This window comes from Akebia trifoliata, chromosome 3 (assembly GCF_017979445.1).
Source record: "Akebia trifoliata isolate Shusen 1 chromosome 3, ASM1797944v1, whole genome shotgun sequence".
Classification (NCBI taxonomy): Eukaryota; Viridiplantae; Streptophyta; class Magnoliopsida; order Ranunculales; family Lardizabalaceae; genus Akebia; species Akebia trifoliata.
The window spans coordinates 44,844,989-44,966,884 of NC_141377.1; the positions used below are offsets into that span (position 1 = coordinate 44,844,989).

Genomic DNA, 121,896 nt, shown 5'->3' on the forward strand with positions numbered 1-121,896 from the left:
ATACCTACTTTCCGTTGTAGTGGAACATTATAATCTTAATTTTCACTCTTCAATCTTGATCCTTAAGATTTTACAATTTGAAATTGATGCCGCACTTTGGAGAATTCTGAAATTTTACCCTTTCTTTACAGTACCATAAAGCATAACCTTATGGTAATCTGTCTTAGCGATAACTCCACATCACCTAGGTATCAAGACATTGGGCTATATATAAACCTAGGGCAATCCTCAGCTTACAAGCCGGTTTTGTAAGGATGAATTAGGCCCATAAGTTTCTATATGGTATCAAAGCTAGTAACTATAGGGATGTAAAAGACATGTTACATATGAGGGGAAGGGTGAATGAGCTATATAGCCCCACATCACCTAGGTATCAAGACCTTGGGTTATGTATAAACCTAGGGCAATTCTTACCTTAAAAGCCGGCTTTGTGAGATGAGTTAGGCCCATGGGCTTCTACACTCTAAAGATATATGAATGGAGCATTGGAGACAGAACAAAAAAGACAATTGTTGGGAGAGGTAGGCCCCAAGAATGGGGAAATTGGAATCCACTAATTTCTTGAATGGAATCCACCACAAAAGTGAAAATTTGCTCTAAACAAATAAGGCATCACTCCTTGCTCAACCTAAAACTCATTCTTTTCTCCACTAAAGTCAATTATAACTAAAAACACCTAATACAGTCACAATTACTTTTTCTAACTTATCATTAGAAAAAAGAAAAAAGAAACTGATAGCAAAAATCTTATGTTTGATTAAAAATTATATTGAGTCATTCTAAAATGACTTCCTAGGATATTATATTCAATTCTTAGCTGATGAACACAGTATCCTAAGAAGTTAGTTTCAATTATATTTGAAGCTAATCAGGATCATGGCTTGCTTTTCTCAAGATCAATCATGCATTAAAAGTGTCTAAAACATATTCAGCTCAAATGTGCAACTTCTAGTGTGTGGTGCAGGATATATAACAAGACCAGGGAGTATTAACTTCCACAATTTGATTATCAAATGTTATCTTATCTTTAGATCTATATTGTTTAACAATGACATGATTTAAGATACCTAATTTCTCTTATGCATCAATTATAAAATTCAAGTTGGGGTAATATCAAATTTAATCAAAGATAAATATCTTCGTAAAAGTATAGTAATAAAAGGTTATCGATCAATTGAGTTTGATCTTTTTAAAGATATGTATCTATTAAAATAGAATTTGAAAGGAATTTTATATTAATAATATGTATAATAGCAAAAAGTGGGGGAGGCATCAGTCATTATTAAAAATAAATATATATATAAAAAAAAAAGGATTTTTGTTTTAGAATCAAACAAATGTGATATGGTGAGGGGCCCCAATGCATGCCCAGGGAAAGGTTCTTGATCTTATTTTAGGTAAGGGTTGAGATTTTGCAAGGTGATCCAATGGTCTGGGATCATTCAATTGATGGACCCAACTTTTAGATTAAAGCCACCTTGATCAGGCGCTCTTAACCAATCCAATCTAGACTAATATGTGGGTAAGATTTGTTAGGTTAAGATATTTTAAATATGGGACAAATCTCATGCTAGGGAAAAGTTTTGTCTTTTGGGACTATAGTTCACCGATCATTGATTGAGTGGTCCAGATGGATACATAAATGAGCCATATTTCTTCTATTATACCGCTGATTGTCAATTCAACCATCCATTAGTTGATAAAGATGGATTTCTGTTTTTTTTTTTTTTTTTTTCTCTTATGTCACGCACATGTATTTGAGAAAGAAACCATATATGAGCCCATTGTGTGCGTAGGAAGGTCACTGTCTTACTTTCAATTTTTTATTCATTTAACTTTTGGGCAAGTAGAGGAGGGTGCCCCATCAAAACGCCCTCTGTTTGCTCCAAAACTACTGAAAATGCAAATGGTTTTTGATGCTCTGTACTTGGTTACATTGATTTCTCTCTCCTTTCAAGCACAAGTGGTCTTCATTCTTCAGAGCTCTTGATATTTAATTACTGAAATGCCCCCATACGTAATCCGATGCAAACCAAGGAAGATTCAACTCTGTCCATTTAAATGGATAAAATCATATTTTATTTGTGTCCTTTTTAATTTAGTAAATGATACATCTTAACCATGTAACCACAAAATTCAAAGATTGAGAATTATCTTATAAGTATCACTAGGATGTGTATCATGGAATACGCATAAAATCCCAATCATTTGATGTTGTACTTGCATGGCCAGGATTGTATGTCATTTCGTAAGTCATATTTCTAAAATGAAAGAAATCCGAGCCATTAGTAAAATGTATATAAATATATTGTATATAATTAATTATTTATATATAAGTAAAACACTCACAATACTACTACCCCTATTATATTTTTTAAGTTTGCTGGCATTTTCAAACTGATGGCATGCCCCTTGACTTATGTATTCTCTATAAGATTAATATAAATGACATAAATGTCCTCATCTTCAACTTTAGGGTATGTGTTGATTGCATGGAAAGTCACTTTCCATGGAATTTGAAATCCATGGAAAATTAGTTGTGGAAAATAGGTAGGGTTGGAAAATCAAATTCAATTGTTTGATTTCACTTGGATAAAATCATAGAAAAATATGAGAAAAAAGAAGAAGAGGAGAAGGAGGAAGAAGATGAGACGAGGGGGAGAGGAAGAAGATGACGAGGAAGAGGGAGGGGGGAGAATGTGGCGATGAAGGTGGTGGCGACGACGACGGCGACAGCGGCAATGGCGGTGATGGAGGTAAGTGAGGAAAATGGGGGGAGAACGTCGTGGTGGTGGAGACGGAGGAGGTGAGGGATGGAGAAGAAGGAGAAGAAGAAAGAGAGAGAGAGAGAGAAGGTGGTCGGAGACGGATTCGACGGCAACGGCGATGGTGATGACGGCGATGACGACAACGACGACGACGAGGTTAGTGTAATGGTGATGGTGATGACGGCGATGACGACAACGACGACGGCGAGGTTAGTGTAATGGTGATGGTGGTGGTGATAGTGGTGGTGGTAGGGAAGAATTGAGGATGGAAAATATGGGTAGATTTCATTTTCCCACCCATATGGGTGGGAAAGTGAAATCCATGATTTAGTGGACTTTTTTAATGGGGTGGAAAATGAATTTCCATTTCCATGTGCAATCAAACACTTGAAAAATGTCATTTTCCATGGAAATTGATTATCCACCATATTTTCCATGTGCAATCAAACATACCCTTAGAGTAAAATTTATCATGTTTATCTTCAATGGTAAGATTCTATGTTCAAATTTTCAAACCTCAATAACAAGATTGGATATTTTAGAGAAGTAGAAGGATGGATTTTTCTGTAGAAAAAGAAAGAATTTTGTTTGGGCATTGAAGATGAGGTTGAATACTAAACAAATAGTTTACGGTCGAGGTTAACAACTTCTAGATGACGAATTTTAAGTTAGGGATTCTTACCGTTATCAATCTTGAGGTTCTATCTCCTACAATCTTCAAACCTCAAGGGTAAGATTGGATTGTTAAATAAGTAAAAGGATGGATGTTTTGGTAGGAAGGACTAGGGATTTCTACTAGACAATAAAGACAAGGTTGAATGGATTAAAAATACTTGACCCCAATAGTTGATAGTTTGAAGATGAGAGAATTTTTAACAAAAATCCAGGGTTTTTTTAGTTCATTCGTGGCTGAAGATTAGAGCATTTAGATCATTTCTATTAGCCTCTCATATAAGATGTTGGTTAAGGGAGGCGACATGTCATCATATTGGTAACATGGGTTATATCAAACAGAAGCGGATCCTGTATAGTATGTTTTCCCTGCAGTAGCATGTAGTGCCATTTAACAGGTAGAGATTGATATCTTGAAAATAAAATCTGACAACTCAACCTTGTACGGATCATGATGTAGATCAGATTTTAAAAAAGAAAAAAAAAAAAAAAATTGAAATCCAATGAAGGCTTTGAAAATGGATGGTTCATGACCTTCAATTTTTTAACGAAACAGATTTTGTGAGGATGTGACGTGACTCTCCTTCAATTGTCAAATATCACTACACAGCACTATAAGAAAAACACACTGCAGTGGATCCACTCCCATCTCAAACAAGGGTTCTATTAACATGCATGTGCCCAACTTTTGAGAATATTTTGGATGATAGTATGGAAATTTTTTTGTAGATCTAAAATATTTAGGATCCGTCGATCCACATGTGCTTGTGTTTATTGAAAGCAGCCCCAATTTACAAAACTACTCTTGTAAGGCTCCACGTATCACACAATGGAGAGTCTACGTGAAAAAAATCAGTAAACAAAAAACTTATCTAAAAAAGTACTTTTAGATTGTGGTTAGTTACCCATGGAAAATGTGTTGAATTTTCATTTTTCATGAAAAATCATATTTTTCACTATTTAATCCAATTTTTAATTGCAAAATGAAAATCCATTCTCATCTAAAAATTTAACAAAGTGTGGATTTCATTTTTTCACGGGATGAGTGAAAAAATGAAATTCACCCTCAAATTCCATCCCAAACTTTAATTTATTTTCTTCATCTTCCCCTCCACCACAACCAACATGATCACCGTCACCGACAAGCTCCATCTTGTTGCCGTTGACCATCATCTCTCTTCTTCTTCTTTCTTCTCCTCCCCCCTACCCTCGACTCCTCCCCCTTCTTCTTGTTCTTCTTTATCGTCCTCCCACCCATGCTCTACCTACACCTACTCTATGCCCTTTTCTCTCCCTTTCTATATATCCTTCTTCCTCTTCCTCCATTTTCCCTTTTATTTTTTTCCCATCATTTTTCAAAAACAATAAAACATTGGATTTTAATTTTTCATGTTGCCTATTTTTCAGCTACGATTTTCAATGAAATTTGAACTTACATTTTTCATACAAATCCTTGAAGGTATTCTGAGTAGTAAAACATTAGAGGTGTATTAATAGAACTTAACATGTGTCGTAGGACTTACGCTAACATCACCTCTCAAATATAAATGAGGAGTGGTTATGTTTAAGTTACCCTTTTATTCTTTCAACTGGATAACTCACTTCCTAGTAAAACGTGTGGGAGACACACTCTTGCTTCTACCGACAAATTAACTCCTGAAAAATCCATGTCTCACATGTTGTGGTAGTAAGATTGCCATGTTGCATTCTTCGACTCATTGTTATTAAATGTTAATCATCTTGTACCCAGCATAAATTTGGATAACGAACCCACAGGCGTTAGCTGAGATGGTAAGGACTCTTCACGTCTTGACTTTGACTCTCTCTCTCTCTTTTTATTTATTTATGTGGCTACTTAAATAAGTCTCTCTCTCTCTCTCTTTTATTTATTTATGTGGCTACTTAAATAATTTCACAATATTGGATGTAACGTGACACTCAAGATTAATTCATGGGTCGGGCAAAGCCCGATGGATCCTAGTCAGCCACTAAACTTAAAAGATATAAATAAATAAATTTATATAACGTGATTCCTGAGTTATGATTCTAAAACCATCAAGATCACTTGGGTTGGACACCTAGCTATCCTTGAATCAAGAGTACCTATCACCTATTCATTGATTGATGAGCGCAGCAGAAAGTTTTTTTTGTTTGTTTGTTTGTTTAACAGCAAATTCGCACTCCATTTAGTTTTAGTGCGATCAAAACCGCCTATAATTAAAACCACTGGTTTTCTCTTTTTGGAAGATAAACCACTGTTTTTCAAACTCCACGGTTTGCACAAACTTTCAAAACTGCTTCAAACCCACAAAATCAATCACCGACCAACCCACTCACCCATCAAATTGCTATAAAAACCTCTCGCACCATCCACTACAACCTTCATACTTCTCTACTAAAAAAATGGCTTTCATGTTCTCCTCCAAAAACGAACAATCTCTCTCTGCAGAAGCCGAGAAGAAGATCAACTTATCGGAAGATGGAGATGAACCCAAATCCCTAAACCCAGTAACCAGTCATCTCTACCTAAAACCCAGTCACACCTCCGAAACCCTAGACAAAGATGTCGTCCTGAGGCGAATCCGTCAGCGTAAACGCGTAAATAAGACCCGGAACGCTCTGCAAGCGATACTAAGCTCACCGTTTTCGGTATCGCCAGATACTGTATCGGAATACGAGAAGAAGTGGTTGGACGACGCTTTCTCAGCTCCGTAGCCGCTGCGGTCCCCGGCAAACTAACTTCCGTCGCCGTTGAAATGACATCCATGTTGGAAAGCCGGGGTAACCCTATTACGAGGCACGTCGCCACGTCTGTGGCTGGCAGGTGGTGCTGGAAAATGGGATTAGTAAGATATGGGATTATGGACTGCTACCTTAAGACAGACTTGTCGTTTTATTATATAGTAAAAGTGTAAGAAAAAGTATCCGCTTTGAGGTATTTTGTAATATAGCTTTGTTAGTGCTGGAATTTTACCAAAACTACCCTCTCCGTGCTTCCTTCAACTAGAGTTTTTTTTTTTACTAAAGGGGTGTTTACGTCAATTCAAAAATTTAGGTCTCATGATAAGTGACTCTGAATCTCTGTCTCATTCTTTGCAATCCCCTAAGATATGCAGGTTTTACTTAGTCTTTTGGTTGAGATAAGAGTATACTAACGATAGATTTCCTAGAGATCTGTATGCATATTCGTAGGGATTAGCATTATTCATAGGGATACATTTCTTGGGAATCCCAAGCATCCCAACCGTGTGTTTGATAGAGTGAATTCCTTTGCTGTATCTATATCGACTTGTCTTTCTTTACCTTTTTTATCTTCAACTTAATAACCAATAATATTTCTATGTTTTGCTTTTTTTTTGTTTGTTTGATTTTTTGGTTATATCCGAACTTAGCCAGTGTTTGGACCAAGACAAATGGGTCCCTCCCCTGGCACAATGCCTGATTAATGAGACTGGTTGAGCCAGGCCCGGATCAAGGCATATGATCCCTCACGTGCAACACCCACACATCACACTTACTAGGTAAGTGAGGGTAGGCCCACGTATTAATTTATTATTAAGAGATTGAAAAAATTAGATCAAGCCTTGATTAAGCTAAAAATTCAATCATAAACTACTTGAAATGTATAATTATAGTTGCAAAGGTAACTTGAGAAGCCTACTATAATTAGAACAGTAACATTCGTTACAAATGTATAATTATGATTTTCTTACTCAATATTCATTCCTTTGAAGTTGCAAGTGCATACAACGGTTGATCTTTTTTCCTTATGTATTCCAAAGAAGAAAAAGATCTATGGTTTTGTGCATTTGCCACGTCGACCTAGTGAAAATTTTTGAGTGAGAAAGTCACAATTTTTTGAAATAAGGTTTTACATCAAATAACAATAAAAGACAGTTATAACTTTTAACTTTTTATCTACTTGTAAATCAATACATGAATAACATTTTTTTTTTTTTTGGCCTCAGAAGTCTAGAAAGCAACTACATGAAATAAAGGGACAACAGTGAGTTTCTAAAATTGGAATAGATACTCGAAGCAACCTTAAGGATATTTCTTAAAAATAACCTCCCCATCAGAGTAGAAATTCGAAGTAGACTCTTACACCTTTTTTGGATTGAGAGAAGTGGAGAGAAGAGAAGCTCATTAAGAGAAGAGAAATTCAATTTCTCTCCATCATGTTTGGATTGACATAAGAGAAATTGGAACAACTTTGAAATTTTAAAATATATATCTTAAAAGAGATCTTTGGCTTTTTTTTCTCTTTTGTTCTCTTCCCTCCCCACTTAACAATCCATACAAAAGAAATGAAGAGATACTCATTTATTTTCTCTTCTCTCCATTTCTCTCAATCCAAACATGACGTTAAGGATGCTTCCTCAAAATGAGTTAACTTTGGTAGAGAGTTGGAAGCCTGTTTCTAAAAGTTCTGAAGTGAGCTTGAAGCTCCCTAAGGCGTAGAAGCTCTTTGACAGAGCCAAATATCAATCACTATTTTGATGAGAAATGAAATATAAAGATTAGACTTTGGAACATTTTAGCAATAATTTTTTGGAAAAAAAAGTGATACAATGATTGGTAAAGATGAGAAGGTATGTGCATTACTGTAGCAATCACTATGATTTCATTGAAATGAGTCTCTACATGTAAAGAAGCAATGTAATTTGGGCATAATGTTGTGGAAACTAATAAAGGGACAAAATCAAGATCCAAATTTTTATCTAACATGTTTTGTAAACTGGGGTTAAAAGTTTTGGATTTGGTTGATTTTTGGTGAGGATGATCTCTATGGTGAGAAAATCATCCTCATAAAAAATCAGCCCATTCCGAAACTTCTAATCTCAATTTACAAGTTGAAGAATAGTGGATCGTAAATTATTTATAAATCACTTTTGATAGGGTTGGAATGTGCTGATTTTTTGTGAGGATGATATCTATAGTGAGGGGATCATCCTCACAAAAAATCAACCTATTCTGAAACTTCTAATCCCAATTTATAAGTTAAAGAATCATGGACCGTTAATTATTTGTAAATCACTTTTGATGGGGTTAGAAATTTCAGAATGTGCTGATTTTTGGTGAGGATGATCATTTGGTGAGAAGATCATCCTCACAAAAAATCAGCTTATTTCGAAACTTCTAACTCTAATTTACAAAACATGCTAGATAAAATGTTGGATTTTGATCTTGTCCCATTATAATATATATATTGATAGAGGGTCAGGTTCAAGGGAAAACATATGTAAAAACAATGTAACATTTATAAAATTTTAAAATATGGGTTAGAAATTTCGGATTGAACTAATTTTTTGTGAGGATGATCTCTATGATGGGAATATCATTCGAAGAAAAAAAAAATCAGTCCAATCTGAAACTTCTAACCCCATTAAAAGTGATTTAAAATGTGGACCGTCGACTTTTTGTCAATGATTTGTAAATCACTTTTGATGGATTTAGAAGTTTTTGATTGAGCTGATTTTTTGTGAGGATGATCTTCTTATCATAGTGACTATCCTTGCAAAAAATCAGCTCAATCCAAAACCTCTAACCCATATTTTGAAAAACCATTGTTTTTTCATATGTTTTTACATATGGCCCTTGAACCGCGCCCATATATATATATGGATCAGGTTCCGTAGACCCCCATTACGACCCCCATTGAGACACACCATTTTGTCTTATATGGGCAAAAATGCTTGGAATGGGCTGATTTTTTGTGAAGATGATCTCTATGGTGAGGCGATCATCCTTGCCAAAAATCAGCTCATTATGAAACTTCTAGCCTCATGTTTACAAGTTGAAAAATTTTAGACCATCCAATTTTTGTAAATCAATTTTGATGGGGTTAGTAGTTTTGGAATGGGATGATTTTTTGCCAGGATGATCCCCTCATCACAGAGATCATCCTCACAAAAAATCAACCCATTCCAAATATTTTTGCCTATATAAGACAAACGGTGAGTCGTAATGAGGGTCGTAATAACACCATCCTATATATATATATATAATAAGCAACCACTTTGAATGTCTGATTTTGATCATGTTAGAATCACTTCTATAATTTGAAGCAAACATGGACTCAGAATCCAAACTGAAAACCTTAAAAACTCTTGGTACATGCATAGTAACATAACATTTTAAATGTCATTAAATATTATATTTATTTTATTCTCATTAAATCATTGAAATATCTAGATCCTGATGGATTAAAGAACGTTGACGATTTCAATGGAAAATAGTGTAAAAAGTTATCTTTAAAATAAATAAAAAAGTGTAAAAAGTAGTTTGAATGGTTTAACATCCTTCGAAAAAAAAAATAGTGACATGACTGGAAAGTAACAATTGTTGTAGATGATATTGGATGGGTGTTATAGTAGCGATCCCTATGATACTGTAGCTACCATAATATGTGATCGTTGTAGCAATCACTTCTCTATTGTAGTAATTGTTTTCACATTGAAATGAGAGTTTCTATGTATAGAAGTACCATAATCAGAGCAGTGGTGCACAATCTAATGAACAAATAGTAATAAATAATCCTATTTCATGTAATCCATCTAGATTTAGATTGAACACTATTGTAGGAGAAGAAACAAAACCTATTTTGTAGAGAAGAAGATGGAAAAGAATGAAAAAATTGTTACCAATTGTGAACAAATGAAACAACAAAGAGGATAAAAATTGCATAAAACACAAGGATTTATCTGATTTTGCAATGTGCTTATATCCACAGATCAAATAAAGAACAATCACTATTTTTTTCTCAAGTTTACAATCTTATAAATCTCTATTTATAAAATCGGGAGTTACAAAGTATGTTTATCTCCCAAATAATAAAAACCCCTAAAAAATAGAAAACATGTTGCCCTTGCAACTCAACTTACTACCATGAGAATACAAGACATTTACACAACACTAATAACCCAATGTAGGATGAGAAAGGTGAGAGAGAAAGAGGTGAAAAGAACTTAAAAAAGATAACAAAATTGACATCGAGACTACTAGGAATCAAGTGAAAATTAGAAGGTTTCAAGTCCTAATGTGAAAAATTACATTTTTATATCTTTTATAAAAGAGGTGTAAATATGCTTAATAATGAAGCCAAATATGCTTAATACTGATTTTGTGGAGGGTAAACAACAAAAATCCTTATAAGCATCTCTTCTTTATGTATTTCGTATACGGAGCGTAACTATGCTTATAGTTTATGGCGAAAGATAAAAACTGGAAAGCATTTTAAAAAATTTTCAAAATTAATTTCTAGAAGTTGATATTGTACATCGATAATATTTTATTTGTGAAGCAAGTGGTGAATATGCAAACCATCTTTTGATTTATTACATCTTTGCTTGTAACATTATTTGAGGTCATTTTTCTTCTCTTTTTCATATATATTTAGTCTTTGGTCACTGGATCCTTTTGCTATTTGTCGGGCCTTTTGTAGGAGTATAATAGTCACATCTTCGATGGGAAGGGATGTATGTGATGTCATTATTAGCACTTTGGCTCATGGTTTTTAAACTCATCTGAGACCAAGACGTATCGCCCGAGTTAACTCGGTATCAGAGCTGAACGAGATCAACTCACCAAGTCATTTTTCGATCGAGTTTTAGGACTCACGTTCATTTTTTTGAGTTGTCTCGCGAGACGTCTCAAATGTATCGGAAAACTCGTCCGAGATGACTCGGTATCAGGTTTGGACGAGACGAGACGCAAAACCGAGTTTAAAAACCATGCTTTGGCTTCATGTGTTATTTTGGTGCAAGCAGTTCGAGGAGTTTAAAATTTTATTATTTGATTTATTTATTTTTTTTGGAATTTAAGAGAAAACCCACAAGACATTATTGCTATTAATAGGTTAAAAAAAGGAATTTATCAAAACGATACAATTTTCATAATTAATTATCAAAATGGTAAACTGTATCAATTAATTCTGAAAATGGTAATTTACTATTTTCGGAATTAATTTTTTTTACTAAAACAGTAAAATATAAAAATTTTGCACCGAAAATACCTATTTTTATTTTAAATATGTATTTACAATTACAACCTTCACAATAACTCAAAATCCAAGTAAATCTTTGGATACACTCTCTTGCTTGACGGTAAAAAGAGGGGAAACATATTTACAACAGAAATATGAAAGAGAAGAGGAGGATTTATTCGTAATTTCAGTCAAAAATTAAAAAAAGGGTATTTCCGGTATAAATATTTCCATTTTACTGTTTTTACCGTTTTGATAAAAAATATTAATTCTGAAAATGGTAAATTACAGTTTTCGGAATTAATTGCTACAATTTACCATTTTGGTAAATAGTCGAAATGTGGTGCATGTTTTGGTAAATCTGTCTTAAAAATATCTGTAGACATTGAACTCTCTATTCTACCTAGTATACACTAGCCATTCTGGGATCATACACTAGCATCTCCACAAATTAGAGTGATGGGTATTTTCAAATTTCAACACCTGAATGAAAACTTAGAAGAACTTCTTACAACCTATATTCATAATCTAGATTATGATTCTTTGACGTTATTCTCTTCACGATGAAATGTAAAATGTAATTTAGAGTAGGACCAAAGTAAAAAAATATATAGCTTTAGCCTGTGAGGTGAAAGAAAGTTGTAGTGCCATATTGTTTTGTTGGAATCTATTAATTTCATTTATGCAAAGTGACTTGGCTGGATTCCCACTTGTGCATACTTTATTGTGAAGTTTTAAGTTGATTAAGATGTGAATACATCGATAGTGGCTAAAGTCAAAAAAATATTTGATGGTGCATCGATCTCAGTGTCACTAAGAAGATTTCATTTAGTCCTTAAATGGCGACATGGATGATGATAACACCAGAAGAGTTCCTTAAAAGTCGAATTTCTGACTCACACCAACATAAACACTTTTTTTTTCCCCAAAATTTAATGGATTCTTTAGGTCTCCGAGTGATAATCGTGCACAATCTACATCAGTGTACAACTGTGAACAGTGCTCAAACAATGGTAGGATGAAAGTAACTAACTCTCAACAACAGAGCAATCTAATGATATAAGGGTTTTGATTGTAACTGAGGAAGCATTCTTAGGGAACTTCCAAGGATCCATATAGAGAACAAGGAAACTGACAGAGTGAAACCTCTCAAGAAAACAGTTATTTTGCCCTTTGCAATTTCCTGTTACAGGGAGGGGGTTATTATTTTCGTATTTTGTTTTGGGATATTTATGACAAAGTGATAAACTTTTGATGAATCTAAAATTCTGACTCCCTAATCATTTTAATTACCAAAACGTAAACGATAACAAATTCAGAGGTTTTTAAAGTGACTGTTTTACAGATTTAAAGTTATTAATTGAAAATAGTTACTTTAAAAACCTGTGAAATTGTCACTTTATACCTATGAAATAGGCACTTTAAAACTGTCGAATTTTCTGAATTTTTTGTTTAACAAAAACATGATTATTCACATTTTGGTAATTAAAATGAACTGTTAGCCGGAATCGTAAATAACTCATTTCCAGCTCACGAAATGGTAATTCACCATTTTGTTTTTAGTACTCAAGATCCTTTTCTTAGGTCCATAGGTAGTTTTTCATTGGAAAATGCCAGGTGATTGTGTAATATTCTGCATTTCACACTGCATTGACGTAGAGATGTGCATGGAATCATATATGTTTTTCCTCAGGATATGAGTGAAAAGCATCTATGGTTCTGTGTGCACCTCCACATCAACGCAATGTGTAATGTAGTCACTACCACAACATTTTTCTTTTACCCTCATTTGGAAGAAATAATTTGACTTTTCATTTTCCTGTCTCTCCATTTATAATTAGAATCAAGATCTAGAATGGTGTTTCATTCCTATGGAATACGTAAGGTATTTAAGTGACATGTTTTGGTCAAAGTTTAAAACACATAAGGTACGCAACCAAATCATTATTTATATAGCACACAGCTCAATGTATTTATTTTCCTAAAAAAAAATTCCTTGTAAACACCATATGTTGCTATAGGAACGAGACACTCCATTCTAGATTACCATTCTTATGATTATTACCTACATTATTCACCTATAAATGAGTTCTTTAATTCTTAAGAAAATGCTAGCCTTGACCCATGATACAAGCTCTACATCAAATTGACAGGTGGGAAGCTTGGAATTCTCAAGAAAAATGTATCCGAGGAAAATGTGTACTAATCCCTAGAAGCTCAATACTCATATCTAGGAAATTTGTGTTTTACTTCTTATCCCAACTGTCAATTTGATGGAGCGTCTCAAGCCCTCAACCGGGTTGCAATTAGGAAAGTCCTAGTTCTTATTAAAGTAATGGCTCTCCGTCAAATAAACAATAGAAATATTATGGATTCCTAAGAAAAATGTATACCAAGAAGAAAGAAAGAAAAAATCCTAATCTTGAAAATGCTAATCTTTTTGTCTAAGAACTCACCATTTTTCCTTGGACAATGTTGGAGTGACTGTGTTTCACACCGTGCTGGCGTGGAGATGCGTACAAAATCACATATGCTTTTCCTTGAGATACGAGTGAAAAGTATCTATCATTATGCGAGCACCACTACAACGACGAAGTGTGAACGCAATCACTCCAGCACAACTCTTTTTCCTCTTATCCTATTTGTCTGCTCAAGGAAGGGCCTCAACCTACAGTTGAGGTTAAAAAAGTTGGGTGAGTATTATCAAATTTGTCATGTCACATCATTAATATAAATGTCCAATTAATTTTGGGGTTGAATACCTACATCAACTAGAGTAGTTAACATCATCATTATATGGTTATAAAACCACCCTCTCTCCCTAGCAAACCATATTTTATGAAGAATAATGTTGAAATGACCTCAAGATTGTACCTCATATCCCACATTCTGACGTGGGTATGTTTGATTGCATGGAAAGTGATTTTTCATGAAATTTAAAATCTATAAAAAAATAGTGGTGAAAAATAGGTAAAGTTAGAAAATCAAATTCCATCGTTTGATTTTAATTAGATAAAATCATGGGAAAAATATATGAGGAAAAAAAAAAAAAGAAGGAGAGGATGAGGAAGAGAAAGAAGATGAAAGGAGGGGGAGAAAAAGAAGAAGATGAGGAGGAAGAGGGAGGGGGAAGGATGTGGTGGTGATGGTGGTGGCGGCGAAGATAAGTGAAGAAGAAGATGATGAGGAAGATGATGGGAGTACGTGGTGGTGGCGGTGGAGGTGAGAGATGGAGAATGATAAAAAGAAAAAGAGAGAGAAGGTGACCGGAGATGGTGACACAATGTGAAAAAAGCCTAAAAAGCCCAAATTTGATAGCCTTAAGTCGTCAAATTTCATAAAATTCAACGACCAAGGGGTTGAATTTTTCATTGTCAAATTTTTTTTTTTCAACAGATCAAAATTATCAAATTAATGAAAGATGAGAGAAATTCAACAGCTCTAAACTGTCAAATTTGGGAACATTAAGAATTTCGATAGCTCTACATCATCAAAATTCAGTTTATAAAATTCGTAGGCCGTGGTCCGTCAAAATTTTCTATTGAATTTTTCAGTTTTCACGTAGTGTGATGATGCTAACGACGACAAGGTTAGTGTGACGGTGGTTGTGATAGTAGGGGAGAAGAAGATATGAGTGGGGAAGAATTGAGAATAGAAAATATGGGTGGGAAAATGAAATCCATATTTTTGTGGATTTTTTGATTGTGATGGAAAATGAATTTGCATGGATATGTGCAATCAAACACCTGAAAAATGTCATTTTTCATGGAAATTGACTTTCCACCCTATTTTTCATGTGCAATCAAACATACCCTTATCCTATTTATCTACTCTAAGAAGAGCCTCAACCTACAATTGAGGTTAAAAAAGTTGAGTGAGTATTATCAAATTTGTCAAGTCACGTCATTAATATTAATGTCCAATTAATTTTGGTGTCGAATATCAACATCAACAAGAGTAGTTAACATCATCATTATATGATCATAAAACCACCCTCTCTCCCTAACAAACCATATTTTATGAAGAATAATGTTGAAGTGACCTCAAGATTGTACCTCATATCCCGCATTTTGACGTGGAAGTGTGTAGGAGCCATAGATAATTTTCATCGAGATACAAATTAAAAAGCATATGTGGTTTATTCACACTTTCACGTTAGGATGTGCCATATGTGGTACAATCGTGAGGTCACTCCAGCATGGCTTTTTATGAATGGGTGTTGGTAGATATAAATTTAAAATTTATGTTATTTCAAAAGTATAATTATAGGGAAGTTACAATACATGAGTAAGTTAACATATGCATTGAGTATGTATTTAAGAAATATAGTTCCAATGAGATAAAATTAAGGAAAAAATACTTTGAAATGATTTGAATGTGTATATAAAGAACAATAACAATAGTTTAAAATAAAATAAAAAAGTATTCTACCAAAAGGCCGAAAAGGCAAGAGTAATAGAAAAGATAATTTGAATGATGAAGATACAAAATATTTTAAAAAGAATCGTGATAATCTAACGTTCCCATGTGGGATATTCAATTGACACCCCTGACGTGACATGTACAGGAACTATAGATCTGCCCTCCTCGGGATATAGAACCGTGCTTCCTCATAAAGGAGGGTAGATCTACAGTTCCTGTACATGTCACATCAGGGGTGTCGGTTGAGTATGCCACATGGGTAAGTCAGATTATCATGACTCTTTTAAAAATAAAACATATCTTAATTGAATATTCATGTAGTCTATCTCAATGTTTCGGGTATGTGTAAATGATGGTAATTAGTTTGGTCAATTTTTTCTCAAAATAGGTTAGTGAGAGGCATCCTAGCAATGGTATGAATGGAGAAATGCTTGGACGAAAAAGTTGAGCATAATCTATGTTTGTCATTCAACTATTAATCATTAATCTTGAATAACAATAACTTATATTATTTTCTAAAGATATCTTAAGAGTTTAAAATCTAATTATTATATTTTAGGAATCAAAATATGTGAAATTTGAATAACTAAATAACGTCAAATAAAAAAGTAAAAATATAAATGTGAAAGTGCCCTCGATCCGCGGGGTGCGCGGATCCGCTTTTGACCATTGAGGTTTGGGAGTCGCCACCTAATTATTACGGTCTAGGAACCGAACATTGACCCTAAAAGGTAAAAGAAACTAATCTACGAAAAATAAGAAACTAAGTCCGGGAATCACGTTACGGAGTTGGAAGGTGTTAGGCACCAACCTCGCCCGGCAAACACCGGTCTCTACTAATTCCCAAGTAGAACTACATTGCTAAAAAAACCTAATCAATAAAAAAATTAAAAATACTTACCTTTTCTGAACGCAATGATTTTCTTTTCCCTTAGATCTGATAGAACAACTTCTTGTACAGTATTCCTCGCGTCGTTCTGTCACCGGATCTGATTTCTGATCTCCAAGTAGAAGTATCTCTTTCTTAGATTTGAATTCTTCGGATTTGTTTATGTGTTTTGGGGTGTTTTTGAAGGGTTTCTAGGTATTTTTCAAGCTAAAATCGAAATAAGGATGTTAGGTAAGAAGTTGGGACTTCAAAATTAGAGTTTTGGGACGGTTGGGGAGGCTTCTTGACTTACTTTTCCTAGGGTTTATCATTTTTTTTTACGAAAATAAGGTGTGAGCACCCCTATTTATAGATTTTTTTAGGGGTTGATTTAGATAGAGTTAGTGTTTAATTAGAGTTCTTTTAATTAGAGTTGTGTTTTAGTTAGAATTATTTTAAGTAGAGTTGTGTTTTAATTAAAATTATTTTAGGTGAAGTTGTGTTTTAATTAGAACTCTATTAGATAGAGTTATTATTTAATTAGAACTCTATTATGATTTTGACTTTTGGTGTTATTTGTTTGACTTTTAATATTTTGACTTTAGTCTTAATTGATTGACTTTTAATATTTTGACTTCAGTCTTGCTTAATTGACTTTAATTTTGACCTTAGTCTCACTTGATTGACTTTAAAACCTTGACCTTAGTCTTGCTTGATTGACTTTAAATTTTTGGAGAACCCTCCTCTATTATATCTTTAATTCTTTGGATCCCCAAATGGAAGGGTCCTTAAAGAAATATCTCACGAACCCTCAACAATTTTTCATGAGAGTCCGATTGATCGATTTTTTTAGTTCAAAATTTTAAATTAATTTCATTAATGTTTCACTTTAATTATTTAATGTTTTATTTATTAATTTCGAAAATTTTAATTATGAAAATTGTGAAATTACCATTTTGCCCCCAGAGAGGACTTTTCACATGTTAAGTCGATTTTTAATGTTCTAGGATGTTTTAGAATTGATTTTTCGTAAGGAATTCAATGAAAATATTAGTTTGTGTTATTTATGAAATTTTTTGTGTGAAATGATTGTGAACTTTATGAGGGGCATTTTCATAATTTTATCGAATTTTGTGAAAATTAGCGAAGTGATTTATTTGGTTTCGATTTGTTGTTTTATATGTTTGAAAGGATTTTCCTAATCGTAACGTAGGCTCTAGGGTTATTTTGATGTTAGGGATATTTTGGTAATTTGATCAATATTTAGCGATTTTTATCGTGAACTTCTTTTTGAGTCTGCAAGATGATGATTTCTATGTTTCTGAGGTCATATTTTCCTAGCGTAGCGTGGTTTTTAAGGTTTTGTCAGTTCGAGATACCTCATCCGGATTTCTGAAACATATCTGGTAACAAAATAAAGCAATGGAATAAACATCCATCATTGGGAATCGTTGCGATCGGGTTGACGAGTTGATTAATCAGGCGAATGCAAAAATGAGGTGTCTACAAAATGCTAATGACTTATTGTTTTTATATAAAAATTGTAGATAGTCCTTGAATAAGGCACATGTATACTATAATATATAGGGTTGTGATAATGTGATACCCCCTTCTGACAAACGCCCTCATCATAGAGTTGTAGATCAATCGCCTTAAGATACGCAGAATCATAAATCTTTTTCTTGTGTATCCCAAGGTAAATGATCTACGATTTTGTGATGGGGGTGTTTGTCAGAGGAGAGCATCATATTATTATGATTCTAATTTATAATACTTGTAAATTTTTTGAATGATATATGAAATAAAAAACACTTGTATATTATTTTGGGAAATTACTTAATGGCCTTGTGATAAGGGCATCTTTCTAAATGCACATGGAGTTTTGAGATGATGTCTTAATAGTCTAATTAGTAAATTATTTTTTTCTTAATGCCTCCTCGTCTTGATAAAACAATAAACTCAATTTATTGAGATTGGCAATTCAAATCTCGAGGTTATCAATTCAATTGTTGAGATTGACAATTTGAAAGATAGATATCAATGATTCATGTTTAAATATCAAGATTGAAAATTATAAAAGATCGATCTTGACAATTTGAACTTTCGATGATCTTCATATTCATGTTAAAACGTCAAGATTGATGGTTTAAAATTGTTGACCTCGACGGTTGAAAAAAGTCAATCTTGACAATTGGATGAAATGTTGATCGCAATGATTTGAATTGCCAATATGTACAATTTAAATCATTGATCTCAATAATTGAAAAAAAAAAAAAAAGTTAAATAAATAAATTATCAAGTTATTACAGTAAAATTAAGCCGTGTTCAAAAAGAAACCTTCAGTCAAGTAACTTTCCAAAATTTTAGAGAAATTTTATTGACAAAGGTGTTCCCATCGTTGTCGTCATCGTGCCAGATGGAGTGCTTGGCATGATAGTTTGTTGTCTTTTTCTTCCACGTGGACACTGCCATAGTTGACCCTCAGATTGATGTCAACTCCACATCACCTTACGTTGGGTATTCATATTTTGCACCATCTACAATATATAATATATAAATTGCTGAGTGGGTTAAGCTCTCAAATTTTATTATGAAAAAGTCCACCTGTGATAAAATTATTTTAAAAAGAACCCTAAGTACGAGGATAATTATTGTCTGAAGTTAAACATCCACATTTCGCTATCTCGGTTGCCATTGAAGCCTAAATATAATATGGTAAATTGTATCGGTATTGATTAGTATATATTTCTTTAGGATTCTTCGAGAACATGACTGATCCCTATAAAAGCTAATATCCCTTCATTGGTAACTGAGTGTTATCGTAATTAGACACTGCGTTCAACACTGATCTGACCTGGTAAAGCACAGATAATCATAGATTTATTTTCTTGCGATACCAGTTTACAAAATCAAAAGTTCTCTTTGCACTGCCAGGTCAGCTCAGTGTTGAACACAGTTTAAAAGACAGGTAGTTAACATTTTCCTATTTTAAGTGATGGAAGAACGAGTATGCGCAAGCTGGGCAAGAGTGAGAAGAGTGCGGCATGAACCTTCACGTTTCGTACACGTGGCGGTGCCACAATCGTCCTTAACAAACATTCTCAATCTCTCGCTCTTATTTACAGTCGCTGTTTATTTTTATTTTCAGACACAATAGCTTATAATCTGTTCCGCTGCAAGTTTTCCACTCGATCTGGAAAGAAAAACAAAATGGGAAGAATGGAGTATTTGGCCATGAAAACCGATTCAACGACAAACGAATTGCTCTCTTCAGACCTGAACGAGCTTAAGATCGCAGCGAAGAAGCTTGCTAATGATGCCATGAAACTGAGAGGCCTAGGGTTTGGAACTGCATTCCTGCGATGGGTGGCTTCTTTCGCTGCAATGTGAGTTCTCTTTGCTGTTTGCTCTTGTTTTTATAATTCAACCGGGTTTTCTTTTAAATCTGTCGATTATCGGTTCAAAATCTACTGTTCGAAAGTTAGAATTGAAGCTCTATTGATCTTGTTTTTTCTCGGTAGATTTATATCTGTCTCATTGTTTTCTTTTTCTTTTATATATATAACAAATCAGATCTTGAGTTTCTCATTAAATTTTTGCTCGGCTTGAATTTTTAGACTTGTTTCTCTAAATCGGCAGTCCGATATAATATATACACCAAATCATTTCCATGAAGATAAGATTGTATTAGATTAGAATTTTTTGTACAATTCTTTGTAAATCATTGAAGAAAATTACTATAATTTCCATTCTTACATGGTATCAGAGCAGGTCATGCCTTACTTCACTGTCACCAATCTTATTTCCCTATTTTTGGCCCCACCTCTTTCCTTCATGGCCGAGAAGAATAATCAAATATGAGTTGATCCCAACTGTGAAGACAAAAGAAATGATTATTTAATTTCATTTGCCATCGCAAGTTCACCTCTTTCCTTCATGGCGGAGAAGAATAATCAAACATGAGTTGATCCCAACTGTGAAGACAAAAGAAATTATTATTTAATTTCATTTGCCATCACAAGTTTTTTTTTTTTTTTTATTATAATTATTATTAAATAGTCTATGCAGATCAGCAAATTCATCATGGTTGAAATCCTTCTACACCCTTTGTTGAGTTTAGTCCCACATCGGACTAGGCCAAAGCACATGGAGTTATGAATCGGGTGACGTGGAGGAGACCCGCTCTGATACCATGATAAATTTGGGGCCAACTCAAAACCAATTGGCATTGAGTGGAGAGGCCCAAGAGCTTATAAGGAGAGATACAAGGCAATTTGTGTCCGATGTGGGACTAAACTCAACATCCTTATTAAAAGCTTGTGAGCTTGTCTATCTCACATTCGTTCCTTGCTCAGGACATCACCATAGAGATCTTTGTTAAAGATTTCCTCCATATCAAATTTGTGGTCCATTATTCTCTCTTTAGGGGGGAGTTTTTTTTGTTTATTTTGCTAATTTAAAAATTAGCAACTACCAATTCATAGCTAGCAAAAGGATTAGGAAGAGCTTTAGGATTTGTAGAGCCATCCTTCAATATCTTGCAGTGCTGAGCCTTTTTGGGGAGAACCTCTTTTATGGGCAAGTGACAATAATGGGTCCTTCCAATAGCCCTTACACTAGAGGAATCTTCTTTGTCATGCTCCCTTTCTCAAGTGTGGGTTTTACTTGCTAAGCCCATAAAGTTATCGACTATTAACACAAGAACCAAGTCACCTAAGCCCAACGTTTGGTCTGTTGCAACGAAATTTCGCAAAAAAAAAAAAATGTGCCCATAAAATTCAACCCAAACTCTTACTTTGTGTAATAATACATATATATATATATCCTTCATGATGAATCCCCAATGATCAAGTTCACTATCTATTTTGAGCCTCTAAATCCTTCATGATGAAGCTCATCTTGGCTCATATATTCCCAATCTCATTTTTGTATTAAAACCGGAGAGGTTTTGGTCTAACCTAAATCGATCTTGGTCCCAATCGAGGTCCATTTAAGTTGAGTTATTTCCTCATCCTTTTTATAGGCATGCGATCCATCATCTCTCTCCACAGTCAATCACTTTGCAAACATCATCTCATCGAGGACAAAATAATGTTTCTTCAACAATCTCCCGGATTTTCATCGAAAATAAATATTTGGCAAAAGTGGTTCTTATCTTACAAGATGGTAACATATTTCAAGGATTCAGATTTTGTCAAGTTTACAACAATTTTTTAACGACGTGAGTTTGCAGGAGGGTGTTATAGGGTTAGGTTATGATGCATTGTAATAAGATGTATAGAGGTACACCAAATCATTTTCATGAAATGGAATTTGAATTAGATCAGTGCGAGAGTAGGATTAAATTAGATGACATAGAGTTTGGCCCAAATTCCATATATTTTGAAGTTATTTGCTGCATTTTTATGATGTGTAGAAATATGGTCATAGTCACAGGAAGATCCATTGACTGGAAGGGAAAGATCCTCCAATTGTTATGTTTGTTTTTTGGTAACCTATCAAATTGGAATTGGTTGTTCTAGATTGATTCGCCATAAATCCAGATTTAGGTGTACATGTTTTTTATGAACTTAGGATGCCTGTAAGATGTACACGAAAATTCATCACCTTATTTTTTTTTTCCTTGGTAATTGCTGGCAAAAATTTGTGCTTGAATTGTCATATTTGTTACATTATTATTTTATTATTCTAATCTTCTTTTCAATAATTTGTTGTGGTTTCTCTGGTATTTAGTGTTCGAATTGGTGTAAAACATTGATATATTTTCTACGTATGAATGCTAAACGTTGTCTCATTCCATTGCTAAAACTCAGATGAAAGTACATGTTGTGCCATCAAAGAATGGGCATTGTTATATCCCCTGAATTTTGATTTTGTGTTCTAAGCCAGCTTTTATCTACAACACTATTATGTTCTAGACACTAAATCTTACATGCAGAGTTAATGTTGCAGTTGTTAGAGTCACTAAATTCAGTTTTCTTTGGTTTTTCTACTGACTTTATGTGGAAACTATTTCTTATATTGTATTCTCATAAACCATTGTTGTGTTTTTACATTAAAGCATTACATTCGCATTATGGAAAAAGCTTAATGTCTGCAGTATCAAAGACAAAATCCACTATAATATTTGCTCATATAAGAGTGTGATAGAGAATTAACATAGCGGTATCTTAATTAGCACACTAAATGTTAGATTGCTTGTCGTTGCTGAAGTGAATTAAAAAAATAAAGTAAAGCTTTTGCTTAAAAAAATTTAGGTAGCAAAAGCTTTGGTTACAATGCCTGCTTTATTTTTGAACAATTAATTAGTACCCACTTCAAATCCTCATCAGAGCCATTTGGTGCAATATTTTTTCCCCCCTCTACTTAACACCCTTTTTGCTTACTGCAGCTATTTGTTGATCTTGGATCGAACAAACTGGAGGACAAACATGCTGACTTCACTTTTAGTACCTTACATCTTCTTCACTCTTCCTTTGGGATTGTTCCATTTGTTAAGGTGATTATGCATAGTGTTAATGCACTTTTGTTTCTTTGGGTTTTTTTCTTTCATAACAACTACTAAATGTAGATGATTTTGGTGCAGGGGGGAGTTTGGAAAGTGGATTGCTTTCATTACAGTTGTATTGCGACTCTTCTTTCCACGACACTTCCCAGGTATGGTCTGTATACTTTCTCAAGCATTCTTGATCTACCATATAGATGCCATACTCTATAGTGAATGCAGTATAGTACTTTAAACTCCTATTGTGAAAACCAAGTCATCTTTAGTCTCTTTGATATACCGTATTCTACCTTTCTTATTCATTTTGTTGCCATGCACTATTGCTGGTTCCTCCTTTCAAATTTACAATCAGATTGATAACGGGCTTGCATCCTTTGCAAGTCACGATGTAACAAGTGTTGCTTATATCACTGGATTGATAAGCTTGGGGGTCCAACTCAAAACCAATTGGCAATGAGTGGAGGGGCCCATGTGCTTATAAGGAGAGAAACAAGGCAATGAGTGTCCGATGTGGGACTAAACTCAACATAGATCTGCTAGTTATTTAGGATATTCATCGTCACTATACGATATCCAAATTGGAGTTATTTAGTTATTCCAGGACATATATATATATATATATATTTTTTATAAGTAGAGATTTTACTAAAGAAAGAAAATGAGGCGGCCAATCAACCTATCTACAAAGAAGAGAAAAACCAAAAGTATTAAAAAAACAAAAAAAAAAACAAAATAAATCAACCAGAACTGGAAATCCGCTCAAACCTCAAACGAACTCCCTGGGTGACCTTGAAACAAATCTGATCCCTCCTGAGCAAGAAGTCCTCAAAGAGAACACCTTTAAATTCCTTGAAGGTTTTACACCGAAATACAATGTACCCCACAGTGTTTATGATGACTTCTTGGATGGTGCTTTCTTTCCTTTTGAATAAACAGTTGTTCATTTCCCTCCAAACGATTGAGCACACTGCAGAAGGAGTCAAGTTCCAAAGAATCATTTCCTTTTAGAGAAATTTCAATGAGCCATTGAGTACCAAGGTTGGAATACACATGCAATAGAAAGATGGAAAAAAAACACGCAATTTTGAGCAAAGATAGGAAGTGATACCAAATCGAAGACACAAAACTGTAATGAATAAGAATGTGAAGAACAATTTTACTGCTAGCCTTACAAAGAGATAAGTAATTAACCAATGATGCCTCAGAAAATAATATGGTCTAAGATAACAATTCTATTTAGAGCTGTGTACTAGATGAAACAACTTTTGTAAAGAACTCTTGGCCCTAAACCATGTAATCTGGGAAGCTAGAAAGGGAGGTAATAGAACATTGTAAAAAAGAGGACAGAGAATAGTCCATCTCGAGATTTACCCAAACTTGACCATCGTCCTCTAAAAGGTCTATATGCAGTTAGGCAAAAATGATACACTATGAATGTGGTCAGTAGCCTACTTAAGCTCCCAATGGTTGAAGTTCTTTCTATAAATGAAGTCCAAATTTCTTTCTATAAATGAAGTCCAAATTTGGTCCATCCCAAATCATAAAAAACCTTGAATCTGAAGAGATGGAAAATACACTTGGGATTTAGATTTTAGAGGAGTCATGATACTCCAAGAATCCTCCTAGAACGAGAAGTTGTTGCCCCTCCCTATTCTAAAGGAAATCCTTTTTGAGAACTTTGGAAGAACCTTCATTATTCCTTTCCACACCCCACAATGATACAAGGTTCTCGTAGCCTAGCTATCCAAGTTCATCATCAGAACTCTACTTTGCTTGAATCACTCTCTGCCAGAGAATCCTTCTCAAATCCAAATCTCCATAACCGCTTTCTAAGAAATGTGAAGTTAGACAACTTGGTTCTTCTAAAGCCTAATCCTCTTGATGTCTTTGGCAAGCAAATAAAATTTCACTCCATAAGATGAAATTTCCGAGAACCTCTATCATTCCACAAGAAATCACTAATTAATTCTTGAATTTCAATTCCACGCTTCCCAGAATTTAAACAAAGATGCAGAGAGTAAACTAGGATACTTTCCTGAGAGCTTTTGATTAGAGTCATTTCCCTACTTTTGGAGAGAAATTTTGTCTCCCACAAACCCAACCTCCTTTTGAAGTTCTCAATCACAGGATCCCACATGGCCTTACTCATTTAAGGTACTCCTAAAGGGAGCCCACAACATGCCCATATCATAGCCCGTTGATTTTTTTAAAGCTGGAAGGTCCAAAGTTGAGCCAATTTCAAAAACCTTACTTTTAGCCAAATTCACATTCAAATCCAACACTACCTTGAAACAACACAGGAGCCTTTTTAGAAATTGGACATGGTCAATGGATGCATCTAAGAAAACTAAAGTATGATAAAGAAATTAAAGATAAGTGATCATAGGCCTGTTATACCTTGAAAAGTAAAATAGATTTTGATTTGACATAGCTCTCCTGATCATTACTCCCAATGGTTCAACCGCTATATTGAATAGGAAGAGGAGAGAATGGATTTCCCCATCACAAACCTTTAGAACTCTAGAAGTAGCCGGCTAGACTACCACTCACCAAGTTTGAGAAAGATGATGATGTAACACATTTCATAATCCAGAATGTCCACTAGGGGGGCGTTTGGTTCGGATTGTAGAACCCGATTCTCCATTTTGATTATGGATTTTCAAAATCAGATTATAGAACTTGATTTTCAGAATTCAAAATCTCGTTTGGTTAACATTTTTTTTGGAAATAGATCTTGTGGAAAAAAGAAATTACCCAATTACACCTCTTGAGATTGAAGATAAGAGTAAGAATACATGTCCTAGAGATTGAAGATAATGGATATTTGAGAGAAAAAAATCAAAGATTTTTGGAAAGAGTTCAAAAAGTTGACATTTAAGTCTTTTTATATTAGTTTTCAAGTCAATTATACGTTAATAAATGTAGTAAGATTACCCAAAAAATTATGATGATTTTGTGTTTGTATTTCAAAAGCTATTATTATTATTATTGTTGTTATTGTTGTTAACTATAATTATAAATAATAATATATTATTATTAGTGCTGTTGTTGTTGTTGCTTTTGTTATTATTATTACTACTACTACTATTATTAATATTATTATTGCAAGATGTATTTCAAGATTGTCATAAGTGGATAGTCTGTGCAAATCAAGAGAGACTGTCTAAGAACTGTTTCTGATTCTGCATGGTTTTGGTTCCTGATTATGAAAAAATCAGGTTGATAATCTGAACTAAACGATACATCAGATTCTAGAATCTGATTATGAGCCAGAATCAGATTCTAGAATCCGAAACAAACGCCCCCTAGGTTTCAATCCTCACCCTCCCAACATGACCTCAAGAAATTTCAAAAAAACATGGTCACGAATTTTTTTTTAAATTCACTTTGCACACCACCCTGGGGATTTTACCTTTGCACCTTGAATCAATGTAATCATTGGCTATGAGCATACTATCCAAAATATGGTGACATTTAACATAGGTTCCCTGCTCCAAGGCAATAATGCTATCCATCACATCTCTAAGATGTAATGCTAGCATTTTGGAGATTATCTTGAATGTTGCCCCCTACCAAGCTCATGGGGTGAAGATCAGAAAAGGGGAGGGGTTGAAGGAAGAGAATCAAGACAATAGATGTGACAAGAAAATTTTGGAACATATCTAAATGTGTTCATGTGACCACCGTGGAATGGGACAATGTAAATAATCATTACCTGGCATCTTTCACCAGATAGTGATTTTGGTTATGTTTTGATTCATTGATCAACTTCTGCTGGTATGAAATTTCTGAATTACCATAGAAAAGGATTTTCGAATTTTATACATCTCTTCCAATACCTGGTTAGAAAAGAGTTGAGATGTGGTTACTTTATTGAATTTCGATTCATCTAGGATTCTCAATCATGATCGAGAGTGAAAGAATGGTTTATGCATACCTGTTTCAATGATCTTGACTGTCAATTTTCTTGATCGCTACTTTGACAGCTATGATCTTCCTTCTAACATCTCTCCTATGTAACACATTGGTGGGAACAATTTTTTATTTCTATTTGATAAGTGACGGGATCATGTTTTCAATTGTGCAAAGTAGGATGGGGACCACTTACCCTATTTATTTATAAACCCTACTTATTTTCACCCATCATTAGAAGATGGTAAATGCCATGAAGGGCAACGCTATTTCTACACATCTAAAAGGGAGACGCATTTTCCACATGGTTTCTACCCATCAAATGTATGCGTGAGATTATGCCATGAACCCTTGTCATGTCTTGATTGAACATGACTTAAAGTGTGACCAACCAGTGTTTCCTATGCTCAATATGACTTATTATATCTATATGATTTGATATATGTAGGCCCAACTTTGTGAAGAGGAATTCTAACATACTTGTCTCATAGATTGGGGATGTTGGATCTTGCTTACCAATGTATCTTGCACCAAAATGTATGCCTTGTTTAAAACCACAACATTGAATCTTGTATTCCGTATCCATTGTCGGGAACTTTATTGGTGCTTCTCGTTCTCTTATCTCTGGAAAATTTAAGGTATCCCTTTAGTGGGATGTTGTACATAGGGTTGGTACCCACAACATTTGATGGCTCTCACGCAGGGGATCAACCTCAGCAAAATTGACCTGATTGAATGGTCTGAAACATCGCTCTTTATACCGATTGTAATACCATCTCTGGTTACAAGTTGGTAGAGATTTTAGAACACTATTCTATCATTGGATTAGGTCTAAATTTGGCATGGAGATCTCCCAAGTTGGACCCTCAAATCATTAGTCCCATTACGGCATTACCTGCATCTTCAGGTTTCCTAGTTAAACCCAATAAGTAAGTTTTGTTCAGTGGTGGAGCTTAGATTTCACATAAAACACATTGATCATTTCTGTAACAAGAATGAGTGCTGTATGATGTTTCAGTAAAATGTTTCATTCTTCCATTCATTTTTTTGTAAATCTGAACTGTCTTCATGGTTCAATCTGAGTTGCCCAATTAGATGTATCTGCCTGACATTGTACACATCCTCCTACATGCATATGTGCGGTATGATGCACATATGATACTTGCATATGGGGAAAAACTTCACGACTCATGCACTCACTAACATACATTAGCAAACAGATACACGGTACACACACAGATGGATTGATGCATGCACATGTATGTGAGGTAGGCTTGTAATTATTTACATGCAATCAAGCTGGTTTAGCTACTGATTCTGATTGTGATTATTGGTGATAAATATGGGTGCAGACTGGCTGGAGATCCCTGGATCTTTGATTCTTCTTCTAGTGGTGGCTCCCAACTTTTTTGCTCACACCCTGAGGGACAGCTGGGTTGGTGTTGTGATATGTCTTATAATTGGGTGTTACCTGTTGCAAGAGCACATCCGTGCGTCTGGTGGGTTCAGAAACTCCTTCACACAGAGTCATGGTATCTCAAACACATTAGGCATCATTCTTCTGTTGGTCTATCCCGTCTGGGCTCTACTACTGCATTTCCTCTAGACTCTCTTCATCTTCAGTGGCTTTGGGTTCTTTTCTTGTTGCAACATGAACGACTCTTGATTTGTATCATTTGTTGTTGGACCTGCAAATTTGATTATGCTGTATGTTGAGCTATTATCCAATTGGTTTTATGAAATAATAGTGACGAGTTTAACAACTTATCAATTTTCTTGGTTCTCTGATCTTCTAATGCCAATTTTCTTATGTCTCATCATACAAATATATCTGCTTTCTGGGCTTTGCAATCTTCACATGAACTATTTAATGTCATCCGCCGAACTTCCCTGCATGCGTTTATGTGTTTGGCACTGATATTTATGTGTTTGACTCGCCGTGGGTGCTCCCTCCTGATGGAAGTATTTGTCAAATTGTTATTATCAGTCATTTATAATGTAGGATTAGAAAGAATTTTGGTTTTCTCACAGATATTGCAAACTCGATGGTTGTGAGAAATGTGTGGTCCGAGTGCTGGACCATCATTAGTAGATGTTTGAAGTTGAGAGTATCCCTTGTGTTTTCTATATGACAGGTGTCTTACCCTGTTGTTATATATATATATATGGGAGCGGTTCAGCAGCCCCATTATGGTGCCCCACATGGTGTCACACATTTTTCAAAACATGGGTTACAAGCTTTGGAATGAGCTGATTTTTTGTGAGGATGATCTCTATGATGAGGAGATCATCCTCACCAAAAATCAGCATATTCCAAAACTTCTAACCCCATCAAAAGTGATTTACAAAAATTGGATGGTCCACGATTCTTCTTGTAAACTTGGGTTAGAAGTTTCAAAATGAACTGATTTTTGGTGAGGATGGTCTCTTTACCGTAGAGATCATTCTCACAAAAAATCAGCCTATTCCAAAACTTGTAATCCCATCAAAAGTAATTTACAAAAAATGCATGGCACCATGTGTGGCACCATAACGGGCTGCTGAACCTCTCTCTCTCTCTCTCTCTCTCTCTCTCTATATATATATATATATATATATATGGGTCGGGTTCCTGCGACACACATTGCGACACACATATAGACAACGTGTTTGTCTTATATGTGCAAAAATGTTTGGAATGGGCTGATTTTTTGTGAGGATGACCTCTGTGATGAGGGGATCATCCTGGCAAAAAATCATCCCATTCCAAAACTTGTAACCCCATCAAAATTGATTTACAAAAATTGGATGGTCTATAATTTTTCAACAAAAATTGGACGGTCTAGAAGATTCATAATGAGCTGATTTTTGGCAAGGATGATCTCCTCACCACAGAGATCATCCTCACAAAAAATCAGCCGATTCCAAACATTTTTGCCCATATAAGACAAAACACGTTGTCTATATGTGTGTTGAAATGGTTGTCGTTTGAACCTGACCCATACATATATATATATATATAGGAAGTGGTTCAGCAGCCCTAAAGTTTGCCAAACATTTTTCAAAACATGGGTTAGAAGTTTTGGAATGAGCTGATTTTTTGTGAGGATGATCTCTATGATGAGGAGATCATACTCACCAAAAATCAGCTCATTCCAAAACTTCTAACCCCATCAAAAATGATTTATAAAAATTGGACGGTCCACGACTTTTCAATTTGTAAACTAGGGTTAGAAATTTCAAAATGAGCTGATTTTTGGAGAGGATGATCTCTTCACTGGAGAGATTATCCTCACAAAAAATCAGCTCATTCCAAAGCTTCTAACCCATGTTTTGAAAAATGTTTGACACAATGTTTGACAAACTTTAGGGCTGGTGAACCATTATATATATATATATATATATATATATATGGGAAATGTTACCATTTGTTTTTGAAAACAAAAGGTATCTCTAATATTGATAGTGGGGGAGTAATGTCTAAATCACCCTAAATTTTTTAGAAGATCTATTGGCACTCTAATATTTACTTATTGCACCTTATTAAAAAGATAGAAAATACGTGAATACAGTATCGTGTTTTGAAATTTTCATTTTTCTTAAGGCTTTAGTTCCCCTTTTGGTGCACTTGTATCACATCCATGTCAGCTTCAAAGAAAAAGAGTTTTTATGGTACCACTTATCAATTTGGAAAATTGTTTGCATTATTTTATGAGTTGTGATAATCTGACTTAGGCACGTGGCATACTTAGTCGGCACCCCTGATTTGATTAGGGGGTGTCAATGGGTCGGTTTTGGTTTTGTTCCTAAGGAATTTAGAACTATAATCATTATATTTAGTTTGATTCTGGGTCTGATTTCAATTCTCAAGAATCAAATGAGAAAACAAAATATTTCAAATCATCATAAAATATATTTTCTTTCAAAAAATTAATATATTATTGACTTAGTTATATTTTGTTATACTAAAGATGCAAATTAATGATTTTTTTCAAAAATAGAAATTTATTTTTGTTCAAAGTAATAAATTTTTAGAAGAGGAACTCATTTTAAGATCCAATTGATAATTTATATGAAAAATTGAAGAATTTTATATAACATGCATTTATTTTGAAAAGAAAAAAACACTTAAATCATTTATAGTACAGAAAGAAATGAAAAAATAAATCGATTCCGAATACTCACGAGTACCCATTGGATAGGACCTAATGGTTCCAGTTCCTATCTGTTTAATTCCATTTTAGACCCAACTCTATTCAATTCCAATAAAAAGGGATTCGAAACCGTGGTCAGTTCTGATTTGATTTCGATTAAATGGTACCCATTGACACCCCTAGACGTGACAAGCTTGGGGGACTGTAGATGTACATTCCTCAGGATACAAAATCGAGCTTCCCCATAAAAAGGTACACTTATGTATCTTGAGGGATGCAAATCCACAATCCCCAAACTTGTCATGTCAGAGGCGTTGATTAAGTATGGCACGTGCCTAAGTCAGATTATCACGATTCTTATTTTATAATATAAAAAGAATAGAATCGGTTATACGGCAAGAGATGAATGATTATTTTTTTGTTTACTGGATCGCTCATTCCCTTCTCATTCGCACCTTTATCTTATTATTACTATTATAATGAGAAAAGGCAGAGCAAATGGTTGTTGACTTCAAAATTTTCTTCAAAAAAATTGTCCACACAATACATTTACACTTATCAGACTGATGACTAATTGGGGGGACTAATAACAATAACCAAACCCATAGTCAATGATTCAAAATATGTCAAAAATTTGATGTGGGATTAATTCTAGTTTTGGATACATAGTACATACAACAAAACATTCAAATATTTGACCACAGAGAAGGGGAACAACAAAAATTCCATACAAGATTGGATTGGGTATTAATCTAAGTTCAACACTCTTAAAAAAATTATTAAAAATTTAATTTGATTCTTACTGTAGAGAGAAATAATTGCACATTAATCTAAGTTATACACGTGTCCTAGTTAGCTAAGTGGTACCAAGCGTAGAATAATTTACAGGGCGCAACCCTACCAGCAGGCAGGTCAAAGCCAAGACCTCCCTAGCCTGGCTGGCAGAGCAACACAACAATAAGCCTGATCAGGCCTACCAAGCAAGGCAGGCTAGGTCGTAATGAGCCTAATCAAATTTGCCAAGTAGGGTAGGTTAGGTCATACAATAATCGTAAAACTGTTACATGCACACCAATCTTGGAGATCCCGGAGTGGATCTTTACAGATAAGTATGGTCGAACCAAAGGATCACGATTAGGTAAACAATCCTGCAAAATTAGCAGGGATTCCATGATTACAACCTATAGAGGGGGAAACCATAGAAATGGTTAGGAGGGATAAATAGCATAGTAAGCACTATTGGAGGGGATCCGACTGGAGAGATTAGAGTCTAGCACGTTAAGGAGACTAATAAACTATTCATCTGCTTCTCTAACTTGAGCGTCGGAGTGGTTTTAGCAGGTACCATGCCACCATGAGAAGGGAGCACTAGGAACGATTTCGGATCAGTGCAGTTGGGTCCATCGCAACCGTACGTCGGATTCCGACCATACACTTACCTTTTACTGTAGTTTGTATGAGGTTGAATAGATAAATAATAATAACCTAAGTATACTAATAAATACATAAATAAAATCAGAATTACTAAAAAAGTAATCAAAATAATCAATACTATAATCAGCCATGTATTTATGAAACTTCCCTATCAACTTAAAATCCATTATTTTGTCTCTCTCTTTTCAAATTCACTACAATTATCCATCATTATTTGTTTATGCAACGTCAAATACTATATTATTTCATTCATTAGTTTTTCAGGCCCCCCACAATGACGCACCTCACTTATCTAGTGCATGTGATGTGTGACTTGGGACTAGTCCTTGGATAAGACAACGGTTTATGGACTAGATAAAGCCCATATATGGATCTGATCCACTATCTACAGGGATACTTGGTTATATAAAAAAAAAAAAAATAGTCATAAGCATGACAATGGATGATTATTTATTTTAAGGCAAATTATTAAAATAAAAGTTAAATATTTTAATATTTATAAAAAAATCTATTTTTTTCAAAAATGATCAAAAAGGAATTAAGTCGTTCGACAGTCCAATGTTTTAGTAACTCATTGGACTGTCCAATGTTTTGAATGGATGCTAAATAAAGCAAGTTATTAAAACATTGGAATGTTGGATAGTCCAACGTTTTAATCATTTGGATGACATTTTTGGTAAAACAATGTACTTTAACTGGACAGTCCAATGAGTTAATTAAATGCTGGATTGTTCAAGTCCTATGACTTAATTTGTTTCTGTTAATTTAAAAAAAAAAAAAAAAATTTATTTTTATTTTTATAAATATAAAAATATTTAGCCTTTTTTTTTTTTTTAAAGTAATTTTTCTTTATTTTGTTTTAGTCGAAGTTTCTTTAACTTATTTTATTCGAGTAACGAATAACACTTTTGCCAGGACAGAGGAGCTGTGGAGAGGAAGTTATACTCGATTCTTGTATCAGAATTATAAAGACTCAAACCGTGTTGATGTTGGGCCGGCTCACAACCGAGTTACTCGTGAGAGTCTAAAACCGTGAACTCAAACCTGACAAGCCACAAAAACTAAAATTTGCGCGCTAGGGTGAGAGAGAGAGAGAGATGTTTTTGGGAGCGTTTCCTCAGAGGCCAGAGAAGGCTGAGGCTCTGAAGCAGATGAGGACGCATGTGACGATGTTTGGGGTATGGGTGGCTGTGGTTCGAGTCACCCCTTACATTCTTAACTACCTGTGCGAAGAAAAAGAACTACTCAAGCTCCAACTCTAATCACATTTACATTTACATTTACAATCTGGTAAACCCTAATATCCATTCCATTTTATAGAGTTATATTGTGAATGTTAATTTTCTTGGGATATGCATTTCTGTTATAAATTATAATATCCTTGTCAAGTATTTTGCCTTGTGTTCTTATTGATTTTAGGAAGTGAATGAAATTTTACTTGCTAGCCATTAAACCATTTATTCAGTAGGAACCACTCTAATGTTATAGCTTGGAATTGTTTGCTGGTTGGTTGTCTTTATCTTCTAGTTGTGATCTTCCAATGCTTAGGTTGTTGGTGTTGTGAATTATGAATAGAATTGTACTACAATAGGACATTTCATTGGTGTTGATTCCGAAAAAGGAAGGGACAGAGAATATATCGGATTTCAGCCTAATTAGTTTGGTGAGCTCAACTTATAAAATTATCTCAAAGGTTCTGGCGTTGAGGCTGAAAGAAGTGATTGCTAGAGTGAAAGGCTTGGCATAAGTGAAAGAAATCAATATTCTCTTTTCTATATATTGAAGGGAGAGGGATATATACATATATATACAGCACAGAGACCAATTTTGAATCCTAAATTAAAGCCTATACACTGTCATTGCCTAATTTACATTGCAATATAAATGGAAATCCAGACAATAAAAGTTGACTGTGCATAATTCAAGGAGATCACAGATTTTATGCACTGACTGTCTTTATATTCCTTAACAGTCTTTACATTCCTTAACACTCCCCCTCAAGTTTGGAATGTATGTTGATAATTCCTAACTTGCCAAGTAAAGTTGAGAATTGTGACAAGCTCAATGGCTTTGTAAAAATGTCGGCTGGCTGATGTGATGTGGATATGTGAGCTGTTTTGATCATTCCTTCTTGAATCTTTTCTCGTATGAGATGACAATCAATTTCTATGTGTTTTGTTCGCTCATTGAAAACCGGATTTGAAGCAATGTGGAGTGCTGCTTGATTGTCACAATATAGATTTGCAGGATGTGAATGCTTGATGCCCAAATCTTGTAGAATGTATTTCAACCAAGTAATCTCACAACAAGTTGCAGCCATGGATCGATATTCAGCTTCTGCACTGGATCGCGACACCGTGGTTTGCTTTTTGGTTTTCCAAGAAATTAATGATTTGCCAAGAAATATGCAGTATCCAGTAACTGATCGTCGAGTGTCACGACACCTAGCCCAATCTGCATCGCAAAAAGCATTTAATTTGATGGAACTAGTTGTAGGAAGAAAAATTCCTTGGCCTGGCGTGTGTTTAACATAACGCAACACACGATGAGCTGCTTCTAAATGTGGAACTCGTGGCTTGTCCCTAAATTGGCTTAGAATGTGGACTGCATACGCTAAGTCGGGCCGTGTGATGGTTAAGTAAATTAGCCGCCCAACAAGTCTTCGATATGAAGAAGGATCACTAATATAGTCACCATCAAACTCATTGAGAGACAAGTTTTGTTCCATGGGAAAAGAGGCTGGTTTTGCACCAAGGTATCCAGCATCCTCAAGAATTTCAAGAGCATACTTCCGTTGTGAAAGAGCAATGCCCTTATTGGATCGAGCAACCTCTATGCCTAGGAAGTATTTTAATTGTCCAAGATCCTTCAATTTAAACTGATCCTTTAAAAACAACTTGGTATCTTCAATATCTTGTAGGTTATTTCCTGCCAAAATAACATCATCTACATAAATAAGGAGAGCAGTGAATTTACCGCCTTGGGATCGGACGAATAATGAATAATCAGCTTTGGATTGTTGATAGCCAGCTTGTTTGAGAGCTGTTGAAAGTTTGATAAACCATTGACGAGAAGCTTGTTTGAGACCGTATAATGATTTGTGAAGTTTGCAAACTCGTGTCTCCCCCTTTCGTCCAAAACCAGGGGGTAAAGACATGTAGACATCTTCATCAAGGTCTCCATATAAGAAAGCATTATTGACATCGAGTTGATGAAGGTGCCAATGTTGAGTTGATGCCACAGCAAGAAGGAGACGAACAGTCACAAGTTTGGCAACTGGAGCAAAAGTCTCATGGTAATCTAGTCCTTCTATTTGACTGTATCCTTTTGCTACTAATCGAGCTTTATAACGTTCAACAGTACCATCGGGTTTGAATTTGATCTTGTATACCCATCTGCATCCAACCAGCTTCTTCCAAGGAGGTAATGGTTGGAGAGACCATGTTCCATTAGCCTTGAGAGCAGTAAGCTCTTGTTGCATGGCAAGACGCCATTTATGGTCACGGACTGCCTGTTCAAAAGATCGTGGTTCTGTTTCGACTGAAATGGAAATGGTGAAGGCATGGTGTTTGGTTGATAATTTATCATAAGAAAGCACATCAGATAATGGGTGAGTGATACCTGTAGGTCCAGTCAACTCCGAGTTAGATGATGAAACATTCCTTGAAGGAAGAGAAATACCAACATGATACTCACGAAGATAACCAGGTGTTTGTGTAGTACGTGTCATCCGCGAGGGAGGAATTTGTGTGGTAGGGGAGAAGGACGATGTGGGTGACAAAGAGGATGGTATTGGGGAATTTGGGGCAGCGGAGGGAGTTGGAGAGTTAGGTTCCTGTGAAAATGGTTCGGTGTTGGAATTGGAAGGAGAAGGTGAATTGGAGATGTCATCATCATATGTTGGTGATTGGTTATGAGGAAGCACCATTGGAGAATTTGTAATGGAAGAAGGAAAAGGAAAAATGGTCTCATGAAAGGAAACATCACGTGAAACAACGATTTTACCGGTTGAGAGATCATAAACCCGATATCCCTTTTGACCATATGGGTACCCAAGGAAGAGACAACGTGTGGATGCAAAACATAAGCACCCAAAAACTCGTAAATGATCATAGGTGGGCTGTTTGTGAAAAATCATCTCAAAAGGTGTTTTGCCTTTAAGTACTGGTGTAGGAGTTCGGTTGATGAGATAGGTGGCAACTAAGATAGCATCCCCCCAAAATTGCTTAGGAAGATTAGCTTGAAATAATAAGGCCCGTGCCACATTAAGAAGGTGACGGTGTTTTCGTTCAGCTACTCCATTTTGTTGTGGGGTGGAGACACAACTAGTTTGATGAATGATTCCCTTTTCTGAATAAAATTTTGTCATTGTGAATTCGGAACCATTATCACTGCGAAGAATTTTAACTTTCAAGGAAAATTGTGTCTCAACTAGATTGATGAATGTGGTGATGTATTTTTGGGTGTCTGATTTATGATGCATCAAATAAACCCATGTGCATCGAGTATGATCATCAACAATAGTGAGAAAGTACCGTGCCCCATTGATTGTAGGAATATGGTACCCTCCCCAGATATCAACATGAATTAATTCAAATGGTGCATGAGTATTGATAGAACTTAATGGGAATTTAGAACGAGTCTGTTTAGCTAATGGGCAAATTAAACAATCGTCAATATCACAAAAAATCATGTCTTTGACGGAATGAGAAATCGAACGAAGATTTCTATTTGAAGGATGACCAATGCGTTGATGCCAAAGTCTCGAGGAATGACAAACTGTTGCGGTGACTGAGCTGCATCTGATTTTCTTCGGAGTATCAAGGTAGTAAAGTCCACTTCGTTCAGTTCCCGTCCCAATCATCTTCCCCGATCGTTGGTCCTGAAGCATACAAACATCATTAGTAAATATAGCAAGACAATGGGAACTTCGAACAAGCTTGCTAATAGAAATCAGGTTTAATTTAAAAGTTGGAACACAAAGCACATTATGCAATGCAAAATCGTCAAAATGGATGCTGCCTATATATGTGACAGCAACCACTGCTCCATTGGGAAGGTGGAGAGTTCGGTTGGTAACTGGAGAATTTGTAGTTAACAAATCAAGGGAGCAAATCATGTGATCTGTGGCTCCTGTGTCAAGTATCCAACACATTCCTTCACCAAAAATAGAGGCACAAAAGGTTGTACCTGAGAGGTCACTCATAGCGGATGCACTACCAACATGATTAGCCATGGAATTAGGCTTATTGCTGTTGAGAAGTGTCATTAGATTTTGGTACTGTTCTGTTGTGAGGGTGAAGGAGGTGGGAGGTGTTGCTGTATTGCCATCAGCATGATTGATCTTAGAGGAAGAGTTCTTACGCTCTTGTTGATCAGGTTTACCACCGACAGAGTTCATCTTCTGCAACTTCCGGCACACATCAATGGTGTGACCTTTCCAGCCGCAATAATCACACTTAAGATGTGCTCGGCAAGTCTCTGAGGTGTGCCCAAATTTGTCACAAATTTCACACTTCAAATGAGGATTCTTTTGTGTGAAATTTTTTCAAAATTCCGTGGGTTGTTCCTTACAACAAAAGCTGTAATGTCAGACACGGGTGCACTTCCCTTTAATACTGCTCGTTGTCTTTCATCCTGGAGAATAAGAGAATGAGCTTTGTTAACTGTGGGAAGTGGATCCATTAGTAGAATTTGTCCCCGAACTGCAGCGTAGGCTTCATTAAGGCCCATGAGAAACTTCATAGTCTTTTGACTTTGTTGAAACTGCAGAACCTCTCTCACAGTGCCGCAAGTGCAAGTTGGAATAGAGCACAGTGTGTCTCGTTCATCTCAAAGACCCTTCAGCTCGGTGTAATAAGCACCAACGGTCATGCTGTCCTGTTTACAATCATGGATTGCTTCTTCAACATGAAAGAGATGGACACTATTGATGCGTGAAAAACGCTCCTTCAAGTCAGTCCAAATTTCATGAGCAACCTCGTTGTATATTACACTTGCTCCAATATCATGTGAGATTGAATTGAGAAGCCATGATTTCACGAGATTGTTGCAGCGCGTCCATTGTTGGAGTTCTGTGGTGGATGTGGTTGGTGGTTTTTGAATGGTTCCATTGATGAAGCCTTCTTTGTTTTTTATGCTGAGAGCCATGAGCATGGCACGGCTCTAGGTGCTGTAGTTTTCTTCATTCAATAATTGAGTGACAAGCACAACTCCAGGTTGATCAGAGTGGTGAAGGTAAAGAGGATCGTTCGGATTGTCATATTTGTCATTCGTAGGCTTGGTTTGCTTTTCTGCCATAGATATTGGCTAGAAGAAGAAAGGGAAAAACTAAGGTTGTCAGGAGCGTTACTGCTCTGATACCATGAAAGAAATCACGGTTTCTATATATTGAAGGGAGAGGGATATATACATATATATACAGCACAGAGACCAATTTTGAATCCTAAATTAAAGCCTATACACTGTCATTGCCTAATTTACATTGCAATATAAATGGAAATCCAGACAATAAAAGTTGACTGTGCATAATTCAAGGAGATCACAAATTTTATGCACTGACTGTCTTTATATTCCTTAACAGTCTTTACATTCCTTAACAATAAGGAGTGTTTGTAAAAGGAAGACAAATTCTAAATGGGGTATTGATTTAAGACTGAGGGATGGAGTCCCTAGTTTGGTGTGCAAAATTGATCTCCATAAAGTCTATGACCACGTAAATTGGGTTTTTTTTTTCCTGATAGGTACAGATAATTTCACTATTCAAGAACGGAGGTTGAGTGGACCAGTTGAAAGAAAGGAAATACAAACCTACCAAAGGTGAACAAGCCGCCGAATGGGTTTTGGGATTTCTTGAGGTATATCATGCAATGGATGGGTTTTGGATTGGTTGGGTAATGACATGTAATTCGGCTTCTTTCTCAGCCTTGATTAATGGGAGTCCAACAGGCCATTTTAGGAGTTCCAGTGGTTTAAGACAAGGTGATCCATTGTCTCCTCTCCTTTTTGTGTTAGTGGCTGAAGTTTTGGGAGGTCGGTGAAGAGAGCTGCAAATTTAGGGGAGATCAAGGGTTTTGGTGTTAAGGCAGGAGGTCCTCAAGTAACTCATCTTCAGTTTGTTGACGAGTCTTCAATGACTAAGAGATTTAGGAGCTCGCTAAGTTAGACCATTTGTGTTTGGAGCCTTCAAGGGGGGAAAAGTGGGAATGAACCTGAAACAAGGTGAGAAGTTTCTCAATAAGCTCTTTCAGGACGGCTCTTGAGATCCATCAAGTAGACTTTTTCCCTGTCTCCACTATGTGGAAGACAAGATTTCCTTAAAAAGTATCTTTTTTTGCTTGGCTTGTGGTGTCCGGTAAAATTCTCACACTTGATCTTCTCATAAGGCAGGGTTTTATAATGCCGAACCGTTGGTCCTTGTGTTTGGTTAGTGGGGAATCCATAGATATCATCCTTATTCATTGTCCTTTTGCAGAAAGGAAAGGATTTGGGCTCACTTTCTTCAACTTTTCAATGTGAGTTGGGTTTGTCCTTTATCTTCTGTCTCTTTTCTCGAGTTGGAGCACGAATGGGTTCACAAGTAGAAAGAAAACTCTTTGGGCCTTACTCCCCTTTGCAATTTGTTGGGGTACTTGGTTGGAGAGGATCAAGAGAATTTTCTTGAGCATCAAAAGGCCTCATCAGGAGATGATTTTGTTTATTTTAGGTTTGGTTTTATTTTGGTGTAAGTTGGATGTAGCTTTCATAGGTGTTTTTTTTTAGGCGTTTGTTTTTAGATGGGATGCTTTTTGCTTCCTATAACTTTTTGTATCTTGTTCTTGCTTGTGGTTGATCATCTCGACCGCCATTAACAAATTTGTTTGCCTATCAAAAATAAAAAAACAAGTAGGACACTTCAGTGCGACTCTTGGATGATTGAAAATTGTTTGGCGATTTGAGTCACACATGGAGTCTTTTGTTCATTTTCATAGAGATAGGTTCCCTATTTCAACTACTTCATTTGAATTGACATAGGTGGCCGAAATGTCCCATTCATGTTTTCTCCCTTTTTTTCTTATGTAAAAAGATGTCTTAGCTTCATTAGGATGGTTTCCTTCCGTAGTTCTTAAGTTGAAGTTGTCATAAACATTTGAATAGGTGGTAATAGGTCTTTGTCTATGTCATATATTCCAAATATTGTTTTTCGGAAGTTTATAGGGCCTTACTTTTTAAAAAAAATTTGTGAAGAACTTGGCTTGGTTTTTATTGGAAAATGTGTTGATCATTTTTGTTTCCCTTCTATTTCATTCCAACAACTTCTTAGAGATCGAGGTAGTGATAGGTCATATGAAGCATTTGTGTCTAAGATTTTTTTTAATGAAGTATCAACATCTATTTATCGAGTTATTTTCTTCTTAATTCTCTTTGGTTGAAGTGCTTGATCTTTTTTAATATATTATTTTGGTTTATTAGTTGTAAGACATAAATTAATGGATGAGTGGAAAATCTAGGAAAGATCAAATTAGAAATGAACTTATTCTAGAAAATGTACGAGTAGCTCCAATAGACGATAAACTAAGAGAAAGTCGACTAAGATGGTTTGAGTATATTCAACTAAGGCTGATTGCAGCTCCAGTTGGAAGAATTATGCAAGTTGAAGGTTCTAAAAGTGTGTGAGGACAGCCCAAAACAATGTGAATTGAGATAAAGAAAGCGAATGTGAACACATTTTGAATAGTAAAAGGCATGGTTTTTGACAAAATTGAATGGAAGAACATTATTTGTTTTGCCGACCCCAAATCTTTGTGATGAAGCTTTGATGATGATGATGACGTATTATTTGTGAGACACATCTTTGAAGATAAAGGACTCTGCTTACAAGACTTAAGCTTCTCCTTTTTATCGTTCATATTCTTATGAGGAAAGGTGATCAAGGTCTTTTGGGAGGTATTTTTTAAAGATTTTCTTGTTAGATGGGATCATGTATGTAGTCTGTCAGTGTTAAGTACTCTCCTTTGCTGTTTTTTTTATTATTTTCTCAGTGGTTCATCTCGAACAACTTGAACATTCTTTTATCCTCTTTCTTTAATAAATCTTTTTGCCTTTCAAAAAAATTATTTGTAAGACCACACAATCAGACCTTGAGATGTACTTACAACCAGTGTATATGGTTCCAACCTTTGGTATTAAGCTTGATAGTTTTGTGCGCCAAACTTGATGGCAGATGCCCATTCTCTAGGCTAAGTGAAGGATATTGGGTTTTGGCCTAAAAAAGTTGAATTTGACAAATTATATGTATTGGAATTTTCTTTTAAATTTTTATATTCTAGAATGCGAACTATGTAATGTGTTTGTAGGAGAGAGTATGGGAGCTAGAGTGGCATATTGGAGGGAATTTGTGTGAAAAAAGCCAAGAGGCATTTGTACTTTTTGCAAATTATGTTTTGTTTCAAGCTATATAACAAGGATACGTACATGGGTACGAGGGGTTTGACATAACACCTTTGAGAAGCACGGAATGTTGTACATCCTTCACATGTATAATGTATTGTATTATCTTATCAACTATATTGAAATATCCGAGACAGTGGTAACCAAGTTCAGATTTGGCGGGGGTTAGCTCAATTAAAATCTGAGGAAGTTTGAGAAAAAAAATCGAGGAAAATTTGGGGATTATTGCCTCGAAAAACAAGCATCTTCTTCTTTTCTTCTCTAAATTCTTTTGTTTCCATATTATTTTTCCAACATGATCGATACACATAGTCTCAATAGTCCCAGCCTAATGATCACATTAATTTATCACTATTTTTGCCTATGACTAAGACCTGAAATAATCCTGTACTTTTTCCAACTACTGCATTGAAGTTTTCAATGTTATAAATATGTTCTATTCGTCCAATAATGCAAACATTTTATAAAAGAATATTACTAATAGGGCATCTTTTTAAGCAATATTTGTATTCAAAGTCAACCTCCTTGTTTGAATATTAACATTTCTTTTAAAACCAAGCAACCCACCAATTTCTTAAATAAGGTCCTCTTATAAATTTGAGAGATGGGAAGTAATGTTAAGTAGTCTAGCTTAAATTACTATCAGCAGGCCTTTTAGGACCTATTAGCAGCAGACCCCCAAGTTTTGGACAAGGTTCTAATGATGATAACTAGAACTCTATAAGCATTTATTCAATTTTAAAGAAGGGAAGGAGGGGAGGGGGGGGGGGGGGGTTCACTTCTTGTAGTACGTACCTCTGCCATTCACGAGGGAGTTATTTTTCTCAGTTAAAGTTGGAAGAATTATGGGGCCCATTCAAAAGATGCCATATTCTGAAATTTAGCCTCAGTGGATGATGCTAACCATCCAAATCACTCGTATTCTTTGAGGACGGCTAAAAATGCGAGGGCAGGAATTTAGAGAAAAAAGTTTATTTTTATCAGATAATGAAATCATTCGATCAATTCTCTTGATGCTGTCCAGTAATGGCACTCCTGGATCACAAGAGTATGCACCATCTGTGACATGTAGGCATGATTCTGCCATATTGACAGATGTATGGAAGTACCTGGACTACCTAATATGAACATGGAGTTTTATTTTATATTCTTATTCTTTTTATTTTAATTTGTTCAAGTGTCTGTTTCATCATGAATTATCCAGTTTTAGTTTTTATTTTAACCGAGGACTGCTAGCCTTCTATTACTCCACATTGGCCAAGACTTATATGAACTTGAAATTGTGCTTTGGTTTAGGGGATTAGAAGAAACTACTACAATATCGAGGCATTTGTCATTCTTATTACTTGTCAGTTCATTTTGATTTTATCTTATCAGCTCCTGAATTAGTTTGAAACATTTTCAGTGAGGTTGGAGGGGAAGAGTTTATTATGAAGAATAAGCAGAGCTTATGAGGGGCATCTCCTTCTTGTTCTATACTTTTATATTTCGAGTAAACTCGGAGGATCTCTCATTAGGTTATTGAGCAGTACGTCATTGTATTAACTCAGTTTTGGTTTTGAGGTTCTCTTGTATGGAAGATCAAAATACATTCAATGTTTTAATTGTCGTTGATGATCTACTGTTATCATCCATGTGTTGTCCCAGCTCATCTTTGATGCTCAAAACTATATTATTGGGTGAGGATAACCATTCCATATCTCAACTTTTCTTTGCCTTTTGGAATGTTTTCAGTGTTGTTTTGACTTTGAAAACACAATTAGAAGTCTCCAAGATTTGATTGTTATGGTATAATGATCCATGTTGTCTATGCGACCAACGAATTCACTTACTTGTATTCAGGCATTAGACCATCCCCTCCACTACGACTAAAGTGCGTCTGATTCAAAGTGTGTGTGAGGCTGGGAAATGTTGGAGGCTTCTTGTTGTGTTCACTTGATTAGTGGTACTACCATACTTTTTATTGTCACAGTTACGAACATTAGCTGTGTAGCTTAAAAATCAAGGTTTTGGTGGGATTAACCAAGTACTCAAATATTATTTTTGTGGTTTAGGAACTCTGCAATATTATTAAGAGAGGAAAAAAAAAGTGTAATAGAAGTCCTTGTAACAAATCCAGATGTCAGATGGTAGTTAGCAGTTCTTCGAATGATGAATGATGAATATTCAAATTCTTTTAATAGCATAAGAATGGATCAAAACAGCCATGCAATTCAACACATTTGAAAAATCCACCTTTTTTTGTCTTGTACTATCTTCAAATATTTACATTTTATTTGTTTTTCAAATTAAGCCCAAAAAAAAAAAAAAAAAAATTGCATGTAAAAGGGTAAGAATTCGAGTCATAATTTTTATTTATTTTATTTTTTAAGAGTTTATATCTCAATCTTGCATGGTAATACATTATTTATTCTCCCCTTACGATTAGAAAATTGGAAATCCTTACCCAACATCTATGTCCAAGGTTATCAACAATAAATCTCTCTTCCTTTGTTTTTCCAAATTTTTTAGGAAGTGTTTTGGTAGAAGTCTTTACGATGCATTCATAAAAGCATTGTCTTAATTGTAAGATTAACTGTTAGAAAGATTATATGTTCTTAATTTTAAATTTGTTCTATACTATGAAAAAAAATCAAATCAAATTGTTTGACAAACATGTGTAGAATTACTCTAGTATTCTTAATTTGTAGCAAAACTTTATGAGGCTTTAATAATTCTCTTCAGCTCATAATCAAAATATCTGATTTATATCTTAAGTCAATGATATGGTTTATCAACAAGTGAGCAAAATCGGACAACACTGGAAGTTATCAAAGAACATAAATATATTGACAACATATATGTCCGAGGACTTGATTTATTTAAGAATAAATTCAAAGAAGCCCAGTTATGGCGATGTAGAAAGGAAAACAAAAGGAATCGTAAGCCGATTGAGGAGTTCCTTAAATATGTGGGATGATAGTTGTGAAGAATTTGAATAGTTTAAGTACTTGGTGAGTAATTCTTACTTCTTTGCACATTTCATGTTTTATTTGTATAACAATTCTTTTATTGCATTTCTGTTGTACACTAAATTGCTAACTATAATTAAAGCTCAGTTCTTATTACTTATGAGCTCTGAGAATTGAAATAGTCCTCCAATTCATATGAGAATAAAAATTAAAAATAATTGTTGCTGCCCAGGATCGAACTGGGGACCTTTAGTGTGTAAGACTAACGTGATAACCACTACACCACAGCAACAACTTTTGTTAATTGTCAAAATACATTTAGTATTAAATAATTTAAAAAGGTGCTTTCATTGGTTGCATTCATAAAGAAGGAACTGCCACATAAGCAAAATACCCTCAACTATACTAATAATCGCCCATGATTATCGACCTCATTAATGATTTAGTTAACGATTGCTATAGAAACACTTTTCATGACAATTTGTAGGAGTCAAGAGGCCTAAAGTCTATTGTTCAATGTTAGAGACACAATTAGTGAAGGAAAATGTGAAAATATAAAGCATTCTTTAGACCTATACGTCCTGATTATTTATACCACAACCACGATTTGATAAATTGAGAGTGCAAATCATATCAATGGATTACAAATAAGAATTTTTAATTGATGAGGTGCAATTGATTCTAGATGGTTTGCAACTAGTTGTTCATCTAAAGTAAATGAATAAATTCAACTTATACCAAAGCAAGCCAACATTGGGGCCGTTATAAGCCTTTATTGTACATGCTATATAATAATTAATAATGCGGAATTAATAAAATTATATTTTGCGAATTCGATTCATGGTATTATTTATTATCGTAGGAAAGTAAAGTTTGTTATATTAATGGGAGACGGATTAGTCTGATATGAAAAGCCTTGATGCATCTCTTTAAGTTGGAACCCAAGTGGGGTGGAGCACTATGAACCCATGAAAGTCTTGGAAACAGATAAGGAAGATTATTGAAGAATCTCTACCTACGTTTAGAGGACATATTCATCTCTCTTTACCTTACCCTCACAATTACAAAACTTTTAAAAATTCCAAATGGAATATTAGTCCATCAATGTCATGGGAGTTTGGACAAAGAAGTAATTTTATTATGCTTGAGATCCTTAGTTTATTTGATTCGATTCTGTGTTGCACTGACTTTGGGCCTACCAGGCAACATCAAATATCTCATCTAATACATCCCTTAATTAGCTCAATCAAGTCATCCAAACTGTCCGAATAAATCCCGGATAAGCATGTTTGACAAATCATTGAGTCCTCCCTCATTCCAATAGTTTTTGGGCATCAGTTCCAATCTTCAACTCAATCTTTTGGAATCATTTGATGAAATCAAAGGCTCAATTGTTACAAAGATTTTCCTTGGGCACCCGATTTGGCTGATGGAATTTATCAAATAACATTATTTGATGTAACAGATTTAAGCAGAATCAATTCTCTAAATCATATGATTAGAAACTCCACTTCTATTAGTCTATATCAAATCATGACAACTATGGTAACGAAATGGATAAAACATCACGTAATCTAAGCTTCCTTTTGCTTATAAAATAGTACCACCATCTCATTATTCCTTTAGAATATATAATATATGCCTATAAATACATAAATATAGGAAAATAAATAAATATCTGAGAATTTGTTCCTATAAATAATTCTCTATTCTACTCCTCTAGCATAATAAATCTACTTGTATGAATGTTCGGTCTTGGTTGGATGATTTGACTATATATTCTCTGTCCTTGTCGGGGAATATGACTTCCACCAAAAGTTTTCCTGGATGGGTCTCAAAATCTTTGTTTTCTCCATCAGATTACCACCCATTTTTGGTCCCATGGAGGACTATCCATGTCAATCTATCTTATTGCACTTCTCTTCTCCTGGTTGATTTATCCTTAAAAATGGACTCTATTTGTATTGCTATAGTAAATATTTTGATACAAATGACTTAGAGGGAATCCAATGAAAAGAAATCAATCCTCGCAATATTAAGCTATCCATTTCTTATCAAATTCGAAGCATAATACCTTGAATGAGTAGAGGCGACGCATCCAAAAAGTGAAATAAGATGAGAAGTTCGACTTATTGGATTATTAAAAATAGGCTAAGGCAAGCGTTAAAATCTCATCTATTGTCAATGAGTAACATCTTAGGTCCATAATAATATAATATTATCTGTTTTTGGTCGAAGTTCATACGATTTTAAAACGCTTTGTATTATTTAGGGTCTGATTGTCCTTATCGACCAAGATTTGAATGTTCCCATGTTCGATGTAAGACTAATCGCACTCTTCCTACCATTCCACCTTATTAAGTGATAGCTCCACTTCAACCCCTCAGTCTCCGCAACCCTTTCCATGTCAAGTCAACAACGCATTGGTGAGGCCATGACACAATGTTTTGTTGTAGGGCACACATGTTTCTACCCCTAGGATTGAATATAGCCTTTGGAATTAGGAGAAGAAAGCACCCAATGTCTTAGTGCTTGATCAAACTGACAATGAATTTCAACACTTTGATTAGTAAGTAAAAGAATAAAGAAAACTTAATGAAATTAGAAACATTGTATATCAAATTGGGAGGTTCTTTATTATTTTATGTATCAAAAGAGGAAGAGAGGACCTCCTTTTATTGAGTTGGGGCCAACCGATGTCAAGGAATCGATCCAAGAACAATATAAAAAAAATAAGTGTTCAAACACAAAATTTTATGTAGTTCTCTCAAGGTAATTATAAGATACATCCATGAATGCGCATAGAGTCCACCATGAAGAAATTCTCTACTATATATAACACCTTTCATCAAATAATAAGAAATATACATACCCTCCTGAAACGTAACTAGATTGATAGTAACTCCTTTGCTAACCAATATCAGCAGACTCCACAAACCATAAAAAGGAACACTTCTTCAAATTGTGCCATGTGGCACAATCGGTTCATCAATGCTTAATAAAAAGACATTGAACATGGCACAATCTGACTTGTCAAAGCTTAATAAAGAGTCAATATCGAACCCATGGGGCTCTTCAAAAGGCAGTCTTTGAGAGATAGAGACCCGATTTCCACATTGCGCATTTAGGCTCATTCACTAAAATCAAGTGGGAATAATAAATTATTTTAGTTAAGAAAAAAATATTAGGATATATACATGTTTAACTAAAATAATTAATCGCAACTGTTTTTTTGACCAAAACAATTAGATAATTTGATCAAAGCATACAAAACCCACAAGTGAGCATACTTTCCATGTCTTGCATCTCAAGCCTAGATTTCTACTTTTGGAGTTTAGGATTTTATATGAGCCTAATCATAATTGTAAATAATTATTGAAATTGTTTGAATGAGTGTTATGATGTTTTGTAATGTTGAGATTATAGTTTGAACCAAACCTTTGTAATGTTAGGAGCATGGTTTTAAAATTCAGTTTCGTGTCTTGTCTCGTCTAGGCCCGATATTGAGTTGTCTCAAATGAGTTTTTCGATACGTTTAAGATGTTTCGTTCAAAAATCAAAAAATTGAACATGAGATATTAAATCTTGGTAAAAAAACTGACTTGTGTATTTGAATCGTTCAACCCTGATACCGAGTTAACTAGGACGATACGTCTTGATCTCGGATGAGTTTTGAAACCATGGTTAGAAGAGTGTGTTTTAAGCTTTAGTTGGGGTGTAATAAGTAAAAGGTGGGATGGCAATAACAGCCCTCTTTTATTAAGTGGGGGATTCCTTGGAATCTTTCTTTAGAATTCCTCCTAATTTCTTTTAACTTCCTAATCACTAGTTAAAGCGAACCCATTATACATACTTTCTAATTGAAGAAAATTCTCGGACACGTCACATGCACTAAGGTAGGTGGGTCCATACATGCTTCCAGACGATCACAACCGTCAAGTTCATCAAGATTGTACAATAATTTGTTTGTGTGTATATATGTATATGCTCCAAAGGAAATCAATAGAGGATAGCAAATCAAATAAAGTGTGAAATTCGAATTCTTGTGTGGGCTATGCTGATGCTCTCTGTCTACCACCCTACGCCCATCCATTGTGAACTATGTGACACTGTGAGAGACTCATTATGCACCACCACCATCCATAAGCATTATTCTCCATCATTCTTGAAGCACAAGCACATAAGTATCATATTAATCACTCTTACCTCTTTTATCTCCCTATATATGCGTGTCTATGATGGTTAGTGTTGTGTGTTACCACAACCATGAAATACGGGGAGATCACTCACTTCAGCCATCCTCAACACAAACTAAGGTTTGAGTACTTGGAAGTACCATTTAAGTGTGATGGGTGCAAAGAAGCGGGCATAGGGTCACGCTACAAATGTAGCATTTGTGATTTCGACCTTCATATGCACTGTGCCCTCCCTTCTCCCACCATAACTCATCCCTTCTACCTAAAATGTTCATTCCAATTCCTCTCCCGACCTCCGGGCAACACCCCACGCTATTGCAACGCTTGTGAAAAGGACGTAAGTGGGTTTGTCTACCATTGCAAGTCGTGTGGTTTCGATCTTCATCCATGTTGCGCTAAGCTTCCACGTGTCCTTGATGATGGGGAGGTGAAGCTTTTCTTATATAGGAAGGTGTGTGCGCCGTGTCATCGTTGTGGGCGGAAAGGGAGGAGTTGGAGTTACCGTTCAAATTGCAAGAAGTATAACTTGCATGTGGCTTGTGTGAAAGAAATGCTTGTTGAGAGTTGGCATGAGCTTTATTTTGGGCATGAAGGGAATCGAAGTAAGAAGTTAGAAACTAGAATTCCTAGCCTTAAAGGAACACTTCAAAATCATCATCGTAGTAAGGGTAGGGTGAAGAAATGTTGTGAGATGGCTGGATTGGCAATTCAGTTCATCATCTCAGCTGTACTTGGAGATCCTACGGCTATTATTGCTGGGGTTGTTGGGGCATTGATATCAAAATCATGATACTTTACTTGGTGGGTTTAAGGAGTAGGATGGTGTGGTTTTATCAATGTATGGTGGATGCTGTTTGTAGGGAATATAAACCATAAAGGGAATAGGGTCTCAACTTCAAAGAGTTGAATGGCTTGTATTAATGTTTGATGCATGGAGTGGAGTCGATCTCCAATTTCACAGAATTCTGGATGACCAATCACACGAGGGTTTGTGTGATTGGTCGATCTGGGATTCTTGAAATCATTGATTAACTTTTTTGTGAGCAAAACTTTTCACTTCTATCTGTCCTCTCTCTCAAGTATAAGAAAAATGCTAGACTGACTTCCTACGATATGGCGTTTGACACTGAACTGATGTGGACGTGTGGAAGGAACCATAGATATTTTTTTCCTCGAGATGAGTGAAAACATCAATGATTCTTTGCACATGTCCAGCTGAGTATCCTAAGAAGTCAGAGTATTGAAGGGCTCAAAGTGCAAGCATAGAGTGCCGATCCAGTCAGGATTTGGGCCCATTGGCACTTTTGTAGTTATGGCCCACTCCATGGTAGACCAATCCATCAAAATCAGTCTAAATTATATAGCTGTTGGATGCAACAACTTTAGCGGTAAAGGCTTAAGGAACAGGAACAGGGCCATGTTGGCTTTTATAACACGGATTTAAATAATTTTGGCCGAATATGCATGGAACAATGGGTTCGAAAGTGTATGCCATGTGGCGTGTGAAAGGCCATGGGGAGTTAGGTAGTCCAAAGCTCCTGAGAGTACAATTTCATCATTGGATTGGGTAAGGAACATGACGTAAGAATTTTAAGCCAGATGTTTTAAATTAAGGAAGGGATGTGATGTCTGTCTATGAGCTCATTATCTACTGGTTCAGTTAGACATTCAAATAACTAGGATTGCTAATTGAGCCACCCCCACCACCAGATCCCAGATAATAATAGAGATCCGAAATCATCACACACTATTATAAGTCATAATCTTACCATTATAATGAGAAAATAGAGTCATTGTCAAAAAGCTATATTAATTAACTAGGATTTCTAATTGAGCCATCCTACAACCCAAATAATAATAGAGATAGCGCCCGTTTTTCTCAAATGGATTACCACATCGCAAATCCAACACCACACCCCTCTAAGTTTCATAGAAAAACTCTGATAAAAAAAAACAATTTCATTTGAACTAGATCCTAATTTTGAACTATATATATATATTGAAATTTTATTTTTTCAAAATTGTAGAATTTTGTTCTCTACAACCTTGAAGCATCTGATCATGTTTTTGGAGGCCAAGAGGTGAGCCCAAGGACCCTTAGTAAGGGTGAAATCCTTACTAACTTAGTTAAGGTTAGGGGAATCTATATATTATTGGCCAAGAACAGATGAGAAGAGATGCATAGATCACCTAGGAAATCAATTTCAAAGAGGGAAAAAAAGAGAACTGATGATGGATTCTGTTGGGTAATTTCCAACAGTCACTGTTTAGTTGGCTTACTAGACATCACCGCCAGTTCACAAAACCATTAACCAAATCATTCAACCATCTATGTTGTTATTATTGGCCCAAGTCCTGTTACGATTACATCAAATATTGATTTTTGAAATTTAGAAACATTAAATCTGTTTTTTTTTTTTTTTTTTGAATTATCTCCAAATTTACTCGTCTTTTAATATCCTCTTCACTTTATATTTTATATGTTTTGCATTTTCAATCTGGATTTCTCTAGCCTCAAATCACGCATTGCTAAGATGGAAAATTGGAACTATAACTAATTCATTTTGACATCTGCACTATTTTCTTATCGAGCTGACTGACTAAATGTCGTTCCCTACTTTTAACAAGATCAATAGCATCAGGTTTATATCCGATACACATGGCACAGTATATCAATTGGTTCGACAGATTTTGTGTCCAATAGTCTTAGACAATATAATTGTAAAATTGAATAATTTACATCCATCTATATTAAATATGATTTTAAAAAATGAACACTTTTGAGTAGATAAATCATTATTTTTCCCCAAATTAGTCATCCAGAAAAGCTAGTAACTAAGGTTCTGGTGGATCAATAAAAAAAAATTTTAATTTTGTATGAATCTGTGAATAAAAAAATTTATACTCAAACTTCTGCTTGCTAGGATCTAGGTAAACAAACTAAGACTTGGACTCCAAACAGGAGTGGCACACTGAACCATAGTAGTTTTTCTTTTTTCTCCATGAAATAAATGGTTAACAGTCAATAAATTTTGTGAAGACGCAACTAGCTAAGTTGAGTGTTAATACCACGACTAGATTTAATATCCACCTTCAGCCCCGAGTACTAACCACCAGTAACCAACTTGTTTTGGGCGATAAAAAATTTATGAGTCTATTTTCAAAGACCATATAGTATTGGATTGTTGCATAAAGCCAAGTCCACGGCACATGTCGTTCAACCTACATTCTATCGACCACTTAAAACTTGGCATTGAGTAGGGGTTTAATTTCTGAAATTTAAACTATAGTGAACTTTCCATTAGGTTAAAAAAAAATGTCAGCATAGGCTAAAGTTTGCCCGCATTTATTAGATGAAACAATTTGTGAGGCAACTACTTACTTAATGGACCTGAACAAGTCACGAGTGTACCAATAGCATAAATAATCTCCTAATAAACGTGTTTGTTGAGGAGAGTGGGAAACGACCGTTCGGTCGGACCGTGGGGTTTGACATTTCATGTACAGAAACGTATGAACACAAACGTTCAGTCTTTTGAATGCACAATGCACCTACCCGCGTGAAGGACCAAAACCCTCCAAAGATTTCTCCTATTTATGTACTTTTAGAGACTTCATTCATGACATAGATTTTTTATTTTTTAATATACAATTCATGAAAGAAAACGAGGTGCCGTGGTCAACCTTCGTCTTCTTTACATGAAGACGCATTCAGACTCTCAAAATTTGAGTTCATTTAAAAAGTTAAAAAAAGCCAAAAGTACATTTAATACGAGATAGGGGGTTCTTGATGTTATGGGATTTCTATTTTGTTGGAGCAAACTAACTAAAGATTTTGAAGGAATGTCTTCGTTTTCTTAAATTAGTTCTGAGTTATTCTGTTTAATTATTTATCTTTTATTGGTGTTATTTTTGTAAGCTTGTATTTGTAGCTGGGACTCTGTCTTCTTCAATAAATTTATACTTGTACAAAAATAATAATAATAAAGAAGAGACCTTGAAGATCAGGAGGATTAAAATAGTTATATATTTTCAATGGCCATTTTCTTCATAATGATTGCTGTTTGGGGCTTGGGACCATTGCTTTCTCCCAATATAAAATCATGGCCCTTCATCAAACGAAGCCTAGACCACCCACCAATCCTCTCTCTCTCTCTCTCTCTCTCTCTCTCTCTCTCTCTCACACACACACACACACACACACATATGGGTATCTGTATTTCCTCTCAAACCACGAGAAGAAGTGGAGGAGGTGTTAGTTGGCCATCCACAGCCAAGGTAATCCACTTGGATGGTAGTCTACAAGAATTCAGGCAGCCAATCAGAGCAGGACACATCCTCTGTCAGAACCCCAACTGCTTCCTCAGCAGCTTGGAAACAATGCACTTGGATTCATGCGCGCCGCACGTACAAGACACCGAGGAGTTACAACTCGGCCAAATTTACTTCCTTATGCCACTCCCACAGACCTACACACCCCTCCATATATCAGACTTGTGTACTCTAGCCATCAAGGCTAGCACAGCACTTGATAAATACAATGCGGAGGTCTCTTCATGAAAAGCATCAACAGTTCGCCATAGGCAAGGTGTCAGATTACCAGGCAGGACTTGGTAGGTTGTAAGATTCCAGGAGTTCTAAAAGCAGTCAGATTAAGTACTCAGATGGGTCGTGGTAACCAAGGAGTGGACCACTAGAATTGACAAAGTTGAAGATAGCCAAAACGTGGCAGCCCCTGTATTATACTGTTCACCTAGGAGCTTAGTATCACTCTTCTGATTACGGGCCTCATCAGACCCGCCAACATCATGGCTCTTGTTGATAAACTCTTTTAAGAGAAAAAACGAAAGAACAATTATTTTGTGAAACGTAAAGCTTTCTTAACATTTCACAATTGTTAAAAGGTGTCTATGGGTGTGTGTTTGTATTAGTTTTGGTGTTGGTAGTGTATGTATACTTGTAATTTCTCCTCTTTTATTTAATACAAAATTTAGTAGGGACAATGCCCTAACTAAGCTGAATTACCAATTAATCAAGTTGGTATCAGAGCACTAGGTTTGTATAGTTCATGGGTTCGATTCTTTCCACTATTATGGGTAAGGGAGTGTTGAGTGTATATTTTCCTCCACTCTCGGGTGTGTCATACCCAAATTAAGTCCTGTGACCCTCTTATACTCATAGTCCTTCCCCTATCCAACAGATCAGTCTTTTGGAGTAGTTGGTTGGTTAACAACAATGAGGAACAACCTAATAGATAGATGGACATAAAGGTTATCCGATCTCTTCAATATAGAATTACCATGTTCTTACTAATCGTGAGTTTCTAATACGCAAATAATGGCAAGTGCCAACATTTTTTATGTCATGTTGTTAACAAACTTTTCTCACTAGTCGGGAAATGCTCTGACAACTTGTTCCCAGGTGACAATCTACATAAGAGATTATCTTCAGTGCTTCTTAAAACAATTAAACAGAAACGATGGTAAATGCAAGAAGGCAGATTTTATCAATAAGCCAGGCTTACCATCATTTTATTTCAATTTTAGTTGTTTTGATTGTTCTAAGCAAAGTTCAAGATTTTATCTCGAGGTATTGAATCCACCTGGAGAGAAATCGAGAGTATCTTGACTAGTACAATCCCATTAAATCCATGTTTTGATTACAAAACATTCCAAGACAAAACAAATTAAACCATTATCCATGTATCCAAGCCTCAAATGTTTCCTTTTATGCTCCTTTTGTTTTATAATCTTCTCTTTCTTAGCTGTACATTTTTGTGTATCTGATTTAACTCCTTACCATTGCCAGCATGGTTAGAATAATTGAATCAGATTAGGTTGCTTAACTATGCAACAACTGATGAACAAGTGAGAATATACTTATCAACCTCTTGTTTGTATTTCTTATTCTTTTCTGACGAATTTATATTTGTATATAAAAACACACGGAAAAAAAAAATCCATTTTCTGGAAATAAGTTGACAACCATGGTGTTCTCAAATTATTCTAACTAAGAGTGATTGCTGGTTCCATGTTTCTAAGATTTTGTAGCTTCTCTGTAAATCTGCAAACTCTTCTTTAGTTTCTAGTTCTATCCATTTTTCTTAACTTTTTATTTTCAAATCTAGTTTTTTCCCAAGACACAAATCCCTTGGTACATGGTAGTTGTGTACCCTTTTTAGTGATGATCGTACAATTTTTTTGGATAGAAGATTTCCAAGGAGATGGTTACAATATATTTCTCACAGGATCTGACTAAATAGTTACTTTCTTCTGACAAGGAGTGTGGAAGGAGACCCTAGCCGTCTAACATGTTCAAAAAAACTGTTGGCAACTGCAGTTTTTTTTCAAGGTAGGATGTGTTGATCAAGGGCGCATGTTAGATAAAGGCAGTGTTTTGCCCAAAACCCAACACCATCAAATGTCTAGAACAATCAATCTGAGAGTCAGACATACTATACTATAAAGGAGCAAGACTACAAATCAGAACCTAGAGGGTTCCGAACAACTTAGCATGTAACCTGAATTATAGTGATGTGATGACCCTTGGATTATTATTATAATGTCATACTCAAAACACATCACCTCTCATTAACATATTTTCATGTTAATTAATTTAAATCAGTAACATAAGAGATAGACAACTGGTCAAGATATTTACTTCTGCTTTTGGGAGTACAGAAACCCAACCTACTAGGGTTTGTAACACACTTGAAGTGCTTAGACTGGATCCATTAAAAAAAACATGTCATGTGAATAAGAAAAACCGCTATGAACTAAGAACAACTTTCAAGACAGAAAAAAGCCATGGAGAACAAAAAATTTACAACGGAAGAAGAAAGTGTACCTTTTCATCCACACCCATAACTGACATCCGGCTTCTTAACAGCAGACTCAAATGGAATTTCAACCCTCTCTTTTACGAGACATCGTGGTTCCCCTTCTTCCATCACTAGGATTTTCCCAGGTGGGCATTCAATTGTAGCACATTTCACCTCAACTTTCGGCTTTTGAAACAAACCCAAAACCTTGAACTGGTTGCTCCTTTTGCTGAGCCTAGGCTCAAAACCAGCCAAGCTTAGGATGGATACTACACTGATAAGGGTGACTACTGTTTTCACTGCCACACCAATGACAAGTTTCAATCCCGTGAATGTGTTTCTGGTTGGGGATTTAGTTTGCTCCTTTTCTGACTCACTTGTACTCTTCCTAGCTTTATCAATCGGATCAAGGATGATGACCTCATTTTTAGTGAAATTATGAGCAGAAGAGAAGCTTGGAGGATAACGATTGTCCAAGATAAGGGGGTCTGGGGCCCGGCTAGGGTATGGAGGAAGAAGGAGATCATCATTGTGCTCAACTGTGGCACTAGCAAAGGCAGAGACCTCGTGCATCACTTCCAAATCTTCACCTTTGTACTCCTTAATCTTCTTGAGTAAGATCATTCGGCTGCGATCGATCTCTGCTAGGGTTGCTTGCCTCTCATATCGTTGTTGCTGTTGCTGAGCCTGACCATAAATAAAGAATAGTCAGCACCACTAATCATACAGTGAAGCAATGTTTGAGAAGCAGCAGGCAATTCTATGGATCAGTAAGAAGTCAAAATTAATTTTTTATCTTGAGAGTTGTTGGGTCATCATTCAATTAGATTTTGGTCTAGGTAGGGCTATTTTAGGTGTTCTGTTGCTGGCTTTGAAATTCGGCAGACTGGTAAAACCTGGTCAAATAGCTGACAGACATTTGTCACCCAACAAATTGCAGTGTCTATTTGAGTTCTAGTCAAGAAATTAGTAGATCTTTTTAGGAGTGCCAAAGTTTTTGGAAATTGTATGTTTGTCAAATTCCTAATAAGGATGTTTAGATAATAGATTCAATCAAGAGTTCACAAGGTACGGAAAATTTGGTGCATTATTTTTTTTTATATTGCAATCATGATCATCGAAGCCTCATTGCGAAGGTTTAATATCTCATCTCGAAGGTTTGTCCCGGTTAGCTGAAAAACTGAGACAAACCTCAAGACAAAACAATGAAATATTCACTAGACATTGGATAATTGGTGACACTTGTAGACACCCCATGTTTGCAGTTGCCTAATTCGACAATTTGTCATCCGATTGTAGTGGATTCCTAATGATGAGCGCGAAGAACTCGAAGGCTTGAGAGAACTGTCCCCGATCTTTCCGTTTATAATTCTTCCATCTCCCTTACTCGTTACGACTCAACATAGAAATTTACGCATGCTTAGGATAGCTACACCTTACATCTGCTTAGAATCATTTAGTAAAAAAAATTGAAACTTTTTCACCAAGGTTAATACTGTAACAACTAACATTAAAATATGTTTAATGCTTAGATAAATAGCCAAATAGTTTTTTTCCAATGGATAAACATATGAATTTTTTTGGACAATGGTGGGGTCGACTCCCGCTAGGTATATGTCACTATTTATAAGATAGTAGTTTTCACCAAGGTTAATACCATGGAAACTAATAACACTAAAATATGTTTAATGGTCAAATAAGTAACCAAATACCCATTTCCTAATGGATAAGCATATGATTTTTTATTTTATTTTTTGGACAATAGTCAGGTCGACTGCCACTAGATATATGTCACTATTTATAAGACAATAGTGAGATCAGCTATGCTATATGGAGCTGAATTTTGGGCTGTCAAGAAGCATCACTGTTAATAAATTGAGAGTGTAGTCATATTAGCTTGCTACCTTGGTTAAAGTATGTGAGTGCTGATACCAGAACCTGCGTTCAAGACGCACCTTCACCTACTAATTACTAACCACTAATCTCTCTTTCAAAAAAAAAATTAAATAATAATAATAATAATAATAAATTGAGCATAACAGAGAGGATGTTCAAATAGATGAGTGGAAAGACTAAAAAAGATAAAATTAGAAAGAAATGCATTCAAGAAAATGACAGAGTTGCTCTAATAGGCAACTAAGAGAAAATCGACTAAGAGGGTTTGGGCATGCTCACAAAGGTCAATTACAATCACAGTTAGAAGAAATATTCAAGTTGAAGGTCTTAAAAGAGTGAGAGAAAGACCCAAAAGAACATGAATGAACATAGTGACAGTAGATATGAAATCATTTTCAATAACAGAAGACTTGGCTTAACACAAAGTGGAATGAAGGAACACGTTTAGCCAACCCCAATTCTTTGGGATGATAAAAAAAAACTAGTGAACATTTTATGTGGATAGCCATAGCATTTTAAGAATAATATTATGGGGTCTACCATGCATCATAACATTAAAAATTGGTGGGCTTCAAATATTTAATGATCTTCCAATAAAATGTCATGTGCACTCAATTTATGGGATTAATGACTACATGAATATTTGAACCATTTCTTGGTGGAACTACACACCAACAAATAGCCATTGAATTTGATCGTGTTTCATGCACATATCTAGCCATTGAATTTGAAATGTTTTGCTCTTTTTTAATAAGTATATGTTTTGCTTTTGAACCTTTTTATTCTAAATATATCGATTTTTCTGGCCAATATATATCGAAACATTCTAGGAAATTATACCAAGGGAATTTTTTACTTGTTTTGTTTTGGCCAAGCAAAATTCTAAGATGTCTTGGCCGAGACAAATTGAAACAAAACTAAACTTTGATCATGGTTGCAATTCATGTAGGTATTACCAGTCAAGTGAAATAAGATTGTTTGAGCTTACATTGACGAGTTGGTTAGACATGTCATGGTCCCAACTCGTTGCACTCCATATGTTCAAGTGTGTCAATGTTTGATATATACCATATGAAGATAATCAGTGATTGATTTTGAAGAACTAGCAAAGGAATCAAGTTTGATCGATGTTAATCGATTAGGGAGTAAGTATTTGTTCCGAACCTTCATTGGTTCATTATATAGTATAATTCCTTTTGGTAAGGATTTGGGAAGAATTGGAGAATTTAGGTATGAAGTTTCTCAATAAGTGGGATTCAATTCTATTGTTCGATAGACAAACATTAGTATAATTATTTTGGTCAACAATATAAGGGACGTTGTTCTATGTTGTTGAAACTTGAAAGAGATTACTATTCAATTAGAAAGGTAAAAAGTTACATTGGGAGGGCGCTTTAAGATTATTGCCTAATTTTAAGGGTTCAAAGGAAGATGAATAGATTCAATACTTTCACAATTTGAAGTTGTCCATTTAAATATTTCTCTTTTTTAAAATTCATAATTTGAAGTTTAGATTCAAGAACAAAACAATTTAAATTTAAATTTTATATACTTTATATCAGATTTATTTTCATAAAAAATTGGGGCAATAGTCACCTAAAGATTCTGGATTAGAATTTTAACTTTCTATCTCCGTAATATTTCTTGGCATCTCTGTAACATTTCATGGATTTAAGAGCCCAAACATCTTAATATCAAAATTAAAAGCATGTGCTGTTAATTGTTCATATATTCTACAGAAAATGGATTAAAAGAAAGAAAATTTTGTGTTTCTACTCCAAAGTCCAAACCCTAACTTAATGAAAAAAAATAAAAATGGATGTGATGTAGGGACAATGATGAATTAAAACCTATTAAATTCAAAAAGAAAACAGAGAAACAGAGACCTGCAATGAGGCGAGCTGGTCCTCGAGAGATTGTAGGGCATTGTAAATGCTCGAAAGACTCTCTGCTTCATCATCACTGTCACAAGACGAATATGAACGATCGTCCTCACCTTGGTCTTCGTGTTGGTCTCGTCTCCTGGCTTTGTCGATGCAATTGATGATCTTCGATCGAAGCTCAGAAGCTCGAGAGAAAACTATGCTTATCTCCTCCTCTCCCTCCATTTCTGTTTCTGCTCCAACTTGAAAAATCTCTCACCTTCGTTTTTAAGGTTCCTTTCGAAAGAAGAGATGTAAGATTTTTGCAGACCCTCTGGCCTCTACTATTGATTATAGACAGATGACGTATGTGCGTGTGTGATTCCAGACTAGAGTTGTGACTGTGGGCCGACACCTACGTGTACGTCACTGGTACAGCTCAAGATTTTGTAAGTTATGTGACGGTGTTGGTCCACATTTCTTGGTCCCTTCACCATTTCATACTTCTTCCAAAGGAAAAGGCGGCTCATATATTTCTGAAGGCCGCATGACCATTTGATCTTTTATACTTTTGAAGGCAAACAAAATGACCTAAATGCCCTATATACAAATCCAATCAAATAAAAATAAAAAAGTTTATAAGATATTAGTGATAGATATTGAGATGAACGAGGAAAGATAAAATAAATAAATAAAAATGTATATGTTTGAATCGTGATAGATGATAAACTAAAACGAAAATTAATTAAAGATAGTTTGAGTATATTTAACGTAAGACTCAATCAATTGCATATAGGACTTTTCGAAGGTCAGTGCATGTGACCATGGAATTAGCCTTGCCCAAAAGGTGGGGATACCCACGATAAGCCACACACAAAATAAATCTAATTAAAAGAAATATTAAAGTTAAAGATCCTAAAAAAAAAAAAACCAAGAGGAAGACCCAAAAGAACTCAGATGGTTGGTGGCATTATGAACTCACTTTTCATAATAACAAAAAGACTTGGCTCTAAATAGAGTAGAATGGAAGAACAAGATTAGTTTAACCATCCCCAAATCTATGAAAACGATTTGTTGTTGTTGTGTATTGACACTTCCAATAAGACAACTCCATGGGCCTGAAGTTAAATTTTCAAGTTGTAAAACAATGCTCTATTGGCAAGCCCAACTTTTACTTATTATACCCCAATTAAAATTATATATAAAAAAAAGAAGTGAGAATCTCCATTTTGTATGTTGAATATGACGAATTTTCGAGTATGGTATCATGTTCATTTTAATTCCCAAAACATGTTTTCCAATGGATTTGTCACTTTTATAATCAACAAATTCATTGATAAAATACCAATAATTTTGCCATATTGTGATCTCGCTAGTAAGTTATCAACAAATTCATTGATACAAAAGTGATGAATTCACTGGAAAAACATGTTTGAGAATTAAAATGAAGTATAGCGGAACCAGAATTTTGACATAAATTGTGCACATTTTGGGAAATATCTCAACAAAAAAAAAAATGTCAGTGGCTGAGAATAAGTAGAAGTTTGGGTGTCAATAGAAACTCTCTCTCTCTCTCTCTTATATATGTCAATCTATTAGATTTAAGATTTTAATAAGTATTTGAATGCGTTATAGTGCTTTGTAAAGTTGAGGTACTAATTTGAACCAAGCTTTCGCAGTGTTTAAATGAGGTGCTTTTAATCTTTAATTAGGGTGTGATAAATAATTTAAGAAATTGCAGTGTAAATAGTAAAAGTTGGGATGCCAACAGCAGCTGTCTTATTTAATTTAGCAGAAAATGCTTACCATAAATAGCCTACAGCCTTATGTTTTATTTTATTTTATTTTATAACTGGGTATCCCGGTAGACAGCGACTGGCTGTATCTGGGCTGTGCCCAGTCCTTTCATAGACCATGGTTTTGTCTAAGGACTAGCCCCGGGGGAGGGTGTGCCCTGGTGGATGGGCCCTAAGGAATGAATGCTCATACTGGGTATCAAACTCACGACGTAGGCTTATCGGTCCGAAATTGCCATTGAGATAACCCCTCATAACCCCTCGGGGTTTATATTTTCTATTCTTACAGTTAATACGTCAACAACTTTTTTTCTGTGCTGAAAATGAATCAAAACATAGGTAAAATGTGAGATGAAAGATGCCAATGAGTCCAGAATATCCAACTGAAAGAATACCTCATGGATAGACCATAAACATACTCGCAGGAACCTAAAGATCACCACAGAATACAGAAAATTAAAGATTATACATACTGCAGACAGCCCCGTGTATCTCCCATCTCTTGCTACTTCATCCTCTATTTGGTTTGTACACAAATGAAAAGAGGAGCGAAAAATCAAGAGTTACTCATCCCAGAACCACCCATACCCACATGCAATCAATACAAGCATTTTAGTGTTAATCTGTGCACTTAGTCGTCATTTAATGAGCTCTTTTGATATCAAATATCGGAAAGCAAAGTTATGAGGAACCCAGTCAATGCTCTTGCGAGTTCTCCCTTGTTGACACCTCCGAATGGTCTTTTGTAGAGTCTCAGGCATACATCGTTGGATCATCTCCATCACACCCACCGGACACAATCCTGAATCCTTTGCAAAGGACTCTACAATCTTGGGCAAAAGGATTTTCTGATCCTTGCGTACACCAAAGGTAGCACGAATGTACTCTTCTTTTGCAGATTCAAGTTCCTGGACCACTCTTTTGGGTGTGTATAGACGGACCTGAAGAAATAAATATGAGAAGATGACGGATTGTGGAATATAATAGTTTGTAGAAAAATTATTTGACATGTTGAAGCCAAGGGCAGTTGGTGTTCCAATGTACCCTATTGTGTTCTGTTAACAAGCACAGGTTGGCCAAGTTGTGAATCGAGAATTTCTGCGTCTCATTGGCATGGCAGATGTAAACAAAATTAGACTGCAACCTTGAGATTGCAATGTTTTGGGGGATTTCTTTGTGTAAAATGCTCTAGTAAGGATCCCATGACAAAAGACAGATACAAATAGATCTCAAACTTGTTTCTCTGGGATTTTGTCAAAAGGCTGTTTAATTAATCAGATTTGTTTCCAGTAAAATCATTTCACAAGGAGAAACAAATGGATAACAAGTTATGTATACATACTGCAGCATCAGAATGGCTTCCTGAAGAGAGTGCGAAGTGTAAAAGAGGTTCTGGATGCTCAATTGTATATACTTGCCGATCATCTCCAGCTTTGAATTTTGACCTCGTGGAAAATAGTATCCGGAGCCACTACAAGCGAAAGAAAGATTCATCAACCCCACTACAAAAATGAAATTAGGCATAAATAAATAAAAATTAAAAGCTTAATTAAATTGGAAAGAATGAAAGTGTGCTTAAAGTAACACTAAATGAATAATAAATAATGTAATCAAGGGAAATGATGCCATTGGTGAAGATAAAATGCAGGGAATGGAAATCCACCTGTCCAGGACGAGGCATACGACATCCCAGAATAGAACTCTGTATCATGTCTGCACTTATGGTGTGACCCCCCACATTATATGAAGCCTGGATTATACACGGGTGCATGAAAACAGAATCCACGCAACATTATCTTTTCAAAAGGAAATCACTAAGGTTTTATCCTCACCTTGAGGAGTAAAGATACCCTCTTTATATTATTCTGTGGAATCCCATAAACCAAAAATACCTGTAGAACAACAATAGAGAATATGGGTCACCAACTTACCATCCATTCATGGCAAACAAGACAATACAAAGGAGATACCATTATGAAATTAATATGATTTTAAGACAAAATCATTACATGCATCACCAATGCATTATGAATGTTGATCCAGAAAGCAAGCTTCTCCTCACGCTTCATTTTTCTAAGATCAACTTCTTCCAATCGACAAACAAGGGACCTGCAAGAGAACAACTAAATTTTCAAGCGTACCAAAAATGGGAAAACTATCGGAGAGGAACGGTGTTACCAATGCTTAAAAGCTTTGTACTCAGCATCACATAGTATTTTCCAATTCTAGAGCAAGAATATTACTTGCATGTTTCAAAAACTGCAATATAGTTTCCTTTTGGAAAGTCGATTGTCCTCTTATGTGCAGAATTGCTTAGTTTCGAAGGCAAGGTGTGCCACATGTTTTGAAAATGAAGAAAACCCTTACATATGCTCACCAATATGGTATTAAAGGATTAAGTGTGCAACTAATAGATGGCACAAAATTCATTCTTTAGACACAAAGGCCTACCTATAATTTTGGAGCATCTGATCTATATCACTTAGTTTTTGGCCATCTCTGTAGATCCAAGGTACTTCAACCATTGTGCTGTAAGGTCCACTGAACTCTTTCAACCCTTCAATGTGGAAAGGGTTATCTAACCGTGAATCAAAAAAAGAATCTTTCCTGCACCGAGGGCTCCACTTATCACACTGATCTGGTGGAGAAAACGCACCCATTGACGAAAAGGATGAAATAGGAGATGATGAGAGGCCCTGATGCATCAGAGTAGGGTCTCCAAGTTTGCAATATATAGCTGACATGCACTTGATCATATCTTCAGATAGCCTGTTAGGTGTCTCAGGAATATGATCAGAAATACGAGTACCAAGATGTTCTGCCAGACTGATCACGTTAGTGGTAGCACTTTCTGTATGCTGTAGATAAGACATTGGACGCATACTTAGGAGAGGATAACAAACTTCCCTTCATAAGAACCAATACAGCAAGTTATAAGATTAGTGGGGAAATTAAGCTTACCTGTGTAAAGGACAAAGGTTGGGAGTGGCATGACCATACATCTTTATCAAAAGTTTCCATGTGAGGAGAAGCTGAACGTGGAGATAGCAAGGAATGGCTGCGATGAATACCAGAATCTTGTAGACTCTCCCTGATAGCATTTTGTTCCTTCAATGGATGGATAAGTGAATCTTGAGGCAATAATAGTCGACTAGATTGAATGGCTAAATTTTCTTTCTTTAATGTGGCATCAAGTCCAGAAACTTCTAGAGACACCCCATTTTTTATGACTGAGGGTAATTTTAATCTTTCATTCACGGTCGATGGGGGTACAGAAGAAATTTGTTGGTTGAATGCTTTCCGGTACAATGAGAGAAGATATTGTTCTAAATACACAACTTCCACCTCTAAAACTGCAATCTCCTTGATAAGTTCCTTGGCAGGCTGAATTCCAGGGAAAAATGAGACCAGAAGAAGAAACAAATAAACAAACAAAAAGTAGTATGAGTTGGTTCATTGAATTAAGATAAATTGAGTATTAAAAAAAAAAAATTCAAAGAGATACGAAAAATAATCCAGTATGATAGTGTTGGCCAAGGACACAATGCCAAACACAGTAACCTTGGAAAATATACATAAAGATATTTCTACTTAGTTCTCTGCCAGGTTTAAAATATCATATCGATCGAATGTTTCGGTAAATGAATAAACGATACAGTATCAGCCAATACATTCCCGAAACATTGAATGTTTCGTGTTGGTCTTGGCCGATACCGATACATTCCGATATGGTTCTATGATGATTCAAAAGACTGAATGTAAAAATGTTTCTAAAAAGGATAACCCAAAGAAAATACATTTACATCAAATTCTGTAAATAGTGCACATTTGTATAAAAGCCATTAGTGACCCCTTATATCAGCAAAAGCAAGATAGGAGTTACCTTGGGCATCAACTTCTCGGCTGAACTATCATGTGAGGAAGACCTATACCCCACTGCTCCTTCTAGAGCCTTCCGCACCTCAAATTGGTCTTGTAACTGTTTCTCAAGCTGTAAAATCTACATTGAAAAAAAAAAAAGGATTGCAAGAGCCCCATAGTGTTAGTTCAGAGTAAGACAACAAATAGATCAAATGTAGGATATATAAAATACAAACTTTTTTATGATTAGATACAAGGATAGAAGAGAGAACCAAAAAAGGGAGAGAATTCAATCGAAAAGCTCACCAAGGGTGACTTGAGCTTAAGAAACAATATTTTGTTAAAGTAACTTATGTCTGTGAATCTTCCTAATAACAAGTTCTGTACTATACCTCTTTCTTCAAAGAACTTTGGACCTCAGTCTTGGGCGCTTGCTTCTCCTTGGATTCAATACGGCCCTTTACCTGTTCCATGTCCTTCTAGAAAAATAAAATCTGAAATTAATCAACTCTCATAATGCTTATAAAATGATCCTTCAAAGTACCCATCTAAATTTGTCACCTTTACTGATAAACAATCAGATAAAACAGAAAAAAGAGAGGGTAAAATTTATAAATGTTAGAACTTGAATTGAAGGTATTAAAAGTCTTTATGTTATGGCTTACATGGTGCTCAAGATTTTAGTCTAGATCCGGAGGAGCACAGAAATTCAATTAAACAAAAGAATATGAAAGTATGACGATAGAGACTTCATTATAGCATTTTAGGATTGCTGATTCTCAAATGGTTGAAAGAGAAAAATGGGAACCTTACCGACTTGAGATGTTGAGGATCTTCAGGGGGGATATCCATATTATCTTCCTCGACTTTACTATAAGGATCACTGTCATTGCAAAAGAGCAAACATCAGAGCTCAAAATGCTTTTAGTTTGATACGGGGGAGAACAACACCCACTGATGTCCCCCCCTTCCAAAAAAAAACCAAAAAAAAAAAAACAATGATCCCTTCCCTTCTTTTAGATGGAGATTCTATAGGTCTTGTTTCACTAAATCCCACCCCATGATTCCTTCTATAGAGCAAATTGTCCCTTGTATAGAGCAGCTAATAAGATTTTTTTACAACAAAACCCATCAAGTTTACCGATTGGAAGAACTCCTTATTTAAACCATGTTGAAGGTGAAGCTTTGATTTACCTTTTTACCAACAACATACATGTAAGTATTTTTTTTTTGTTTTTAGTTATAAGCAACTCAAAACTGTAACCAAGAATAAAAAGGCAAATCTGCTATCTACTCTACCACATTGTGCATGTTGCAAGCTCAAAGAAGAAATGATCATATCCTAGTAAATAAGAGGATTGTTTTAATACTCTATATCACGATTGAAGCTCTAATTTTCGTTTTTGGAGAAACCAATTCCAGGTAACTCATCAACTTTTACTACCAATGAGGAAAAAACGGAGAGGAAATGAACCAATTTGAAATGTGCCAACTTAGTGAGTAGGTATTTGGTAAAGTATGTGAGTGTTAATTTCAGACCCCTGGGATCAAAAACCCACATTCAACAGTTAACTTATAAATAAATAAAAGAAGAAATTTTCAATGGGAACAACTACCTCTTAGAGAGTTTGTGTCTTGAAGTTACTCCCATGGACTTCAACGGTTGAAGAGAAGACTCAAAGCCACTTCACTTTGTTGCAATTTAGTGCCACAACTGGCTTCAAACCCCATTGTTGACAATCGTCAGAAAGGACTGTAACTTGAGCAAGATTTCCATTAGGAGAAAGAGAGAGAGGACACTGACCAAGATGGGTTGTTGAAGAGATGAACCAAACCCACCAATCCAAAATGACCAAATGGGTTGTTAGATTTCCCTACTTTGACTTAAAAACCTTTATGTGATCATTTGGTATTAAGAATTGGCCATGAAAGAGAACGAAGCAGAGCTCAAATGCTTATCGACTCTTACTTAAGCATACTGTATAAAAGGACCATTTGAATAATAATTCTTCTCTCCAACTCCAAGGAACTCAAAAACTTTTTAGCCTTGTAACGGCTTTTCTCACAGAAGAAGAAAACTTGTTTAGGGAGCTTTAATCGAAGAAAGAAAGTCATGTAAACTAGCTTTAATTGAGTTCAGATGCCATTTTCCAAAGCAAACAAAAAATTTCAGAACCAGATCCAACGGAACAAAATATTATAGGGGTTAATAAGTAATAACCAAACTATAGAAAGTTAATGGTGGGGTCCCCATCCTACACACACCTTTTTCTAGTTAGAAAGCAAGTGGGAGTTGGTGGGTGCAAGTTGGACGGGACATAACCCGAAAACCAAGTATTAAACTTGATCTTGGGTTGTCAATTTTATAGATTGGATTTGGTTTGAGAATTTTAATCTCATCATAGTTCCAAGTTTTATCACTCTGGGTTTCTATCTTGTTTCTGCCTTCAGTTTTGTGAAGGATTTTTATAGAGGGAAAATTACTTAAAATACTTTAATGGAGGGATTTCTTTTTAAATAGTCCCCAAGTTTTGGATGATAGCTTGATGGTCTATTTAATAAACTTCTTATTTCTCAACGGTCCCTTGTTATTGTTGAGCTCACCACTTTATTATTTATTATCTGAGGTCAATATTTTTGTTGTTGAATTTGACAATTTTTAAAAAATTTCAAGCTCGATAATAAAAATTGGTGAGTTCGACATTGGTAAAATCCACCTATTTTCATTTCTCGAGTTTTTTGGACTAAAATACATGGGAAGATCGACTAAAAACTCATAATAACTTGTCTAGATGATTTCAAATTAAAAGATCCTTGATAGATTTTCATCCAAAAGCAAAATAAAAATTTGGAAAAAATCCTAATTTTTTACATATATATTTAAAATCCTTGAAAAATGATTTCTTCTTCCTTCTCAAATCCTTTTCATTGGAATGAGGTCTCTAAAACTCGACTGAAATGCTGAAAATCTTTTTTTTTTTTATCGTGAAATTAGTGAGTTCAAACCATTATCGCACATTCAGCGTTTCAATCGTAAAAAAATGTGGGGAACGGGTTCAAGGATTGATTATAAAGAATTTTGTTAGTAAATATAGTATTAAGAGAAGTCCTAAAACTTAGGGACTTCTTAGCAAGAAATCCCTTCTCCAAGTCTTTTCAATAATTTTTCATTTTTCTTTTTCAATGACCAACACACCACGAGATCGTTACCATGAGCATCTACCTTATTTGTGGATGATGGTATGGCATTTGTTAAAGAGATTTCCAAACTTAAATTAAATGTATATAATGCCTTTCAGGTTCATATCATATAGGAAAAATAAGTAAAATTTCTCTCTTATGAATTTAGTCGCATTCAATTTTAGGAAATTTTATTTAAATAAGTTTGTTTAGATCATGCCAAAAATAACCCTCCCATCTTGGGGTTTACATTGATTCTCTTCAATTAATGAAACAATTGGATTGATTCAATTGATGAAGCCCCATTCAACTGATGGTTGGGGAATGAATGCCTCGGGTTGTCAGTTGCTTATGTTGCTAGTATAGTATGGCAAAGTAATGGTATTGGTCAGTAAGAAACTATTAAGAAAGTGAAGATAACTTCTTATCATTTATGCAACGTAGGATTAATATTTTGCAAAATAATTGACAGGGATTACTAAAAATAAATTTAAATTATACATATGATATTAATAATATGAGTGGCAAATCCATAGTTAACCTACAACTAGACCATCCCAAGTTGGATTTGGGTTAAATATTTGGATTGGATTTGGTTTAGTTCCAACTTCCAACCATACCCACCCACCAAAATTTGCACCCCTTATCCTACATATACTACTCACCTCTATCTAATAATGAGAGACTTGAACCCATAGATGGTGCAAGTAGATGTGATTAGGTATCAAATTAGGTATATTATTATCCTAATTTACATGTGGGGTTTGTTTATGTGAATTTAAAGACACTAAGGGGGAGAGATACAGCCCCACAAAAGGGCTAATAGGTTGATGGATACGACAGTTTTGTGGGATTTTATTAAATTCTGGCTAATCTCTCCTACAAAAATTAGAGATACCCGAATTGTCCATCAGCTACCAAAGACTTAACGCTTGTCATCAGAATCCCCAAATAAAATAAGGTCAGGGTCTTGACCGTTTGTAAGATCGACAAGTTCCCTTGTCGTCTTTCAAAAGCTTCTTTTACAGATGAGAGAGAGACACAGAGAGAGAGTATTTGTGATTCTTTTATGCTTTTATATTGTAGACTACATAAAAAAAAACAAAAGCTTGATGTAAGCAGATGTGTATAGAGAGAGGACTATAGATTCCAAGCCGTTCTTAGGAAACTTCCAAATAGATGCCGTCCGTACCCATATCAAGACACTTTGGTTTTCGACCTGTAAAGCAGTTTCCACAATGTGCCCCGGTCATGTCTTTTGCGATACACGCGTGTGTAGAATTGATTCTAAGCTTAGGAAATCAACATTATCTAACTGGAATATGGCCATTTTTGTAGTTTATGCTTCTTTAACATATATAATGTCTCGTTAATAATTCTTGAATAATGAGTGTAGGTTCCAAATTATGCTCACTAGATTCCTTTCATTTTTATGTAGTTGGCGTTGGTGCTTACTTCTTCTCCTGACTCTCGAGTTCATTATGTCTTCATCATTTGTTCTTTATTTATAGATTTTCTTTTTGACTGGTTATTATAGTGCATGGTCACTCTTAGAAGTATCACTCTCAGAAATGGTGACACTTTTACAATTTTGAAGTTTTATGTACAAACTTTCTCACATATTGGCCATGTGTTGACGAGATGTAATGATTCATGTCAGCATGTTGGGCTTGTTTGACTGAAAATTGTTTTTGCCGCCATTTTGTTTATGGGATCAATAAGATTTTATCTTCACAAGGGCAAAATTTTAAGAGGGCATTGTTGATATAAAAATTTTTAAATTATTATTAACTCTTTTAAAATGAAAACATTTTGTGAGGGGCCAAATTTTTTTATCATCTTAATTTTTTCAATTTTTAAGTAATTCCTCCAAAGTTTACAAAATTCTCGGGTGGCAAAGTCCTTTACTGATCTTAAGAAATTTTAATTTATGAATAACTCTTTTAAAGTTTAAAAAAATTTGTGAGGGCATTCTTTAAAGATCCTTAAAAAAATTAATTTTGAAATACCTCCCTCAAAGTTTCAGTTGTGATGGCAATTGCCCTCACAATAAATCCACCCATATACGGGATCCCAATTACACATTTCTCGGGAATTTCATTTTTCAAAATACTCTTTATGTTTTCTTCATATCAGTCATTGATCTACCGATCAACACATTTACCAGCCTCTAGGTAATTTTTGCCTTCTTCCCTCCTTTTTTAGCAAATTTAGAATGTCACAAAAATCTTATATGTGAAAATTTCGAATTCTATTTGATTTTGGATTGTGAAAAATTCAATAAATGAAAAATATGCGATATATCTTTAAACGTATTTTCCCAACTTCAAAAATTCGAAAACTAAAAATTCAATAATATGAAGGTGATGGTGATGGTAAAGTTGACAATGATAATGTTGGTGGTGATGATGGTCATAACAAAGAGGGCATTGAGATTATTTTTCATTGTTTTATAAAAGAATACAAAAGTCAATGGGTAATTCATCAATTTGAAAAATTAAGGTGACATATCAAATAAATGTAGAAGGGTATATCATTATTTTTGAAAAGATGAAAGGGACATGTGTCACTTAAAAAGACGAGTTCCTCCAAAATTTTGAAGCATGACTCATACTTCAAAATTAGACTTGTGTTACACTCTGCAACTTACAAGTTTATACGCAATAATTTACAATACCATTTCTTTCAATTGAATGTTATAAAAATACATTTTTTTTTTATAAAAAATATATATGAATTACTCCAAATAAATCAATACTACATATAAATAATACTTTCTTTGCTTGCTAACAAGGCTTCCCACCATGGGTATTGCTCTGCTATTTTACACCGCCATAGATAAACATGGTTTTAAAACCAAGTTTTTCTTCTTCAACCCCACCAATACAAATGAAAATCGCATGATCTCGATTCCATAAACATGAATTGCAAGAGTCTGAATTTATACTTGAAATAGGTATCCCCAAGATATGTATTATTAGAATATAAAATACCAATCATTTTTTATTTCATATTTATACAATCGAAATCACGTCCTGCGGCCCATTATTTTATGACTGTGAAAGTTACCCGTTAATATTCATGAGGCATAGAATAACTTTAAATTTCGCCCACTGTAGGTCCAGCCTATTTTTGCAATTAAATGAGCGTTTGAATCATAAACTAGTCAATGAGATCAACTTAAGATAAAAAATTTATAGCAAAATATGTGGTCACAAATTGGGTTTTTATTTTTTTATTTTTTTTATTTTTTTAAGGGTGAGGCAGAGGTCTATCCCTGTGTGTAGAATTCATTTTCCCCATAATTAAGCAGGTGAAACTTCTATTTTATCGTATATCAAATTTTAATAAGGAATCCAAGATGCGTACTTTCCAACACCAACACTAGGAAAATGATTTCCCAATTTCAAGTAAGTGAAATAAATCATTTTTCAAATGAAACTGACAGACATGCTTGTGGTTCCATGAATTATTCATATTTTTTAAAATGACATTATCGAAGAGTAACAGAGATTCCTTATATAATTAATCCACAAACTCCCATATTAGTTTGATTTCGCCCTTAACTTATTTATTAAATCTCAGTTTACTATATATGAACCTACTTATGATTTTAAATTGGGACTAAATTAATGCTTTAAAATAAAAACTGTTTTTCTTTATAAAATTTTGTGTGAAAGTCAAACTATACCAACATCTCATCAACCATGGCTTATTGATATAAATAATATCATATTTATTTTTACAAGTTTACAGCAAGATCAAGTGAATTATTGAGAGGGTGGTCCAAAACATAAACGAACCCAGACACAGTTAAATGGATACCCATTGACCCTCTACTATTTACAAGTTGTGAGATAAGTGTAATTGCAAATTTTAAAAGGAATGTGTCAAATTATTATTTTCATTACAATATATATAAAAATATATATGAATTACTCCAAATAAATCAATACTACATATAAATAATACTTTCTTTGCTTGCTAACAAAGCTTCCCACCATGGGTATTGCTCTGCTATTTTACACCGCCATAGATAAACATGGTTTTAAAACCAAGTTTTTCTTCTTCAGCCCCACCGATACAAATGAAAATCGCATGATCTCGATTCCATAAACATGAAATGCAAGAGTCTGAATTTATACTTGAAATAGGTATCCCCAAGATATGTATTATTAGAATATAAAATACCAATCATTTTTTATTTCATATTTATACAATCGAAATCACGTCCCGCGGCCCATTATTTTATGAGTGTGAAAGTTACCCGTTAATATTCATGAGGCATAGAATAACTTTAAATTTCGCCCAATGTAGCTCCAGCCTATTTTTGCAATTAAATGAGCGTTTGAATCATAAACTAGTCAATGAGATCAACTTAAGATCAAAAATTTATAGCAAAATATGTGGTCACAAATTGGGTTTTTATTTTTTTATTTTTTTATTTTTTTAAGGGTGAGGCAGAGGTCTATCCCTGTGTGTAGAATTCATTTTCCCCATAATTAAGCAGGTGAAACTTCTATTTTATCGTATATCAAATTTTAATCAGGAATCCAAGATGCGTACTTTCCAACACCAACATTAGGAAAATGATTTCTCAATTTCAAGTAAGTGAAATAAATCATTTTTCAAATGAAACTGACAGACATGCTTGTGGTTCCATGAATTAATCATATTTTTTAAAATGACATTATCGAAGAGTAACAGAGATTCCTTATATAATTAATCCACAAACTCCCATACTAGTTTGATTTCGTCCTTAACTTATTTCTTAAATCTCAATTTACTATATATGAACCTACTTATGATTTTAAATTGGGACTAAATTAATGCTTTAAAATAAAAACTGTTTTTCTTTATAAAATTTTGTGTGAAAGTCAAACTATACCAACATCTCATCTGCCATGGCTTATTGATATAAATAATATCTTATTTATTTTTACAAGTTTACAGCAAGATCAAGTGAATTATTGAGAGGGTGGTCCAAAACATAAACGAACCCAGACACAGTTAAATGGATACCCATTGACCCTCTACTATTTACAAGTTGTGAGATAAGTGTAATTGCAAATTTTAAAAGGAATGTGTCAAATTATTATTTTCATTACAATATATATAAAAATATATATAAAAGAATTTTTTTTCCTAACTGAAGTTGGACGTCCATCAACCTTGGTAAAAGTATAATTATAATAAAGAAAAAAAAAAAAAAAAAGCACCTACTTCTTCCGAGGACGCGAATCAGGGATCCTCTTCATCTCGATATCTGAATTTCTGAACGCTGGTCGTGTGTCTGTCTAACTGAGATACAGCCAAGAAGTAAGCATAGGGGTACCTCGAGATTGGCAACACGAAATCTGGAAAGAAAAAGAAAACGTCTGAGAGAGAGACTCGGAATCCGAGAAGCGACAGAAAAAGCGAACTTTCCAAAGAGATTTGGACAAGTGAGTCAATGCCAATGATATGAACGAAAAGCATCTCCACTTTCCTTCCACTAATGACATTGCCCTACCTTTTACTCTCTCTCTCCCTCTTTATTATGATAATGTAAAATGACCTAAAAACTATGCATCTGAACGAAAAGCATCTTCACCGTTCATAACTTTCAACCTATGCATATGTAAAAATCTGACAACAAAAACGTACGTTAGTCTTTAAATTCTTTGTAGGATATTTTGGATCCACATGGACTTTCGGCCTAGAATAGATTTATGAAAGAAGAAAAGAAAAACAAACAATTTTTGTGTGATAAAAAGATTTGAAAATTGTCATAGTCCCTCATTTAAAATTTAAATCCAACATTTAAAAATTCTTGATTCTGAGGTTTGATCTTTAAAGTTGTCGTCGACTAGATTTCTAGTTCAAGAACCATGAAAGTTATAAAATATTTTGGAGTCATTACCTTTTTGAGATGTACCACTTTCAATATTTTTTACATTGATTATTAAATGGTCTCCTTCATCCACATAATCTCCCTCCCAACAAGAAGCTTTCTATGAGCGTTGAGAGCATAGAGACTTTTCTATATGTAATATTTGGTTCCATCTTTCTTCTCTCATGAAGGGCTTCTTGAAGTAAAAGACTAATTACTTCCTCAGTTTTCCTTTGCATAAACTTCAATTCTTAGATATTTCAAAACAATTACAATGAGTGTTGATTTTTATTCGAATTCCTATCCCACTCCATTGATCACAAAGATTTATACGTTTACACTCCACACAGTTTGGCACCATCCAATATTTTTAAAAGACTATATAGGGCAACAGTTTACAATGGCCTTCATAAATTCTAAAGTGGGTGTAGAACTACGATGCATTTCAATAACAGAATAACACATAACTGGAAAACATCCATCCCAACAGCCAAATAACCATAACCAATAATGGGAGATAACATTGCAAAGGCCAACAAAACAGCCATTAGTAAGTTATATTTTCTACAAAAAATCTTCATTTTGCACCTCCAACAAAGTTTATCCATCAGTAAGTTAAAAACAAAAAAACACCAATTAATTAATGAAATGCCCATCATAATCATAGTGAGATATAGATGTTATGTAAACCTGTTTTAAGGGAAAGTATTTCATTTTCTCCCAGCAAAATTTAATCATCACCAAAATTCCCCCACAAGCTAAACAATGAAAAAACTCTTATATTGAAATAAGCCTATTACAATAGAGCTATAGCTGAAACCAAGCGTGATCCATCATTTTTCAAATGCCAAGTATATGTAATGGGGCATGTTCGGGGGGAAATCTAAAATTGACAAGTAATTTTTACACCACCACCCAGACGCTGTCCATTCTTTTTAATGTTTTCTACAACAGCGCCAGATGCCATTGGATCTTGTAAAATGGATGACATCCCAGCAATGTAAAAATTAGTTGTCACTAACTTATAGATGTCCCCCGAACGCAACCCATATAGAATTGATCAAGGGGTTATGGTCAACCAATTGGCTTGGGTTTGAAGGACCCAAGAATCTATAGCACGCCGAGTCCTATACCTGTGTAACACTCACATGTGCAAATACATAAAACACCGCTAACTTGAGTACATCCCCTTCAGTTCCTATGATATAACTTAAAGCAAATGCATCACATCAAAAATTACAATTGGAATGAGGTAACCCTAAAGATTGGTACTGCATCAAATAAAACAGGAGAGAACTGTGGGATAGACATTGCTTATTCACAAGCAGCAGCTCTGACCAAAAACTAAAAAAAAAAAAAATCAGTAATTATAAGCGCTGAATTACAAGAAAGAATATGGGAGAAGACATAAATGGATTGTTACCTATAGATTGACCTGAGAACCACAGAAGCTCAACTTATCAGAGGTTTAGCCTTGCGCTTGTGACCCATACTATTCACAAGATCTTTGCGGGTACAAACAGGGAACATATTGATATTCTTGATTTTCAGTCGCCTGAGAACATATGGAAAGCTAAGCTGATCTCGAGAAGTGAAGCGAACCACCTCGTTGAACCAGAGGCACATGAATAGGTTTGATAATGGTGTGTGCTCCCTCACAATGACAGAAGCTTCAGCTAGAGCTGCACAGACCAATACTTCATTAGCTATGTTCATTGCCAGAGTTGATCGTTTTCAACAGTAAAGAATTGCTGTGGTGCTACAGAAGGACAATTAAGTGTACCCCTTCAAAGGGATGCCAACACAGTCTGTAGTGCCAACTGCCTAGACCTAAAGATGCTCTCTTCCCTGTCCTATTTTCATTTTCTCCTTTGTTATTATTTGTTTGTTTAATTCTAGAAACAACGTAGCTTGTCCACTTCTCTCACCTGCCACTTACCACCACACTCTTGAATATGCAAAACCATACAACTACATTGACAATGGCAACAGTAGTGAAGTGAGAGCCATTGCAAAAGGCAATAATATTGACATAGATAGGGAAAGAGGAAGAGGATGATAAAAGAAAAGTTTTAAAAAAATATTGATAGAAAGGCAAGAAACCACATCTATGTAATGAGTGTAGCAGAGATTAAGATGTTGAAATAAATGAGAGGTAAACCTAAAAAAATCAGAAATAAGCACGTCCACTATAGGATAAATAAAGGAAAGTTTTTTTTTGGATGGTAAGCTGGACTTGAACCCATGACCTCAAAGTTGCTTTGCAACATGTCAAAACAACTGAGCTATGGGTCTAAGCCCATAAATAAAGGGAAGTTGATTTAAATGATTAGAGCATATCATACATAAATTACGGAACCAACAAGGAGTATTATGTCCCAAGTTGAAGGCTCCAAAAAGGAAAAACGGTGGATAGAAATGTAAGAATGAGAGCTAAAGATACATGACTTAACGGGAAAATAGCTATAGACAGAATTGAATGGTGAGATACGTTTACTGTTGCCAACCCCAAATAATTGGGAAGGCACTGGAATGATGAAACAAAAAGAAAGGGCATCTTTCATTTACAAATTCAAAGGCATGTAACATTAGAATTAAGGTTGAGGCCCTACCATTCCCCATAAGGAATATCTAGTTCCAGGGTGATTGACACAAAAATTAGGTTACTAAACGCAAAAATATCACTTGAAGAGTACCTTTCTTGCCGTTGAACCTCTTTTCGTCAGGGAAACCGTCATGGCGATACTGAGTCAACTGCACCTCAACCTCTTCTGGGGTTGCTTTATGTTTATGAACTACAGCCTTTCCCTCGTCATAGACACTACTACGAGCTCCATGTTCTGAAATAGCAAGTATAGAATTTGTACGCCAAAGAAGAGCTTCCAGCACACCTAATGGATCTCTCCGAAATTGAGACTTTGAATCTACCCAGATTGAATATCTTGCTTGAGGGAACAACCGATGGCTCAACATCTGAAAACATTAGAAAAGAATAAGCAACACATTACACAGATGTTTGGTTAAAAACACAAATGCAGAACACATCAATATCAATTGGCATTTGGGAGGTAAACATTAAGTCTGAACAATGGGAGATGAAAAACTTGACAAAAACAGTAGTAAACCACGTGGACAAACAAAATTTCTGGATGAGGGAAATTCTAATCCCTTAGCACTACCACACCTAAAGCATTTTTTGCTGTAGAAAGAGGTAATTCTAAATCCATTAAGGATAGGGAGAATTTTGCTAAAATGTCAAAATTTTCATATTTTGATAATGAAAGATAACAAAATAAATCTTGTCTTGCAAAGCACATGAAAACCAAATGATCCAAGAAGGAACATTTAGAGGCAAAAACGGAAAGACAACAAAACACAAGCAAGATCAAACTACAAAATATTTGATTCCAAAATCAAATTTAATTAAAGCACTACAAATTGTACTTAAACAGAAGCAAGACACAAAGGAATCATACATTATACGATATCAAGTAGCAACCCACAACTAAAATTGCATATTTGTGAGTTCTAAGCCAACCTTTTCCTAGCATGACAGTGAGGAGATAGCCGTAGACTTCACACATCACATGCATGACCCTCTCTTTATAATTGGAAGCCTTCTTGTCTCTTCGAATATAATCTATAAGGTATCAAGTTTTCCGTGTTCACCCTAATATCCCAAAACATGAAGATCTCAATATCCCAAAACATGAAGATCTCAAAAATCATCACCACTGCACTTCCAGTCCACAATTTCCTCAACCAACAAATGTTTCTTTTACCATAAATGATGATTATGCTATAGGGAATAACATGTTCCTAATTCTTTTTTTGCTTTGGATGCTCATCTCCAATAGAATCATCATGAGACATGCTGGCAGGGATGTCATGAAGACAATGATAAAGAGATGTCCAAGGGACTTCCTGTGAGAATATAAACATGATCTGTGTCCTGGACCATAGTTCATCATAGGAAAGATAGGAAATCTCTTCCTTGGATTCTAAATATAAAAAAATTCATTGATAACCTCTTTCAACATTTTCAAGTAGCCAAAATGCTACTTAATGTCAAGCTCTCAAGTGGAACTTTGAGGGAAAAATGATTATCCAATCAGCTGTATCACCGACTCATCAGCACCAAAATAAATGAGCGTAGGTCCTTGGATCACCAAACATCTCAAAGATAATCATTCAAAAGCAAGAAATCGATCTCAAACATGCTTATCCAACTTAATTGCCATAAAAATAAAAATAAAATCTTTTATAGATGCTATAAATATTCTTTGTAACCCATTTAAACATGAAGTGTGTCCAACCAACAAATGATATGAAGCTTTGAACACCACCCAAAAGAAAGCTGGCTCCTTGGCTAAAAGAGAACCCTAGTAAATGATGCAGCCTATAAATGGAAAATTAATATTTAAAAGGGATGAATGTTGTGCATCTACCATTGAAAGGCATCCAATTAGACCCACAAAGGACATCAGCCTTGTGACAATGGGAACTCCCACGATAGTATCACTCAATGTACTCTTACTAGGCCAGCTTCCTAGTTGGACTAGTTATGTTAGCCAATAGTAGCATAACTAAGCCTGTACAAAACAAGAGAAACTATAGCAAAATCATATTTTCATTACTCATTTCCTTTTTCTTTTCCTTTCAGAAGCGAAGTAATGAGGCAAGGTATTGCTCCACTATCTTTTCACACCATCCTACAGAGTAAATACGGATCCTCAACAATTAAAATGCAATAGTGGTTGAGGCCAAAACTCTCCCTACAAGCCATCAATTTTTGCAATGTTATGCATTAACTTATCAAGTTACAAAAGGTATCCATAATGATCAATGGGCTGGTAATGGAAGGTATTCAACTGACCTTTTATCAGCATTATAAAAATGCATACGGCTTTGAATGCGCAGGTTTCTAGTTTGTCTATGACTGTGGTTTACATCCTTATACATGTATAATTTGTATTGAACAGGGAGAGTAAGTGAGCACTCAGTTCGACGGAGTTATCAACAAATCTCGTCTTTGAAAAGACTTCAAACCGTCCACACAACCTTTTCTACAATATTTGGAATTGTTATACCTCATGATGGGCCCACTCTTAGTTCAAGCCTTGGTACAAGTATTCCGATTGAGAATTAGACACCAGCTCAACTAGTCAAAGTTTTATGAATCCAAGAGTATGCAAACTTGACAAATTTGAAGATTGTAGAGCTGAGAATCAAAATAATTGACGCAAAGAAGCAATTTCCAGAAGAAAAGAAGAACCAAAGATTGAGAATAGCAAATTCTAGTCGCTATCCATATAACGACCAGGACAAATAGCGATTTCGGATCGATATACTGCATATTTAGCGATCCAAAATTTGGTTCGATTGATTGAAATGCAATGGGTTGATCAATTCGGGTCTGGTGGTTATTTTTGTAAATTTCCTCCCTCTATAATTCTATAAATAGAGGGAGGAGATCCTCATGTCAAAGGTGAATCATTCTAGTTAAGAAAACTTTGGATAGATCATTAGAGGGAGATTCACCCTTACCTAGAGAGTTTCTACAAGGGATCTTGGAGAGCGAAAGTTTGATGAGGATTTTAGATCCACTCTCTAGGGTCCCATAGAAGTTTCAAAGAGAGTCCAGATCTTGGAATTGTCTAGATCTTGGGAAAGTTTCTCTTGAATTATTATAAATTTAATGTAAGATTAGAATTTCCGCTAGAAGAAGAAATTTGTTATGATATGAGAAATTTATGCAAACTAGTGAGTTAGATCAATTTTATGATAGATTCATTGAGTTTTTCTCTCATATTTTGATTTTTGTCTCTTTTTTGAATTTGAGTTCTATCGTGGATTTTGGCTTATTTGTTCTTCAATTAAAATGAATTTCTCGATCGCCAGATCTTATGCTTAATTGCTGATTTTGATATTTAATAAAAAAAAACTCGATTTCTCAACTTCAGTAAATTTCTTGATTAGATCTGAAACTTTGATTCAGATCTGGTCATCATGCTGTTTTGGTTGTAATTTTGAGTTTAGAGCTTTAGAAAAACTCCAAAAATCATAACAGAACCGATCACCTCACTATATTGCGGGATTGGACCCGAAGTCCTCCTTGTAGTGGGGACAAGATCAACCAAGGACTCATCATTGTCCTCCTAGCTCATATCCACCACAAACCCCTACTGATCATTCCCCCATTCAAACCATTTCATTCATTTTCACATGCATGTGTATGAGCAATCGGGGAGGGGGGGAACTGGAATATAGATAAAATTCACTATTTTATTGAAATTTCCTATTGCGAAGTTATTACAAATGAAAACTTCAATCAGTTCTAAAGCCTAAATTTAATTTTAAGGGCAGGAACTATATCCTAGAGAAACAAATAGCATGTGGCAAGGATGTCCAAGCCTTTCACCTACCTCAACAAGAAGCAAAGATGCTTTTTGTAGCAATTGAGATTAGTTGAGGATGTAAATGTCTATGATAACATAAATGGCACACTAACTCAATAGAAAATACTGAATTTAGAGAAAAGGTAAGATGAAGAAAAAGTCATAAAGCATGTGTAAGCCTCCTACCCTATCTTATCAGCACTAAACATATACGATTCTTAAGCAATAGATATTAGGAACGAGGGGGAAAAAAAAAAAGAAATAGCAGAGGACATATATAACTCTTGCCACAATAATAAAAAAGAGCACATGAATCACACCAGTCACCACTTCAATAGAAAATAATGCATGTAAATGACTGCTTACATGTGCGTGTACCATATAATATATGTATGGACGTTTGCAATGAGAAAGTCGGAATATGTAATTCTTCCTTTACTAATATCAATACTTAGATCGTGGGTTCTTTAAATAATTTCCATGGAGGAGGAAAAGAAGGGGTTTTCAATCATGGAGTGGATTAAAATTAGTGAGGCCTTCATCAAACATAGAATAGTCTCTGCAGTTTGAAAATCTAGCCAATTGGGCTGTGAATGCTGTCATTCAGGAAAGCAATCAATCGAGCAGGTCACAGCACTGGTCACTCATAAGTACCAGAAGAGCACACAGGGTGGTGAATGAGGTATTGCCACAGTTGCTTAAGTGATGGGGAAGAATAGAGATTCTCTGGTTCGAACCTGAGCAAACTCTCATAACTAGAGTTATTCTCTGGTATATTAGTAGAAGGAAGCCTAAAATATGACAATATAGCAATGTGACAATCTACAAAGAAAGTGAAATATCAAGACATCAAAACAAACACGAATCATGTCAATGGGCAATTTGTGAAAACATCTTTTTCCTCTTAATCTCTTAGATGTTCCTTAAGCCAATGCGCCAATAAGTTTCATAAAGAAAATAGATTCACCAACACAATGTCAAGACAATATTTCTAAAGATGAAATAGAGGAAAAAACAGAATAAAAACTGAGAAGTGTTGTGCCAATTTCGCTACCTTAGGGATTTTACCATTCAACCGTTGGTCTGTGAAAGGAAGGTCCCTAGCAAGGACAATGCGCCATTTACCAATCATATGGTCGTCACCAATTCTCTTCCCATCTGCTTGCTGAGTAGCAAGAGTGATTTCATCCCAAAATGCTACATAGCAAACCTGAATAACCACAACTGCAGATATGAAGGCAATTAACTTGTCAAAAAGAATAAATACGTGGAGGGTTGGATATGTGAGATACATTTCTAAGAGAGGCCTCTGACATTCCAATAGGTTGATAGAGGTCGTCTCCTCCGCCAAATGTACAAGTAGACACAACAACTTTGCAAGTTTGCATGTACATCTTGTCCTCGTCAGAAAGCTTAAACCCTCCATTTTCACTGTAGAAACCACAATGCACCACAGCAGTTTCATTCACCTGAAAATAAATTTGTGCATGGTAAACTACCAATTTCAGAGGAAAGAAGTAAACACAAGCAAATAAAACAGCAGTTCTAGAATATGTAAGATTTTTAGGGTTCAAGAAATCATCATGCAAGCAGCTCTACATAAAAATAAACATCAACTTTTGTTGCATCCAAAGTAAAAATGATCATGACCACAAAATAGTTGTAAACCCACTTGAAAAAAAAAAAGAAAAAAAGATGTAGATGAAAACCTTAAAACTTTGTTCTCTCTCACGAAAAGTTTGGTCGCCTGTGAACAAATTAAATCGTGTAGCTTCACCATTCCTCTGAAACAGGGTAGCATTGCCTCCAATGTATGATGTATGTACATCTGATTTGTATATCACTCTTTTAACTCGAGAGTCGGGTTGTTCACCAACAGGAATATCTAGGTTCTGTAGTGCTTCAGGAGGCAGGAGTTTCAAGCAAGCTGATAAATCTAGGAAAGACTGAGTCAGGAAGCAAGCAGCTTTAGCTTTCAAGTATGTCCAAATGGAGGAAAAAGAAATAAAAGAACAACATCAACAAGATAATATACTAATTAAGTCTCTCTCTCTTTTTTTTTTTTTTTTTTTGTGGGGGGGGGGGGGCACAGGGACGCATCAAAAACTTAAATGACAAGAAGATATGTTAATTTGAAAATTATAAATTGTTTACCGTTCTCCTTCTGTGTTACATGAATTCAATAGCAATTGTGTTTCCCCAATCTCTATTGTGCTTCTTATCATGCTAAAAATTTAGATGTATTCGTAAATCCAACCAGTCAATGCTACCTACAATAAAGAGGCTGGAGTCGAGATGAGGGAAGGGGACCAGAACTCTTGAGAAAGGCTTGAAATAAACATCATTACATATAGTCTTGGGAATGAAATTTTTATACTAATAAAAAAATCATTTGGACATGCTATAAATAAATAAATAAATAAAAAGTAGGCTACTCTTAGGCCAAGATATTTCTCATAGTGAAACTCATAGCATTCCTTATAAATGAATAGAGTATATTGAAGTTAGCCTTTTGTTTGTGCAAAAGAAGCTTGCACCCGGTGAATCCAAGGTGGATATTTTACCAAAATTCTAAGCAAAGACCAGATTCATCAAAATGATCTCAAGTTGGAAATCTGCAATAGTTAACAATTTGAGGGAAAGATTGAGAATTTTTTACATCTTATGTTATAGGTGGATCCCATCGTATTTTAGGGTTTCGACCGTACCCTTCTTTGTCAGTAGAGAGAAATGTATTGAAATATTGAAACAAAGAAAGAGACGAAACGGTAAGTCAAGCACATAGAAAATGGTAAGAAGATGTAACTATCATCGGATGCCATGGTTAGGCACTGACATAATGAGCACATTAGTTTGAGAACGAATAGTCTTCCCATCTCAATTAGCTGGTTGAGAAGAATGCTCTAAAGGCAACAATAAATGGATAATAGATTTTAAGTATTTAACCTCGCAAACTAATGCAAATTGAGAAGAGAAGAGAACTCCATCTCAAGTATACTACTTTAGTGATTAAACAAACATATTTCAATTTGAGGAACTCACTTGTAACCCATTATTAGTCGGTGTATATTTAGTTGATTTAAAGGTCTACTTTTTATACATAGTCACAAAGTCGGAATAAGGGTTTAAAACAGCAAGGGAAAACTTCGGAAAAAACGTAAATGAAACTAGAACAAAATGGGGGGAAATGATAACTATAAAAGATAAAAATAAAAATAGATGTTAAAAATTAAGAAAAAAGTACATATATATGGAAAATGTTCGGCACCCTACTATTTGTCCTACATGGATTAGAAGTTTTGGAGTGGGCTGATTTTTGGTGAGGATGATCTCTATGGTGAGAAGATCATCCTCACCAAAAATCAGCCCATTCTGAAACTTCTAGCCCCATGTTTACAAGTTGAAGAATCATGGACCGTCCATTTTTTGTAAACCATTTTTGATGGGGTTAGAAGTTTCGGAATGGGCTGATTTTTGGTGAGGATGATTCATGTAGGACAAAACATGTAGGGCAAAACGTAGGGTGCCGAACATGCCACTATATATATAATTAGACATTTATTCTAAGTTTCAAATATATTTTTGAGAAAAAAAAACTATTTAATATCTATGCATGATAACATGCTTTCACATATAATTATACATTTTATCATGCTAAAAAAGTTTAGCCATCAACGAATCTTTTGAGCACAATAAAACACTATTAAAAAATAAGGCTAAAGAAATCCCATATTAAACAACATTTTATGAATCAAGTCACAAATAACCATAAGGCTATAGAAATGTAAAAAAATGTATTTAAAACATAAAATACCTGTAAGAAATGTAAAAAATAAAACGCATTTTTCTGAAGTAAAAAAAAAATGAGTCTTTTTATTGTTTTAATTGTTGGAGTTACAAAAAGCGTTTTAAACGAGACTTTTTCAACAAAAAAAATGTAGTTTTTTGTGACTATGCTTTTAAGTGATAGCCAGGCTCTGTGTGTTAAATCAGCTGAGGTAAGAAGGCAAGTAAATAAGTAATATCCCTAACCTCTACAGAACCAAAAAGCTTCATACTTTAGGGTTTCTACTGAATGTTTAAGAATCCACAACCATAAAGACTGAATAAATGCTGTTTTGTTATATTGAGCAAGTAATTCTCTTAAAAAATTTCAATCCGTGAGATAAATTTCTAATCAGACGCTATCCGAACCAAATCAGAAGAACGCAGAAACCAATCTCCAGTACCTCAATAGGCAAATTAACAAACAATTTCTATTAATCAAATCAAACGAAATAAATATCATTTTCGACAATTTTATTGATCACAATAATGGTAACTCAAGCAGCTTACGTTCTCGGACGCCATTAGACCTCCTAGTTATTGGATCCAGACGATTCAAATTCCCCTCCGATTTCTTTTCTTCGAAGAATTCAAATTTTGTTGTTTCCTCATAAGACGCATTAGGTTTTCTAGCGATCCTCGAGGCCTCGAATACGAGCAATCCGATTGCAGGAAGGAATATTAATACCGTCCACCATTTCAATAATTTCCTGAACATTCTCCGAAAAAATTCGTTCTTCGCTTGAAACCCTAATTTCTTACGTTTCCTTCGAACTCGAACCCTCATCCTTCCAACGAACTCGTCTGACTCCTCGTCAGAGATGGAAATAGAGATGTTGTTAAAGAGCGAAGACGACATTGGTGGAGGGAAACGAGTCGCAAGTGTTGCAGAAATTAGAGCGAAAAAGAGATCAAATTTGCAAAGAATTTAAATGCTGAAATTGGGATATTTAGGGTTCCACCGACGACGATGAACTTTTAGATGTTCTAAAGACGGGTTGCGTACTTGAGTTGGCATTCTTACGGGCTTCCACTTTCCCTCTTTTCTTCTCTTTTGTGTGTGCGCGCGCGCGCGCGTGTTGGGGGTGGGAATCGAGGCTACTTGCACCCCTTGTTCACAATTCGGAATACGGCAAGAGTTCGATCCTATAAAAATTCGAGTTCTATTCGATCTTGAAGGAAAAAATCCGGTCAAACATTCGCTAAATGCAAACATGTGGCATATGATTTATGCGTGTATTATTCTTCACCCATCAAAAATTCACTTTCATCAAATAAGAAAATTCAAAATCTAAATAAATAAAATGAACACACATACATAGGTAGAATTAATTCTTTTCAAATAATACCATTGATAAAAAATATGAAAAAATATAAATTATTGAATAAATTAACAAATTAATTAAGCAAGTTCCACCTTTGTATCATAGATTGAATTCATATACATATCATTAATTTCAAAAATATAATTTGATTATCAACATCCTTCCACATTGTAAATGCATAAAATCTATATACAAATAAGACATATTCAAATTTCAAGAATCTTACTTTTTAATTAAAACAAGTGAGAAAATTATGAAGAAAATTTTCAAATCCCAAGTCTAGTATCAAGCCAAGATGTATCATGACTACTACCATTGATATTTGTGCTTTCAGAGGTACCCTCCATGTTCACAAGTTGAAGCACTAAAAGGTTGGCTCAATATGCAAAGAGTAATCTTCTTAAGAATAGGAATCATGCTTCCATGTGCTTCCCACCATCATATTAACATCATATTATACATATTAAATATTAAAATAAGAAAAAAACTTACGAGGGTATGCAGTTTTCATCTGACTCAATGAAAGGTAACGGAACATATTTCGATGCCTTCCATCAGAAATCAACAATTGATCTCCAAACTCTTTCCTCGACAATGAGCATCTTACTTCCAAGAAATAATAGACCATCTCTCACATCAGGTTGATCAAATACAACCTTCTTATCATATATGAAAGTAGGATTGAGATAAACTACAACCACATGTAATACAATTTTACAATACTCTCTCTTTCGCACGTACTTCTTTGCATCTTTGAGAGTTTTAACTAGAATTAGAAAGATAAACCGATTAACATGGTTTAGAATGATTTATTTATATATATTTAAATGAAAAAAGTTATTATTTTTTTAACAAAATAAGAGAGATTAGAAGTTGTTTAGCCCCAAAATTATATTTTATTTATATAATAAAGAGATCACCCTTACAAAAAAATCAACTCATTTTAGAACTTCTAACCCCATCAAAGAAGAATCTTGGACCATCAATTCCTACCATTAACCACTTATGACGAGACTAGAAGTTCTAAAATGGACTGATTTTTTGTGAGGAGGATGTCCACGTCTCAAAATTTCTAACTTATATAGGACAAATGATTGTCTGTCAGATTATTACATGATCCCAACCACATATATATATATAGGGTCCCGTTCGTCACCCAACCATAGAGATCATCCTTACCAAAAATCAGCTTATTCCAAAAGTTCTAACCCCATCACAAATGGTTTACAAAAAATGGACGGTCCACGATTTTTCAACTTGTAAACATGAGATTAGAAGTTCTGGAATGGGCCGATTTTTTTTTAGGATGATCTTCTAATCGTAGAGATCATCTTCACCAAAAATGAGGCCATTTCAAAACTTCTAACCCATGTAGGACAAAACATGTTGGACAAATTGTTGGGTAAATGGTTGGGCGTTGAACATTTCCCATATATATATATATATAAGGTTGAGTTCTGTAGACTCAAGATATAACACATGAACTTGACCATTTAAACACAGCATCCAACAGTTGAAAATTATCCTTGAGATATGTATTATAAGGATACAAATGAAATCTCTCAACCATTGGATGTTGTGTTTTCACGGTCAAGATCATGTGTTATTTCTTGAGTCAATAGAACCCAACTTATTTGTATAGGATGTGTTATACATGGACCGAAGGACAGAGTGCCTCATTTGAGCCACTACCACGTTGGTTCAAATGACATATCACTCCTCCACAATTAATGGTTTAGAATCGGTCTGATCATTTTTCCTATAAAAAACAGTTTTTTTTATGAGAACCAAGACATTGGAAATGGACGGTTGCTGAACTCCTAGATTTAAAATTGGAATCCAAAAGTGAAAATAAGCCTTTTTCAAAATTGTTTGTTTAAAAAGTTCTTAAAATTTTATGCTCTGTAACCATGGTGGAGGCCATCTCTCTTTTCATTAGGAAAGATTCAACGTTTGGCTCTATTTCTTACGTTGTTGGGTTCTATTGTTCACATGTATATGCTTTCTTCACATTTGGTTCTTACCAATGCATTATTTGACATTATATTCAATGACTACATTTCAGGTTTTGGAGTATTGGGCTGGTAGGGGGCATGCTGCAGATTTTATACGCGTCTCTCTAAAGGAAATTATTTTGTACAATTAAAGATCAAATTTCACCATATATTGAAACCACGATTACATTTTTTTTTTTCAGTGTTGCTGTGATGACGAGCTTTCCCTGATGATAGTGGAGAGCGGAAAGATCTAGTGCTCCTTCAAAATATTGCAAGCTACTTCCTTCTTGCTTGTGGCAAGATTAGACTGTTTAGTCCCACATTAGACTCTCATTGCCTTGTCTCTCTCCTTATAAGGATCTGGAGGTAATCTTTTTTACATCCTTTGTTTCAGAGGGTGTGCATGCTTTAGACAGTCTAGAGTTTGCTACCCTCTTTTTTGATTTGCTTGTTTTGACTTTATTTCATCAATAATGAGTAATTGAGTATGGTTTGGAGATTTTTGTTTGTTTGTTTTGGATTGATATGTTTTGGAGATTGACAATACCAATAGCTTCTGCATTAGTTTCATGGATGATCGCACATGTATAGTCAACAGTTCCAATTTCAGAAATCCTTCTTACAGATGGACTACTATATTGCCTTTACATCCTCATTACTCTAATTGTGAAAAGTATCTTTTAACTTTTTTATTAGTAATGCCAAAAAAAATATAACATAAACCATAATATGAGGGGCAAAAGTTATGTTCAAAGGAGACCAATGGGAGGTAAACTTTGCTAGCTCAAAAGGTGGAAAGTGGGTTACATAATATTTTGCAAAGCATAGAAACTGAGTAAATCTTACCTTTGTATCTTGAACCTTCACACCATTTCTGTTCCATAGTAGCAAGGCATCCCCGGCAATACTTGTAGCCAGAAAAACCTACTCCTTGCACTACAACATTTCTTCAAGCGTAGTTTCCTCAAGAATTCCAATGCATGTGCTCCATGTCTTCACTAAAGACCTTGGAATTATTCTCTATCCGTAGTTCCCACTATGCAAACATTCCAAGAGAGAATTGTTGGCTTCATTGGTAAACCACATGTTCCTCGCACCCCTTCTTGCTTCTCTCCTTACCGCATGGTTTGCCTTAGAAATTTGGCCTTCTGAACAGTTGTCTTTTACTCTTAGCTTGCCGTTCCTCCACCGAAGTTGTCTTGGTGTTTTCTCTCTATCACTCTGAGCAAGGCTTACGTCTGTTCTTTAAAACCCTCTTCTATTAAATCGTCTTTGCTCCCGTATCTACCTCCTCCAGATCTCTCATAAGCCACGATTTCACTCTATATCTGCTATTCTCCATAAAAACTAAACCATGAAAAGCAAATCTCCAAAATCAAGCTTGAGATCTCAACGATGGAGTTCCCATGTGTTTCTCAACCATTGGACCTCAATCATAATGCTTTTGGAAATTTTGGGCATGATAGCATAAGGAATACACAGCATGTACCAGTACCATTCTTAATTTTTTATACTGCTTTTCAAAAAGAAAACATCATTTTGTATGACTATTTTATGCCCAAATCTTCTAGAGTAACTTTTTCTATTTTGTTTCAACCACTTTGTTTATTAACTTTCTTCTCGTTATATTAACTTTCTTTTCAACGAAAAGAATAAGTTTTCAAGTGGTCCCGCTTCAAATAAATTGTGAGATCCACTTAAATCGTAGTTCAAATAGACCCTCTCGATCATAAAAATCTGGAAAAAAAACTGCAGATTTTTTCCAACACATGTCGGTCTCAGTTATCCAGTAATCTCAATTGCACCACTTCCGATGGTGGTCGCAGATAACAAACCATCTCTCTTTTCTTCCCAAAATAGACCTGTCAAGGTCTGTAAAGATGATTTTGTGTTACCTCTATCAACTCTACTTTGCAGACCTAATGAAATGCTCCTTTCGTTGTCTGATAGCACCGGTGTGGTACTGCCAAAACTCCTCCAATGATCAAGTTAGATTTACAAAAGAAAATATTGTTGAATGCTCTCTTTCTTGTGTCGTGGGAGATCGGAAAGAGAAGAACCCTTATTCTCTCGATCTTTCTCCCTTTTATAGGGTTCTCCCCAGAATCGGAACTCCTGTCTTGGTTCCTTACAATTCAGTATTCGATCATGGAAGATCCCATGATCTGTGGAATCACAATTGAATTGGAACTATTCCTCTTCTCGTTCCTAGATTCTTGGGATTTCTCTTTGATCTTTAGAAGTCAGATCCTCCAAATCCTTCCTATTTTCCCTTGCTCTGACATTAGAGCAGGAACTTAATCTTACCCTGAACTGTAGCTGAGCAGAACTGGGCTGATCTACGTACCACCTTCATAGAGTCCTGCCTGTTGTAGCTTTTATGATATTAGCCTTGACCCATCGATATTGATAGCAAATTTGACACACCAAACAACAAATATCTCTGACTCCCACATGGAGATGAGTCAAAAGGGCTGATTTTGGGTGAATGCGATCTCAGCATGGAGACCATCCCCATAAAAATATAAAAATTAAAAATAAATAAATAAATAATCAGATCTTTCAAAAATTTCTAACAATATCAAACATGGTTTTAAAGTTAATGGAAAATGGAACTTAGGAATGCTTAGGTAACAATATCAAACGAGGGGTATTTTATATATATATCAAATTCGCACTCTGATTTCTATTAAGTGCACCAACCACATTTAAAGAGAAGCTCAAACCTTATGTTCACGTTTTGTGTGTAGAAGACGAAGCGAGTAACTCATATTGCTGTTTCTTCAATCGATTTCTCTTTTCTAAAGTTTCCAAAATTAAGATTTTTAAAGATTATATCAAGGGTGCGTCGATTTTAGACACCGAAAATGACTCATTTCACCCACTTGGTGGTTAAGATGAAGAAGAAGATAAGAGGTGGCAAGTGAAATGGTGGTGGTGATGAGGAAGATGAGGGTGCTGGATGCGTGATCTAATCTGGTGAGACGGAAAAATCTCTCTAAATGTTACGCGTACCCACTTAAATTTTAAGTATATTCAAAATTTTCGGTGCTTAGTTGAGAAAGAAAACACAATGAGATGGTAAAAATAAATTTTATGAAAAAAATTGTTATGTGCCCACTTAATTGGAGCACAAACAATAATAAAAAAGAAGAAAATGTTTGAAAATAATTTCATTCGAGAGAGATCAGACTTCCTAAACCACCAATTCAGGATAATGAGTCTCCAATCTAATGAAGGACTCTTAATATTTGTTCTCTGAATAAATTTCATTCATACTACATAAAAATTAAATATATGATAAAATCCTAAAATAACTAAATAACTACCTATTATCTTTAAGTATTAACCCTCTCACAACACCCACAGTTCCGCAATCTTAACTACATTTAACAAAAGGGAGCATTCGGAGGTCCTAAAGAGAGTCAAACATTTTTCAAAACATGGGTTCGAAGCTTTGGAATGGGCTGATTTTTGGTGAGGATGATCTATACGGTGAAGAGATCATCCTCACCAAAAATTAATCATCCTCACAAAAAATCAGCTCATTTCGAAATTTCTAACCTTAGTTTACAAGTTGAAGAATCGTGGACCGTCCAATTTGTAAATCACTTTTTATGAGATCATCCTCACCAAAAATCAGCTCATTCCAAAACTTCTAACCCATGTTTTGAACAATGCTTGGCTCACTTTAGGGCCTCTCAACGTCACCCTTTAACAAATTATTTCATACATGTGATGCACTCTAAGTACATCACTCCTTACTCTTACATTTAAATAAGTATCAGAAATATTTTTCTTTTCCTTCTAAATATTTTTTAATGGTAAAAAATGACCTTTTTACCATACATAGGACAATATTGGTAGTCCACTTCATGCAAATCAATCAAAAGAAAATTTTTACCAATGTAACTTATCATGCGACTAAAACAATCTGCTTATGGTTTACTGTGAATAGTCATTAGAATTGGAAGAGGTCTTTAAAACTTGTTCATCAATCGCCCTTGGTAACCTATTAATCTTTGAATCCGCCTAGCCTTATTAAGGATTTCATACCCGCCTTGTGACATTCAAAACATGATCATATGACTTTGGATCGTAGAGGATAAAATTCTATGAATTTCAAAAAATAAAAAGTTAATTTTTCACCATTGAATTTTAATTTAAATTTTGGAGTCATGTGAAAGTTCCCATTTTAAAAATCTTGGATCAAACCTAAAAGAAATTGTATTTTTAAATAATTAAAATTTTTGGATATGAGTTATTTGATGAAATCTAGAGGGCCGTGGTGTTAGATTGTTATTTTGGTAATCCATATTAGCAAAATGCCCCTTAGTAAGACTTAAAATCTTTGCTAAGTTAGTAAGGAAATTGTTTCTCTTAATTCTTTTATTTTTCTGTTCTATCCCCTCTTTTTTTTTTCCTTTCAATCATTCCTAATCCACTCTGAATGAGTGGCCTGGAAATCAATTTTTCCCAAATCCCAATGTCATTGTCCCACAATTATCCCCACAGAAGCAGGTCGTCAAAAGGAACATTGTATTAGGCAACTCGTTGCATCAGAGCTTTATTAAAGGCACTATTGCTAGAGAATATACAAAAGATGCACAAAGGCTTGTACAAAATATGGAATTATTTTTCTCGTGAATCATCAGTCACCTGTTCCATTCTATCAAAGAGCAAAGTTGATCACCACCCATAAGTTAGAACTATACATTTGCAAACGTAGATGGAAGTCGGAACACTGCTAAATCACCTCGGGCGGTGAATTGAGATCACATAGGCCATCTCCTAAAGCTTCTATCTTAGCACGTTTTCGAGAAGAGCATCCTTTTCCAAAATTTGGAGAGGTAGAAGAGGACCGACCAGGTTCCATTATTCTTCCTATATATAAATATATATATCTTGCACCAGTTGAAATAATGCACCATTTAAACTATAATAGAAGAAGAGCTGTGAGTACTATGCAAGAAATGAAAAAAAAATCAAATAATGGGTTGGTTTAGCCAAGAAAAGTTTCAAAAACCAATACCATTTATGCTGGAATGTGACCACGAATAGCTGTCATTATTGTTGGTTTTGGCACTCGCAATGGGAAGTTCCAATGCCTTCTCAATACCCTTTGATGTGTAGGGAGCAATGTTGTGGATTGCTTGTTGGAGGGAACCCAACAAATCATTCTCAATGCATTCGTACCTGCACCATGAGTGATTTGTGAGAAACTGTTAATTGAGTTTGGTTAAAACCAATATGATAATTGAACTCACATCTTTTTACAGAGTTTATCAGTGATTGTGGACAGATTGATGACTTGCATCCTTAGTTCCATGACTTGATCAACGGAATACTGATCAAACGGCTCCTCTAAAACCTTAGAAAGTTTCTCTACATTTGCTTCAAGCTGCTGTTGCTGGTCCTCAAATAGGTGCTGTTTCAGTAAACTTCCCTCCTTAGTCATCTCATCCTTAAAGAGTTCCCCAAACATGTAATATGCAAAAGGATACGAATATGAGAGAACCCGCCTTGATCTAAAGAGTCTGTTGATTCCATTTGTTACCCAACTAAAATCTCTTAGAGAGGACTCCTTCCTTTCTGAAGTTGAGATCTTATCCTGAATCTTTTCTTTGAGTTTTGTTTCAAGCTCAAAAGAATCTGTGTGAGCTTTGTAGCGGTTGTGATAGTGCATGTAGCGATAAAGATCGTTCTTTGCATGTTGGGATTTCTTCTCTAGGTCTTCTTTGTACCGCCCACAACTGTGACCTTCAATTGATGTCCATGTGTGCGCTCGGCCAGTAGCTCCACCACACAACCAACTGCATCAAGATTAACTAAATCAAGAAGACCAGCTTTGAAACAACTGACATTTATGTGAAAAAAATAAAAAAAAAAATTTGCATCTAAGACATTCAGTTCATTGGCGGGATAGATGCAAAAGCTACACTTGCATCTAAAACATTCAGTGGTAGTAGAGTTTAAACAGCTCGACCCAAGTAGATAGATGCAAAAGCTTAAAACTACAGTGCAACTAAGACTATTAAAATAAAAAGGGTATTTTAGAACCCCCCCCCTTAAAAATTGGTGATATTAGGTTTACCCCCCTTGACCATAAGTCAATGTTGGGTTTTCTTGATGATTTAATGGCGAAATTTTGTTTTGGTTTTGTTTTTTTTCCTTTCAAAATGTTCTTTAAATACTTATATTACCAAGTCAAAATTTCACTGTTAAATCTTCAAGAAGAAAAACGTTGACTTTCAAGAGGGGGGCAAACCTAATCTTGCATTTTGTAGGGGGGGAGGTGGGGTGTTTCTAAAATATCCACAATAACATCAAAGCCAAGGTATTAATTATGGAGCAGCATCAAGGTGCAAGGAAAATGGTCTGTCATAAGAATTAAGCAAAAAAAACTTGAACAACTGAAATAAGCAATAAGAAGGAGAGAGAGAATTCTCACCAGAATGATTGTCCACAGACACAGCTCACTAGGTTGCAACCACCATTCTTTTCAACAGGTTTGTGACACTTTGGGCAAGGCTTAGTGTTGACGGTTATCCAATTAACTGTCTCTGATTCATCACGACACTTCTTGCTCCAAAGCCGCCACATCAGGCAAGAACAAGGTGAGTGTGCTTCTGACGAGCAACTGAAGCAGAATTGTAAACCACATGCACATTCCACCTCACAATATTTATCGTTTTCAACACGAATTGCATTTCCACAATTGGGAACACTTGGGCACCATTTAACCATTTTATTGTCTTCGATATAAGACTCTAGAAGGAAACGTTCGAAGCGTTCAGCAAGATCAGAATTCCTTGCACCTACCAGATTTCTGATTATAGCTTCATCACATATAGCATTGCATCTGTGCGCCATGCATCTAATGCGCCTACTTTGCCCTTCATTAATTTTGACGATAAAATGCTCCGTCCAACCTAAACACAGATGCAAATATACAAATGAACCATCAATTTGTATGAAATGGAAGAAAAAAAAAAGTTTGAATATTTTTGTGGGGACTGAAATGCAGGTACTTTCCCTCAGTTTTAAATGAAACTCCTAGTATTAGATAATAAAAGGAAATACCTAAAGCCACCACTTATTAGAACACCACTTCACAATGGCCTATTTGAACACAAAATAATGTCACAAAAATTCAATTTGTATAAAATGAGTGTGTTTCTCTTGATTTTATGAGGTAGGAGGTCTGCTTAAATCCTTGGACTCCCGGAGATTCAGGTAATTTAATTAAGGATGGAAATGGAGACGTTCCTTAAGAGGTAGACCTCTCTCTCTCTCTCTCTCTATAAAACACAACGATAATCTTCCCAATGTTTATCCCTCCCCTCCCTCCAATAACTCTCTCTCATCCATCTATCTATATAATAAAACACAATGGTTATCTTCCCAACATGGTTTCAAAACTCAGTTAGACGTCTCATTTCGTCCATGGATGAGACAAACCATTTAACTGGGTTTATAATGATTAATTTATATAATTCTAATTTTTTTTCATAAAATAAGGTAGATTAGAAAATGTTTAGTCATAAAATCATGTTTTATTTATATAATAATTTTTTAATTTCTAAAAAATTAATTATTTTAATCAAAATCTACAAAATCCCGGTCGACTCAGTCCAATTTTACCGACTTAGACGATATTTTCAAAATATCGTCCGAGTCATCTCATTTATCTTGCGAGGTGGTGTGCAAGGCTGAGACACCGTGTACATCCTTATCATTGCTGAACGATACCGAGATGACTCAAAGAGGGGATTCAATCGCACATGCATCTCGAGGATAACTTTCAACTTTATTCCCTTTTTTCTCTTTTCCCCTTTCTAAGAATACCCTTTCAATTTTATATATATTGTCTTTCCACTTCTTTCCTTATTCAATAATACGCCTCAAACACACATACATATAAAGAGAGTGAAACTCTATGTTAATTGAATTTTTTCTAAAGAAATTCTACCTGTCATCCGTAACTTTAGTGTCGAAGTGTCTTTCGTGGGTCCCCACCATCAAAATATTGAAGGAACAAATGAGAAGATCTTGTTCAAAACTTGTGTCACAAATCTCGAGGTGTGTGGAGTTGTCCAACAAATCTCCTCACAAACCATTATCCTTCTAGATTTCTATGACTTAGCTTCCAATTGTTAAGTCAACCAAAGCACAAGCGGTTGGTGGAGGGCCAACTTTGATTTTAAGCCTTTTGTTACTTGGGCTTATGGCAAACACCCAAATTAAGAAAAATCTTTGACAAAAGATTGATTTATTTTCTTATGGTAACCCTTTCTTGATCGTTGCTTTGAGGGATTGGTTTGTTTGATCCAAAAATTTTGGATGAAGATCCCTTGACCCCTTTATTTGATTTTTGTAGGCATGAGGATGAGCTAGTAATGGTTATATCCAGGTAGGGATGATTAAATCCATGACTCTCAATGGGTAATTGGTCTATTTCTATTGAGATAGGGGCTTCGTGGAAGAAAATTGTCCTTACTCAATTGGACATCCTTGATCATGGGATTTTGAGTATTTGAGTCCTAGACAAGTCTGATTGGCATGGGTTTTGGGGAACAAGCTTTGGATGGCACCTTTGTGACAATCCTTTTAGGACTTCACAAAATTTTGAAGCCCACACAACTCATAACAATATTTTAGAAAGAATGAGGCACAAATGATGCCTTTGTGAAAGGAGTGAACCTCATGGCAGTACGAGAACTAAGACACAATCTTTTGTGAGAATATGTGCAAAACTATTTTCATAAAAACATACTATATTAAAAAAAAATGAATCAACTATACAAATAAAGAAGGAAAATAGGAGAGTAAACTTTTTAGCACACTCCATTTTTAGGATTTATCTTAAAGGTTGATAGTTTTGAACAAAGACCTAATATAGTTATTGTCATCAATATTCAACAGTTACATAGTATAGAAGATATACATACCAAGAAAAAAAAAGATAAACAGAAGTCTTCAAATTCGGGCACCGATAAATTCATAGATAAAGAGAAGACCATAAATCAAGTCTTCAAAAAAATATCAAAGATAACAATTTAATAACCTATCATGAATCAACAATAATCCATGGAACTTAATTCAGCATACCAAGCAACCATGTCCCATACTCTATAATTAGTTACAAAGATCTTCGATGTACTTGGTAAGAGAATACGGGAAATGAGTTTACAATAGCTTACCTTAGAAGCTGAATACAACTTTGATTCATCATTTTTATCTAAATTGTTTTGTGATAATAAATGTGTAGGCAGAGACAGAACAATTATCAAATGATAAATGAGAACGATGAACAAAAATCCTCCAAAATGAGAAAACTAAGGAAATGTCAAAATATGGTAGAGGGTGACATAAATCACTTTCTTTTAGATCATTTTTATATTCAACGGTAATCAGGATGAAGAATAGAGAATTTTTTAGGGGAAAAAAAAAGTGTATGGCCATTTTACTGTAGACAGTTGAGGCAAGCCTTGCACACTTCACAGTTCGTGCCTAAAGGTAAGGTCAACTGGCTTGAGGCTTAAGCAATGAGGCAAAAAATCTGAAACAATACTCGACAAATTCTCTAATATCTATAAAGTGAAACGACTGTTAAGAAAGTGATTTTGCTACGATGGTGGAAGAGATCATAATCAGCTAGTTGAATGCTTACAATTGTTGCAAAAGCAGTGGCCGCAGTCCATTGTTGTAACCTCAGAGGAAGAAACATCCTCCATGCAAATATTGCATGTAATTGAGGAAGGAAACGGAGAAATATTTTTACACTCAACAACTGTCACACCTGCTTCGGCAAACAAACGTTCTTTTCCTCTCTCTACGAGCACTGCAAGCAACTTGTCAACATCCCAACAATAATGAATGAGTAGAGTCCGTGCATGCTGTTCGTTCAACGTTAGCAAATCCATTACCCTTCGCAAATCTTCCCTCTGCAAGCATTGAAACAGCACTTAATTCTAGTCAATCTAGCAAGAAAAATGGATCAGGGCAACAAAAAATTAAAGAGATTCTTTAATTTTTACCTGTGCTGCTAAAAGTGATTCTTTTGTAATTACCTGCAAAAGGATCAAAGGATAAGAATGCAATTGTCTAGAACAAGATGGAAACCCCAAAATCATATAAAATGAAATCAACTCAATTCACCATCTCCTTCGCTCTTAAATTGAGCTAACAAAGCATTAAATGGATACTAAACAAGCCAAAACCATACAATCTAAAAACCCTTAATATGATCTATCTCTAAAAACAAGAGTATGATTTCTATAATACTGATTAGAAACACCGATTTTACAGAGTTGTCACGAAAGAATTATACCTACCCCCCCCCCCCCCCCCCCCCCCCACACACACACACACAAAATATACAAATTTTTGCATGAAATATGTCCAATGCAATTGGATTACAATAGGTCTTTGCCTGTATGATCTAAATAGTAGAAAAATGGCTAAAAAGGGAGCGAAACCTTCAGCTAATTATAGATACCTAAATTTCAGTGTTTTGTGTAATTTTTTTTGCTCAGAAATAGTTATTAAACACTAAAAAAAAACTATTATTAAACACTAACAATTGCTGTTTATTTTTATCATTCTTGAATTTTGATGATCATTAATTCCTAGTAGCAAGAATTATACCCCTAAAAAAAACTAGAAATCGTTGCATGAAATATATCCAATGCAATTGGATTACAGTTAGGTCTTTGCCTGTATGATCTAAATAGTAGAAAAACAGCTAATTATAGATACCTAAATTTCAGTGTTTTGTGTAATTTTTTTTTTTTTTTTGATCGGAAATAGTTATTAATCAATAATAATACATAATTCAACAATTCGACTACCACAAAACCTAGAAATTAATGATCATCGAAATTCAAGGAAAGAAAAGAAGCAAAACAAACAAATTGAATCAAATTCATAGAAAAATGCGGTTTTCAATCGAAACAAAAACTGAAAGAGGAAACCGTTCCAATACAATTTGCTTTCGAACAAAATAACTTCAGTCTCTCACTCACCTTACTAGACGGACTATTTTGAGGGAACCATTGAATATCATCATCTTCGTTCTCGAACACATCCAGCGAATCTTCTCGATCAGAGTAATAATCTTCCTCATCGCTGCTCGTGTAATCCCCCATGGATTGATCGTTATGACAGATAAACAGATAGAGAGAGAGGATCCCTTGAAGATTAACGATTCGATCGAAATGGAGATCGTGTTGGATTCCACTAAGAAGAAGTGAGAGAAAGCTTGGAGACGAAGCAAAAGGAAAGAAACAAAGGTAGAGAGAAACCGAAAAGGGCACGTTAGGTTGCTTCGGCGGAGAAGATTTAAGAACAGAAATACAAATTCAGAGGAGATGAATTAACTCGTTTTACTCAAAACTCAAAAAGTGGAGTAGAAGAGTATAGAAAATTTTCGCCTTCTTATAAGATCTCCATATGTGTATGGCTATAACTCTTAAATTCAGATTAAGTTTGGATTGTACTCTCTCTAAAACAATAATAATAATAGCACTAGGAAACTAACTAGTGAGGATTCAAGTTATTTCGGACGAAACCATTTATTACAATTAGTCATGAGAACTGGTATTGGCACCCCAACTTTTACTTATTACATTTCAATTAAAATAAAGAAAATAAATGAATGATTGATAATAAGTAAAAGTTGGGGAATAGATACTCTCTAATTTTATTTTTTGGTTAGATTTTTTTATTTTTTTAAGTTTAGGATCTTATATGAGCCTAATCATTACGATAAAGAATTATTGAAATTGTTTGAATTGAATGTTATCAAGTTTTGTAAGGTTGAGATTATAGTTTGAACCAAACCTTTTTAACGTGTGAAGAGTATGATTTAATCTTTGGGTTGTGATAACTAATTTAAGAAATTGGAGTGTAATAAGTAAATGTTGGGGTATCAATAGTAACTCTCTTATTCATTCATATATATATTTTATATGAATGAATAACTATAATTTTTTATTATATAAAAAATTATATTAGAAGATATTTAGTCATAAAATCATATAATTGTTTAGATAATGTGTATTTGATTTTTTTTTTTAAATTAATTATTTTAACTAAAATATATAAAATCCAAGTTGACTCGATCGAGTTTTACTGAGTCAGATGAGATTTTCAAAATCTCATCTAAGTCATCTCATTTATCTTGCGAGATTCTTTCTCACAATTGAGACATCATGTTTATCCATCTCATTGAATCATCTCGATCTTGGACAAAATTCAGAACTATGCTAACTAAGGCCATTCTATTTGCACTAGGGGTGTCAATGGGTTGATTCCACATATATTAAAAAATGGAACATAAATAAAATTCGGTTCTGGTTCTTATTAGTTTCAATTTCATTATGAGATCCTTGGACTAAAAATCGATCCTATAAATACATGGGGTCCCGTTTAGCAACAAACATTTTGGCAAAACATTTTTCAAAACATGGGTTAGAGGTTTTGGAATGAGCTGAGTTTTGGTGAGGATGATCTCTACGGTGAGGAGATCATCCTCACCAAAAATCAGCCCATTCCAAAACTTCTAGCCCCAGTTTGCAAGTTGAAAAATTGTGGACCGTCCATTTTTTTTAAACCATTTTTGACGGGGTTAGAAGTTTTGGAATGGGCTGATTTTTGGTGATGATGATCTCCTCACCGTAGAGATCATCCTCACAAAAAATCAGCCCATTCCAAAGCCTCTAACCCATGTTTTGAAAAATGTTTTGCCAAAATGTTTGTCAAAATGTTTGTTGCTGAACATTTCCCATACATGATATCCATCAGGTACCCTTTTGTGGTAGTCACTTTTGTCCCAACCTAAGATTGTGACACTTACCCCCAAAATTTTTATTATTCTCACGAAATAAGGTAAGATCCAAACTCGTCTATGACCTAAGCCTGAGCTCTTATTGACTTAAACTCGAGCTCGTATATGATCCTTAGCTCATATTTGACATAGACTTGAGCTCGTATATGATCCCTAGTTCATATTTGACCTGGACCCGAGCTTGTATTTGACTTAAGCCCAATTTCATATCTGATCCCTAGTTTGTATCTCAATTCAAGTATATTCGCCCACTTTAAGTAAGATACAAAAATATCTGAATAAAACTGATGGGATACCGTATGCTAGAGATATTTTACTTTATATTTAATAAACTGCAACACTTATACATCAAGTTCAATCCTACTAACAAGTGATGAGTTCATCTCTCAAAACAATCAAGTATACCTCAGTTCAATAACTCATCTAAACACCTGGATCAACATTATGGTGAGACATTTCTCTAGATTTTGTCTATAAAAATCAAACTACCAAGTTGAATGAAGGGTTAGAAGTGGGTGAGTTCAAAATTGGTTGACTAAAAGTCTACGAGTAAAAAAATTGCTTTACAAGTTCACTGTATATCTTCTCATTTATTTGTTTTCTTTAATCGAAGTACTAACAAGATCATTAGAGGAACGTTGACAAACCTCACACTGAGGTCTTCAACCTTTTTCAATAGTTTTCAACCATTATGACCAGGAGAAAGTTATTTGAAAGAAGCTTGATCGAAATCAACAATAAAATCAAGATCATCAACACCATCCAAAAGAAGTTACATCTCGAGGAGTGGAAGGGCCTAAAAACCTCTCCACACCTTTGTTACCCACTAAGATAGATAGTAAATTTTTTAATGAGAAAAAAAATGAATAAATTATATAATAGGTAATTATTTATAAATGTAATAATTTAAATAAGGAGTTCTAAAGTGCGCCCCTTTTAAAACAACTTGGCTTCATTCTTCAAATGAATAAAAAAACTTGGAAAGAATATTGTCATGCCCCAAAACCTTTCATTGATCCCTATGATTTTGTGATAGGTCACGAGTGTGAGATATTAAAATCTCATATAAAAACTTGATACATATAACTAACTTGACAACTATTCAATTTTATCATAACAATAACGGAAGCAACTCAACACTATATATAAAAGTGCATATATTGACATCTCAAAAATAAAGGATCATATATTTATCCGAAAATTCAAGTAAAATATTATCTACTCTTCATGTCTGACACGTACAACAAAAAGAGTAACGATAGCTATATTACAAATATATACAATTATAACGAAAAGATGATTAGTAACCTCTCATCATACTAATCACTCATACTTAACAAAACTCTAGATCGACATCACCACAATATCTCCCTCTTCTGGCATCTCCGAAACAAGCTTCTCATGAATCTCTGATTCAGGGATATCTAAAACTAGTGATTGGAAATGAGGTGAGTAATGGGAATTACCCAATATAAAAAACTTATATTTCTATAATATAGTCATGGTATGTTTGAGTAATCATCTAAACAATTGTAAATCATGTAGGTTTTCAATGAATGTTACTAGGTTATCATAATCATGGTCAAGATATCAACCAACTAAAATTATCAATATAAATATCAAATAAATCTTTCGACATCAATATACAATAAGGATAACATGACAGTCTAAAAAATAAGGAATATGTTTGACTCTATGATTGATCATAGCCTATCATACCATCCTAAACTGTTACAACTGTCATTTTTCTTTTTTTTACAAACAATACCACCATTAGAAAAAGAAGGAATTATCCTAAATCTCGATAGTGATGTTATTCTTCAGTGCATCCTATACTACAAGAAAGAATAAGTACCACTATTGCTATCCTAGCTTAATTTGTCACTCTAAAACCACAAGTTAATTTTGTAGGAATTCTTAAATTCTTTAATGATGTGTAAACAAGTATCTAATAGATATACTAGCTTCATGTTTTCTTTTGAAAATATAAACATACAAGATATGTGTGATACTCTCGGATGTCTCACGTACATGCATATACGACTTACGTGGCAATGCCCTCAGTATATAGTAAAAAATAAATAAACATACAATTAAGTCTTACATGGCTGCGCCAATGCATAGTTAATCTGCCTCACAAAGTGACCTATATGACAACGCCATTGCATTGACACTCAAATTGGTATTCAACACATATACATTCAAATGAGAATCTTGTTCTCACCATCGACCAATAAGTTTCATTTAAATGGTATTCTCCACACCATAAATTATTTTAAAAGGATAAACTCAAAATAATTCAAAAAATCAATCAAAATCTTAGTCTATGTTCAATTAGCCCAAGAAGATATTTGATTACTAATCTCCCTTTTTGAAAACTTTTATTTTACATTACAAAAATCTGAAGACCAGAAGTAACTGTCGGACTGTTGAAATTATCACTCATTGGTGGTAGTCAGTAATATCGATTAATTATACATTGATGACACCGACTAACAACATATTGATTTCATAAATGATGAAAATTCTTCTATCAACAAGAATTTTGAATTAAAATCCAGATTTTTGTACAAATCTTGATTTTCTTCAAAATTTCTTGCTCATATTCCTAAATATCATCAAACACTATCCATGTATATCAAAACCAATACAAGTCAGGTCTGATTTAAAAAAAATATATATATATTTGAATCTACTTTTCACATATTTAGAAAAGAAAAAAATTAACACAACTATAAAGCACAAAAAAAAGTTTTCCTACCTGACTTTACTTTCGATTTGGACTTCTAATTAGTTCTTCAAGTATTTTTCAAAGTGCTTTCTTTTCAAATCTTCTTGATTTTAGAGTCTCGTCAAAGTTTGAACTTCCATTCAAATTCTAAAATCTGAAATCTGAAATCAACTGCTAATCAAAACTTATTCTTAGTATTTTTAGACTTGAAATGAATTCACATCTATGGTTGATTTCAAACCTAATCAAGGATTAAAAATTGTGATTTTCCTTACCTAATTTTGTGCCTTCTACAGAAACTTCAACTACCCTCTAGAATATCTTCTTCTAACAATTTTCCTTGACTTTTGAGTTGTATCATCTTGATGAAAACCAGTTTTTTTATTTTTATTTTGTATGAAAGTTGAGTTAAAAGAAGTTACACATCAAGTAGCTCAAAATTTTTGGATTTTTTTTTTCTTTTAAATGAATAAAAGAAATGAAATGTTTGTGTTTCTTAGCTAAATGAGTTAAATTTTGCTATCGTGCAACTTGTGTAAAAGTTGGGTAGCAAAACATATTGATGCTTGACACCTCAAGTGATTAGGTGTGAAGTTAGTTTCGTTTTTGAGTCGTGCTGGAGTGACCTCAAGCTAGAACCTCATATCACACTTCTTGACTTGAAAGTGGATAGGAACCATAGATACTTTTTCATTCATATCTTGATGAAAAGCATCTTTGTTTCTCATATACTTTCACATCAAGAAGTATGATATGAGATTCCAACCTGAGGACACTCCAGCATTATTCTTTGTTTTTATGTTAATAGTTTGACACCTCAAGTGATTAGCTATCGAGTTGGTTTTGACTCAACTGAAGCAGCTGATTTATACCCTTGACTCTAGTCAATTGGCCTGATTCGAATTAACTCAGTTGTGACTTGACACACGATACTTGTGAGGCTCGTTGTTTCCTTATCTGAACTTCGTTTTCGAAGTTTAAATAGTCAGTTCTTACTATTTTTTCAATATCTACATACTTGGCTCACTAGTTTTTCCAAAAGATTATTCTATAACATTTCAATTCCTAACACGTTAATCAAGGTTTCCAGGTTTTTGTGTCGAACTTGGATTTTTTTCATGTTTACAGTTGACCCTATGTTTTTCAACTCTTCTAGAACTAATGGTGGAGTCAAATTATGTCAAAAATATTTCTAAAATAATTTAGGCATTACATCATTATAGAATGACATTCAATCTTCAGAATTTGTGATGATCCATTAGGTCATCACAGATATTGATCTCCAAAAGGATTACTTGGGGTTTCTTGCAATGATGCATGTTGTTCATCACAGTTGAAACAAAGACCTTTGGATCACCTATCTATTTGTTGTAGTGGCGAAAGTCATTGAATAAGTGGTAGTTCAAGAGGGATCGACCCAAGTCATGATGTTGTAGACTCAGGAGTTGCTCATTGAGCATGGGCAACAAAAAGGCTTGGACGATTGGAGTTTACTCGAGAGGTCAAATTTTATGATTGTCATAGTCACAACTTCATCCCAAAGCTTTTGCAAGTTTAAAAGTTTGTATAAGGGTAATAGATTCACATTTGGAATTTTTAATCGTAATTCATTTCACAAACCTAAAGCAAATCAACTAATCAAGAAGTCTTCCAATAATTCTCTCGTTCTATTAGTCAATTACTAACTGCAATTGATAGTCACAAATAATCCTTATTTAATTCAACTTGGAAAGAGATTTGCCAAGATTGATATGAAGATTGTGTTAAATGGTGTACACAATTCCCGTGTAAATTGAGTCTAATTCAATTCACCTAAAGTGCTTTCCAACCCTTGAATACAAATGAATAACATCTCCGATAAGATGAATTAATTTCAAAGTCACCATCTAGTCATGATGTCAATGGATCTTTTCATATTGCTCCGCAAAAAAATAAAAAAATAAAAATAAAAATAATTTTTTTAAAAATCGAACCAAATGATTCCTCTTCATTTAAAGGAGGAAAATCAATATAAATGTTGTAACCTTAAAATTTAGTCCCACCTTAATTTGGGTAATCATATACTTTGAGTGCTATCAGTGGCAATTGCTCAAAGTGCTCCATATACGTTCCATCCTGCCCAACAACTCATCATATCCGATTCAATGCGTTGAAAGTTTATTCAATTTGTCAGGTGAGGGATAAAACTAATTGAACTTCAAGCTTCATGGTAAATGCCAAAAAAGGTGCCTCGATACTAACTGTAAGGTTTCTTAGCTATGAAGAAGGTGAATTCATTAACAAGAGGAGAATAGTCATAATTTGACTCTTACTGAAGTCCAACAAAACTTAGAGAGAATATCTTTCTAAACAAAAAAAATAAACTGCATTTCAAAACTAACATAATTAGGAAACTAAATAAATAAGGAGTTTAACAAGAAGGGCCCAATCTGATTGTTCGATATTAAATGAAAATTGATCATGACCGATAGATAAATAGAACAAATATAAGAAAGATTAGAAATTGAGTAATGATAATCTAACACCCCCACGTGTGACATACTAAAAATACTCACTTGACGTGAGTGTGTCAGAACCATAAATTTCCTTTCATCGAGATACACAATCACACAGATTTATGGGGATGGGCGATTGTGTATCTTAAGGAATAAGGTCTATGGTTATGATACACTCCCACGTCAGATGAGTATTTTGAGTAAATCACGCGGGGGAGTCCAGTTATCGCGACTCTTAGAAAGTTGGAAAATAGATTACATCCTCATATGCTTCAGGTAAAATATCAAATTGAAGGATTGGTCAGATGTCACATCACCTTTTCACATACTAATCTAGTAGCATCATGTTCTCGATGTTGGGTGCTTCCATCTCGGAAGAAAGTAATCTTTTGAGATTAAGCACTTGCGTCCTTGGGTGGATTAACATTTTTCAAACTCAGGATTGTGATTTTACGATTCTCAAGGAGCATCTTGGCTGATACAAGTCCTCGATAACTGTGGTTAATTAGATTATGTAACGTATATATTGAGGTTCTACATGAACAGCTTAGATCATATAGATTTTTTTATATTTTATTGTTCCCACAACTTCTCATGTTATTTTTATTTTAGTAAAAGAAAATCACGAGGTTTTTCAAATTTTATTTTGGAGAAATTCTATTGTCACACTACCTTTTGCTAATGCCACCCCAATTCATATGCGAATCATTATAGAATTAACACACATCTTGGGGTGGTGTTAGCAAAAGTTGGTGTGACAATAGAAGCTCTCTTATTTCATCTTTTCATTTTAGATATATTATATTAAAATATAAATATCTATGTTAATTGGTTTTATAGATGTTTTCTCATTTATTTGTTGGAAGCCCATGGAGAAATAATTCAAAAGAAAACTAATTGATGAGAAAGTTTGTGGAGTGAAGAGAATGTATATAGAGAGAAAAAAAAAAGTAGTAGTTAGGGACTTATTCATCAAAACCACTTTTCCACCGATTTTGTAAATAATTTGGAATGTTCTGCTGTGACTTGATTTGGTAACTTGCCCTTGTACTTTTCTCTTTTATATTTTTGTGGTAATGAACTCAGTGTATTACTCCATTAGGCCCACCTTTTGGTGGACGTATAAAAGTGACAGATTTGAGCACTTTCATAATGAGCAAGGAGATTGATATTTCGAGCTTTTAATTTAATTAATGTAAAATGCTCAGATACAATGGTTAAAATTTTCTCGAGATCCATTCATCCAGGAAGTTTAGCCAACTTGAGATCTTCTCTTTGTACCCCACATGACACTTCTTACAACTTTTTCTAGTGAAAGTGATCACCTTTTCTAGCTAAATTTGTCAAAAAAATTCCCAAAATTTTTTAATGCTCTTATAGAAACAAAAAAATGAACTTTCTATGAATTAATGCTTTTCACAAGTTGGATGTAACTTGTAAGATCAAAGAGGAACTATAAGGATGTGAGTTGTAAGTTACAAAATTGTGAGGGAAGTTGCAATAAGGTGGGTGGTTTTAATAAATAGCTAGATATATGGAAGGATCTCTTACTGCTACAATGCCAGAACTTCAATTCATAGCAGAGAATTTCGATGTTTCGGATACGAGAAAGTTGTTCAATCGAAGTTGGGAGGAATCAAAGAAAATGTGGTGCATAGCTGGTCCTGCAATCTTAACGTCTATGCTTCAGTACTCGATAGATATAGTTTCAATAGCTTTCATTGGGCAATTGGGAACCATTGAGCTTGCTTCCATTTCTGTTGCTTTGATGGTCATTGAAACCTTTTCATATGGAATTCTTGTCAGTGCAGACGTTTTTACAACTCACTTGTATCTTATTTATCTTTTTCTCAATTAATTCGTTCGTATTGAATTATGATTTTTTTGGTGCAGTTAGGCATGGGAAGTGCACTAGAGACACTCTGTGGCCAAGCTGTAGGAGCTGGGAAGCTCAATATGTTGGGAATTTACATGCAACGTTCGTGTATAATTACATTATCGACAGCATTGATTCTTACTCCAATGTTTATTTTTGCGACTCCCATCTTAAAACTCCTTCACCAATCTCACCAGATAGCGGATCTCTCAGGCCAGTACACCGTAATAGCTATCCCTCAGCTTTTCGCCTATGCTCTCAATTTCCCACTCCAGAATTTCTTCCAATCTCAAAGTCGAGTATGGGTCATGACAATGATATCTGGAGTGGCTCTGCTGTTACATTCTCTGTTCTGTTGGATTTATGTGAACAAACTCAGCCTTGGACTGAAGGGTGCGGCCATTGCTGCAGACCTTACATGGTTTGTTATCATTTTGGCAGAGATTGTCTATCTCACATCTGGATGTTTCCATGAATCATGGAAGGGCTTTTCCCTCTCGGCATTTAAATCTCTGTCTGGCTTTGTTAGGCTCTCACTCTCCTCAGCTGTGATGTTGTGGTCTGTAGTCTGTACTCATATAACATAGATTTCCTCCAATTAATAAAATGTTTTTGATTTGGCATGTGTGCTCTTTTTTGCAGCTTAGAGACTTGGTATTACACAGCAATTATTATTTTTGTAGGTCACTTGAGTAATCCTGAAATCACAATAGATGCGGTCTCCATCTGGTAATTATACAACTTTTCTTAATGCCTCAGATCATACAATCATGCTTTATTGGATAAATTATAATAAGCAATTTGAATGTCTCATGTTGTTTAGTTATGTATGCAGTGTAAATTATGTAGTCTGGACACTGGTCATGGCTCTTGGGCTCAATGTGGCAGTCGGGTCAGTTAATATCCTTGGCAGTCCATAAATTAGTTCTAGATTGTTCTTCGGGGATACCAAAATGGATCGCATTGATCATACTTGTATTATTCTTGTTTTCAATTTTTATGCAGTGTGAGAGTCTCCAATGAACTCGGAGCTGGACATCCAAAAGCTGCAAAGTTATCAGTTGCTTTAGCAGTTACTACATCAGCCATAGTGGGCGTTATCTTAATGCTTTTGATTTTCATAACTAAGAGTGACTTGCCTAAGTTGTTTACGGATATACCTGCAGTCGTCGAAGAAACTTCTAAGCTTGGAACTCTTCTTTCAGTGTCAATTTTCTTGAACAGTGTTCAACCTGTTCTCTCTGGTACATATGTATTCGAACTGCCTCTCTTAATTGTGAAAATAATGCATGAAAGAATTTATTGGTCTTGTGGAGCCTGATGGTACTGGTTACTAAATAGGTATTGTTAATCAAGCCATGTGTCTCGCCGGTCGAGCTTGGCACTGAGCTCGCTTGGGGTTGGAGGGGGACTAGCTGCCCTCCTGCCTGGTAGGTGGGGTTTGGGGTCAGGGACCCCGAAAGAAATTTTCCAAGGCTATTTTTATAATTTAACTATTATTATGTAAAACCCTAGTTATGATTCTTGGGGTATATATATTTCTCTTTTTTGGTGAAAGGGAGTAATCTATAACTGCAAGTTTTCTCTTCATCATAGAGGGATTAGTGTGATCCATGGATGTTCCTCAATCTTGAGGGAACCACATAAAATCTGTGTTCTTTGTGTGATTTGCGTTAGGTTTTTCGATTCGTTTATTGGTTCGATTGCCCCTGTTTTCTTAACATGTCTTTCACCAAAATTTTGTTCAAATGATTGAAATATATTCTCCATTAAAGAAAATTTCATTCGAAGATTGAAATATGATCCACATATTAATTCCTTGTCGTTGTTGTTCTTCTATTAACATTGCAGGTGTAGCAATAGGAGCTGGTTGGCAGTCGTTGGTTGCCTATGTGAACATGGGGTGCTATTATGCATTTGGCTTGCCGATTGGTGGCCTACTTGGGTTTACATTTAAGTTTGGAGCTATGGTAGGAAGTCCAAAAAACTGTTTCCATGCTAAAACTATTGAAAAATTTCTGAGTTTAATTGTGGAAGCTCATCTTAATATGATACAGGGCATTTGGTGTGGGATGTTATTAGGAACTCTATTACAGGCAGTCATTTTGATAACTATCATCTTTCGCACAAGCTGGAAGAAAGAGGTAACGGATTCATCCAACCCTTGCAGTATAGTATGGATGTTGGATTCACTACCCTTCACCTATACAACGAAAATCTAAAATTGTGATGACAATGACTTTATGCAGGCCTTGAAAGCTGAAGAGCGCATCCAAATGTGGGGTGGACCGTCGAGGCTTTCACAAGAGTCCATATCTTGATCAATATGTGACCTTGTTTGGGCACGTAATGTACTTCATAAGAAGAGTAGATGTCAGCTACTGGATTAATGCCAAGGCTAGTAGTCCTCACAGAGGGACAGAGAGAGATAAATATCCAAAGGTTTTTGGACGATGAATAATGTTTCAGCTTATATGCGTAAAACAGATTTTTTTTTTTTCTAAATATCTTTTACTTATCAAGGTTTCTTTCAGAAAAAACATGCTAGGTAAGTTTTGTTCTCTCATAGAAGGGCAGGAAATACAATGTTCTGGTTTTGTTCTCATCAATAACATGTTTGTCTCATCTCCACATGCTATCATGCTTAACGATTATATCCATCACTTCTCCTGTTAAGTTATCCTATCCAAGGAACATCTATCTCCTTTGTTTAGAAGGAAAATCACTTCCTAGTATCCTTGAACATCGTCAGTTCAGAAATGAACCAAAACAAAAATAATAATAATTGGGTCCATACTGGTAAACCAAAATCGACTAATCAATTTTGGGTACATCGGGTAGCTGGTACCCATTGACACCCTTAGTCTGCTCCAGCAACTAGAACAGAGAATGTGATTGCATTATACAGTTTGCCTTTTGAGAGCTAAAAAATGCTTTATAGGCCTAAACTTTCACCACACTTACAAGCCCCCAGCTGTTTGGAGTACTTGCCCAGCTTTTTAATTGAGTATAGGCTCCTTTCAAGTATAATGGACAAGAGTTGTAAATGTAGGGGATCTTCTTCTTTAGGGTTCCTCTTCTTCAATTAAAGTCCTAGAAAAGGAAGATGATATGAAGTCTTTCGGTAGAACTCTCCCTTGAAAACCAACTTGCAAGGGGAGGGTGCCCAGGAGGTCATATACACATACCCAAGACCATACTGGGTGATGTGGGACAAATAGATCGTAACATTCCATGATGACTGCACCCTCAGACAGCCTTTTTCGGAGACGACTACCATGGAACCGCAGCCCATACTGCATCCAAGCCCATACTTATGATGTGGTGTCAGCTCTGATACCATTTGATACGAATTCCTTGGGTAGACTCACCCTTTAAAACTGGCTTGCAAGGGGAGGATGCCCAGGAGCTCATATACACATACCCAAGCCCATACTTAGGCGATGTGGGACAAATAAATCGTAACAGAAGAGTAAGATATGAGTAGTGTTTAGTTATTTTTATTTGACGTGTACTATTGAATTTCTCTAAAATGAAATGTCAAACATGGTAATATAATTCCTCTTATATTAGATTACAAGATCACCAAAACAAACTTTATCCCAAAAATTATGTTAGATTATACATCATTTTCATGTATGGAGAACATGACTGCTTCTCTCTCTCTCTCTCTCTCACTCACTCAGTGTGTTTTGTCCTTCCTTCCATGTTCATGTTCTCCTCTTCACCATTGATGCTGGATTTCCATCGAATAACTCATCGATGTACGTCTCAATATCTTCTGGACCATACTTAATATACTTCTCCGTCTGCCTTCCAGAATCTAAGTATTGTCGAAACTTACCTAAGAACGATCGGTATGCTGGAATTATCACTGCTGAAATGGACACCCTAAGCTCTGACTGAAGCTGTTCGTCGCAAACAACCCATGAACTCTGTGCCTTGTGTATCTCTTCGAACATCACATTGAAGCTCTTGAACCTTTCCTTGAGCACTGGCTTCACTACCTTCCCATTCACTTGTAAACCGTCGAACTTCAGACATCCCAACAGTTTTCCCCATGTCTCTCTCTGATAGTTCTTATGGTACTGTCGAAGATCAGATGATCGCTTACGACACCACGTGTCTCCCATCAAGTCGTGGATCTCATTTGATCCTTTGATTTTCTGCATAATGTACCGCCCGTTGTTCATCAAGAAAATGTAGCTTAAAGACAGATCTTTGTAGATCTTTGATTTGGATTCGAGGTTTGAGTCGAGCAGATCCATAACTGTCACCAATTGTACTGAAAAGGGTGATGGCTTGGCCGTCTCATTATTATTGTGGCTTGGTGTGTTAGTCTCAACGTCTGATTCGGCAACCGGTGTGTCGGATTGTTCGATATTTTGGTGTTCTTGGAAAACTTGTTCCAAGGTATCCTTGTACTCACAAGCGTATTTTATGTAGTTCATGGTGTAGCGCGTTAAGGGATGAACTGCACCACCAGGAACCGGAGTTTTTCCCATGTCACTCTTGATCGAATTCTCAAGATCGCTGAAAATCCTGATTGCGGCCTCACCGAGTCGGCAACGAGCAGATAAGGTTTCAGATTTCAGCTCTTGGCATAAATCATTCGAAAATAAGCCGTCCATGGCTAGAATCAGATCGCGCATAGTTTCATACATATCAAGAAATTTGAACAACTTTTCAGCTGATTTCTTTGTCATGGCCACTGCTTCAGAGAAATTGAGAAGCTGTATAATGATACCACGTGTAAGGTTACTGAAGAGGCTATAAGAGATTGATGGATGATTGGCGAATACTTCCTCGCATAGCTTTCGTTCACCGGTGAAGTAGATGGTTATGCATTGTTTGATTGCATTGATCCACATGGCGATCTCTTTTTCTAGAGATTCCCACTGCATCTTCTGCACGTCGTCGATGCTAATTTTCTCAAATCCTAGCTTATTCAAGCTCTCCTCGAAATCATTTCGCCTTGCAATGCTGTAAACTTGATAACACTCTGTTTCATATTCAGAAGAGATCATCGCCATCGCAATTCGTTTCAGTTTTGATACAATTTTTGGTGAATATCCAGGAAAATCATCATCTTCGGCGGACTCTTGTTGCGTTAAGGTGCAGCGATCCCATTCACTGGATGAAGATTGCTTGGTTTTTAGATCGCTCGGATCTGAATCACCACGTCTTCTATAATCTTCTAGAAGAACCCGAAATTCCTCTTCTAAAAACGACATTGCTCGCTGTAAGACAGCGCTTATTCGGTTGACTAAAGAAGCATATTTGGGCTCAGAATGGAACTCTCTGAGCGTTCTTGTCAGTGTTGAGAGCATATTAACCGCTTCAAGAAGAGATGAATCATCGTCGGAATCCTGAAACCACTTCTCTGGAACATTTCCAGAATAACATTTGGCGATCCCTACTTCAACAAGATTCAAGAATTTCTCTATACAACTCGGGATCTTAGGAAGGTTTAGGTTTGGGTCTGCATTGCTTTTAGCAGACGAGAGAATGCTAAGAAACTGATCGATTTCTTCTGAGAGTTTACCGAGATTGGAATCATCGAGATCAGAAGACTCTTCGGTGTTCTCTTTCTCCTCCTGTTTTTCTTCGACAATGACCTCTTGATCGTCAGATTTTAGATCAATGTCTGTGGACTTAGGTGCTGATAAGGATCGGTGTCGGATTTCTCTTCGTCTTGGGAGGCAAAACTGCCGGATTTCACAGGAGGGCCTTTCTCCATTCGAAGAATAGTGTGTGTGTGTGTGTTTTTCTTTTTCTTTTTTTTCGTTTTTGTTTGTAAACTTGGCTTTGTATTTGACTTGTTTGTTTCAATTTGATTGAGGAGAGGAAGGATGATGATGAGGTTTAAACTTTGAAGAAGATTAAAGAGGAGATGAGAAGGAGCAAGCGAAAACGAAGGAGGATTGTACATTTTTCATTGGATTTATTGGAAGAATTGAAACAGTCAGATGGTTGAGGTCTTGAGGAGAGCGGAAACTGAGGGGGGACGTACGGACATCCTAATTCTTATAACTACCACAACTCCTGCAACCTTTATTTCAGGAAAGCTCGTAACCGTCTCACGATGTAGGAAATAAAAGAGAGAGAGCTGTTATTGGCACCCTTACTTTTACTTATTACATCTTAGATTAAATTAAAACACATATTTCAAACATTACAAAGGTTTGACATAAATTATAATCTCAACATTACAAACAATGTAAGTAGTTGTTTACAACTAAGATTAGAAAAAAATAGAAATCTAAAAAGAAAAAAAGAAAATTTTAAAATGTGTGCAACTTATATTCGAATTTCATTTCTGATGAAGTGTTAATTATAATTTCCAAAACTTGTTTTTCAGTATTTTTGTCATTTTTATAATTAATAAATTCATTAATAAATTATCATCGAAATAGTAGATAATTTTATAATAACTTTATAATCAACAAGTTCATTGATTATAAAAATGACGAAGTCACTAGAAAACATGTTTTAGGAATTAAAGTGAATAGTCTGTGAGACATCTTAACTTTGACTTATTATCAAGGGAAACTTATTAAAAGAGGGTTAAATAATTTTAATATTTATAATTTTTTTGTCAAAAATCACCAAAACTGAATTAAGTCACAATCCAACGTTTTAATAATTTGCTGGACTGTCCAACATTTGAAGTGGAGGCTAATTTCTTGGGGAATTAGGCTAAGACTGTTCAGTATTTAATTCATTTTTGATCATTTTTAAAAAACTAAGGGTATGTTTGGAAATGGAGAGTTTATTGAAAGGGTTCAACTTTCAAGAGTTCAATTCTCTAAGTTCAACCTCCAAAAGTATCAGTTAATATGAATACCAATGTTTGGATGTGATGAGAGCTCAAATTAGAAAAAAAAAAATCCAAAAAATACTTATCAACAATGTAGAGGGTCTCTCTCTCTCTCTCATTTTTAAAATAAAAAGAGGTGAAGCAATCAGACTCAATTTTTCCTTCCATATCCTCTCTCAATCTTTGGGATTTGGTGAGTTATTGTATAAGTTCAATTAAGTTTTATTCGATCCATTGATGGAGAAGAAGAAATGAATCTAGAGAAAAAGATTTTTAGATAGAAGAACATGAGGAAGATGAAAATGTGAGGTATGGGTTTTAGGTATCTATACCACACAAGAGAGAGAAGAGGAGGAGGACAACTTACAAGGTGTTTTTCAGCCGACTTGATGGAGGAGACGTATGGGGGATGAGTTTTTGTTGGGACGCACGGAGTGTTCATAACATTCACCCTTTAGAGTGAATGTTGAATGTCCAAAAAAAAAACAGTGAGTTTCAAAGTTCGTGAGTTGGCAATTAGCGCCGATTGACCCGTCTAATTAAAAAAAAAAAAGAATTGTGTGACTCTGGCACGTTGGATTATTATTATTATTTTTTTTATTTTTAAATATTAAATTAAAATATTCAATTATTTTTAATTGGGATGTAATAAGTAAAAGTTGGAGTGCTGATAGCAACTCTCGAAAAGACCCTTCTCAAACATTCGTTCATCAAGTCTCTCAATCTGCGAATCTCCCTTGGTTTACTTGATGCTTGGGAGTGAAAAAGAGAACTAAAGAGAGAGGGTGGTTTCAAAGATGTTGCAGAAAACCCAGTTATTGGTAAGTGGTTTTTGAGTAGTTACGAGACCTTTTTCATGGTTGAAGTGGTTCTACAATGTGATTCTCATTTGCATGGTTTTCTTTTATGATACTTTGTTTGGGACCAATTTTACAATAGGATGTAGTGGAGACAGGGATTTAGTAGTTTTTGGATTTGAATGCTTTCATTTAAGTTTTCCCAGATTAGTGCTTGCAGTTGCAAAGATAGATCGAGATGTCTTGAATTTTAAATTTTTGGTTCTGAAATTTTACTTTTTGTTTAAACATCTGCTAGTATATAATTTTCTCTTTCTAAAACGACCTTGATTCGTTGCTGCAGGGAAAGCCTAATTCATGATTGTAGAGATAGTGCATTTAGTATTAAGTTAATGGTTCTTGCTATTGGGGTTAATGATTTTCTAGGTAGATCTTTAATTTCTGTGATTTTATAAGGATCCCATTTAGGAATTGAGAGGAAGAGTAATTATGTTTTGAGTTCTAGATATTTGGTTTTAGGTCTAAATACCTATATCATTCACTTTGAAGGAAATATAATTCATGGTTCTAGAGGATGTTTAAATAAACTTCATGATCCATTAAGATCTTTAGCTTTGGGTTAGCTTTGGATTGTCTTATTTTATTGTGATTTTAATTTCAAGGGCCTGTTAAATGTGACTCAATTTAGAATTGCAAAAGGAGAGCAGGGTCACGCCGAGATCAGAAACATCCCCATTGCCGTAACACTACAATGCTTTTGGTGTTGTCCCTCTCCCATTGTGTTTCAGATTACACTCAAAGCTCAAAATCCCCAAAACAAACCCAGACCTTCATCCACACCTCCCAAGACATCCATCTCGAAGAAGCAAAACCCTCTAAACAAGAAAAATCCTCTCCTCTTCAAATAATTGAAGAACTTTAAGCTCCAATATTACTGGTGGGTTTGTTGAGAGTGGAAAAAGCTATTTGATGGTTGTTCTGTGTGGAAAGCATGGATTTTCCGTGATAATGAGTGTTCACAAGAATGTGGTTAGGGAAAATAGCATTTTTTTTTTCACAGATACACTTTCTAAGCAGCAGTACTCTTCATTATCTTGTCTTTAAATTGGAGATTGTGGGGATTTGGAGATTTATAGAGAGACTGTAGGACTGATGTATTGCAAAGAAATGAGTTATGCTTCGACCATTGAATGGTGGAATAGATTTTTAAATCGCAATCCATGAAGTAACAGCAGCACGATGAAACCTTGTTTTTGTGCATATTCTTCCTCATTTGTTTTCTAGTATTTGTTTAAATTAATGGTATGTCATCTATGCACTTATATTTATCAATTTTTTTTACATATGACATAATTATACGGTAAAAGGTACATCGGAACATGGTCCACCTTATGTAAACTTTATTTAGGCATAAATTGGCACTATAAGAGTATAACCAAAAAAGCGTATAATTGAGTGTTTGTTCCACAACTTATCTTTATAGTGTTTTACCAAATGAATGATAGAAGAAAAAAAATGATTTCTTCTAAAATTTTGGAAACTATATCTCTCTATCGAGATCTCTAATTCAACTTAAAAAAGATGGGAGTGTTATATTTCCTGGAGTTTGATGGTAGTGGTCTACATGGATGTTCTGTTAATCAAGCCACAGCTTCAGTGGGTTGAGTTTTGAGGTCCAGGGGTGAAGCCCCTGGCCTGAAGGGAAATTCTGTACTTCTGATCTGATGGTAGTATGCTAAACTAAATTTGTTTGGGGTATTTATTCTCGTTCTCTGTGGGAAAAATGATTGCAATTTATTTTTTGCCTTTTTTTTTTTCTTTTGGTTTTTGAGATAGTAAAATTGATGTGACTTGATGGTTTTTCCCTGATTTATGGTTTTCCATGTAAATATTTGTGTTGTGGTTGATTTCCTGATTATCCTTTCTTGTTCATTCTTAGTTATCTTGTATCCGGGACACCGAAACATGTTTCGTTCTCGTTGTTACATGAGTTAGAACTTAGAAACCTTGATCACCATGAACTTGCACTTGATATGATTTATGATCTATGAAGTCCTTCTCGTTGTGTCATTGATGGCATAAATATTTGGCCAAATATGAGTCCATGAGTGAAGTTGAGGGCCAGAATTTCTCATGGTTGACAGGTACCCTTCAAACATAAAAGTGTGGCTGTAATTTAGTATTTAACTGTAAACTCAAGGTTGCAATTGTAGACTACTCAACAAACTGGCTTTAATTTGATTGTTTAGTCTTTAGACTTTCTCCATGCAATTTGATTGATGTCTCGTATGTTTCTCTTTCTTGTGCTATCAAGTGATCTTTCTTCATTACACTACTTTATTTGTTGCCTAAAAGGGCATTAAAAATGCCCAAACTTTCTATACATAATATTTGAGAGTAAAATGCTTTGCAGAGTGCCGAATCACTTGGCTTCCAGAGATGCATACAGTCATGTTTGGAGAAGAGGAAGAAGAAAAGGTGGTATTGTCGGTCTTAAGCCTCCAAAGTGAGAATGCCATTGTCACCCCAGTATTTAAATGGGTATCTTGTGATCTGCCAATCCCCCCAATTGCATACTTACCCACACACGTAATGGAGTGGATTCTCAAAAGCAATGAGGGAAGAGTGCAGCATGACAAGAAATGCTTCACGTTGAGGCTTCTAAGGGAGAACAACAATCTCCTCAGCAACGATGGTTCTGCTGAAATCTGCAACAAAAATATATGCAACTTGTATCGAAGCTGTATTGATTTTCTGTTGCTTCTGTGCAGACAAGCTGTGGAACCTGGGTTTATGGACAAAAAAGGTCCTATGGTGAGGCAAATAGCTCTTGAGATTTTACTTGATAGGCAAGTGGTGGACGAGCGTGACAGCAAGAATCAATGCTCGTATGGTTGGGCAGTTTCTTGAAGGCCAGTGATAACTGTCCTAATCTTCAACGAGCCCTCAGAGTCTGGTGGAGGACTTTCATAAGGCCTTTTGTGGAGCAGCAGGGACATATATCCCAGCTTCTGTGGCGACCATGAAGTCACCAGATGAATTGCCGAGTAGATAGATCAGATCCGGACGCTGCTGTTGCCGCAGTGAAACGGACTTGACCTGCTCCTACCCACCCCGGGGCACCATCTCTATTGAAGTTTACAGATTTGCAAAGGGAACCAGCCATATGTGTCAACTCCCCCTCCCCTCTCTTTATACTTTTTATAGGACCGGTTGTTTACCCACGGGTGAACGACCTTTATTTATTTATTTATTTTATTGCCTTGGACTTGCCGCTTGCTTTTTCGAATTCTATCAAGATTTTATTCCGACAATCACTTATTCATTGAGACAATACCCTGTGGGAAGGACTGATTTGAGGATGAGGAAATTTGCAGATCCACTCGCTTTCTTCCTTAACGAAAAAGGGAGTGGATCCTAGCATGCATTTGGTATCCTCTTGTGAGCACCCTACCAAAAGCAGAGTGGGGTCACCTCTCTGATTAGGAAGAGTGTCAACCCCGTCAATGACATTAAGGTAATATATTCGAAAGTTTAAAGCTTGTTTTCGTGGAACACCAGTTTGAGCCATGGGAAGTGCTGATATGTGGTTTTTGGCCCATTGATCAGGAATTTGCTTCAAAAGACCCCAAAGGAAACAAAAGAGGAGGGGTGTGTGGGTTGCAATGTGTTTGGAATGAAACAGTAATGTCATATTAGGTGGATGGTTCGTGTGGAATTTCTTGAAAGGAATGTGTAGATACCTCAATTTGTCCAGACCGAGCCCAAGAGTTCTAAAGTAAGTTCGTTTCAAAAGTCTTTAATTTAATTAAGTGGGGCCTATTTTTGTGGACCCCAACTCTTCAAAATCACTTTTCAATGCTTAAAATTAAGCTAGGCCGTGGGTTAGCCATGACCTAGGCTAATTTTCCTTTGAGCCGATGACTTACCTATGGCCCTAGCAAATTTCACACTAAACCTTGGGTAAGTCATCGACTCCTGTATATTTTGTATTGAACTTAACTCACCAAAGTGCACTTGAACGCTTTAGATTTGCTTAGGGATTTACTTCTTAAAACCCTATCTTAATTTCTTATTCATAAAGAAAATCCAACCATTTTCCAATTTTGCTCATGCATTAAGCATTCCTTAATTTTACAACTTTAGTCTTCTAGTAATTGTCTAGTTATTTTAATCTTTACTCTTGATTACCTTTGATCCCTACAAAGAGTCAAGTATCCTCTTGTCCTTATTTGGTTGAGATTCAATTAGGGTCACCGGCCTTTAAGTTCATTATTCTTATTTTTAATTCAAGGCATTGTCTCTTAAATTCTATGCAAATTGACCAAGTTCAAAGGTTCTTGACCGTTTTGCTCACCCACAAAAATCCTCTAAAACTTTTACCCTTCCACTCTTTAAGTTGTTAGGAGCCTACCTAGTGCAATTGCCCTAAAAGTCCAATTCTCTATTATAAATTACATGCTATTGCTCCTTAGTTTTTTAGAGTTTAACCGAATTCAAAGGACTTGGATATTTCAACCCTTTGAATAGAATTATCTAAAATGTGAGTTATTACACTTTTACCATTTGATGATCATGATTGATAAGACTCAATGAGGTGCAAAGATCATTAAGAACAAGTGATTAAAGGTATTTGAAGTCATTGATTGAATACACTTGCAAGTTAAAAGATCAAATTATATATATTTTTTATTTGTAAATATTTACTTTCTTTCTAATTTCAAAAAAGATTAAAAAAATCAATTTATATTTCACTTCAACTTGGTAGGTGAGATAAGGTGTCTAACACCTTCCTTGTCTCAAAATCGAACATCCTTACTCTTAATCTCAAAGTTTAGACCAGTTTGAGTCACTAATTTGTTGAAAAATAAATTTTCTAAAATTCTTTTATGGTGTTCATTCATACTTTAAACTCTTTAAATGATAGCGACTCCTAAATCCAAATAGATGAGATCAAAATTCATTTACCTCGCTTCTCTATAAAATGTTTTATTGGTTTGGTAGTTTAATATTGAAATTGCTGTGGAACGGTGCATATGAGTCACAAATTCATGTTACTCATTGAACTGAAATTGTGAATTCCCTTATTAACTATACTAGCTGTGGTGAGCAGTGGATTTGGGTGGTTTGATTTATTTTTATATTTTTGGTACTGCGAAGGCTTGAAGCATGTTGCATATTCTCGAGCCCACGGACCATCCCAATTTCCAAGCCAAAATCTGACCCAGCCCAAAACCAAGCCTGGACCAACTCATGTCCATTTATAAATAGGTGGGCCTGGGTACAAATCTAGCATTTGAGTCCATTGCCCAACGACCTTAGAGGGCAGTCTACTTGACATGGATTAGGTTTGATGAAACCTTTTGATTTAATCTTTAAACAAAATTATCAACTAATATTATCAATTAATCATAATTGTTGGTTATTAGCCCATCTTATTTACTTAATTCGTCAACTACATCGTTATTCATGTTCTTTCAAATGTATAGTCACTATTGACATGCCTCATACTAGGCCTGAAATAAATCCATATCCGTATATATAGGTGGGCCTGGTAATGAACGCTGATTCAAACCCATCTCGCCCCTGCCTTTGTCCCACCTCTCTCTCTCTCACACACACACACACCACACACACACACACACACTTTTTTCATTCCTAAACCCTGTCCTCCCCTCCCTTCTCCCCCTCGCCATCTATTTTTCGTAGGGGGTCTTTGGTTCAGATTGTTGAATCTGATTCTTGCTCATGATCAGATTTTATAATCTACAAGATTGTTTGGTTCAAATTATTGACGTGATTTTTTAATAATCGAAACATATAGGCCTCATTTGATAACACTTTCAACTTTTGTTGTCAAATTCTATGATTAAAAATAACTGTACAAAGTTGGAACACTAAAAAACTTTTTAGATATAGTCTATAAAAGCGTTGTGTTGTTTACCAGAATCTAGTAATTGTTGTTTGATATAGTTGTTCAATTCTACTGCATTATGATAAAATAATCAGAATGCCCTTAATGTTAATGCTTTTAGAATGCACCGAATTAAATAGGATGACCCTAATAAATATATATAATTACATTAAATATGTATAACCACATCCGCCCACCAATAGCATATGTGCCTCGAAAGATGAAATCTAATTACTTCTCAAACTTCATATGCTTTGTTCGGAATATTCCATCTTTCGGATGATACTATAAAAAATAATATCCCTAA

At 35.1% G+C, this 121,896-nt stretch overlaps 9 protein-coding genes, 1 long non-coding RNA gene, 1 other non-coding gene and 1 pseudogene across 19 annotated transcripts; 5 read left to right on the top strand and 7 right to left on the bottom strand.

Moving 5' to 3' along the window:
* Positions 1–19,709: 19,709 nt before the first annotated feature.
* LOC147407276 (cold-regulated 413 plasma membrane protein 2-like) lies at positions 19,710–28,902 on the top strand. The gene is made up of 4 exons (XM_086435755.1): positions 19,710–20,100; positions 23,106–23,213; positions 23,301–23,371; positions 28,484–28,902. Exons 1-4 carry the CDS (start codon positions 19,925–19,927, stop codon positions 28,735–28,737), a joined length of 609 nt encoding a protein of 202 aa, XP_086291881.1. The 5' UTR covers positions 19,710–19,924; the 3' UTR covers positions 28,738–28,902.
* A 9,628-nt stretch (positions 28,903–38,530) lies between these two features.
* Positions 38,531–38,848, bottom strand: LOC147407277 (uncharacterized). Its single transcript, XM_086432599.1, has one exon. The coding sequence runs from the start codon at positions 38,846–38,848 to the stop codon at positions 38,531–38,533; it is 318 nt and encodes a 105-aa protein (XP_086288725.1).
* Positions 38,849–45,297: 6,449 nt separating this feature from the next.
* TRNAV-UAC (transfer RNA valine (anticodon UAC)) lies at positions 45,298–45,370 on the bottom strand. Its single transcript has one exon. It is a non-coding gene; the product is annotated as a tRNA-Val (tRNA).
* Positions 45,371–47,869: 2,499 nt separating this feature from the next.
* Positions 47,870–60,372, bottom strand: LOC147407279 (plastid division protein PDV2-like). Of its 4 annotated transcripts, none has more exons than XM_086435757.1 (3): positions 59,877–60,372; positions 56,121–56,781; positions 47,870–48,215 (listed from the first exon to the last, which is right to left on the bottom strand). In XM_086435757.1, the coding sequence occupies exons 1-2, from the start codon at positions 60,096–60,098 to the stop codon at positions 56,125–56,127; spliced, it is 879 nt and encodes a 292-aa protein (XP_086291883.1). In that variant the 5' UTR covers positions 60,099–60,372; the 3' UTR covers positions 47,870–48,215; positions 56,121–56,124. The 4 variants fall into 4 exon arrangements, with proteins under 4 accessions (XP_086291883.1, XP_086291884.1, XP_086291885.1 ...); XM_086435758.1 differs by lacking the exon at positions 47,870–48,215 and adding an exon at positions 53,324–53,743; XM_086435759.1 differs by lacking the exon at positions 47,870–48,215 and adding an exon at positions 54,528–54,703.
* Positions 49,126–50,334, top strand: LOC147407280 (protein VACUOLELESS GAMETOPHYTES-like). Its single transcript, XM_086435760.1, has one exon. It carries the CDS (start codon positions 49,345–49,347, stop codon positions 50,062–50,064), a length of 720 nt encoding a protein of 239 aa, XP_086291886.1. The 5' UTR covers positions 49,126–49,344; the 3' UTR covers positions 50,065–50,334.
* Positions 60,373–62,053: 1,681 nt separating the features above from the next.
* Positions 62,054–67,701, bottom strand: LOC147407281 (uncharacterized). The gene is made up of 11 exons (XM_086435761.1): positions 67,126–67,701; positions 66,323–66,392; positions 65,902–65,988; positions 65,532–65,648; positions 64,610–65,032; positions 64,100–64,506; positions 63,658–63,757; positions 63,481–63,540; positions 63,312–63,398; positions 62,991–63,119; positions 62,054–62,589 (listed from the first exon to the last, which is right to left on the bottom strand). The coding sequence occupies exons 1-11, from the start codon at positions 67,158–67,160 to the stop codon at positions 62,287–62,289; spliced, it is 1,818 nt and encodes a 605-aa protein (XP_086291887.1). The 5' UTR covers positions 67,161–67,701; the 3' UTR covers positions 62,054–62,286.
* Positions 67,702–73,880: 6,179 nt separating this feature from the next.
* On the bottom strand, positions 73,881–85,861 carry LOC147407282 (putative hexosyltransferase MUCI70). 5 transcript variants are annotated; one of them, XM_086435764.1, is made up of 7 exons: positions 85,295–85,861; positions 82,669–82,895; positions 82,252–82,428; positions 82,014–82,169; positions 77,258–77,534; positions 75,985–76,243; positions 73,881–74,046 (listed from the first exon to the last, which is right to left on the bottom strand). In XM_086435764.1, the coding sequence occupies exons 1-6, from the start codon at positions 85,641–85,643 to the stop codon at positions 76,014–76,016; spliced, it is 1,416 nt and encodes a 471-aa protein (XP_086291890.1). In that variant the 5' UTR covers positions 85,644–85,861; the 3' UTR covers positions 73,881–74,046; positions 75,985–76,013. The 5 variants fall into 5 exon arrangements, with proteins under 5 accessions (XP_086291890.1, XP_086291891.1, XP_086291889.1 ...); XM_086435765.1 differs by lacking the exon at positions 73,881–74,046 and adding an exon at positions 75,321–75,894 and having other exon boundaries at positions 82,669–82,886; XM_086435763.1 differs by lacking the exon at positions 73,881–74,046 and adding an exon at positions 75,321–75,894.
* A 7,042-nt stretch (positions 85,862–92,903) lies between these two features.
* LOC147407283 (putative E3 ubiquitin-protein ligase ARI1) lies at positions 92,904–99,630 on the bottom strand. 2 transcript variants are annotated; one of them, XM_086435769.1, is made up of 7 exons: positions 99,134–99,629; positions 98,147–98,179; positions 97,780–98,053; positions 94,558–95,038; positions 93,374–93,919; positions 93,139–93,302; positions 92,904–93,042 (listed from the first exon to the last, which is right to left on the bottom strand). In XM_086435769.1, the coding sequence occupies exons 1-7, from the start codon at positions 99,254–99,256 to the stop codon at positions 93,038–93,040; spliced, it is 1,626 nt and encodes a 541-aa protein (XP_086291895.1). In that variant the 5' UTR covers positions 99,257–99,629; the 3' UTR covers positions 92,904–93,037. The 2 variants fall into 2 exon arrangements, with proteins under 2 accessions (XP_086291895.1, XP_086291894.1); XM_086435768.1 differs by lacking the exon at positions 92,904–93,042 and having other exon boundaries at positions 93,053–93,302; positions 99,134–99,630.
* Positions 99,631–107,572: 7,942 nt separating this feature from the next.
* On the top strand, positions 107,573–110,535 carry LOC147407284 (protein DETOXIFICATION 29-like). The gene is made up of 8 exons (XM_086432832.1): positions 107,573–107,983; positions 108,076–108,617; positions 108,701–108,787; positions 108,894–108,950; positions 109,064–109,302; positions 109,910–110,028; positions 110,116–110,202; positions 110,308–110,535. Exons 1-8 carry the CDS (start codon positions 107,717–107,719, stop codon positions 110,377–110,379), a joined length of 1,470 nt encoding a protein of 489 aa, XP_086288958.1. The 5' UTR covers positions 107,573–107,716; the 3' UTR covers positions 110,380–110,535.
* Positions 110,536–111,596: 1,061 nt separating this feature from the next.
* LOC147407285 (exocyst complex component EXO70C1-like) lies at positions 111,597–113,883 on the bottom strand (the record flags this gene model as incomplete). The annotated part of the gene is made up of 1 exon (XM_086432600.1): positions 111,597–113,883. A coding segment is annotated over one exon (2,115 nt), but the record flags the coding sequence as incomplete, so codon positions are not given.
* Positions 113,884–115,568: 1,685 nt separating this feature from the next.
* LOC147407286 (uncharacterized) lies at positions 115,569–120,333 on the top strand. Its single transcript, XR_015176745.1, has 4 exons — positions 115,569–115,699; positions 118,089–118,153; positions 118,447–119,192; positions 119,285–120,333. It is a non-coding gene; the product is annotated as an uncharacterized LOC147407286 (long non-coding RNA).
* Positions 116,068–118,082, top strand: LOC147407287 (BTB/POZ domain-containing protein At3g50780-like; annotated as a pseudogene).
* Positions 120,334–121,896: the final 1,563 nt, after the last annotated feature.

Excerpts from the sequence above, each read along its gene's own strand:
- LOC147407276 (XM_086435755.1), top strand. The coding sequence starts at position 19,925 with ATGGGAAGAATGGAGTATTTGGCCATGAAAACCGATTCAACGACAAAC. Across the intron at positions 20,101-23,105 it reads GTGGCTTCTTTCGCTGCAAT|CTATTTGTTGATCTTGGATC; the intron begins GTGAGTTCTCTT and ends TGCTTACTGCAG. Across the intron at positions 23,214-23,300 it reads GGATTGTTCCATTTGTTAAG|GGGGGAGTTTGGAAAGTGGA; the intron begins GTGATTATGCAT and ends ATTTTGGTGCAG.
- LOC147407277 (XM_086432599.1), bottom strand. The coding sequence starts at position 38,848 with ATGGCTCTCAGCATAAAAAACAAAGAAGGCTTCATCAATGGAACCATT.
- LOC147407280 (XM_086435760.1), top strand. The coding sequence starts at position 49,345 with ATGAAATACGGGGAGATCACTCACTTCAGCCATCCTCAACACAAACTA.
- LOC147407279 (XM_086435757.1), bottom strand. The coding sequence starts at position 60,098 with ATGGAGGGAGAGGAGGAGATAAGCATAGTTTTCTCTCGAGCTTCTGAG. Across the intron at positions 56,782-59,876 it reads ACCAGCTCGCCTCATTGCAG|GCTCAGCAACAGCAACAACG; the intron begins GTCTCTGTTTCT and ends ATTTATGGTCAG.
- LOC147407281 (XM_086435761.1), bottom strand. The coding sequence starts at position 67,160 with ATGGGAGTAACTTCAAGACACAAACTCTCTAAGAG. Across the intron at positions 65,989-66,322 it reads ATCCTCAACATCTCAAGTCG|AAGGACATGGAACAGGTAAA; the intron begins GTAAGGTTCCCA and ends TTATTTTTCTAG. Across the intron at positions 64,507-64,609 it reads AACCTTTGTCCTTTACACAG|CATACAGAAAGTGCTACCAC; the intron begins GTAAGCTTAATT and ends TCTTATCTACAG.
- LOC147407282 (XM_086435764.1), bottom strand. The coding sequence starts at position 85,643 with ATGTCGTCTTCGCTCTTTAACAACATCTCTATTTCCATCTCTGACGAG. Across the intron at positions 82,896-85,294 it reads GTCTAATGGCGTCCGAGAAC|ATTTATCAGCTTGCTTGAAA; the intron begins GTAAGCTGCTTG and ends AGTCTTTCCTAG. Across the intron at positions 82,170-82,251 it reads CAGAGGCCTCTCTTAGAAAT|GTTTGCTATGTAGCATTTTG; the intron begins GTATCTCACATA and ends GTGGTTATTCAG.
- LOC147407283 (XM_086435768.1), bottom strand. The coding sequence starts at position 99,256 with ATGGGGGATTACACGAGCAGCGATGAGGAAGATTATTACTCTGATCGA. Across the intron at positions 98,054-98,146 it reads AATCACTTTTAGCAGCACAG|AGGGAAGATTTGCGAAGGGT; the intron begins GTAAAAATTAAA and ends CAATGCTTGCAG. Across the intron at positions 93,303-93,373 it reads GATAAACTCTGTAAAAAGAT|GTACGAATGCATTGAGAATG; the intron begins GTGAGTTCAATT and ends CTCATGGTGCAG.
- LOC147407284 (XM_086432832.1), top strand. The coding sequence starts at position 107,717 with ATGGAAGGATCTCTTACTGCTACAATGCCAGAACTTCAATTCATAGCA. Across the intron at positions 107,984-108,075 it reads CCTTTTCATATGGAATTCTT|TTAGGCATGGGAAGTGCACT; the intron begins GTCAGTGCAGAC and ends TTTTTGGTGCAG. Across the intron at positions 108,951-109,063 it reads GGGCTCAATGTGGCAGTCGG|TGTGAGAGTCTCCAATGAAC; the intron begins GTCAGTTAATAT and ends ATTTTTATGCAG.